Source organism: Pungitius pungitius, chromosome 2 (assembly GCF_949316345.1).
Source record: "Pungitius pungitius chromosome 2, fPunPun2.1, whole genome shotgun sequence".
NCBI classification, from domain to species: domain Eukaryota; kingdom Metazoa; phylum Chordata; class Actinopteri; order Perciformes; family Gasterosteidae; genus Pungitius; species Pungitius pungitius.
This window is the reverse complement of record NC_084901.1, coordinates 32,364,947-32,469,811: the sequence shown is the minus strand read 5'-3', so window position 1 is coordinate 32,469,811 and position 104,865 is coordinate 32,364,947. Positions and strand designations below refer to the sequence as shown.

The window sequence follows — 104,865 nt, the reverse complement described above, 5'->3', positions numbered from 1 at the left end:
TTGCTTAAGTACATACAGCATAGGGTAATGTTAATCATTTAAACCCTGCTTATTCCCACAGTGTAAATTCTCCCATACAGGCCTACTGTAAATGAGCACAATGCTCGATAGATTGCCCGGACGCTCCTGGGTCTTTTTACTGGTCTCTGGGTTTGCATTGTGCGGTAAAATGAGCTCCTCCTTCCACAGATCCAGCCTGCCACAGCTCAAATAACAAATCCCACAAACATGGCAAAAGACCAGTGGGTATTTTCTCTTTCATTTTTTTGGGATGCAGACACTATGATTTAGGATTTATTCACTGCAGCAGTCCTGTAGCGGGGACTCTACTGTACGGTCCAAACAACCTATTTCTGACAAAGCATGAAAGGATATTGCTTTTTTGTTCTTCCTTTGCCTCGCTGCCTCTCCTTTGGTGCCTTTTTTTTCTCTTTGTTATGCCTGTACTGCTTTCAAACAGGAACGAGAAAACACGGAAGAGTGGCGCATGTGGACGGCACTGATGCTCATGAGACTATTCCCCCGGAATTAGTTTGCTCACCTACAGTATGAGAGGATGACACGGTGACCGTGCTGGTCCCTGAAGAAAGGGATGAGGCCTTCCATTGTGAGAACGCACAAATGAAAGGATCTGTTAATCTGGTCACAGGACGGAGCCCACTCGCTTCCACCAGAAGACAACTCATCATCCAACACGCCAAACTGTGCCGCTGTGGACTGGCTGGTTGTGACGCTGCCTCCGCGGGCCTGTAGCTGTGAAAGCTCCTCTCCATCGCTAAGAGGAGGGTGGTTATATGTGTGTGTGTGTGTGTGTGTGTGTGTGTGTGTGAGGGTGATGGTGAGAGAAGTAGGGAACGAATGCATGCACGAGAGAGAAATAAAGGAAACTCAAAAGGCTGAAAGAAGACATGTCATGAGGAGGATACTTTGATTACCGCTACGAAAAAGAAGAAAAGAGACACTTTCTGGTTGACCAGCTCCCTCATTTCTCTGCTCTATGTCGGTCTCTGTCTCTCCAAGGACACAATGAATACATCCTTTTTTCTCCCTTTTAGCTCCAGCTATCGTCAAGAGCACCTGGAGAGACCTGCACTTGACATTCAAGGTCATTTGACATTGATCCGCCTCCAAAAACATGGACCCCATTGTGTGAAATTATAGTTATATTAAATCTAAAGCCAGGAATCTTTATCTATCTGTGTGTGTATAGGCCGTAAGCTTTAATAAGTCCAGTCATGACGAATCTACCCCATAGGCCTACGTCCATTTGCTTGTCGAAATGTGGAGGTTGGTGCAGTTCGGACCAGTGACACGTCCAATATTAATAAAAATCGTGAATAAACAAGCATCAAAGCCCATATCAGTGAACAGCAAAGAGATGTGGAGAGATGACACATGGAGTGTATATGTGGAGCCTTTAGGATATGTCCAAAACATAAATGTATATATGTGCACTGAAACATCAAGTGCATTCTAAATTGAATAAACAATAAAGATATATGCATGAACCAGGGCCCAAGATTTACTCTTTAACTGTTACATAAAGGATGTGCGTTTGCAGTGTTTTGTTGGTATGTCTCCTATTTATACAAAACCGCACTTCTTCACAATATGATTAACACAGGTGTGACTCAGAAAACCGTGCAGATCCCGTTACTGTTTGACTAAACCTGAACGGGCAAGACTCACGATTCCGCTGCGAGCGCGGCTTGATTGCCGGCGATGGATGTGCCGGATCCTGCATCTGCAGAGACAGCTGTCCTTGTGGGAGTTTGGTGTACCACAGATTCAGGGTCCACATTTAATCGCGGGGGACGGCTGCAATACACCAAACAGATTGTTCTGACACCAAAAAAAACAAACAAGTGAGGTCAGATCGGACTGGCAAGGTTCACTCAAGCTTAGGGGCGGACCACATTCATGTTAGCTCCGAATATGAATACATTTGTTCACATAGGAAAGGAAAAACTGCACCTGAATTTGACTTAAACTTAAACACTATTGTTTTGCATGCATTCCTTATGGAAGCCACTGAGTGAATGTCACACGGAACGGGCTGGTGCAGGCGGAAGCAGGCAGGACTCAGACGCAGGATCTTCAGAATGTGCTTTTTATTCTGCACAAAAACCAACAAAAGCCAACGGACATGCACCAACGAGGAGTAACATGGACAATGACGCGACAAAGGACAACTGGCACACAGGGCTTAAATACACAAGGGAGGTGCAGGTGATTGGACACAGGTGGAATCAATCACGCAATCACAAGACCACGCAGGAAGTGAAGTTAACCCAGGACCACAAGAGACATGAAACTTCAAACTAAAACAGGAAGCGAAGCCAAACCGTGACAGAACCCCCCCCTCAAGGACCGAATTCCAGACGGTCCTAAAGGGGAGCAGAACCGGAAAAAATCAGACAAGGGGAGGGAGGGTGGGGACCCGACGATCCTGGACCGCGCGGGGAACTCCGGGTGATGGCGGCCATGTGTCGGGTCCTTCGGGGGGCCGGCCGGGCCTCAGGGTCTCGGGGGGTCTGGCGGGGCGGCGGCCGGGCCTCAGGGTCTCGGGGGGTCTGCCGGGTCGGCGGCCGGGCCTCAGGGTCTCGGGGGGTCTGCCGGGTCGGCGGCCGTGCGTCGTGGCGGGGGGCGCCGAGCAGTGCGGCTCCGGCGTCGTCGTGGCGGGGGGCGCCGAGCAGTGCGGCTCCGGCGTCGTCGTGGCGGGGGGCGCCGAGCAGTGCGGCTGCGGCGTCGTCGTGGCGGGGGGCGCCGAGCAGTGCGGCTGCGGCGTCGTCGTGGCGGGGGGCGCCGAGCAGTGCGGCTGCGGCGTCGTCGTGGCGGGGGGCGCCGAGCTGTGCGGCTCCGGCGTCGTCGTGGCGGGGGGCGCCGAGCTGTGCGGCTCCGGCGTCGTCGTGGCGGGGGGCGCCGAGCTGTGCGGCTCCGGCGTCGTCGTGGCGGGGGGCGCCGAGCTGTGCGGCTCCGGCGTAGTCGTGGCGGGGGGCGCCGAGCTGTGCGGCTGCGGCGTCGTCGTGGCGGGGGGCGCCGAGCTGTGCGGCTGCGGCGTCGTCGTGGCGGGGGGCGCCGAGCTGTGCGGCTGCGGCGTCGTCGTGGCGGGGGGCGCCGAGCTGTGCGGCTGCGGCGTCGTCGAGGCGGGGGGCGCCGAGCTGTGCGGCTGCGGCGTCGTCGAGGCGGGGGGCGCCGAGCTGTGCGGCTGCGTCGTCGTCGAGGCGGGGGGCGCCGAGCTGTGCGGCTGCGGCGTCGTCGTGGCGGGGGGCTCCGGCCCAACCCCTGACCCCACCCTCCCTTCAAGGACCGACTTCCAGGCGGTCCCAAGAGGGTGGGAGGGAGGGGTCATGGTCAGGCGCCGCGGGGCCGGGACCGGGGGCGTGGTTCTCGGGGCAGGAACGGGCGCTGACCGGGTTCTCGGGGCAGGAACGGGCGCTGACCGGGTTCTCGGGGCAGGAACGGGCGCTGACCGGGTTCTCGGGGCAGGAACGGGCGCTGACCGGGTTCTCGGGGCAGGAACGGGCGCTGACCGGGTTCTCGGGGCAGGAACGGGCGCTGACGGGCGTCTCGGCGCCGGAACGGGCGCTGACGGGCGTCTCGGCGCCGGAACGGGCGCTGACGGGCGTCTCGGCGCCGGAACGGGCGCTGACGGGCGTCTCGGCGCAGGAGTGGGCGCTGACGGGCGTCGTGGACGGTGTTGCTGCCGCCGACCTCGGAGGTCCAGGACGTGGGGATCGTACCTGGCCTGGAGGAGGGCGGCCAGCTCCAGCACCTGCTTCCCGCGTTCGCTGAGGGCTGGAGGCTGAGCGCTGGCCTCCCACTGCGAGTCCCAAGCGGTGTCTGGACAGCGGCGAGGGCGTCGACCGGAACGCCGCCCGGAGCCTGCTGGCGAGCCGGGGTCGGCGTTACGCCTGGCAGCCTGCTGCACGCTGCGGGGACCGCCGAGGGCCAGACGGGTTCCCAAAACGGGTTCACAAAATTGAATCCCGCTGAGTCCTTCCATGGTCGCGTCATTCTGTCACAGGGTTCGGGCTGGAGCAGGCAGGACTCAGACGCAGGATCTTCAGAATGTGCTTTTTATTCTGCACAAAAACCAACAGAAGCCAACGGACATGCACCAACGAGGAGTAACATGGACAATGACGCGAAAAAGGACAACTGGCACACAGGGCTTAAATACACAAGGGAGGTGCAGGTGATTGGACACAGGTGGAATCAATCACGCAATCACAAGACCACGCAGGAAGTGAAGTTAACCCAGGACCACAAGAGACATGAAACTTCAAACTAAAACAGGAAGCGAAGCCAAACCGTGACAGTGAATAACTGAACCGAAAATGGTGTTGAAGTAAAAGTCTGTTTAGTTATTAAAAAGGATTCAAAGCAAAATGAATAGTAAAATATTATCAGAAATAGTGTTATATCATTAGATTATTATGACTGATGTATTCATGTAAAAACAGCATTTTTGGGTGCAGCTAATGATTGTTGTCACTATGGATTAATCAGCTGATTTTCACCCTTAGTTTTCTCTATCGATCAATTGACTGTAATAACAAACAACATGTCTAGAAAGTAATTAAAATTATTGAAATAATTGATTGATGATTATAGTTACTCATCACATCCCAGAAGCTGGTTACATGAAATATCTTTGCATGAAAAGTAACAATTCATAAAAAAACATAATTAATCTTAATTTGTAAAGTATGTCAGAACAACCTTTTTTTTTCAATTCTCAGTCTGTAAGATCTTGTAAGAGTTGAATTTCCCCCCCACGAGCCTCAGTGATGCACCCACGGTCTTACATTCTTACATTCCTCCTATATCCCTCAAAAAAGGATTTTTTTCTCAGGGAGCCTTTAAAGAACATGTTGAACCCATGGCCTAACACACAAAGCATTGTGTGGCTGGATTACATTATTGATTATTGTTGTTGAGTCCCTGTGGAGTAAATGCTGTGTCTTCCTCTGCAGCAGTGATTTCTCTAAAGTATTAGCGTAGGACGCTTTTGCTCTTTGATTCTAAGAGGGGGCTAACAGTAAATTCTGTCAGTTCAACATTGCTATCTGATGAAAGGCCAATGTTGCTTTGCTGTGGGGTCCTTATTACATTTTGCTTTAATCAATAACACCAACATAATGATGAAGAAAAACACCAGCATTAATAAGGTGCACAGTGAGCATACTATGTCCAGAGATTCTCTATGGCAATTTTAAGTAGAAAACGGGACATTCTACATCTTTTATGCATTAGTGTGCTTGAGTGAGACTGAACCCCAATGCGCTGCATGTGTGATGCACAGCAGCCTGCTGCTCATAAAGGGACGGTGCTACGGCAGAGGTCAAATGTCACGCTTGTGACCTTTCAAATAATGTTGAAGAAGCATCTTTAATGTTTTACACTATTAAAAATCGCTCAAAGGGTCCCCTTGGGTCTATGTTTTATTGGAGTTTTCAGCCAAATTTATATTTTCTACATGTCTAAATATTATTACTTCAGAGTTTCCAGTATTTGTATAACAGCTGAACAAAGTGTGTTAAAATAAAAATGAATACAGTGAAGTTCTGACTTAAGTTGTAGCTTTATACTTCTATGAGACACTAGACACGTGGACGCCGTTGCGTCCCACATTGGTTTGTGGACAGCCGCTTTGAAGCCTCACATTTTAACCGTCGCCATCTTTTTCCCCTTTTTGCTTTTTTTTCAAGTGAGAGTAAAGGGTGGAGCGAAGTAACACTGAACTGTGAATAAACAAAAGTTCATAATGTCTTCTACGGTAACAAATAGAAAGGTGAGTAAGGTGATTTTCTCATGGACCTCTACACAGCTAGACTCCTTTTTGCATCCCGAGGAGTCGCCCCCTGCTGGCCAAGAGAGAGAATGTCAGTTTAAGGTACCATGGCTTAATCTCAAAGTTACTGGTTGTTTCCACCAAGCTAAGATATCAAGATGCTGCCAGATTTCGCAAAACTGTTCCTTAAAATTACAACCGTTAAAACATGGAATCGCTTCCAACGGTTCCTAGATCTTAACTAAACACATCACCTTTGAAATGAGATTAAAAAAACTCTGTTGGCCACAAGAATCTGCAGATTCTGCATAACAGTTTCAGGTCAGCGTGGACCAACGTCCCTGTGGAGCTTGTTGCTGAATCTGTGCTTTCTGAAAGTAAAGTGAAAAATAAAGTACCAGAAAACTCTCAGTCATGGTTTACGGTTACTTTGTCTGTTCATGAATATAGTTATGTACTTTCCTTAAACATGTGTAGTGACTGAAATGGATCAAAAGAAATGAAGAAAAAGTAGCAGGGGTTGAAATCCTGCAGCGCTTCATTAGTACGCCCCATTAGAAGTGACAAGTAGCTCAGTGGGACTTCACATCTGGACATTGCACTTCCTCCTTGTAGCTCAGGGCAACAGGCTCTTATACAGAATATTTAATAGATTTTCCAAATAGCTGACTGCAGAAATGCCCCCTTTGAAACAGAATTCGACCCAAATATATTGCAATGTTTGGAATGAATTTAAAAAATGAGATGTGATTGTCAGTCATGACAGTCCATGTGCGTTTTGCTTTTCAGAAAAGGAAATTGCTTTTGGTAACTGTTTGTTTATTTGTGTTGTGCTGGTCACTGGTCTTCGGCTTTGGCTTTTACAGTCCAATGTGTAATTCAAACATTAGAACAGATTCCGTATGCTGTTGTAATTGCTTTCCACAATAACAAAAGGGAATATAAGTCGGCTGTGGTCCATCCCTAAAGAAACCACTGATTGTTTTTTGATGAGAGTTCAATTGTATTTTTGTTACCCGACTGCAGCCCTTCTAAATGGCGCTGTTTGGGGGCAAAGCTAAATGTTTTTCACTAAACTGTGGGGGAGGATGTGTTCTCACGTTCTTAATAAACAGATCAGCCCACAGAAAGGTCACTGCATTATGCGTTGACTCATCCGTGAGTCACATGAAATAATGTCGGAGAGTGATCAGGGCCATGTTTTTTACCAAAAGGTATCTCCCGGCTACGATTATTTCATCACATGACAAACAATCATAGATGCTCTAAGCCTTGAAGGAATAGTTTGACATTTTGAAAGATACCCTGATTCTCGTATTTGCCCTTCCACAATCATTCACACTATTTAAAAACAGATTCAGTCGCAAGATTGATGATTTGTTTCCTGTTTTTCTTTCATTCTATGAGGCAGCTTCGGACAATCCAGGGACGTCACACGTGTTAATGTAACAATATTATAACTTTTGACAGAGGCTTGCGCTCCCGAGTAAAATAATGAGATTAATAGAACATCTTTTTTTTTCTCGCCAAAATGAACGATAGGCGCAGGCACTGGTGCATGTGTAACATGTACTTATACCTAGTGAAGGGAAGTAACTTAACTATCTACATAATTCAAAACTACAGCGTGGGGGGGGGGGTTGAAGAGGATCGTCTTTGCTGAAAATTGAACTGTGCGAAGTGGTTTGCTTTTGATTTCGTATGCAGAAGAAAACTTTGAGAAGAAATGATTGAGAAGTTGCTGCTTTGAAGACTTTGAAGAACGTAGAGTTGTTCACTGGACTTCAGACACTTAAAGTTGGTTAATATACGCACCATTCCTCTCAGTGTGAGAGTAGGCTCAGTGTATCGGAAGCAGCACCTTTGACAGAACACGAAGTCCTGTCTTTGTTTTAAAATACCAGACTTCAACTCCAACTGCTGCAACAAAGTTGAACAAGGAGCAAGCCGAGACACTACTTGAACATCACGGTTAAGTGGAGCCAGAGACGCGATTTCTCTGACGTTGTGACAGTGAATGTGTTGCGTGTTTTGTGTTTAGAATCATTATCGACGGTATTTACAAGACAATTCCACCGCCTTTACATTTGACAAGGCCCGAGCGTCTGAACGTGAGGTAGTAGTGTCAAACAGCGCTTGGATCGAGCAGAACAGAGAGAAAGGGCTCCAAAAGTCTCGCGTGCTGTAGACGAGCGACATGGTCCGTGTCTTTGAACAGGAAGTGGTGTTCTGTCGCAGCAGCTCCTCTGGAACCTAATTAGAGCTCTAAAGGCAGAGCGACTCATTCCTGTCGGCCCGCTACGTGTCGATGTACCTCAACACACCTTTGAGCAATCGTCAGAACTTCATTCAAAGCTTGAATTTAAATTGCTTTTCTTCACTCTCTTTTAATGACACCCAGTAGGTTACAGTAGATTAGACGCTAAGTGCAAATGCCATCTGTGGTTTGTGTTTTGCATACAAAACAGTCGCTAATGAAAAATCATTGCAAGCACATGTGTGGAAAAAAGGGATCCATTTTAAAGAATGTCTACATATGTGTTTTCAAAGTCCACTTTACCACCATTGTACAAATACACTGGCTTTGCAAGAATGCCAGTAGCCTTTTAATGAGATATTTTCGCCTATGTAGGAATGTTGCTTATTGCCAAAAGGCCTCCGGTTTTGAATAGGAAATTAATGAGGTGCGGCTTTATTCTCGAAATGTGAAGGCTGCTAAGGGGCATTTAACAGTAGCTTTACAGCTCCGTCGCTGAAAAGCATCAGAGAGGTCAGGGTAAGGGTGTACACCAGGAAATGTGCATGAGTTTAAGGGGATGTGATGGAAACACTGTCCTCGCTAAATTCTGAGGAATTGCCCGCTTTCAAGTAGAGTCATCAGCATATTTTCCAATTCACTGTCATTTCCCTCAATGACCATTACGGCAAAAAACCCTTCATCTGCTCCTCCGCTGCTCGACGGGCGCTATTCAACAGGGACGGGATGAATAGGAGCGTTGAGCCTGAAAGAAGGGCCCGTCCAATCACGGTGCACGGACAGGCGCGCCAGCCCCAGAGAGACGGGAGCCGAGCGGCGGGAGAGATATTGTTGTTCAGAAATTGCATTACAGGAATACGTGACAGAACAATAGTAATAGGTCTGGCTCGTTTGTTCTCTCTAAATGTCAGAGAGGCATTCTTAGTTACCTCGAGCAAAAGTAAAAAGCGTAAAGAGTTTGGAAGAAATTTAGGATTTAGCTGCAAGCAGGTCTTTTTTTTTTTTTTACGCTAAACGTTTCCACGCTGATTGAGAGGTGAGAAAAATATCTTCAGTCCTTTAGGAAAAATGTTTAGGATTTTTCAATTGTCTACACGTAACACCCATGTCTTATACCAGAAGGCTATATTTGAGCCATCTCCCACAGCAATATCTCAATTTAATAGAACAGTAACGGGATACTAGCCTGGAACACTGTTCAATTTGATTACGCACTTCATGGGGACTGCAGACTTTGATGACGGATTTATTTATTTTGCAGAGAGCTTGAAATAATAATCCTCTGCTAAACCTTCATGGCCCGCAGGCTCAAACTTTTAATAACGTTATGAGAGAGAGCGATGAGAATACTGCATCACTCCGGGCCGGGTGCGGCTCCGTTCAACTGTTTTGTACAATAGACCCCCCCCTCGTAGCCGTTGGTGTCTCTGCGCGATGGGTTGTTTGTTTCCGTGTGTTTGCAAGCCATGGAATTGGCCCTTGGGTATATTTTTTTTAAAGTCTTACGTGCTCCTAAATTGCCTGTGCCGTAAATCACAGTGGTATCGAGTGTTCAAAAATGCAGTACTTCTTTGTAAAAGGCTACACCGTCCCTTTAACAGTTGTGGAGTTTATTAAAGACCAGCAGAGAATATGGGGGGTGGTTTCAGGCTTCACTGGCTGCAACCGAATGCAGAATTAAGAAAGGCCAGGATTAGGGCACACAGGGGAGAAAGCGCTATAAACAAGCTGAAACTGCCTTGAACTGCCACTGGGGGCTCATAAAAACTGAATGGAGACTGTGCTTTGTGTGAATTATTTAACTCAGTGGAGCAAAGACCGTACGGATGCTGCATTCTCAATGAGCACGTGTGGACAGGTACATAATTGCTGACATGACTGTCACCCCGCGAATATCAAAAAGGTCAGCAGAAACCCAGGGAAGATTTTGGGGATTTGAAAGGGAAAAGATATTACTGAGATGACTGACAATAACAAGATAATTGAGATAGTCAAACCTGCGGTTGGTGTATGCGTCAAAGACATGTTTCAACATTTGGACCAAGCGCTGAAGGACTTTCCTGCTGAAAGTTGAATGAGTAGATCCAACAGACATCCAGTGGGTGTGAAAAACATGAAGCTACAGGAAGAACTGCATTCATTATTAATGTAAATGTTGTTGCAACAACAATGTTATACAAAAATTAATGAGTTGAGCAGTGGTCACGTAAACAAGCAGAGTCTATCATTCTAATCCAAAATATTCTGCAGCACACACTGTATTGTATATTTACATACTGGTGTTTTTTTAATTGGTTAATATACATAATTATAAGCATGCTTAGAGAGTATGCCTATGTCAGGGCATAGTGGGGAAGAGACAAGGCACCAACTTTGTTTCTCCTGTCAACTATAAAATAAAGGTCCTGTAGCTTTGAACTGATTTTTTTTTTTAAAGCTGTTATATTTCTTTAGGCTGAACCTAAGCCAAAATGGAGTCTGGACTTAATACATTCTTTGAATGTACATTTTACAAATCCTTCAAGCACCTGCTACAGCAGGAGGAAATCCTCAATCAACCACTTCTTCTCTATCAGTGCAGTGGCTGCATTGGAAATGCTGTATGCAATGTGTACTATTGATACGCTCCGAGGCCTCTGATCCTTGAAAAGGACCCAAAGTCAGTCAGCGATGCTGATGCTAAATAGAGCTGAGACCAACAGCGGAGGGTAATATTTCTCTGTGGGATTGTCATTACGAGTGACCCCTTTCTCGTTACTAGAAGTTGTTTAATCCATAGCGCGTATGAATATATTGATTCTAACCACTCGAGGGGAAATTAACTCACATATGATATGAGAGTGTCAAACGAAATATCATGTATCTCAATTCAAAAGGCATCAGCGTGCTAATCGGACCAGTGCTACGCTATGAGATACTGTTTGGCCATGCAACCGCCCACCTATCATATCATTAGGTTTCGGGGGTTTTGAGAAAGGTGTCTGGCCTCAAACACGCCATCATCAGACCGAGATGTTATTATTTCACCAGCCGGCGCCCGTCTCCCACGACCACAAAAGCTCATTACGATTGATAAGTGATAGCATCGCTTAATCATGACTGGACAAAGGCCACGGCCATCCAAACAAGTCCCCCGATTGAATTAATGGTATTCATTAAGCCCCAATGAGAGCTTTTACAGATGCCGCGACCTTATCATGCCACTTCATCTTCTGGAAGATTGACTGAGGTGAAATGGAAGCACGGGGAGTGAAAGGCGTTGGGAGAAAGGAGGAAAGAGAGCGAGAGAGAGAGAGGGATTGAGATTAGAGGAAGATGAGAGAACGAGCCCCAGGGGAAGGGAGGAGAGTGAAGCACGAGAGGTGCGCACTTCACCCCGCAGGTGGATTAACACACTTCCACAGGGAGCACGACTCCAGTAAAGATGGCACCAGAGCAGATTACCATCAGCGATGCATTGGCTTGAGCATGCTCGGACTCTAATGCCCCATTTCATCAAATGTCTCTTGAAACCTACAGTTTGTGAACAACGTTAGATATTCCTCATTACTATGACTAACCCGAGGCGTAACGTCCACTCAGGGAACCCAGACCTTGAGTTAGAGGACATTTTTTTTTTTTTCCCAGCTGCTGCCTTAAAGTCGGCACTAACGTGAACGTGCCCGCCTGTAAAATATGAATCATTTACAGCCAAGCCACGACTGCTGGCTAATACGCCGCCGTGCTCCCGGACTCCCCGAAGCCCAGGAATACACAATGATTTTGACCCCTGTGGTCCATGCACAGAAGGGAGGTTGTGCAGTTAAGGCAGCAAAGTACCATTCACCTGATTGGTGGGCTGGCTGTTAGGTCCGGGGCTGACGGCATTCTCATTCATTCTGATGGCGCGTAGGACTTGGTTCTGGCTCAGCTGGCTGGGCCGGATACATGCACCAAGTTCTGTGGTGGTTTTGTCATAAATGATCCCAGGAATGATTCGAGGCCGAATCAAACATTTGTAACTGTTTGACAAATGACTTCTATGCTAAGTTCTTTCTTCTGTCGTAGATACAATCTAATTACTTTTACAAGAGGATACTTCGAATGGTAGCAAACCTTTTAAGAATTGACCAATTTCTCATATAACTAAAACAGCGTCACCGGGCTCTTCGGCTGGCTTTGTTTGAACAGTAATTCTCTGGAGTAAACAAATCCATTTTTTATAATGCTGTTGATGTACAGAATTTCACACTTGAGAACAGACGCCGAGCGTGTGTTTGACAAACAAGCCGACGCCTGTTGAGTTGCAAAGTGCACGTGCACGTGTGTGTGTATACATGCAATTTGGGCTGGCACTTACATTCTAGATACACGTTTAAGAGCAAACTGCTGGACCTCTGTGCACCTCGGTCATTCATCACTGTCAGCAGTCAAGTGCGGGGCCAAACGCACCCCCCCCCCCCCCCGCGTGAAGCATATTGTTGACTAATGCATGTGTGGTAAAAACACAATTTCTTTCATTTAGTCACAGCTCAGTTTGTAATTACACAGAGTGATGGCTATCAGAGCGGCATTCATTGCATAAAGGGTTAGTGCAGCGAGACAGCAAGGGACGGGGGGGGGTGGGGGGGGACACAAAGTCTTGTATAAACCTTTCAGGGAATCAGATTTGCAAGCAAATGAAAGTGTGAAAGCCTTGTGAGAGCTGCTGAATGTGTTTGTGATTATTGAGCGAGCGGTCAGAATCCTGTCATTAAACAAACATGCTCGGACAAAAATTCAGTCATCCGGGGGGGGGGGGGGGGGGTGCCATTTTTGTGGCATTTTGTAGTTGAATCCGGTTTTTTTCCCCTGCACACCATCAAAGTTAATGAGGGAACCTAGCATTTCTTAAGAGGATCTCAAGTTCACGGGTCAAGCTACTTTATTTTCACCCTCTCCCCCCTCTTTTTTTTTTTTTTTTCTTCTCGCCCTCTTCTACAGAGACTTGGTAAGACAGCCGCGAATCATCCGTGAGCCCATTAATTAGTCCCAATCACTGGCAAGCAGGCCGGCGTTATCACTGCAGCACGAGCTGAAATTAAACCGTGCACACCACTGTTCCGGTGCCAAGGGGAGTAGAGATTTAGCTCCAGTGGCGCGGCGCACGGATAAATCACCACCACTAAGCAGCCAGTAGCACTGTCGTGGCAAAAAAAGCAGGGGGTGGGGGGGCAAATAAAATGCGCTGGTGTTTATGACAAAAAAAAAAAGCCGTTGCGATTACGATGACAAACTAGTGATGAGCACTTTTGGTTCTAAAAGAAATCGCTCGGCAGCTTCAAAAAGGGGGGGGGAACGGCTGTCAGAGCAGAAAGCAGACAGATGAAAGAAAAAACAAGAGACGACTTAAGAACGCGTAACTGAGAAGGACGGAGATGCCAAAGAGATCTTCAGCAAACAAGGACTCCTTTTATTGAGAGAGACAGATGAAAGGCCAAACATGTCAGAATTAAGTGAGGGAGAGAAGGACAAGGAATGGGAAAATGCAGTGATTGAAAGCGCGTGCAGTGGTGTGTGTGTGTGTGTGTGTGTGTGTGTGTCTTTGTGCACACCGGTGTGTGCGCCCAAACATTTCCGGGCCAGACTTTTTTGGGTTGTGGGAGTCTCGCCGTGTATCCCCACCTTAGGCCCCTTGTTTACTCCGCCTAAAATTCAGATGTCTGTAATAAATCCCGTGTTTTCTCATTTATTTCGGGGGAGCCGCGCCTCGCTTATTAAACCCATCTATCACTCACAGCTCCTGAATCAATGGCATGCAGAGGAGAGCGGTGTCAGCTCACAGAGGCACGCGGGGAGAATACCATCAGCGCGCACCAGTCGGCGGGGCGAGGAGCACCGGAGCAGGAACGGATCCGAGCTGCTGTCACTCATCTGGGATCTGCACAGCGACGCGGGTCACTTTCTCGTGGGCATTAATGAAACAAAAAGGTGCCCACGCCGTCCACGGGGCTGATAGTTTAGACATTGGGTATTAGGTATGGAAATTTAAACCTTAATTAGCCCAGTGTAATTAATTTACCTCAATCCGCATTTAGTATTCAGATATGCACTGCTATCCCGTATGGGCCTCATTGAGAGAGGGGGGGGGTGGAACATAGGGGTGAGGTGCTTCAAACCCAGCCCATCTGGAAGGGGTCCCTCTGTGGGATTCACTCTCCCGTGGAAGAGCGGGGCCACATCAACCTCGTCTCCACAGCTGCCGCATTCTCCCCCGCCCAACCTGCCAGGCAGTCGTTTAATAAGTCTGTCTCAGCCTGCGGGACCTGAGCAAGAGGAATATGGAAAAGATCTGGTTCAGCAGAGGGAGATGAGAGAGAGAGTGGGGGGGGGGGGAGAAGAAAGTTGGAGAGTAAAGCGAGAGTGGAAAGGTGAGACGTGGAGAGGCGAGAGAAAGAGTCGCTATGAAGTGGGACATCAAAGGCTCGAGATTGTTTCGTGCTTTTCCAGCTCGGCTGAAGGAGAGGAGCACGCCACGCGAGGAAAGCCTCCCGCCGCCATCCATCCATCCATCCATCCATCCATCCATCCATCCATCCCATCCATCCATCCATCCATCCATCCATCCCGAGCCGGACTGAGCCGCCTTCTTGGTCAACGGTCAGCGTCTGTCCACGAGTCAAGAGTGCGTCTACCTGACTGCTTGTTTATTCATTCAGAGTATGGAGAGAAACACAGAGGCGCCCACCTTCACCTGACCCGGAAAGCCTGGGACCACACACTGGAGTCGGACCGAAATGTACATTAATCAAGACGGTGTGTTTGTTTTTTGCTCACCTGGGCGAAGCACAAACAGCTGTAAACACAAAATTGTTATATTTTAACCCTTGCCTGGGTTCACATGATGAACATGTTGGCCCACAGTTCCACATCTAACAGGCAGAGAAGTTTCAACATTGATTCGGAGTCGAGGCACTGGAAATTCAATGGAGCTTAAGCGGTAGTTCTAGAAGGAGGACTCCCTGATTTAGATATGCTTCAGCTGGTCTCCCAGAATTATCCAATCAGTGGAGATTGGCTGCACCCAGGTGTATAGAGCTGTGGCTCTAAACCAATCACATAGTTGCTGTCAAACCTTTCAAGGGGTTCTCTCCGGGGTTTTTCATGTTCAAAACAATAAACAAACTGTACGCTCAGCATTGTCTCCCAACAGTCAGGTTCCAGTACAGAGCTGCCTTGTCAATTACATTCAGACGGAAGCATATTTTGTCGATGATTACGTTTTCGTTCGCAAATAGGTTTTTAATAAGTTTGTGAAAATCTGTTTAAAGGAGAAGGTAAAAAAATACACAGGATGAACCACCTTCAACTGTGACTAATCTGGGAGTAAAGGTATTTTCTTGGTAACATGATTGAGAATGCAGTTTTGTTTGTATAGATATAATAAAAAAATAACAGTTCAGTTAAACAAAACATAAATCCAAATGCTTAAAGCTGCGTAGAGTTGAGGAGAACCTCCAAACTTGGGGTCGGCTGTGCAGGTTCAACACGTCAGTTGACCTGCATGAAAATGTTGACTTGTGCACCTTAATCTTGCAAACTGACTCCTTCACTGTTGCGAGGCATGCTGTCCGAGGACATGGACTTGGCCTGAGACAACTGAGACCTTCAGACCTGACCTTTGCTTTTGAGACGCTTGTACTTTACCGCTTTAGATTTATAGTTCAGCTATATGAATTATGTTCAATTAAAGAATAGATGTGGGCAGCGTTCAGTTAAAGACATGCTCCATTGATATTGATTAAATTATTACAGTAAGTACATACTTACTAAATAGCTCAGCCACTACGAGCCGGAATAATATTATTGTGAATCATTAAGACAACTCTGTGCTGCCTCATGAGTACTTTTACTTTGTACACCGTTCTCCAATATGAACTTCCGCAACTGCATGAAACCATTTGGTCGTTGTCAAGAGGAAAAAGCTCTAGGGCAAGTTGCAGAAGCAACACACACACACACACACACACACACACACACACACGCTGTCTGGGAGGCCTTTTCTGTGTTTATCGAAAGGGGTCAACACTCTCGTGAGATGACCTCACTGGCAGGTCGGCGCGCACATCCCTCCTGTTGCTCTCAAATAACCATCAATCACCGCCCTAATGCAAGACTAATGCTGGCAAGTCAGGCAATTACCAAGGGCCTAATTGCAGGTAATATCAGCGAAGGCCCGAAGTCAACCGGAGACACGCAACAAACTGAATACCGAACGCGGACTGGGAGCGAAACATGGTCTACAACGTGGTTCCTAATGGCTTCGTACAAGCGTTTGGTAAATATTCAAACAAACAAGCCCCTCTTATCTTTTACTTGCATGTTAAACACTTATTCAAGTTGAGTTCCGACACTTTTGAAGAACGGCCCAGTGAGGGAAGCAGCGGAGTGCCTACGACAAACATTTCTGAGAGCGGACACAAAAGCCCTAATTTCAGAATTTCGAGGACTTCTGTTGGGCGGGGTGGTCTTAAGGTGCCGTGACGCTCATGCATAAATCATGCAATCATCGTCAATGCATATTCAGCGAGGCCGTATCGCTCTGCGTCTCTATGGGAGATTAGAGGGAGCCCGGACTGTGACAAAACCCAGCTGATTGTAATGAGCTTTTTTGTGGCTTCCTGCGCTGACAAAACAAGCCTAAATTAATCATGACACTACCCTCCTACTGCGGCAAGGAAGACTTGCACTTCCATCGGTAGTCCCAGCTGTAAATTGGACCCTGAGACAAACATTTTCCTCTGATGCGGAGTGAATTAGGCTTCAAACGGCTTTGATTTAAGTCATTCACAGCAAATTGGTGAAAGAATGTTTTCAATAATTGGCTTGCCTTTATGTAACATGAGTGAAATGGTTGTGGTTTGTTTGTTGCAACATCTGCAGGCAAAGGCGTTGGATAAGTGAGAGGGATGGGGGACTAAACTGAAACCTACAGTTTGTTCACTTCAGGAAACAAAATACCAGTGTGTGTGTGTGTGTGTGTGTGTGTGTGTGTGTGTGTGTGTGTGTGTGTGTGTGTGTGTGTGCGCGTGCAGGCACAGATTTCTTTTGTTTTGTGTGTCTTTGCACAGCTTTATTAGCTTGCATTGGCTTTTTATCTCCTCCTGACAGTTTAAGCTCCATTCATTACTTCAGCATTAGAGTTGTTTTTGGGAGCCAAGTAAAGTGTTGAAAATCCAACTTTTCAGGTAGAACTCATCATCTCTTGGTCAATTTAAATACTTTTTCACTTTGCACAGTTAATGTCCGTCTCTCGGTTACTGTTGCTACACCTACACCGAGGTTTGCTTCCTCACGCGACACATGAGGCAGCGTACGCTGATTTAGTACTCAAAATTCTCAATTTTCCTGTCACGATAAATACTCGTTTTCAGAAAGAAATATACACAACAAAAAAAAGAGTCATTCATTTTTTTACCAGCTGATATGATGATGCCGTCATCAGATTTAATTGGCTGCTACCTAGATGATTGTTGTAAAGATGGCTCCACGAGTTTCCAACGTTTCTTGCAGGCGTCCCTTGAGTTCTGCGAGTACGAGGAATGCTCTTGCTACAAGCCCCATAACACGTCGAGTAATTCCAATACTAATTGACCCTCCCTGCCTAGAAAAGGTTGCTAAACTATGGCATGACAATCCCTGTTTGTGGGGGGGTTGCTGATTGGCCAATTCCCAAACATTCTAATTTGACGCCAGTGTTGCCCAGCTCCGCAACAGCGGAACCTCATCCAGAATAAGCACTCGCCGCCTAGGCTGCCAATAACCGCGTTCAGATAAATACAAACACAACTAAAAGCCCTTGACAGCGTTTTAATTGCGCTGCTAAATGACGTCCTGATGGTGCTGCAGGCGGTGAGAAAGTTCAAATGAGGGCAGCTGCTTTAAATTGGTCAAATGTATTTTTATTTTTTTTCGAGAACGTCATCAGACAGGTAATGATGTGAACTTCTCATCTCATTCAACTGCTGGCGGCGTTCTCCTGGTCAGGCATGATGGCACCGGGGGGTGCGTGGGCGGGGGGTTTGGGTTTCACAGGAAGCCAACGACATGTCTCATCAGACTCTTCAGTCACACTGAGAGAAGACGCTCACACCCTTTCTGCCCAGCTGATTCTTGCCTCATGATTCCATTACCTGCAACGCCAGAGGGCCGGCGGCGGCGGCACGGGGAGCCGTCCACACAGGAAGCCAAGGAAGTGAGTGATGGCAGGGATTGGACGAAGGAGGGTGCTCAGCGGACGGATGGAACATGAATATATTAAACATATTTGAATGCAGTATTCTCTGCAAGACAGATTGCCTGGGTTGGGTGGATTTCATTCCGGCCACATGCCTCCAGGATGTACTGGATGTTCTCTTTTTAACTCGCATCTTTCCATTTTTCTGCATGCTGAACATTTTGCGATAATAGAGGAACTGGGTCAAAACGGCCCTCTCAGATTCCAGTCACATCATTTCAACGGAGGGAGAACTTTTAAGCGTTTGCATTTGGGTGATGGAAAGACACAAGTTTTAATTGAGGGAGCGAACTTAGGTGACTACTGTTTTCCGGCAGGGTAGGGAAGGATTTAGTGTTTGACCGCTTAAAGCTAACAGCCGTGGGAATAGATGGAGGTGGAAATAGTTGTACAGATTACTTCTGCCCCGAAACCCATTGCCTTGAGGACAGGTTATCTAATCCAAAATCTCACGATTGCTGCAAAAGTCGGCTGTACTCGACACAGGACATAAATAAGAGAAATACACCCATCCTGCTGGTTCAATATGAGAACAGGGATGCCCCAAAGTAATTTTGTTAGAATGACCCACACTGTAGCACATGAATAATGTACAAAAGCTATAAAATGGCAAAAAAATAGAAGGACTTTAATGGTTTTACCTCTTCTCATACAAACTATCCCAAGAGAAGTCACATTACAAAAAAATCCTATGAAGACAGCCGCAACCCAAGCAATAAAAGCCATAATAAACCTGCTGACTGCAGAAGATATGACTCTCATCTCACCATACTGTTTAAGTGCTACTGAAAAGCACTGAACTGTGGACTGGCTGAAGTGTCAAGGAACTCGATATTCAATGCGGAATCGCTTTTTAAAGAAGGTTTCCCCCCCCCCCCCCAAAAAAAAGGGGGCGCAGGAGTGGAGGGTGAAAGGAGGAGTAGGATTGAGAATAAAATATTAAAAGAAGGGGGGGGGGGACAGCGAAACATCGGCAATGAGCATTTCTATCTGAGTGAAAACTATAGGCAGCTATTTGGACAGCATCCGGACAGCTGGAGTTATTATCAGGCTGCGGTGAGAGGGGCTTTCAGAGGGCTGTGAATGGGAAGCCGGAGCTCAGCACTAACAGGCGTTTTGAGGCTCTTTTCCACTGATGATGGCGCTTTAAAGCAGGTCAAGCTGACAGGGCACAGCCGCCCCGGACCCCTGTGATCGCCTCCTCCTCCAGGAAACCTGACAGAAGGAAGGGAGGACTTGTACCTTTTTTAACCCGCTAACGCAGCTCCTTCGAGCCGCGCCACACCCACCAGGGAAAGAGAACAGTTCGTCTATAGCGAGACATCTGCGAGCATGCGCATCAAGATTAAAATGTGCAAAGACGCCTACAGTAGAGTATGTAAAGTAAAGCTGAAGCTGTGCAAACAGCTTTCCAGTTACATCCACCACGGCCATGGAGCGCGGCTACAAAAGGTTACTCACCAAAAATACGCTATAGAAGTATACATTTTATCAGCTTTAGATTCAGGCTGTGCATCGCAGACTAAATAACGGTAAAAACGAAACACATTTGCAGCTTTTATTTGAATTCTATAAAAATAGCAAACTGTCGTTGCTGGCTCTCTACCAATATGGCGAGGGCTACTGAGGTGTGGGTTCACTAGACTAATCTAAGAATAACCAGAGACACAAAAAGCAAACTACAGAAAGACCTTCTGGCAAATAAAATATACGCGAGAATAGAATCAAGAAAAAATAAACCTTGTCTCATAATGTTCTGCATGGGGCTGCCAGTTTTCCTTCAGCCAACTATTCCCAACGCACAATGCGGAGAAATAGTTATGTGTCTGCTTTCTGATAATTGTGAAGTGTTACAGAGAACAACGGAGGTGTGAAGGTGAGTTCAATTGACTTTTCTGCATTATTTATTACAAAAACAGACTTTAGATGCTTTAAATGATGCTTCCTCTGATATGGCAATCATCAAAAACAGAACCTGTCCTGTTACAATGGAGTTGTAGAAACAGAAATAAGATATTTTATTTAACTGACTAGAATTTGAAAATACTTAACTAAAAGTACTCACTATGCAGAATGAGTCATTTTCGGTGTGATATTGTCATAAATAATATCACTGATAATTGATAACGATCACGAAGGACGCAAAAATTGAAAGAAAATAAAAGAAAAAAAACTGAGATTCACGGTAAAAAGCCTGCCAGTCGTTGATTCATCTTCAGCGGCTGCTTGGGCTGAGCGTCGCTGGAGGGGGAGACGCCAGCCGGAAGGGGAGAAGAAGGAAGATATTTTTCCTCTGAACATTTGTCCTTGGTTCTGTCAGTCAGTGCTGATCCAGCCCTTTTTTTTCTCCCGAGCTCATTCCTCTTCTATTCCCTCTGAAATGCTAATATGGCAACTTAGTGCGCCGGCGTCAGCCTTTCTCAGCCTTTGCCTGACGCCTCACATCATTACATCTTCTATGTGAGATCTCCCCCTCCCTCTCTCTCTCTCTCTCTCTCTCTCTCTCTCTCTCTCCCTCCCTCTCTCTCTCTCTCTCTCTCTCTCTCTCTCTCTCTCTTGTTCTCTCCAATGTCGTCTCTTCTGCACAAAAGCAGAGTTTGGTTCCAGCTTGTTTAAAATATCTACCAGCTTAGGGAGAAGGTCAGCAGGTCACACACATTTTACATCCTCCGAGACGAGAGAATAGAAACGGCAGCCACTGCTCGTCGTCACGTTTCGCCGACGCAGGGACATTTTTTTGTGTTTTTTTGTGCTGTTCTAAAAAAAAAACGAGCACCTTTCATTCGCCTTGCGTGCGGATGAAAGGTATGATTTAGGCTTCCTCAAGACACTCCGTTGACAGGTCATTGAGTGGCGTCCCCTGGGCCCCCCAGGAGTGCTCACTGGAATACAAGAGACACTTGAGCCTTGGTGAATTGAACGCGTGGCGCCGCATTAACGTCCTCTGGGCCGACAAATTAGAATTATGTTGGTCATTCAATAAAAATAAAATGTGATGTTAAACATGTTATAAAGACTCTGTTTATGAGTGAAAGACAATATGCAAAAGGCGGGGCCGATCCGCCATCTAAACCTTAGCTGTGACCCGGCCCGAAGAGCTCTGACAACGACACTCTGCGTGGTGATTACAGGGCGCCGTGACTGCACTCCATCAGGTCGGCTCTGTGGCTGGCTGAGTCCTTTCCCAGTATCTATTCTAATAAGCGGGAGAGTTAATCGAGAGCATAGACCAACACAGCTTTCCCCCCCCCCCCCCCCCCTGGGAGCAGCCAGGCAGTGCTGCTGACTGCGGCGCTGACAGCCAGAGAGCATTAAGCACAGCGTTACCGCCGCCCAGTGCAGGCGCCCAGTGAACCATGACGGTGTCATTTCTTTTAATAGGGCCTCTTTCTCTTTCTCTTTCCCTCTTATTTTCTCTTTAAGTCTGTTGCCTTCCCTCTCTTCCTCCTCCAGCTATAGTTCCTTTGTCCTCTGGTGCACTGGCAGCGTCGACCCCCTTCCCGGGCCTCCTGTACGCCTCCCGTTTGCTGGATCCCGCTCCCTTTCCGTCTCTGATCCCGGTCGTCCTCTTGCCTGCTTAGAATGCAAGTCGTGGAGATGCGGGTTGTTGCCGAGAACCCCGACGGCGTGTGGGGAACTCTAATTGGTTTGCTTAACCTTCAGAGCACAATGAGCAGGCTGTAATGAAGGCTCATGATTCATGGCCAGGTAATAAAGCTGAAGAGGGCCGTTTACCCAACACCAACACACACACACACACACATACCTCAAGACGCTCTGAGTAATACACAGCTGCATATGGGATTTAACACAACATCAGGAGTGGGTTGTCAGACAGGCGTATGGTTCCTAATAAAGCCCTGAGCTATTCTACTGAGAAACCAGTGAAAGGCATTCCTCCTCGGCAAGTCAGCTTCATCAAAAGCATGCAGCCAACATGGCGACCAGGTGTGGGCAATGCCATGGGAGCGATCACGCCACGTGACAGGTGATGACATAACATTTAACATAGAGCCGCACGCAGGTTGGCCGCAGGTGGCGGACGTCACACTCTCTTCCCCGTGGACAGCCAGTGTCTGGTTGAATGCGGTGTTTTCAGAGAAAAAAAGGCCCTTCAGGGGAGGCGGCACTTAGATCGTGCACCCCGATAAGACACAAAAGGCACGGACTAAAGGAAACTTGTTAGCACCGCAGAGGCCTAGCTTCCCAGAAAGCTGAATTAGGTTGTGCGTGTGTGTGTGTGTGTGTGTGTGTGTGTGTGTGTGTGTGTGTGTGTGTGTGTGTGTTGGTGTTGTGCATGTTTGATGAGGTTTTTTAATGAACTGGCGGACTCCTGATGGATATCGCTGTGTCAGGGTATAGTCTGCCTTTTAAGGGCCTCTGAATAAGTTATGATATTTGAAGAGATAATGAGATGGGGGAAGAAGCGATAGAGGGCGTGGAGGAGCTGTGATCATCAGCAGAAAAGTCTTAACGCAAACCGACAGCTGGAGGTTTGAGGCACTTTTCAAGGTCAAACGGAGATATCTTGAACAAGAAACTTGTTCACACAGAACAGAAGTTTTTACTGTTCTTGTTTCTTTATCCATCTAATGTTAATATATTTACATCTGACATAACCCCTAAATAATTTGAGAATATATCACATGAAAAAGACTGCTTTTCATCAAAGACTACTCCTAATTACGTTATAACACTCTGACTGCTTTGCTCCCACCTGAGCATCAAGGCAACATTTCAAATGTACTCTCCTTCCAGCATGTGTTTCCACAGACACACTACAAATCAGATGAGCCCTGATGCTCTGGTGCACAGATGTGCTGTGTCATATAGATGCAATGAATTATAGTCATTGTAGTGTAACAGGCTTTCGGGGCTTGGCAGCATTAAATCTTGCTGGTTTGAGAACAACATCATCGAGAACCTCAGGCTTCATGTATCACAGCACCTGCAATAAATCCAAAACAAAGGTTTACGTATTGGATTGTTAATTTAGCTGGTAATACATCCTGTGACACATGTGGTTGTCTATAAATAACCGTGCCTTTGCTCAGGGAGATTTAATAGACTACCTGTTTCCCCCAATCAATGCCTGTAAAGAAGAGTGTAGATGTAGCCTTACCTACACAGTGTGGGGTGACAGGAGGCACTCAAAAAACATCACTGGACCATCAACACAAAGGTGAGGTTCACGCTCTAATTTATTCTTGGGTTGTAAGCAGCTTTTATTTGATTTTACGAGAGACAAGAACTCAAGGGTGCAAATCGGCTGGTTTGTAAAGCAAACGTGTGGTTCCTGCACCAAAGAGACCCCCCCCCCCCCCCCCCAGAGCCACTTCCTAAGCTTTTCTATGGAAACCATCCATATGATATGATCTCCCAGGCAGTGTATCATTTACATGATACAGCCCCAAACCAGTGCTGGGGGTATCTGTGCTTGCTATTTTTTTTTTAACTACAGAAGTGATTATGTCACCAACATAATGAAAAGTATTTCATCACTCTCAAACAAAGAGCCAGAGATGACCTTAAAATAATGAAGTGATATGAATAAGTATTCTCCAGGACTTGAACTTGCCTCTTTGTTGCCGATGTTCCTGTCTAAGGAGTTATTTTATTTATTGCAGTCATGGAAATGTTTCACAGTGAGGAAAAACCTGTTAAAAAAAGGTTAATTACTCATGTGTGGCTCACCAACAGTTTTATTCCAAGGCCTTAAACCTCACGTGGGGCCACAAGGCCGTGTTGTCATACTGATAGCATGCACCTTAACAGAAATGATCACAGACTGTACATAATCAATCCAGCTTTTGGCTCCATTCTCGTCCGCCACATTTATTCCCAGATGCTGCAATTATGTTTCTTAGCCATCAATTTAAACAACGTGGGAAGAGACCAGTAGTTAGGCCCATCGATTTTAATCGTAACCTGGTGCTTCCTAAAAACGGGTGATTTTCCGCTTAAAGAATGTTTTATTTTTAGCCACGCTAGCTTTGCGGTGTGGTCAATCGACCACGTTGGTCCAGACAGAAACCTATCAACAACTATTCCATGGACAGCCATAAAAGTCTGTGCACGCGCTCATTGTTCCGCAGAGATCAATTCTACTGAAGTCTAATTTTCCTTCCTCGCACGTTGACGTTTGTGGGTTTGAGTCAAACGTCTGGCGTGATCGCGAGACCATTCGACACGCACTGAGACATCCATGTCCCCTTCAGGACTATCTCAGAACCCATCCGCTCTTTTAATAAGCCTTTGGGGGCAAAGCGCTGCGCTTCTGTGGTTGGGTTTCACCAGCAGGGGATCCACGCGCCGGGCTTCCTTTTGCCCCCGACGCCTCCTTGTTGTTTACAGTACCGCCTTGCGAGGCTGAAGTTGGAAATGAGAGACGACACGTGCAACCGGATTTGCTCGATGTTTCAGACCAATTCAAAGCTAAATCCTCATAAAATTGATTGCCGGCACGATAAGTAACAACTGCACCAAATGCAAACTCTCGAATGCGAATTCAGGGCACGTTCGATGCCAAAATGTTGCCCCCCCCCGACAGATTATATATGGATTTAGAATCAAATTCCATTAAATTGACCCTCAGCTGTACTTTGTGTTTGGTGCTGATTAGCAGATGTAAGCGTGCTAAACTAAGATGGTGAACATGTTTACACTGTCACATGATGCATGAGGCTTCGAACACGGCGGTGCATGAGGCTGTGGACTCTAACTAAAACGATGAGTGACAGCAATAACCGTGTACACCTAAATAATAGGAAGCAAAAAAAAATGTCCTTAATTTTGTTCATAGTATTGCCATATATAAACATAGTGTGGAAAACTTTTCAACATAGGCCAAAGACAGGGATTTATCTCTGTGAGGACTTGGTCATATATTTTTAGGTTTCTTTCCCACCCAAAGCAAGTAACAAAAACAACTTGGGGCTGAACAAGGGCCTCAACAAGATATTTGAACAGGAATAGCTGGATTTACCAGCGTCGTACCCATCCCATCCGACGTCCCTTTGATCACTGGTGAGCAAGGCTGGTAGAGCCCAGAGTGCCTTGTGTAGTTTACATTTTATAACATGGTGTCTGGGTATCAAAGTCTTTTTTTTTCCCAAATGTTTGTCTCCTGCTGCCTTATAAAGTGGGAAGGTGGCTGTTGCGGCAACTTTAATACCAGTGTTTGTGTTTGTCGGTGTGAGACTCACACTACCGTGTTTTAAATGAATTCATGAGTTCATTCGGGCTGATTGGAGCATCTGCCTCGGGCATTTTGACACGCTGCTACCGACATCCCTTTTTCCCCCTCTAAAAGTTGTTGTCATTCTCTCCAGTGAACACAACAGCAATTACTTTCAGCGGGTCGGCCTTCTCACTTCTTCCATTCACCATTCTTCAGCCGTTCCATTCGGCTGTTTGGAGGAAGGAGAGGATGGTTGTGTTTAACCAGAAGCCAGTCTCCACAGTGTGAGTGCTCCACTCGTTCATCGTGGAGAGCACAGGTGAGCTCACCCCTGTGAGGGGGGGAAAAAAAATATATAAACACTGACCCGTGCAAATGGATTTTTTTTTCTTCCCGGCCATGTCGGCACAGGGAGATGGAGAATAAAAGTGCAAATTGAGGGAGAGCGAGAAAAAAAAAAAAAAAAAAAGGTGTGTGTCACATAGTGCGCAGTTGGCAGTGTATGAAATGGACTGAGGTCACCGGGTCCAGGATAGGAAATGGAAAACCCAGGCATGTGAGAGTGTTAGATTGTCATGGCATGATATCGTTGAAGCAAATAAAGGAGGGGACGCTGCAAAGATATTCTTCCCGTTCCAAACCAAGGGAAAATATCAGCAAGTATAACACAAAAGGCAGCGATAAATAACAAACACAACAGCACAGGGAGAAAGGCTGATGGGTCGATTACCTCTGGGTTCAGCCCAGGAGTGCCTCTAGATCAAACTGTTGCTCCGACTTAGAGGTGTTGATGTGTGCGCTGACTGTTTATTGAAGCTGGCACAGGTTGTGCTCTCGGAGACGGCGGGCCTCACGTGAGAACAAGCGGCATAGAAAAACAATCCAGGGAACACAGAGGCCTCTAAACCAGCATCCTATAGCACACATGAAGAATGTCATGAACAAAGTAGCTATCTTCAGTGGAATTAGATTCATACAGTAGCACATGGAGGCGTTCAAGTGTCAATAGTTTAATTTATCACTGTGCCTGCTCTGGGTTACTGAGCAATTTGGTGAATACAAATCCAAAATTGAATTGTTCCTCAGATGATAGAACTGACTGCGAGAGCATGAGAAATGAGTTTGGCTCAAAGAATTTCCATTCATATCTTATGAATGCTCTCCATTGAACACACTTGTCCCTGTTTATATTCAAACACAATAGAACCAGGGAAATTCCACGAGTACAATGATTTATTAAATCTGCCTCTTTGAATGAGGCCGTGAGTGAGTTAGCCAGTCAGTGCTTTACTTTGCTAATATGATGGATCATATTTAATGTGGCTACAATCAGGGCTTTTACATAAGCAAAGGATGTAAAAGTTCTAAAAACATATTTAGTTATTTGAAAAATTTGAAGCAGCAGTAATTTCTGGTAACTTGGGGGCGGAACACCCCCCCCCCCCCAAAAAAAGCATATATTCACCCTTATGAGTGTAATGCGGTTTAAAACAATGTAATAGTATGAGTATTATTATTATTTATTATATTAGAAAAGCATAAATAAGACACTAAAATAATTCTCAATCGGTGGTGTGTTTCTTTTGACTCTTTCGTGATCCATTATGTATGATACGACATGATGTGAATTTGCGTCTCTGCATTCCTCCGGGGTTCCATCAGGTCCTCAGTCTGTTTTTAGTGAGTTTTCTTTATGTCTCTCAGGTCCCCAGATTTTCATTAATAAATACAATTACAGAGCCGTGTCTCTGCTGATGGGGCTGCAGCCAAAAAGCCATGGCTGCTCACAGAGGAGCTCTGCCGAGCTGCAGGCGAGGCAAGATTTTACAGCCTGAACAGCAAAACATCGCTCTTTAATAAAGTGCCTGAGACAGTGAAAACTTTAGGATTTAGGGACAGGAACTTTTCAAACTTCAAGCACTAAAAAAAAAAGTTCTGATGTTAACACAAATGACTGTGTGCCTAACCAGACACTGCTGTTCACCTCAATCCTACAGGGCACTTTAACAACGTTCAGCTTGATATTTGGGTTTTCGGGCCCGAGGCTGCACTGTTTTCAGTCCAACTCATCGATGTCATGTCCGCCAGCAGCTTTTCAGTAGGTCGATTCATCTGTTTTGACTGCACCTTTTTTTTTTTCTAACAACAGAGAGACAAATCGCCAATCCCCAAATATATTGCTAAAACAAAAATGGCCATTGAATAAGTTCAAACGGTTATTGTTTTCGAATGCTGCCGTGCACTGTTGCACAAAACAGCTCTTTGCGTGCCCTAGAGGGTCCCTAAACTGTTTCAATTCTGTGAAGAAAAAAGAAAAATGATTCCACACAGAGTTCCACAAAAACGGTCAGCGAACAGATGGAAGCGGAGAGAACGACGAGCGGCATCAACAAAACTCTGTGAGGGGAAAAGACTCTGTGATCCCGATAAGATAACACTTCTCAAGATAGACACCCAGAGCCCGAGTGAATTCATCACTGTCTGGGGAAATGGGAGATATTGTCCAATTCGCCGGAGATTTATAGGTGGGAAATCAAATGCCAAAGCACATCAATTAGCCAAGGTGAGCCCACTGCCGGGCCAGCGCGGTAATGGAACAATGTACTGTAATATGTGACGCTATTATTCCGATAATTGCAACCATCCTGGCTGAGATTTGACGTCTTATGATTACAATTGAACGTTTAATTGATTAATGGATATAGGTGGCTGGAGAAATTTACAGCCATCATCTTCCAACAGCTTGTGGGAGTCACGAGGCTCAGCCCACCACTCAGCTCCCCCGTGGTAAAATATGAAAGTGCCTTTTCCTCCTGCAAAACTCCATCATCTGGCAGGGAAAGCCTCTAAATCTCGTTATAAGCTCAGAGAGGATAGATAGGCACACCATTTATGAACGCTGCATTGAAGCCCGGGGGATGTTATAAGAATTATTCCTGCCTTTTTTTTTTTTTTTTTGGACTCCAGAAAAACCCAACAACAAAAGTGGTTTTAATTGTTCCGGGGTTGTGTTGTCGGAAACAAGGCGGCAGATACCGAGGGGAACGAGACTGCGGTTCGACCTTCGCTTCAAACGAGGCCAGTAACCTCCCCTTTCCACACGAAAAAAAAAAAAAAAAGACAAATCATTTCAAATTTGATGGGGTAAATAGCCGCAAGCTCATGTTCAAAAATGGCTTATAAATCATGGGAGATGCATGTGCCTAACTATTGCAGTCCTGAGTGATCTGCTTCTCAAAGTCATTGTGCCTGCTACTTGGAAGAAAAGCGTGGCAAACGTGCTTAGACTGAGCCCTCAAACACAGGCCCGATGAGGGTTACTTTGAACGTCTTTTCTCTCTCGACGATTTTACTATTTTATCGTCCAACAATTGAGAAGTGACTTCCCGGGAGAGAGAGAGAGACAAAGCATTTCTACTATATCGACAAACCATGGAGAAATGATATAAAGATATATGCAGAACATGAAATAAAGATGTTCTTTAAAGGGCATTTATCTACCCAGTATGATGCTGTTTTAGTTTGGGACCATCAGGATATAGGATGCAGTGTTATTGATTTATGGCTTGGCAATGCTGCCCTTCAGTGGCAGCTGACTAGAATCACTTTTTTTTTTTTCTTCCCGCAGATGAATTGCGGGAATGAAACATATTGCCCCTGAGTTGAAATAGGCTTTGATGCAGTGCTCCAGCAAATCCCAATAAATTCCGCAATACGTTCTCCCCTTCTCGCAGTAATCAACGTCATGCCGGCCACATTTCATGGTGATGTAATGCTTATATTCTCATCCCCAATTTTCTCCCTTTTTTTTTTCCTTCCGCAATGTCAGGTGAACACCAGCGATTAGTCAGTGGGACGGCGTGAGCTCACATCATGACAGAGTGTACCTCTCCGTAGGTCAAGTGCACTCAAATGTCAGGTTGTGTCCCAAAGAAATAAAGACAGATGTTCTGTGGCACTTGCCTGAAAACAATTCCAAGTTGGTGATCCATCAAGCCCCCAAGTTTCAGCGGCGCTCCGTGCACTGGTCTCATCAGCACAGGCTCAAGGACGGGCTGATCCGCAGGCTGCCTCTGGTTCCAGGCCTCGCAGAGATCAAAGTGTCTACGTCGGGGAAATGAACCAAACTCATTTTGACTTTGGATTCTGGAAATGCAAAAAAAAAAAAAAAAAAAAAACGGAATGCCACGTTCAATCTGCTAAAAGCAATGTCCTCAGCTGGCCTTTTGGTAGCGTTCATGTCAAACTGAGCGACCTGTGTTTGGAGAATCAGCCGCTCACACTGAGCTCATCGTGACATCGACTCTCCTCCCGGGTCGCTTAACATACTGTTCTGCAGGGTTCGAATCCAAAAGAAATGTAATAAACCACGTGAATTCTGTTCAAGATCATGGTTTGCAATATTTTTCCATCTCTTTGATGATGTGAAGATATCATCAAGGGCGTTTTGTTTTTCAATGACATTGCTTGGCAATATTTACCAGGGTTCTAAATGAATTCTTGACCACAACTCCGTGTGCCACCCACATTACAAAGCCAAGCACCAAACAAACAACCCGTGGTAAATAGCACGTCCGGAGCCTAACACACGAGTAAACAGTGGGGGGATTAGTGGCCACCCCTTCCCATTCAGACTCACATAACACAAAAAAAAATAAGTCACACGAGAGGATCACTCACGAAATTAGATGTGGTGAAGTAATAATCACACCACCCAAACAGATGGGGAGAGGGCAAGAGTCTCACACCGTCATCGCGTCTCGCGGGTGCTGCAGTTGCCCCCTTTTGTCCAGCAGGTGTCACTCAACCACTGCACCTGGCGTTTGGGGCAAAGCTTCCAACCACTGGCCCGGTTTCGTCTGGGTCCCTATTTGTCACTGACCAATCACACGCGAGCCGGTGGGCGGGTCTTTGCCGTTACTACACAAAGTCTCCCAAGAAGTTTTGCGCTCGACCTGCTCACAGCTGCACCCATGAGTCCTCCTCGCGTTGATGCATAGCCGCGGCCGACTATGCCGAGGTAGAGAGCACCCGACTCGCGCTCCGACTGACGATGGCATGCGACGGTTCATCCGCGGAGGACTTCCCGGACAAAGTGATGCCCGGGGCGGCTCCGTGCATGTGCAACAAGAAGTGCAGGAGCCGGAGCGGCAGTGTCGTCTTCCTGGGATTATTCCTGCTGTCGCTCTCTCTGCACGCTGTCACCCTCGTGTGCTATTTGGACCTGCGGTCCGAGGTCAAAAGGGAAATTATCCACCAGAAGCGGGATACAATATTGACACTTGCGGGGAGCGACCTGGCTGACCCGGCGGCGGTGCGACCGGACTCCGGCATCGGCCGCGGCGGAGAGGGTCAAGAGGTAAAAAATGATAATAATTAATAATAACTTGTGTAAAATATGTAATTAAATAAAACGCACATCAAGTCATTTAATGCGACGTTGTTTCCGTTCCTCGCACGGAGGAGGCTGCTCGTGTTCATTCGCCTCCGTTGCAGTCCTCCTGGTTCCCGGATCACGGTGTCGGGTTCTGCACCGGTGCTCTGTTATGGCACGTTTCTGGGCAACTCATTTTACAGTAGCCTGTCAAAAAGTTGAGCCAGCTCAGTTTCCAGACAAATATGTTTGCATCCAGCGCTCCCCGTTGCGTGATTCAGCCTCTTGGGCCAAGATGCAGGAAGGTGTGAGCCTTCAAAGTCTGTCACCTGGCCAAAGTGTCCTGTTTAGGTAAACGCATCCAGGCAGGAAGTTGAGGAGGTATATATGGGGCAAATTGTTCCCCCCCCCCCCCCCCCAAAAAAAAAAACCCCACACACACACACACACACACACTGTTGACTGATTCACTTCAGCAACGGCTTCATATTTCCTTAATCACCCCACATTTAACCCACTTGATCTTGTTTCCAGAGACCCCCGAGCAGGACAGTGGTTGATGCTCAAAGCTTAGGCGGCCCGCCCCCGGCTCTGGATGCGCACACACGCGGGTCAGTCGCTGTGCTGGAGCAGGTGGACAGAAAGTGAACTGGATCACCAGCAGGTGCAAAGCCCAAGGGGCTGATGTAAATTCATCAGGACTTAGATGGAGCCGGTTTGGTGGTTGGAGCCGAGCCAGCCCCGTCTCACATGTGTTTTTCCTTTCTGGCGGGGCTGATTGAATGTTCGTTGTGTTGTCTGTGGCTTTGGCAACAGAACACCGCCCCACCCCCCTCTCCCCCCCTCAACCCACCCCCGACCACCACACAGTACACAATTTCATCAGTACAAAGGGGGCCCGAGCGTGGGTCTCAACTTTGCGTTGCTCGCTTAATTAGCTGTTAGCTGGCGGTTGTGTAACCGTTTTTCTGTTTGTTTGTTTTTTTTGCAGAGAAAGTGATCCTCCGCGCGGGGGCATCGGCCCCCCCGGACGTTTAGTTGTGCACAAGCGTCGGCTCGGAGGGTCCGTTTCTCCGTGGGGAAGATTACAGAGATCCTCCTCCCCCCCCTCGGCGGGATGCGCAGCCCATTCATTGCTGTCGTCAATGTGTCCTTTTCGCCAGGCACATTGTAGTTTTTATTATTTATTTATTTTTTCCGCCGGTTGAGGCCGAGTGAAATGGGCCCGGTATTCAACCCAGATGGTGACGCTTCATGAGGTGAAAGACTGTGGCCCAGCTGTAAATATTTAACAGCGCTGTGATGCTGTCCTCGCCAGATGTCTGCATTAAACAACTCTGATTACACATCCCACAGTTTACATAGTTGGAGAAACAGGAGCATGTGGCATTTGGACGCAGCAGCCGCACTTGTTAGTTTTCCGGGCTTTTCCTTTGAAGAATGTCCTTCGGAGGGCTTGAAATTGTTTATTAGATTTTTCACACAAGTTTCCATCAAAGCGACTCCAGTGTGTCAGCGTGATTTGATGCGATGTGCAGGTATACAGACAAGTGTAAAAGACACGGAAAGTCTTCAGAAACCCCCCCCCCCCGCCCCGCCCCCACTTGGAACAAACCTACGCACACACACACATACACACGAATGTAATTAAGCAGACACAGAGAGCATTATGCGCTTAGTCATTGTAAACATTATATAGTTTCAATGGGTGACCTCGGATCGGATGGACCGACTCGCTTTGTAGCTCTTCAACCGGTCTGGTCGGTGTCAGACGTCAACCGTGTTTTTTTGGTTTTGTTGCTTCTCGAGTCAATCGGGATGTAAACAACTTTTGTATACCTTCCTTTGCGTGCCCATGGAAACGAGACCGTGTTTTAATGCTCACATTTGATTTAGGAAAAGAAAACACTCTCCTGGCTTTATTCAAGTTTGGTCATTTTATTTGTAATGTGTATCCTTTTTGTATTATATTGTGCTTATATTAAGCAATTTTGTATTGAAATGTTATCGATCCTCATCCATCAACTGATCATTGCAAAAACTCCCGGATGAGGATATAGGCTACATAAGTGTAACGCTACCATTGTCAATCGATGTTGTAGTTGCGGAGTAATCTGAGGCAAAGTTTGGTGAGTTCTTTGATGTGGGAATGTGAAGACGTGCACTTCAAAGTAACTTTCACACTTTTTTTTCCCCAATCAAACGGGTATAGCTCCTAAAATGAGGGCAGATCACCTGGCCGTGTGCGATCCGGGACAAGACAAACACAGTTCCAGTTGGTGTGCCCTTGAGCAAGGCAGTAAACCCCAGCTGTCCTGCAGACCTGCGAAGTTGGCAACAGTAAAAAAAAAAAAAGCCCCTCCCGGGAGGTGTGTGTGGCTCTGAGGTCTGACGCATGGGTGTAATGTGGGGCATTACTGAATAACAGCAAGTGTTGCTCGCTGCCGGCCTGACCCTCAGTCACCTGACGTAAGTGAGTGACACGTCATAAAAGTCAACCCGTGGAATCTTTAATTGCGTCAGCTCTGATAGCGTTTTACGTTTCAGGGCCGACGTTTTTCTTATAACCATTATATGAAATGATTTTCTCCTCTGATGTGTGCCTTCAAAGTCTCACAGAGAACAGATGCTAAAACATCTGGAGTCTAGTTAACGGCTATTAAAACCACAAAAAAAAAAAAAAAAAAAAAACTAAGAAGTCGGTTTGATGGGACGCAAAGTCCTCAGCAGCATACAAGCTCTGGGGCGCCGGGGTGGGCTGTCACCCACATCTACTACCAGACTGTGACCCGCGCAGGATTAGCTAAAACAGCAATGTCATGCGTACGGATGATCAGCGCGGACACACGTGTCATAAAATCACAAGGGGCACAGGAGGTTGGAACATCGGAGGTAGGAGGTCTCAAAAACCTTCTCCACTTGAGGCTGGAGGGTCTTTGACGGACTCGTGAGGTTCAAGCCCGGAGTCACAAACGTCCACCAGAATAATACATTATCCAAGCATTCAGCTGAGGAGTCGCGCTGCCAGCAGTGTTGCAACAATTTGATTGGCTGCTGACAGGCAACATTTCCCTTGGTTTTTTATTTGTTTTTTTTGTTTTTTAGATCACAATCTATGGACGCCGTTATTGAATCACCCAAAGTTATGCTTTGAAACACATGGCCTTCCAGAGAACCGTGTCTAGATATTGGCAGAGGAAGGAACGCACTCCCCCTTTTTTGATACATTTGAGTGGAAATCGGCACTCATCGGCGGTTCGCATGTGCTTTCGAAGGTTGGCGATGCTTGCGCGGGGGGGGGCACCGAGTCTGCGGCATCTGGCGCCCCGCGGGGCCACCAGCCCCGACTTTCACCTCCTCAACTCTGACTTCACGTTCTCGACCGCACTTTAGTCATTGAAGACACGTCTTCTCTTTTAAGAGGCCTTACTGCAACCAGAAGGTTCTGGAAACGGTTTTGGTTAAAGAAAAAAAAAAAACAACACTTTAGCTGTTGTTTGAAAATGTATCAATGTCTGTGGTGTGAGTGCGAAAATAGGGTTAAGATACAGGCTGTTGTAATAATAAGTGCTAATAGGGCATAAAGAAGTCTTGTGATCACTAAATTACACATCCCCGGGGTGACTGAATTTTAGTCATATCCTCACGGAGCAACGGGGAATCGCGTCGTCTGCGAGCAACAGCCCCCCCCCCCCCCCCCACCACCACGCTTTGAAGATTTGAAAGCCCTCTAATTAATAGCATTTTTCCCTTGTGCAGAACAAGAATGGTTTACTCAATAGTTGGCACTTGGCGTACATACCAACACGTTGTCATCCTGATTTACTGTAACCCTGCGTGCCTTTGAAGGCTATGGAGGCTGTGAACGTTGTAATGAAGTGAAATGAAGCAAGGACCACTTCTCATACTCGCATAATAAATTGAATTGAACTTTTATTTTTTATTTATTTTTTTATGTGTGTGACGGCGGACGCAGCCGTTGTGGCGGTAGCCTTGCAGATTGCTCGTTTTTTTTTTTTTTGTCATTCTGCTCGTGCTTAAATCCCGGGCCAGAAATCGGCTGTTGAATCATGTTTGGCCCTCAGAACAGACGAAAGAGCGCGGCCAATACGCCCGAACATGCACCCAGAGTCCTTTTTCTTTGAGAGGTAAAAGCCAACAGCTGGAGAGGAGATGTGGAGACACCTGTGCGCCAAATGAACGGCGCTGCTTCGCGGGAACATCTGGACGTGTGTGTGTGTGTGTGTGTGTGTGCGTGTGTGTGCGTGTGTGTGTGGATGATGGAATCCCCCTTTCTCGTGAGGTCAGACGCGGCCGGCAGCCGGTCAGCAGTGTAGACTTTTAACCACTTCTGAGATTGCCCAATACAGCCAGCTGGGGGGGTGTTGGACATGATGCAGCGCATCCCTCAACATGAGGGAGTCTGGGGGGGGGGGGGGGGGATCCCACATCTGAGACGAGGTACGGAAGAAACTCGAAACACAACTTTCCCCCGGTCTGTCTTCTTCTGGGTCTTCTGGGGGGGGGGGGGGGGGACTCTGCTTGAAAGCCACACGAAAGAGGCACTGGGAGTTCACGACCGCTCTGGCGGAGAAGGAGATTTCTTGCCATGGGGGGAGGAGTAAACATAACAAACTATGTTTATTTGAGCGTCACAGCTGGAAATGTGGAATATGTCATCTCGTGCCCAAATGGGATCGGAAGAAGAAAAAAAGAAAAAAACAGAAAGAAAGGTCAGAGTGTCTGTCAGTAGGCCCGTCTGATTCATTACCAGCCAGAATAAATGACACCAATAATGAGCATGGTTTGTTATCTTTTGACCCGCGCTGAGGGGCTGCACGTGGTCATCGTCACCATCGGTCATCGGAAACCCCACCGCCCTTCCTGCCATCATTCACAAGGCGTGAGCGAAGGTGGATCGCAGGGCGTCAGCGACGCAGAACAGAAGGTTCTGGGTGGTCTCGTCGTGGGTTTCCGCCGATCTTGGGACACCTCCAACGAGGTCGTCGCAAAACTGGCCTGTTTGTAACTTCTGTAGCAAATCTACAGCGTGCCACAGTCGGGTCAGCGCGTCCCGCCCGAGTTCACGTGAATGTAGGTCGACCAGAACCGGTCGCATAAAGAACAGAGGCGCGCGGTTTGTCCCGCCACTCACTCGCCCATGGGAACAACCCCCGCCACTTTTTGCTTTTCCTGTTTTTGGAGGATGAGCTCAGACCAGCCGCGTCAGATCCTTTTTTTTTCTTTTACTTTTTTTTTTTTTTTCCCACCTAATTCATCAGCCTCTGAATAGGGCCCGAGACCAGGTGCCACATGAATAGGTATTGCTCTCACGTTGACCGCGATTCATCCTCCTTTTGTATAAAAAGGTGAATTTTAGTGCAGTCGGGGTCGAGGTGGCCGTCTCGAGCGGCACAAACACAGACAGAAATGACTTGTGTTACAGGATGTGTTACGGCCCCGATGGGACACACAATGACTTGGTGGCCGTGATGGCTGACGGCGTCTCACATCTTTTCAAATGCCCCAAGTTGTTTTTTTGTGCAAACATTATAGCCCCAAGAATAGAAGAGGCCGCTTGTACCTTGGGTTTCGCTCTCAAATACGTGTATCACTCGTTCCTTTTGTTTGCCTCATCTGAACTATTACACGCTGGTGTTCATGTTCTGAGGAGTGTCTAGGTGCATAGAGCCAATGGCCCTCTTGAATTTCCTGCCACAAGACTTTTCCCTTGTTGAATTTTTTTTTCTTTTCACCAGGAGAAGTTACTACACAGAAATGGTGAATTGCATGCCACGCAGGATAACCGGGGCATAACTCAGCGGGCGAAAAGAAGTCCCGCCAAGCAGCCAGAAGCAGGTACGTCAGTTTGGATTCATCAGAATTGACCAACGCTGTCTTGTCCAGCAAATAGACTGATCCGGGTGCTTTCTGGTGCACCCGCATCAGTCTATTTGCTGGAAATGTTTTTCTGTTTGTGTTGTTTGTTTGGAGGAGAAGATAACTGTCGGTGGGGTCTACTTGGAGTTCAGGAGGGTCTCGCCAATTTTAAACAAAAGCGAAGCCCCGCGTTGATTTCCCCCCGTCTCGAAATAATATCAGCTCCCCCAAAATATCTTCCGATCCGAGTGGAACTTCAGAATCCAAACATGCTCTGAATCAAGAAAATAAGACCAAACAAAATCACTTTATAGTACGTCCACTTGTTTTAGGGAACCAGGTGGCCGTTTCTGATCATCTGATGGCTTCCAGTAACTCCAGCGAACGGATTTATCGTAATCAATGGCTACACAGAAAACCATATGGCCAATATGTCTGAATTAGCTTTTGTAGATTTTTGTTTAGAATGTGAGCTATGCAAATAAAAAAAAAAAAAGCAAAGCCTTTTGAAGTTTCATGTCTGAGTGGAACAAGTGCAGCACGATCACAAAGCATTCCAATGTCTGTGGCGTGACACCGAATACTTTGGCAGGGGGGGAGGGGGGGGGGGGGGGATTTTAGTGATTGTGTTTAAATTACAAGAAAAAACTCACCTTTGAGACTTTCTACATAAATCAGTAAAGTCCCGAGCCTCTAAACACTAATCATTCCCAGGTCTCTCCTCTGCTCTCAGCGCACAGACAAAAGCTTTTGTAATCTCAGCCTTAGATGTGTGTGTGTGTGTGTGTCCCGCATTTGCACATGTGTGCGTATGTGTGCATTCTGGGCACTCCTAACGGGCACCAGATCCCAGATAGGGCTGCTCGTTAAGAGAAATCTATGCGGATGCATCCAGTCATTTAGCCAGAGGAGAAACACTGGCCATATGTTTGAGGGGGACTCAAACTGTGAGGTTTTAAGGTTAAATGGCCTTTGTAGTTGTAATGACATGGTAAACACAAGAGCAGCGAGACGGCCTTTTTGAAAAGGAATCTCGAGCTGCGCACAGAGCATAAACACGGACACACACACACACACACACACACCAAGTGCATTTTGTCTTTCAAGCACTGACATAGATGCCCCATCAACATCCACTCATGCACACACGCAAACACGCATGGCTGTGAAGGCACGACGTGCGCGCACACACACACACACACACACACACACACACACACACACGCACATGTACACACACTTTCATCTGCATTCGCCATCTGGGCTTAATTCAAAGAAAAGGATTTTGGCAGGATAAAGTATCTCTCTAATGATCTTCTCCAGTTCCACTGCCTGTGAATGCTTAAGGCACTTGTTCATACAGAGGAGGTGAAACCACACTTACAAATTACTACACTAGAAGATACCGCAGACTGACATACCTCCAACTCCAGTGTTCAATGCCCGACATCTGAATCTGTTATTTCAGCCCGTTTAGGATACCTGAGATGTTACCTGAGATGAAAAGTGTTCAGGAGAACATTTCGAGCGTAATCACACAGTTTTTGTTTCTCACAGAATCGACTGGAAGGGAAAGAAGGAAAGAAAAGAAAAAAGGTAAGAAATATTTCTGGCTACCTGCTGCCTCCTTTCTGGAAGTACCACAACCACGTTGACTGAAAGCGTTTCCCCCATTTTATCCACATTGTTCCTGTCTGGATCGTTAAAAAAAAAAACGCTTCACAATCTGTACGGATGCTGCGCAGATTGTGAATCTGTGACGTCGATTGGTACCGATAAAAGGAAACCGTCAAAAGATGAATCTAATCAGTCCTTTGCACCATTTTGCTTTGGCTCTTTACAGGGAAAAAGCGTCCCGTGCCGGGGCCCCCTGGTCCCCCGGGTCCCCCCGGCCCGCAGGGGCCGCCGGGCATCCCTGGAATCCCGGGTATTCCGGGAAGCAACGCTGTGGGGCCTGCAGGACCCCCCGGGCCCCCCGGGCCACAGGGACCTCCGGGCACTCAAGGGCCAGCAGGTAATTAAAACCTAAAATAGAAAATGGCGTGATGTCATGGCGAGGTAGCCCGGAGGACACCCACGAGTTCCGAGATGTGTTCTTGGATTACAGTATTTTCCCAGATGTCCTAGAAGGAGGCTCATGTTGTCCAAATCGATGAACTCACTGCCTTCACTGGGAGAGGGTCTGAGGCAAGGTGTCAAACGCGCTGTGGGAGAGCAGTGATCCTTCTCCAAAACTATTTCACTGTTTGTTTTGTTTTAATCATCATCATCTCTTTTGTTTCGCAGCAGCGTTTAAGGCCATAAATTGATCATGTCTCTCTCTCTTATTGTTTCAGGGGTTCCCGATAAGACTAAAACAAAAGAATTCCAGGTAGAGTATGTCAGCTATTGAAGCAACATCTTCCCACACACACCACCCCTGATAAAACGGCTTTTTGTTTAAATGCGTATCATGTGGTAATCGTCAGAGATGTTCTTTTTTTTTTATATATATTTTCTTTCAGCCTGCAGTGGTTCATTTGCAAGGTCAGGAGACAACCATCCAAGTGAGAGAAGGTGGGACATCTGTCTACTCCGTCTCTTGTAGATGTCTTTTACACACGGACTTACACCACAATAAATATATAACCTGTTGTGTTTATGCATGTCGCTGACTATATTTACTCTACGGTTGTGTTTTGGTTAGCCTGAAGTAATCTTCTAGCTATTACACGATTAGTTCAGTAGGCTTGTATTTGAAATCCCACGTGTTGACTTGGCCACAGCTGAACCCTCGAATGTTAGCAGATTGAAGTCATCCTGCATCACTTTGTCAGTCCAAGAGCAGTGTGAGAATCATAAAAAGGTTTATATATTCGCTCCGGTGCTGAGCTCTGGTTGTAGTTAAACCCTGCTGAGAGCTGTTTATGTTGACTGCGTTGCCTCTTGTTTGTTTGTTGTTACATGCTTAGATCTTTCTGAAGGCATCCTCAGGAACTGGAAGATGGTGTCCATCCATCACCGCGTGTTTAAAATGCACTCCCGCTCTGGAGAGCTGGAGGTGCTGCTGGACGGTGTCTACTTCATCTATAGTCAGGTAGAAGTGAGTACGGTCCTTGACGTAACTCTTCTGATTTGCGGTTCGGGAGCCAAAAGAACTGGCAGTTTCTCTGTAGCTAAGCCTAAAAACCTGTTCCATTTACTTGCCCATCAATGTTTTATTATGAGAATATTTTCACTCTCCCTAGGTGGACGTCTATAACTTAAACCCTCGTTTGCTACCACCCGAAATTCCAGCTGTCGCAGCTTTAACTAATCTCTTGAATATCACGCGGATCTGTTTTGACTACCCCCCTCTCAGTCGGCTGTGAATTTTATGTCCTCGCCAGGTGTACTACCTCAACTTCACCGACATTGCCAGCTATGAGGTGATGGTGGATTCCAACCCGTTCCTCCGCTGCACGTGCAGCATCGAGACGGGCCAGCGCAAGTTCAACACGTGCTACACGGCCGGGGTCAGCCTGCTGCGCGCCGGCCAGAGGATCTCCATACGCATCGTGTACGAGGACACGCTCATCAGCATGACCAACCACACCACCTTCCTGGGAAGTGTCCGACTCGGAGAGGCTCCATCTGCTGGACAAAACTGATAACTACACCACCACCTGGCCTTCTACATGAAACCGCCCCCACCAGGAAACTTAAATCCGCCCAGTAATTGACATTGAGGATGCCCCCCCCCCCGTGGGGAGTTTTGTCACCTTCACAGTTCTGTATTAAAAAGGAGCACATAGACTGTGCCGCTCCGCCCCTCATGTTGACTCTGTGCAAAGAGATCAGCCACGATAAGGCTAAAAAAAGAAAAAAAAAGGTTCTATTTCTACTCACCATTTGGTGTCAACACGGACAGCATCTCTCTTTATAACCAGGAAGGACACTGCGCTGACATATACTTAATATTTACATAGTGTCAAGTGCTGCTGAATGATAATCTTGTATCTCCAAAAAACACCAGCTATTCCAAATGCTCTATTTGCAGTTTGTATAGTTGGCCATTTTAATTCATGGAATTATATTAACAGGTATAAGTGAGTGGTTTAACATGCGCTTATTAGCACCATATGCCACTAGGTTATTCAAAAAACGTTCAAAGCAAGTATAAAGGTATCTACGTTATAACTGGAGTTATAAGGTATTCACAGACCAACAGCACTATATATTTTGCACACATTTGCACTACAGCATCCCTGCAGAATATCAGAGATTTGTTTTGTTACAGTGCTATTGTTTGGTCACCGTCTGAATGAATCCATGTGGAAAAATGATAGTTGTTTATACGTCTCTGTACATATTGTATATAAAAAGGGATATACTTTTGTAAATGGAGTTGATTGATGGATTAAAATGTTTAATTTTCTGTCTAAATGCATTTGTCTGCCTTGTGTTTGTGTAGCTATGGTATTGATTTAAAAGGCTAAACTTCTCCCCTTGGAAACCGCTGGCACGCGTTTTGACAAGTGATGCTCTTTGAGGCCTTTGGCTTCATTAAAATGTTGCTTTTACTTTGCAAGTTTTACAACACACTTCAGATTTGGCTGTAATCTCGGTAGTATCTAAATCAGTTCCATCTTGAGAGGCCGAGAGAAGATGGTTCCTCATTCTGAAACTCTACATTTAGGTTTCCGGGGGTTTACTGATGTGTGACCTCACCCGTTTGAGTAACTTCAGGACATCCAGTCGGCGTCTTCCTTCTCACGATGCTCTACGGTGCCTTCGTGTCACTAGCAGCATTTATGTTGTGTCTCAGTGTTTTCCTGGTGCACAGAGCCAGCGTTCTAGAAAATGATTTGCGCAAACTCCAAGGGGACATAATTCTACAATTAAATCAGCCACGTTCTGAGGGAGTCAATGGGAAAATGGCCAGGATGTCTGAAAGAAGGGAGGTATGTCACTGATTATGGAGGATGTAGTCATCTTGGACATTGTACTACTGAGATTTATGCCATTAGTGAATGTTCAGATAGCGCTGCAACAACACATTTTGTCCTAACGCTTTGTTTTCTCTAAGGACATAAAGCCAAGTACTTTGCAAAAAAGTCAGAGTTCTCTGAAGATTTCTTCCAGGAGAGCGAAACGGCAACAGGGCAGCTGCAGAGGTGGGCTGGAGCAGAGGACTGAAAATGTGTCCATTAGTTACGGTCTAATCTTGTAGTGAGACCATAAACACTATATTCTAAGTTAATTGAATTAAAGTATTATGTTTATTTCCTCCTCCTGCCAGCTCCAACATCATTTCTGCAGTTAACAGCTAACACTAACAAACAGCCAGACATAAAAGGTAAAACTAAATGCAAGTCCTTGGCTGTGGTAATGCACTGTAAGCCATTATTTTGAATAAGTATGTCATGCTTTCTCCCGTAGGAAATATAACAGTAATCCCTTGGACTGTTTCTGCGCAGCGAGGAAATGCAATTTCACAAAGGGAAAACAGAATTGTTGTCCAAGAAGATGGATATTACTTTGTGTTTGCACAAGTATGGGGTCACTGTAACTGAAGCATGACTAAATTGATTTGGTTCCAACTGGTCAACTAATGTTCTGCTTAATTCACAGGTTTTGTTCAAAAGCCCGAGTACAGTCATGGGTCATACCATTCAAAGTTTGAGCTCCACTAGAACAGAGGGGACACCAACAGAACTCTTGCGCTGCCTGCAGGAGATGCCCGATAAAACTCCAGCCAATACTTGTTACACCGCAGGTCAGTGAGCCGGTACTGCCGCCACAAAAGCCGTAAAAGAGTACATGCCTATTTGCTTTCTTGCCAAGAGTTCGATGAGATCATTGCTAGCCCTCTCATGTCTAAATGCTGAATGTGAAGCTACAGCCAGCAGGTGGTGAGCTTAGTTTGGCACAAAGAACAGCAATCCTGGCTCGGTCCAGTGCGTAAACTAAATTCCCCAAAAGCACACCTACATACGTGTTTGCTTACATAGACACCTGAATGTAAAAGTGAGCCATTGTTGGACGGTTGGTGATGCGTTGTGGCGGACTGGTTTTCATCTGTGATTATCTGGAGCGTTAACGTCACCCTGGGTTCTCCAGGCTGCTTTTTCACACTCAGACCTTTCTGTACATATTAAATACACGTGATGTTATGTGCTAACTTTGTAAGAGGTGCGCTAGTTAGCTGCTGGCTGTAGCTCCATGTTTGCTATTGGGGCCCAAGTGGGCTATATATATCTTCTCATTGAGCGCTGGGCAAGAGCTTGTATTTGTTCACATTTCCCAAAATGTTTCACGATTCCTTTGACTTAAGCAACCTCTACCACTAAATTTCAAAACACCATGAGGGCATACCATGTGTACATATGGTGTCAATCCCTCTAAACAGAGACTGTGCCCAGGAGCTTGAAAGCTGGCCTGACTGAGAGACTTTAGTTTTGTTTTTCTTTTTACGTCTGGTGTCTACTTTATAAAGCCTGGGTCCGTCTATCCTCTGCTGCAGGCATTGTGCGGCTGCTTCAGGATGATGAGCTTGAATTGGTGATCCCCCACAGGCCAAACTCCCTCATCTCGATGGACGCAGAGTCTACATTTTTTGGTGTCATACAGCTGAACTGAAACAAGTCAGTGTGAAGATGATAATCATGCAGCTTGTCGCTGCCGGATGGGAGAAGCTGTCACTGAGCCGTGTGAGGGGATACTGATACAGGCCAAAACTCCAGGGACCTTTTTTTAAAAATAAACTGCCTAACTCTACTACTTTTAAAATCCTTTAGCTTTAAAACATGATGTTGTATATTGCAGGTAGTCTACCTGAACTGTCCCCTCGCATTATATTTATGTGTGCTTCCACCTCCTTTCATCAGTCTATTTTGACATGTCTCTTTATACCTCGCTCCGCCTCCACTTCGTCTGTTTATTTGTTCCTCTCGTCTATTTTAGAAAGGTTTCCGTTTACCGAAGACTATGTCAGGAACAAACAAAGGTATAAATTTATATCCTTCTGCTCAGGAGGGGGTTCCTGGTGGACACCAAATGCACCGTGGATACTAAAAGGTATCATGAAGAAATGTAACTTGTTATAAATAGAATAATGAGTCTGAATACAAATAAATTGTCATATAGATTAATAAATCGTTTTGAAAGTATCAATCCGTATAAATGGCTTCATTAAACACCAAAATATGTTAATCTTTGTCTGAATACAGTTTTTATTTTGAAAGTCAAGTATTTAGATGCTTTTCTGTGTAGAAAGTGATATATATATATATATATATATATCAAGCCTTTGTTGCCTTTACTGTCTAAATATAGAATACGCTGTGCCTATCTGGTGTCCACAGCTGTATTCCCTCTCCCTTTTTTTATGAAGCATGACTATAAGAGGGTGTATGTGTGTTCATGAGGTCAGACAACAGTAGTTGTACATTTGAGCAGCAGCAGCAGCAGCAGCAGCAGCAGCGAGAGGATGGTCAGACACTTGTTCCCTAATCTCCTGCTGCTCTGGTCAATCAGCAATGACCTTTGTATATTTGGACTGACATATGACCTGCCAAAGGTATGCTCACGATTTATAATTAACATTTTTTTGTACAGTAGTATTGTAAGTGTTTGGTTGCCACAGTTCCCTCTCTGATTGTGATTATTGTTCATTTCATTTCAAGGAGCACTCCTGGAGCAACCAGAACCTCTATTCTGTCCCTCTGGATTTGGACGTAAGGCTTAGGAGACTAGACCTGTCCAATAACTTCATCAGACAGCTGCCCCCACTTGCTTTGCCCAACCTGCAGCAGCTGGACCTGAGCTCCAACCAGCTCCATCTCATCTCTGAGGGCGCTTTTGAAGACCTGGCTCAACTTGAGGAGCTGAATTTGGCCAGAAATTTGCTGAGCAACGACGTCGGCAATAACGGCAAAGCCCTCCAATCCATCACCGGATTGAAGAGTTTGGACATGTCCATGAACGACTTGAGTGACGATGCAGTGGAACTGTATCTTCGAAACAAACCTTCTCTTGATCAACTTAAGATGACTGGTAATGCTTTAACAACACTTTCACACAACTTGTTCAAAGAGAGTAAAGGTTTGAGGGCCATTACTATTGATGACAATCAGATATCGGTGATAGAACAGGGGACATTTGAACCTTTGAGACAATTAGAGATGTTAAATTTGGCCAGAAATAACCTCGCACATATCTGTGATTTTAAATTACATCAAGTTAAATATCTGAACCTCAGTCGAAATTCAGTCGAGTTCTTTGTTACACGTGAGGATGACCAGTTGTACAGGCTTGAAATACTTGATCTGAGTCACAACAAACTCCTTTATTTCCCAATTGTTCCAAAAATGAACCGATTGAAGTATTTGCATTTGCACAATAATATGGTTGGTGCTTTAAATTCAGAGGCTACAATGGTATCAGAGGCCAATGCTCTTTATAGTGAAATAATGAGTGAGAGAATAGTTAGAAAAAACAACTTGCACTCAAACTGGAGGCTAATGCCACTGATTTATATTGATCTGAGCTACAACCACTTCAGATCTTTCCCACTTGAGACTTTGAGCCTTCTTTCATCATTGGAAACTCTGAATTTTAGTTTCAACTGTTTGCAAAACATTTCCTGGAATATAAGAAATTATGATGAATCAGGAATCATTAGGCAACTTTTCTTCCCATCCTTAAAGCACCTTAACCTTCAGAGTAACGGACTTGCATACATTTCGCCACTTTTTCTCAATGCGCTCACACGAATCGAAACATTAAATCTACAAGACAATTCTGTGCAACCTTGCGCCTCTGTTGACCAATCAACAGAGCACGTAAATCTGAACACCTCCTGCGTTGTCATTGGCCAGCTAAGGACTCTTAAACACCTCAATCTTAAAGAAAACAACATCAAAATGCTTCAACCGAACACATTTCTGAAAACCTCTTTGGTTTCTTTGAACCTTGCAGCAAATCCGCATATAGTAGTTGGAAGGGATGCATTAGAGGGTGTGCAAAACACTCTTCAGTCCTTGATCATCAGTGAAATGAACATGACCAGCTCTGATCTGTCTTTACCCTGCATGCCAGCGTTAACTCAGCTGAACATATCTAACAACCACCTCGATCTGCTACCGAGCAGTTTGAGCTGCTCCCCTCTGACACAAATAGACATAAGAAATAATCATTTTGAGTCTCTAAACAATTCTTTGATCCTTGATCTGTCGGTGCATCTCAATCTTATGTACATAAGTGGAAATCATTTTAACTGTTGTGACAGTAGTTGGCTTAAAATCCTAGATGAGCTGAAGATGAAACTGCCTGATGTCAACGACGCCGTGTGTTTTACCGTCGATAGAAGCATTGCAATGACAGAGTATCTGAAAAACCCCTCAGGTTATTGTTTGATTCATACAAAAGCACAGGAAATGAACTTTGGAACCACGATCATCATTGTTTTATTTGTAACTGTAATATTGACAGTGCTCATCATGTTCACCAAGAGGGTGTGTTGCACACAAATATCCTTTATAGTTTGATATGTTAAATCTGTTATCTGTTTATTTTGGAGAATATTCCATCAATGCACATGGGTTACATTCAGTAGGCAACTGGAATACATTAGCGAGAAATTGAATAGAAAACTAAAATTCCTTTGAGATGAATGTTAAGTTAAGAAATTTATTAAAATCTTCATCACCTAACACAATTCTATTCTCATCGCCATTCAAGGCGTTCATTGTTATTCTTGTAGAACATGCATCGCTGTATAACTCGTGCAGCCAAATTGTTGAGATCAAAATTGACTCCCAAGGTGTTCGGTCAAGATATGTGTGCCGAATCGCTAATCAAGTGGAGCATTTTGCCCATCCTCCATTGTGAAATGTCTGCAACCAACTAAATGTTTTGCCTTGGCTCCATTTTTTGTGACGTCTGTGAGGCCTTGCACAACATTCCCAGAATCCAAACTTCTGAACAATTAAATAAAACACCAATGAAAGACAACACGTTTCTCCCCCCTTTTTTTCGGCTCTGGCCTTGTTAATAACATACAACTGTAAATATGTCATCAATGACACTGTACATGTTAATAAAAATGCTGTGCCTCATAACCAGAATTGTGTTCTGCCTTTTCTATTCCTTCAAAACGAATCCGTGTGGTTTTGATGCGGATCATTTGGGACTTTCAGTTTTTAGTTGAGCAATTTTAATTCCACAAAGGCTGAAGGTATTCCCTTGACTATCATTCAGTGTCAGGAGCATTGTCACTGAGAATAAGACCCCTCTATGGGGTTTTGTGCATTTGAATACAATCTGTTTAAGAAAAATAGGTGGGATGATGTCTGGGGAGAAATGTGCAAAAACCTTATGACATGTTGCAGTGTAAAACGAATCAGAAATTCTAAGGATTTAATTACATTCTGTATTAGCTCTGGGTTCACTGGGGAGAAACTGCTGTTGCAGGAGGATATCCTGTTAAGCAATCGTCTCATTGTTTGTTATTGACAGATAAAAGTGGTGCAAAGCACCCTTTTGCAACTCTCATTTCAACTTTGTCCCCCCAGCACAGCTACGGCTGCGATGACAGCCCGAGTGCCAAAACCACCGGGATGCTCATCAATCGGGCTTGAGCAAAACAACTGAAGGAAATATCTTTGTTGCCACACCCACGAGATTTGGGTACTAGATCAAGTAGCAGCTTGACAAGTTCATGCAAAGAGCACTGGGAGAAAAGAACACTGTGTGGATAGTATTAGGTGTAAAGCCAAAAGGAATGCAAGTGGCAAATTACATTCATTCCTCTACTTGGTAGTTAATGGCTGGCATGTTGACATCAGCAGCAGCTCGTTTGTAAGCATATTGAGAAAGTATTGAGAACCATCAGTCAGTTGCTCACTCCAGCTGTGATCCCAGTAAACCACATCCCTGCAAGTGAAGGATTGTCACTTAATAGGGATAATTTACGTACATCAAATCTACAGAAAGTCACTGGAATGCCATTAATGTTGAACCTATGTTGTTGGAATCAGAGTTGCTTGATCAGTTCTTCTGTTAATTTTTTTCTCATTCTACAACAACAACTGGCGCAGTTGAAAAGTCAAAAGAAGCTGAACTATTTTTTTTGGTGCTGTGAAGTGGATGCGTTGATGAATCTCACGGCCTAAGGAAGGAAGTCACTGGTGGTTCAGCAGTTGATACTTCTGTTTTTCTTGTTCTTTTGTCATTTCATAATTCTTACATCATACCATTGACTTTTGAATCATGCAGCTGTATTTTAATTGTACTAAATGTTTGAATTCAACCACCAAACACAATTTCATTAAAAAGAATTGAATCAACTAAATTGCGTAGCTCATTCATATTTTATCATTTTGATAAATATGTAACATTATTTTTTCTCAGAGGATTGGTTTGAAAGCCAGATGCTACATATCTTTCACAAAAATATTTTCATAACTCTTTAGATATCAATTAAAAAAATAATAATAATTAAAACCGTTTTATATGTAATGGAGAGCTTTACGGTTATTGGTAAATAGGTTACCTTTACAAACAACAACAAAAAAGCTTTTAGAAATGAGCTAATTCTGCTAAATATGCGGAGGAGTCAGGCAGCCGTTTTGGAGGTGAAGTCATTAAGTTAACTCACTGTCACATGACCCCACCAGGCTGTTCAGTATCTGTCATAAAGGAAATTCTGCAGTTAAAATCAAGGATGAAGCTATTTTAAGGTCTGTGAGAACGGTGACCCCCAGTAGGTCGACTCTGTAATACAATCGTATGGTCTTTTTTTCAATCAGGATGGAGAACCGTCATGTCCATGCCAGGTTGACTGGGATGCTGATTCCCAGCAATTTAAAACTCTGCTTGTAATCCCTTGTTTCCATTGGCCTCTGTGCTGGTTCCCAGTAGGCCTGTAATTCAGACATTACCGCAGAGGTCCTTGAAAACGTTGCTCAGGGCTCACAAGAATCCATCACGTGTCCCCGGCTGAGCATTTTAGTTCATCTAGTTCACGCTTTCCTCCTAAATGGTTGGCTGCAACTTAGAAAGGCAAGGATCATGCAATGTAAGGTTTTGATGCATAAACTTAATTATGCTGAACTAATGTTGGTTTATTTGGTCATATCATATATTATATTGGCCTAACTTTTGAATGTTTTTGAATGAATTCAATGTAAAAGTTTGAGAACATGTTGAGATTATTTTGGCCCCAAAGCCTCTAAAGTTAATAATTTCGCTTTACCAGATTAAACTGCATGGTTATGGGCGCCAACTATCTTCAAGTGGTAACGTTACATTTAACATTTGAATTACCAAACCAGATTAAATAACTTGGTTTTGTAATCAAGCTAAAGGATTTGCTTAGTGAATTAACACATGACGCTAAACTATTGGTGATGAACGTTAGCTAGTTGGCGTTAAAGTTATATCACACTTCAACAGGAGGAGCGAGGCACCCTCTTGTTCACAATGAAACAATGGCGACAGAGTAGTTCAGGAGGACCCCCTTCATTCAAATCGGAAAAACAACTTGAGCAACTTAATAACGTTTTCAACATGGCTCGTTAATGTCTTTCGCAGGCTAAAGGAGGCGCAGAACAGGTTTTACCGACAATTTCAATGGCATTTTGAATTTTAACTAGTATTAGTGACACCTTAACGTTAGCTAAGCTAAGTAGCTAGCTAACAGCTAACGGACGATGGCGCCCCAGCGTGCAGTCGCTCCGGCGTCTGTCGGAGGCTCCGCTCCGTCCCGGACGACCATGACTCCTCAGCACCCTCCCGCACTCTCACAGAAAGTGCAGTTGACTTTCAAACTCTTTATGCTGGAGATTGCCCGGAATACTCTTGAACAAGAACTTCTCAAGCTCACCGATAAGGTAAGTTAATGTTAGCAACGGTTTACATTACCTGTAGTCAACGTTAGCTAAGGTAAGTTAGCTGTTAAGTAGTTAACGTCGCGGAAGCCACATGGTCAAACGTTACTTTTAACTTAAAGTTAGTTGACTGAGATTGCAACATTACGATGCAGCAAAGCACTGATGAAAATTGCATGCAAATGTTACCAGAACTACAATCAAAGCGTGTTTCCACTATTGTTGACTACTTTTCCAACTAACGTTAACTAATTGACGTTGTTTTAATGTTAGCTTCAACATGTTAACTTGAAATCATTTTGCCAATTGGTTGCTTGAAAAGTGTTAACTAATTAAAAAGGTCAACACATTTTTTAAATGTAATTTATATGACGTTATATAAAGAGTTAATTTTTTATCTCTTACAAAATCACTTCAGCTTTTTCCACTTTTCACTCAGGCCTATGAAGACGTTCAAGGTTTCTTGAATTCAACTATTCCCCCTGTTGGTGTATTGGGTGATTTGGTGAAGGCTCTGGATACAAAATATCAGAACATTGTCAAGCTCTCCGGGTTATTAAAAGACCTCACAGTTGGTAAGTGGGGCCTTAAGTTTGAGATGATACACGAAAATATTCTCTGGTCTGTGTAAATGTAGTCTTTATTAAATAATTGAATAAGTAATTACACAATTGAAATAACATGTTTCCTCCAGTAGTTTGCTTGCAATATGTATAATTGTGTGGTTAATGTTTAGGGCTGCAACAACAAATCGATGAAAATCGATTATTAAAAGTGTTGGCAACAAACGTCATTATCGATTCGTTGTGTCGCGCGATTATTACGTCACTCAATGGGTTGCGGAGATGCGCGCGGAAGTAAAATAAGAGCCGACGTAGAGGAAAGCACAGCCAGCAGCGCCGGCAGCTGTTGTGAGTCACATGACGCAGACAAAGACTCCTATTCGAGTTAAGTCGTCCAAGGTGTCGAAACATTTCACATTGAATAAACTTAATGGGTGTCATGGCATATCGGGCATATTGTATATATTTCGTCCTTTACCCAATTTCGGTTATTGTTGACAAACATATTTGTATGTGTTTTTAATGCTGTCATATACGGGAGTCATTCCTTTAAACGGTGATCCATTAAACTAGCACGGCTAACTAAGAAGCCTCTAATTCATTTATTTATAAATTACGTTTTAAATTCATCTCATAGCATTTGGTTATTTTTTTGCTGCATTACGATGTGCTGTATACGTTTACTTAACTTGCACTACAATGGTAATCATTTAATTAATAAGCTTCAAGTGAACATGAGGTTGTGTTTCAGACTGTGTCTGAGTGTAGAATAGCTGTTAAAACAAATCCTGTTAAAATTTCTGATTTGTATTTTATTTGTATAAATATATATGGTATATATAATATATATAATATGGTCTTGGTTCTTAATTTTTATTATTTTTTCGTCAACAGGTAAGTATTTATAGGATTTAACATCTATCAAGATGATCTACACAAGTAAAACAAATGGATAATTCTCTTGTTTTATATCATACAAATTACCTCGTTGCTATCAGCATATCATTTAGGAAAATATTGTATTTTTAGCTTTTATTTAACCCTCCCAATCCCTGCTTCTTCTCTGCTTTTATCACCTTTACAGAGACACCAGACTATGGCCAGTCTGCTGTAAAAGAAAAAGTGCAAGCACATTTGCTTCAACCACTCGGAGACAAAAAAATCCAAATGAAGGAGGCTCTAAAGTTTGGGTCTATGTTGCAGAACTCGCTCATGGCTACCTCAATAACCAAAGCTGTCCAGCGGCTAGGAGCCACGCTTACCCACCAGCATTACAACATGCAATGCCACATCTCGTCCGGCTACAGCAGTGCTGATGCAACTTTGAGCTCGGCCCCTCGCATACAGGCCGAAGGAAAAGAACATTTTGTTATTTTTGAGGAGAAACTCCCTTCAGATGCTGCAATTATTGAGAGACTCGATGATAACCCAGAGAGACCAGCACTACCACTGCCTTCCATACAAGCAATACTCCCAGAGATCAGTAACCTTAGACCAACGAAAATAAAACCACTAATGAGCTGGGGATGTGAGGAAGATGTCCAGGTGCAACACCAAAAACAAACATCCCCTCAGCTGCTTCACTTCCTCAGAGCAAAAGCTAAAAACATGGGTGCACTAGAGGTCACTGTCATGGAGTGGCGTAAGAGCATGTGCGCTTCAAGTTTGCCACAGGGGCTCACTATCCAAAGACAAAACTACCAAGTCAGACATGCTGTGACTAATGATCTGATAAATGCACTAGCTCCAAAAACAACATGTGCAGACATTGAGAACCAAGCCCCAGTTTTCAGAGTAAAAAGAGTGCAATCGAGGGGCTCTCTGACCTACACTTTTGTAATTGCAACAAAGACTGAATTATGGGATATTGGAGACATATTCACAGAAGTGGGAGATGGGGAGTCTGAAGCTCATCCCCCGGACAACAAAGATCGCCCAAATAAACCCGCTCAAGGGGACTCTAGTCCAAACATACACTTGAAGACCCAAACTCTGCAATGCACAGAACCTGAACATGTGAGCCATGTGGCCGACGCAAAAAGACCAGCGGTTCACTGCATTTCCATTCCGGACTTCCAAACACGGAAGTTTGAAGAGACTGAAGTTGTGGTGTCTTGTGTTGTGAGCCCGGGCCACTTCTACATACAGCACGCAGACGCCGTCGTGACGCTGCAGGCCCTTTTCGCCCAGTAAGTCGTTCAGCAAGGGCTTTAATCTCTCAGCGGCTTCTCTTAATGCTCACTGACTCCCTGATCACATTAACAGAACGTATAGAGCCACTTCTCCCTTTTTGTTCATTACTGGTTTCTTTGTAGATTTTTCTTTTTTAATAATCCACATGTTCTTGGTTATCATTACTTTTTCTTCTCATTTGGCAGCAGCTGGAAAGCCAGTAGTTCATACGCCGAGCCGAGCTGCATTCCAGACATTGGGGCGAAAGTAATGGGTTGGTTCCCAAAGCAAGAACAATGGTGCAGGGTTCAGGTGACGAAGATATGTGGAGTAAGTGGAGGTGCGTCCAGTTTTGTTTATTGGAATGGTTTTGCTAATGCATACCTCTAGATGGTAGCAGTGTCACTTTGCTTGCCTGCAGACATGTGAGAATTCCTTTTTTTTGGTTTGGCTTGACGTTACTGTGCTCTGTGTCATGGTGTCAGACAATAATACCACTGATGGTCCAACATCCATCAAGTTGGAGGTGAAGAAGCTGGACTACGGGGACACAGCCTGCCTCTCCCTGTTGGACATCAAAGAACTGACCCCAGAAATGGGCGTCCTGCCACTGCAGGCTGTCAAGGTCTCGTTGGAAAACGTGAGTTTATCTCTACCCATGTTTGCATTTGAAAGTAAATGCACAAGTCTGGTTCACTTGGAGGGAAAATGAATAGCTTCTGTCTAAAAGAAAACCTTTTTGCTTTTTTAATCAATTGTTAACCTGCACGCAAATGTCCCATTTGGTCCTGTATGACATTTGCTAGACATCGCTAGAAATCTGAAGTGATTGTCATTCCTCTACGGAAGTTCTTGTTTGCCTACGGTACGTTTATTAGACAATATTAAGAATATTTCCCAATCATATTTTTCAGGTCATTGTTTGAGACACATCTTATAATGTGTGCAATGAGAGCATATCATTCTTTATTAATTATCCCCATTTTTACTAAATGCATCTAGTCTTTAGTGTAAGTCTAATGGAACACTATTTGCCTTTTTCAGACTCCCTATTTACTTAATGTAGTTCTATGTTTTTATCTCACACATTATCAATTCAGTTCAATATTCAATAATATTAATAATATTACCTCAAGGTTTCAGAAAAGATAATGTTGCCAAAGCATCTAAATAATGTGAATATTAACACATTACAATATTGCAGATTACCCCTCTCAGATTTGCATGCGTGAATCTAGTTAAAACAATGTGCTCTGTGGTGAGTGTGTAGGCCCTGTTAGATCATTGCCATTTGTCCACCTGATAAGAATTGTCTCAGTTCACGGTACGTAATATTTTTTTCTTCCCCCAGGTGACGCCTGTGAATGGGAGTGATTGGTCTGAGGAGGCAGTGGGCTGGTTCAAAGCAATGGTGCACAACAGAACGCTCTATGCCAGACTTTACCCACAGGGGCCCAAGGTTACAGTCGAGCTGTTCCTGGAAAAGGGAAAGCTGGGAGCTATGAGGTACTTAATTAGGAAGCAATCAGTCAATTGTGAATAATACAATTGAGAATACCCAGCATGTATGTCCTTTTGTATTATTTTTTTACATGCCAACATTGTACAAAATATTTAGTTTTATTAAGGGGTAGATGTACAGGAACTGAATAAATATGCTCATGTTGGCTTTATAATGGGCATGTACTTAACAGCACAACGCAATCTCTTAACGTTTCAATAATTTCATCATAATTTCAGGAGGGGTGCATCACTGTCTTTGAGACTGGCCCAGAACGGACACGCCAAACACAACAAACTGAGGGACCTGGGTCTCATGAAAAGGAGTAAGTCTGAAGATTGTGCATCTATAGTAGGTGACGGTGTAAACTGTCTATGACCAGAACCAAAATCATTTTCTATCCAAATCTTGTGTTTTGCTTTTTCAGGCATGTCTCGACTTAATAGGAGGAAACAGGAGTCGGAGTGGGAGAAGTACCTCGTCTCGTGCTATACTCAAAGTAAGAAGTAATTTAGAGTAGGGAAGGTTTCCGGTTCTGCTTTGGCGATGTCATGACAGACAACAAACCATGTCAAATCTGAATAGTAATGGCGGACCTGCCATGGAACACACAAACCCAGACACTCAATGATTCTTAGACTATGGGAAAATCCTCCTAGTTGATCAACTGAGTGCAAATGAACAGACAGATTTCAAATTACACAATGATGAATGACTGTGATGTGCACTTTGCAGTACAAGGATATAAATATAGTGTGTAATGTAAATGGACATGTGAGTAAGGCATTGTTTGGACTATTACACAGTAAGTGACTTGTATCATCTTTCTTGTGTATGGTTACGTTGTAACTCATTAAGTAGAATGTATGTCTAGTGATTGAGTGTAAAGCTAATGTTCTCTATAACATCATTGCAACTAAATAATATTTGTCCTGTATTTATTGAACGTACATTCATGTTGATTCTTTTCTTTGAGGCATCAATAAATATTTGTTTCATTAATAACTTTTTTTTAAATGCATGTAGGATACCACAATAGTATTATATAATTGTTTTATTTAGAACATTTTCCCTTTGTACTTAATACTTGACCCCTAGCATTTGTTAAAAATCAGGAAGTGATCTGCATACAGTAGGTCAGTTATTTCCTTCTCTTTTCACAATAATCATCTTTTGAGCTGCGTTGCCTTATTTGATATTTCTGTGTTGTACAATGTAGCTCCGCTTTCATAATAAAACTGTTCTCTACAAGTGCATGCTCTGTCTCTGTATTGTAGACAACCGTGTCTTCCATAGAGGGAATAGAAATGAGGTTTAGTTCATGCATAGAACGACCAGGGCACTCGAATCCTCCCACTGCGTTTGTCATAAGCGATGCAGAGAAGCTCATTGCATAGTGAGCTGCTGAAGATCATCTGGTACATGAGCACATTGTCTTTCCACTTGCACTCAAGTTTGTTGCTACTGTTACTGATTGTTTCTACTGTTATAAGGAGAAGTTTGAACACATACGAAATGTGCAATCTCAGTTGATACTGTGGATTCTTCATAGCAGAGGGACATTTCTAACTACGGTCATGAGTAATCAATAAAATTTGGAGCAGCACACAGTATTTAAAGTTTATTTAGTTCCAGTTTTATAATTGTCAAACATTTGCATATTTTACAGCAGTGATTCTCAACTGGTGGGTCCCGTTTTTAATGGGTCGCGGGCCTTTGCATGGGAAAATAAAAATTTGAATTAAATAAAACAAATCACAAAAAAATTCATCTTGTGAATTTATTTTGAAGGGACTCTAATGCAGCGGAGTGTCGTTTTTTTTTTTTTGCCGGCTCGTCTGTCCATGTTTTCAGCAGCGTGTGCCAGGTTGGGTCAAACCATTCTGATATGGGGGAGACATTGGGTTTTTAGGATAATTAAACATCCTGAATATAAAATATAAATTTTTGATTTTGAATAAATTTGAGAAGTTGAGAATGTTCCTCGATTTGGGTCGCGGCTCGTCATTAAGGGGTGATGGTCCTGGAGCCAGAACCAGTTGAGAACCACTGTTTTACAGCATAGCAATATTTATATTTGTCACAATGTTTTAAAAAAATATTGGTGAAACTAAATGACTTGAATAAAAGACTAATTTATACTTCATTGTAACTTTTGCATTTTCCGTAGGCCTCAGCCAACCTGCTGGTGACTCTGTGCTCTGAATGTCAGTGACTCAGGTCAAAAGCTTCCTTCACTTCTCTGCCCCGTCAAGCACGATAAATAGTGTGGCAGGCCGAGGCCTTTTGTGTCCACACAGATTCCTCCTTTGGCCCGGGGTAGGCGGAAATCGAGGCGTTTGATCTGAATTCTAAAGAGTCTTGTTGCAGCCCAATAAAGGCCGCCATTGTATGTAAATGGTTTATATAAGCGCATATGACTGCTACGGTGCAGGGCACTGGCTAGTGGCGGAGGAATGATTAGCATTTTCCAAAGGCATGCTTCTCAATCCAGCCCTCTGGCTCGCTAAAAAAAACCCAGTACTTTAATTCATATCTTTGTACACATTTTTGTGTACCACCACAGCTGAAGGTAAATGTCCTCTCGTTCCACTCTGTTTTATACTAACTCTCAGTGTGCGATGGGTTTTTGTGTGTGTGTGTGTGTGTGTGTGCGATGCTTGTCACGCCCCATTGCCTCAACTATTGTCATTTATAATCAATATGAATGATTCATCTTTTTAACTTGACAGGTTTTTATTCTGCAGGATTCTTTTGTGTGTCAGAAAGGCTACAGAATCAAACAATAGAGGTCTCACACTTGTCTTAAAGGCAGAAAAAAAACAAAAAACCAAGATGCATGTCTTGCTTGTTCCTTGGAGATATTTGCTGGCAGTCTGTCAGTCTGTCTGTAACTGGGCTGTAGGTCAGTTTGGGAGTACGGTATTAAAACAGGGTGAGCCAATCACGTGGCGCGGCCACTCTTTGGCAATTGGCTTTGTCCCGTTGCGTCTTGTGACGGCGCCACGCCATCACCCCTGCTCTTATACGGCCAACTTGCTACTGGGAAACTCCTTTTTCTGTTGCTCCTCACTCACTGCCAGCTTGATGCTCGGTCCACACCTCAAGATGGTCAGCTTTGGACCCGGCGCCGCGTACGCCGCTTGCACCGCCGGCTGAGCCTGGTAAACCTCTGTCAGCACAGTTAGACTTTTTAACAAAACGACTGAATTGTCGTATTTTAAAAAAAAAATGTAAGGAAGTTATTTACGCTGATTATCCGTTGCTACAATTAATACCTAAATTGTTTTTTAAGAATAAAGGTTATAGATCTTTTTCTTGAGATACATTTTAAAGAATTTAGTTTTACGGGTCGGCTTTAAGCAAGAGATGTCGCTGAGCCCTTCGCCCGTGTGACCTTTACTGAAATGTGACCTTTATTCTTTGCAGAACTGGAGTCGAAAATGAACTGGGGGAGCTTTTACGCCGTGATCAGCGGCGTAAACAGGCACTCCACCGGCATCGGACGCGTCTGGCTCTCCGTCATCTTCATCTTCCGCATCCTGGTCCTGGTGGTCGCCGCCGAGAGCGTGTGGGGAGATGAGAAGTCGGGCTTCGTCTGCAACACCCAGCAGCCCGGCTGCAACAGCGTGTGCTACGACCAGTTCTTCCCCATCTCGCACATCCGCCTGTGGGCGCTGCAGCTCATCCTGGTCTCCACCCCCGCCCTGCTGGTGGCCATGCACGTGGCCCACCGGCGCCACATCGACAAGAAGATCCTGAAGAAGACGGGCCGCGGCAGCCCCAAGGAGCTGGAGCTCCTCAAGAGCCAGAAGTTCCAGATCACCGGAGCCCTGTGGTGGACGTACATGATCAGCATCGTCTTCAGGATCGCCTTGGAGGTGGCTTTTCTGTACGTGTTCTACCTGATCTATCCCGGCTTCAAGATGGTGCGTTTGGTGAAGTGTGCCTCGTACCCGTGCCCCAACACGGTGGACTGCTTCGTCTCCAGGCCGACCGAAAAGACCATCTTCACCGTGTTCATGCTGGCGGTGTCCGGCCTGTGCGTGCTGCTCAACCTGGCCGAGGTGGGGTACCTCATAGGCAGGGCCTGCAGGCGGGGCCTTCGAGGCTCCGAGGAGGAGTCCAAGGTAGCTTGGATAAGTGGAAGACTCTCCACTTACAGGCAAAACGAAATCAATCAGCTGATAGCGGAGCAGTCTCTCAAGTCCAAGTTCGCTGTGAGCAAAAAGAGCCCGACCGAGAGGGGGGAAAGGTGTTCAGCGTTCTGAAGCCCCGCCTCTTCGGTTGGACCGATCACATGACCATGGATCGTGTGGCTCTGCATTAATGTCCCGTATTCTGTACATGCACATTTAAACCATCTATTTATGTATCAGTCAGTCAGTCGCTTATTGACTCTTGGTGTTTAGTGATACAAGTGCTAGTTGCTGTTGGAGCTCGTCTTAACTGTTTTGAGGCAGTAGTGAAGGTAAAGCCCCCCCCCTCCCCCCCAGGGTCGCGCTTTAGACCCACTCCACTTTGGCGTGTCTGGCCTGAGCTCATTTTGGTGGTTTACATTTGATCACAGCATGAGAAGCAACTTGCCGAGGTGCAAAGTATCTTTATTGCTTGATAATACGGTTCAAACTATTGATTTGTTCTAATCCTACAGAGTCAAACAGTTTTATTTAAAAGCTGTGTTGTTTGGAATTCCTGTCCGTCAAGCAAATATTGATTTGAAAAATATTTGAATTTAGACCTCAGTAATGTATGGAGGAGTCTGTTTGGTCTGGTCAGAAAAATATTCAGTCTGATAACCAATGTAGTGAAGTTGATAAAGTCAGTCACAGGAGAAACATCCTTAAAATCCACGACAATATTCTGAGACAATTACATCTGAAGCACTGATTAAAATGTATGCAAATTATGTTTTAATGACTAAAAAAAAGCCCCAAAATAATCAAATATGACCTAATCCAACTACAAGCTTTAGTTATCATCCAACTTATCATAGGGCTGTGGAATGATTATAACACCAGATAAGGACAGCGTCATTGGATATTATCATTCCACAAAGAATGAAAAACAAAATCAATTGGAAAGAAACAATTCGACACATGTGTTTGCTACTGACCTAAGAATTGTGTTATCTTAACTGACTCAGAAAGGTTGTCAGAGAATAATATTTCATTAAACTACGCATCATTTCAGTACTGTACAATTGTCTCTGTGGATTGTTGTATTTAGTTGTAAGTACTGCCTACTTACTTCATCGCAGCTTGGGTTTAAGGCGATTTCTGTTTCGGAAAAATGTTTCATGTTTCCTGCCTTTTAACAGTTATATTATTTCTTTGTAAGGATATTATTCAGTTTCTCTCTGGTGCTGAGAATGGCATGTCCCATACGCTGGTATCTGTTTATACAACTATTTTATACAGACTATACATAGTAGTGCATACAAAAACAAAAAAGGTACATGTGTGATTCCACACCTAAACATCCCGATCATGTATAATTATCGTTAAAACTATGTGTATATTATGTAATATACAGAAATAAAGTGCCTGATAATTTGACAGTTTTGACCATTTTAAGTTATTTAGGAAATAAAATAGTGACATCTGTCAAGGTCCGTCCTACTTTTAATCCTCGGTCTGGTATATGTGTGAATGAGAACTTTTTCCCCCTCCTGTGGCTTCCTTGTAACTTGAGGATGTGCAAATGTCTACTCATCCCCCCCCCCCCCTCTCATGATAGGAGAGACCCTGGTGCTAAATTTAGACCACTTGTGGCCAGACGGACTCAGAGGACACCATCATTGGCCAGCTGCCCTGTCAATCAGTGTCACAAGCGAGTAGAGGGGCTTTAAGCGTTTACATTAAAGAGTGTGCCCTGTGCCAAATTTAACCCGGTGGGGGGGGGGGTTCTGAAGGAGGGCGGGCTGGACACGGTTTCAGCTGAGAGGGCGGGTTACGTGTGTTGTGCTCAGTGGGAGACCCCGAGGCCCTGGACCCTGACTCGAGGACCGGATCAGGGGACGTTTGTCGGTGTGGAACCGAGGCTGTGGGCAGAAGAAGTCAGCTTTTCCTCTCCGTTTAAGGGCGTTGCGGGGGGGTGCGGGCGGGGGGGGGGAGGGTGGAGGCAGGGGCAGAGATCACCTCCGCACTGAGGATTGTCGTCGGGGCAGGCGGCCTCATGGAGCCCAGGAGACGAGGCGGGCTTCCCTGCAGGGGATGCATGAGCTGACAAGGTGGGTCCATCCGGAATGTTTGAGTCTATGAGCTAAAGCCTCAAAGAGTACGACGGCATTTAGAGTTCGCTTTACTCAAGTTGGATGTTGTGACCAAAGGCGTCGTAAGAAAACCGTTTCACGAGTTCAACGTACTGTTATCCTTTTATTCATCATTATCCTTTAGCATCAGGGATTACAGTCTAAGCGCTTTGATATTAAAAGCACATATTTGTTTCAATTTGAAACCCTGTCTACAGCAAATATGTTACAATAGAAATACACAAGCTGGATTTCTTAAACATCATTTCAGCAGAATCAACTATCCCTCGCTTTAGCATTCTGTGCTATATATATATATATATATATATATTAAACAAATGATATGAGCTGATTGTACAGATATGAATTAAACCATCTCTGATCCACACTTCCTCCAGCCCTGCCTACTACTTGGGTTTTTGATTTCACCTTGTGTGTGGATCACGTTGCTGTTTCCTGAGCCGTGCAGCCCAGGAGCCACAGAACCATGACCGGGGCCTCCCCCCCCCCCCCCCCCCTGTCTGCACATGCCAAATTTATACCCTCTTACAGTAACTATAATCCTGTCTGTGTCCACGTGGGAAAAAAGACATCTCTAGCTGTCTCTAGCCCCCTCCCCCCCAGTCCACCACTCGTTTAGCGACGAGGCTCCTCGGGGGGAGAGTTTAGCCCGAGCGCTGCTGACGCTTTCGAACACTTGTGGGCATCACACCCAACAAGTATTTTTACAAACCATTTCTGTCCTCCCTATGCTCCTCCAGTCCCAGATCTGAGCTCACACAGCCATGGGGGACTGGAACCTGCTGGGAAAGCTTCTGGAAAAAGCCCAGGAGCACTCCACCGTGGTGGGGAAGGTGTGGCTCACCGTCCTGTTCATCTTCCGCATCCTGATCCTGAGCGCCGCCACGGAGAAGGTGTGGGGCGACGAGCTGTCGGGCTTCACCTGCGACACCAAGCAGCCGGGCTGCGAGAACGTGTGCTACGACGTCACTTTCCCCATCTCCCACGTCCGCTTTTGGGTGCTGCAGATCATCTTCGTGTCCACGCCGACGTTGATCTACCTGGGCCACATCCTCCACCTGGTGCGGATGGAGGAGAAGCACGCGGAAAAGGAGCAGCAGAAGGAGCTCGCTCACCATTCGGACACGCACGCCCCCGTTGTGGATGGTAAGCAAAAGAAGGCTCTGGTGAGGGACAACAAGGGTCGAGTGCGCCTGCACGGGGAGCTCCTGCGTACGTATGTGTTTAACGTGGTCTTCAAAACCCTGTTTGAGGTGGGTTTCATCGTGGCCCAGTACCTCCTGTACGGCTTCGAGCTGAAGCCCATGTACACGTGCGACAGACCGCCGTGCCCCAATGTGGTGAACTGCTACATTTCCCGTCCCACGGAGAAAACCATCTTCATCGTCTTCATGCTGGGAGTGGCCAGCGTGTCTCTGCTCCTCAACCTCGTAGAGATCTACCACCTGGGCTTCACCAAGTGCCGCCAGGGCATCACCTTCAGGCGACGCCACCAATTCTCCCGGCGTCTCCCCAAGGAGCGCGGCGAGGCCGCGGCGCCGTACGCGCCCAGCTACGACGACTACTTCCACCAGGTCCAGCCGGCCTACCCGCCCGTACCGGGCTACGACCTCGAGGGCGCCGACTCGTCCTTCCAGCCCTACCACAGCAAGGCGGCCTACAAACAGAACTCGGACAACTTGGCGGTGGAACGGAGCGGTGGCAAACCGGAGGAAGGTGACCCGAAGGGTAAGAAGGGAGCCGGGTCGCCCCCCGGATCGGCCCCCGGGTCACCTACGCAGGCCAGGCCAGGCCGCAACGGCAAACCCGGCAACAACAAGACCAGAATAGACGATCTGCAGATATGAGAGGGGGGGGGGGGGTTATGTTTCTTAAACCGCTGCGAGGGGATCATGTGATCACACGTTTGACTCAGTTACACCCAGAGGAGAGTGACGCTGGGCAGGAAGCCCGCGGGCCAGTAGTCGCATGTCTCCCGAGCTCGGGCTCCTTCAATCAGGGAAGTTCTGATCCGCCGAGAGGTGTCCCCCCCCCCCACCGGCTGCCTTTTGTTTTTGAGGGACTGGATTGGATTTCACAAGTTAGACAGGAGCATTAATGGTACACATTTTGTGACAGCACCACATTTTCAGTCAACGTCTCCACTATTGTTACCCTGGAAATAGAAATAAAATCAACAGTGTGCTCAGGTTTTATATGAATGTGAATGAAGCTTCACTTGTGCGCACATAGCTTTGGGAAGTGGAGACCAGGACTGAAACTTCAGCTCTGGCTTGACAGGAAATCAGATAGCTGGGCAAATAGCTAAATTTAACCTCCCTTTAACGGTTTTCGAGGTCACCATTTAACATAGTTCACTTGCTCGGGACTTGAAGAGAAAAGCTGTGCAATACCTGACACCATATTGGACTCTGGGTGTACTGTGCCTGATTCCAGGAGGTGCCTCAAAATAAATCGCACTGGTCTCAGGAGTTCTTTAGTGCCTCTTTTTTATTGTGGCAGCCACAATTAAGTACACAATTGTAAGCACACGTTGTGCAGATCCTTGTTTGTATCTGCGTCCGTGACAGCCCTGTTTGTAAGCTGATTGAAATAAATGTCTGTCTTAAATTAAAAGTAAGTAACGTGTTTATAATCCTAACTCCACATCAGGAAAATGCCACTGTTGTTTCATTTGTGTGCATAACGAGACCACCTCAGGAGGAGAAACAAAGCCAGCATAAATATTGCAGCTCTGCCTATAAATCTTCGTTCATTTTTGAAACACTGAATGTCTGAAATTAGAAAGGACCAGATGTACTTTGAGTCATCGCCGTCCGCCCACAAACATTTCACTCGGGTTCAGAACCGACGAGCTTAGGGCCGGAACAAACACGTCGGGTTAAGACCTCGCTATCTGCATACCCACACACACACACACACACGTGTGTGTGCCAGGGGGGGGGAAACACAGGGAACCCTGGTACGGAGACCTTGACTTTAACGAGGTAGCGTGTTCATGGCGATGGAGCAGAAGTACGTTCATCATTCTCGTTCACTGCCTAAAGCGTCATGGGAAGAGCAAATATGCATTCGACTTCATTTAGTATCGAAACTATCGAGTACAATTTCTGGAGTAATAGATTACTGTTTGGGCTGAAGTTGTGTTAAGATTTAGTTCGGACGTATAATTCCAAATTTGAGTGTGTTGGGGTGCCAGAAAAAACAGCTGTATTGTATAAAAATAGCTGGTGTTGTTTGTAATGTAAGTCTTCATGACTAAAGTAAATAAACCACAATAGTCTCTAATTCCCAAAAGTTATCTGAGGAAGTGATCGTAGTTGAGAAAGGGGATTATGACATGGTGACAGATGAATGGATGTGTTGAGTATTTGAAACAATATCCTTTTAGTTGAAGCTATAGTTGCATAAGAACATGGTGATATAAAGGTTTCCATATTGACTGAATCACGTGATGAAAGTATGTGGTATATTAGTATTAGATGACATGAGGTCGTTTTTGTATAAAACGACCATGATTTTGATCAATGGTGTTTTTGTTTTTTTTTATCACATAGCTCTGCAAGTGAATAACAGCATCCTTACCTCTGGCCCTCGACTATACGAGAATAGAGAGCTCAATGCACTTTGGTGGTGGAGGAGTCTGTGCATTGTGTTTTCAATAAATGTCACCAGTTTGTATCAGCACCGTGACTTTGGGAAACATTAAAAACGAAATCCTCTGCTGTAATTGATGAAATCATTTAAGATGCGGCCCCGAGTTTGAACTGTGATATGTTAATGAATACATCATTTTCACAAAGCTACCAAATCACATTATAGAATTAGAAATATAGAGTATTGGGAGTGTGGAAACGCAAGAAAAATAAATACGTATAGACGTGAAAGGGGAAACCTATTTATCTTACCATAGTTAATTACATAGCCCTGAAATGACCTTTCATTTTAATCAAAAACTCTGAAGCTCAAAATAGATTACGTCAGGAAACATATGCAAGCTAGTTAATTGTAGCACAATCAAGAGATAGAAGACCAAGACATTTTAAAACTGCTGATTTTAATAGAAACCTGGACCATAATTATATTCTGAATGTCGAACAAGCGATAACGTTGCAATCATCGTCTCGTGGGAAACAACGACACCGACTATCACAATGAAGCCCCCTTTGTACAAGTGTCTTGTGTTAAGCTCAGTTGGAGCACAGGACTCTGCCGCCCTCTCGCTCTGCTTCAGCCTCAACGCCCGACACGTCGCGCCTGCTGTGCACGCCATCTGCTGGCCAAAGGCCACCCACACCCTGCTAGACACGTGAGTAGGTACAAGTAAACGGAATTAGGAAATTAGCAATTAGGAAATATTCATTCACAGAGACTGTCCTGAAGGTTGGAATGCATGTTAGGATTACCAAGGCCCACAGAATGAAATCATCCGAATGTTTATTCAGGGACTTACATTTGTGCGTGTAATAATGCTCCTGTTGCCACTCTTTGGCAAGTTTTTTTTGTTTGTTTGTTATTTCATTAACCGTGTGATGGATGACAAAGAGCCAGAAGCAAAGCCTGCCCTTGTGCTGCTGCAAGGGCAGACTTTAGAGAAATCAGCCACAAGGCAACACCGGGGCTCTGATGTTTGCTGACTGAATCAGTCTGAACGCTCGCAGGCCTGTCACCTCGTCACCAACACCAGCCGAGTCAAACTCCCCAGCCCAGTGCCCCGCCCCCAACAGCAAACTGTCAAATACCGGGTGGGAGCTCGATCAAAAGACGCCCAAAGGAATAGAAATCAGACGCCAAAATGGCTCCTGAAGCCGTCACTTAGTCTGGCCGGTTCTTTATATTCATATTGGGTCGTGCAACCGTGTGACGGCAGAAACTCTCCCCAGAAGTCAATAAGGTTTCTTATTCTCCTCAGCAGACTTTATTCTCAATAAAGGATATTGGGCTTGTCAAAAATGTAGATAACAAGGAAATATTCAGATGTGAATTCCGCTTTAAAGAGGATGAATCGGGTATTAATTCCAATAAATTTGAATTTGTATAGGAGCATTTTGTCATTGCGTGTCCAGATATCCTGCAGGGACGGATGAATTTGCTTCTGGTATAAACACCATAAAGAATGTATAGTTAATAATAATACAAACCGCAGCCTACAAACACTTTGTTCTCAATGGAAGCTTTGATTTAGACAGATTGTCATGAAGCTTACGGCATACAGACGAAAAGTCCAAGTCATTTGTTGTTGGATTTTCTTCAAAAGGGCCCCAAATTATCAGTTCTTTTGAAGTTGATGGAAATAATCTGAGTGCTCAATTTAGTGGATTTTATAGAGATGATACACTTGGTTTCAAACATTTTCTTCAGACAGCATTTGGACGTGTGATTGGCATGTTCTATTCTTTTATTTATTTGCTAAATTTACTAATTAACAAAAGTAGCAAAGATAAAATAAATTGACAGTATTTACATGTTCTACCAGGCCACCATGGCTCTATCATATGATTGCATTTTCCTGGATTGCCATCACTTTCATAAATTGATCAAATAAAACACAATCTATGACTTAACGTAACGTGTTTCAAATTATTATACAAGGACTTTTTAAAATAGCATGTCATGTTTTTTCTATTATACTGACTCACAAATCTGACTGACAGCCTGTCGCAAGGGATCCAGCAGCAATGCATCATGGGGCAGTTGTAGCGAGGCAACGTCTCACACTGAGAAATGACCGCTAATCCACATGCCGTGCAGCGTGAACCCAATCCATCCTCAATTTATACGCCAGACCCTGTATAAACAGTACGTCAGTAGGCCATTAATAACAAAGCTTGTACACTTAGTGTGGCCCCCGCAAACTGGAAGACTTTTACGTCTCTGATATCACAACACAAGTTCACTAGGAATTTTCATTACATCACATAAAGCGTCTGAAGACCTCATCATTTTCTTCTCTGCTGAGCCGCTGCCTGGCCGGCTGTTTCTACGGGTTTGAACAAAGACATGACATGCTGCTTTGGGAAAAAGTGTAGGGTTTGCGTCCCCCCCCCCCCCCATCCACTACAGACCGGAGACTGGTGGCATGACAAACTTAAACAAAAGAAATCTGAATAGCACAAAGTCCTGACATGCTTGCGTCATTAGTGTAACGCATTACTAAAGAGGAATAATAATAAAAACAAACCTTTCCACGCTAAATTTGACACAAAAAAAAATAGATATGAATCTGGATTGTGGTTTTGTGAATTAACAAAAGTAAAAACATCTTTTTGGGCTCAATTGGGTATTGAGTATGTAAAGGCGGGTAACTGAAAGTACAATTTGAGTTTATTTAAGCAAATGAACCTTTTAATCCGAACCACACAACTAAACCGAGAACAGCCTGAAATGAACAAACATCATAGAGTACAAAGCATTCCTTTGAATACAAATAGACATCGCAATCATATTCCAATTCAAAGTTACAAAATGTCACCATATGCTACATTAAACACATTGAATATTAAGAACAGAACATGAATTCATATGCTCCAAAATAGTATGAAAGTTAAGCCAGTTTTGGGTTTATATTAAAGTCAAAAAGGTACGTGGATCATAATTGAAATTTGAGGACAAAATGATCAATTCAGCACTGCAAATTCTCACAGAATGGACGTGGAGCATTTTGGAATCAGATTCTTTGTATATAAATATTTCAAGGACATTCACTTTGTGTGTGTGTGTGTGTGTGGACTCTTCATCCAAAACCCAAAAGATGTTTTCCTACCTACGCGAGACATATCTTACCCGCGAAGGGACTCGCAGCACTCGGCCAAACGGCAGCTTATAACGAAGCCTCTTAAAAATAGTGGCCGTCCACTCCACCAAATAATACAGTAGTTTCATGCTTTAACCTTGCGTTAAAGCCTAAGCGCAACCAGATCCCCTAACTGCCTGGTTGGTAGAGATGGTACTTTGTGCTGGAGCCCATGGTGGTTGGGGGGGGGGGGGGGGGGGGGAACACGCCGGTGTCTCCTCCAGGCTTACGGGCTGCCGGGGACATGCCTTAATCGTGTTTGCCCTTCCCTTTAGGCGCGCCTTCGTTCCACGCCACGTAAACAAACAGGGCCAACACCACATGCACGGCGAGCACGGCAACGATGGCGGCGTAGAAGTAGCTGTCGGAGCTGGACAGCTTCATCGAACCTGAGAAAACAGGGACGGAAAAGCGGCTTCAATAAAAAGGGCCAAAGGTGTCTTTTTTTGTTTGTTTTAGAAACAGAATGCAGATTAATTATTTATTTTTTAGGTGTAGCACTACTTGCAACTAAGTGGATGGATGTCAGTTGCTTTGTTGGAAGTTCTGTGCCTTTTCTAAAACCTTTTTAGCACAATTAGCATATGTAGCTAGTCGTTCCAATTACATTTTGTGTTAATGAAAAGTGTGACACAAACAAAGTCGATTCAACCTCACCCGGTGAAATAAAGCTGCAAACTGACGGCGTGTTACTGTGCGACAGCAGTAACGCACTACAGGTCAAAGTTGGGCTGCGCGTTCGAGTGTTCGACTTTGCATAAAAAAATGCTGTTAGTTCCCAAAACCATGTCAACGACGGCTTGAGAAACACTGGATGCGAGGAGCCGACGTTGGTGGGACATTTTGTGGCTTTTGTCAGTCGCAGCGTGAACGTTAGAACGTATGCAAGACGTGGTAAACAATTGACAATCTTCTAAGCCGTCCTTGGCTTTCAATGTCATTTCAAACACTATATACAATAAAATATTGGAATAACACAACTTCATCATTTTAAATGGAGATATTAGTGACAAAGATGCTCTGGTGACAGTTTGATTTATTATTGGCCAATAGTATAGGGGATTTTACTACAGTAAAGTAAAAGAGATATTAACGTACATGAAACGAAGAAAGACAAATTGTTTGTGCAGAAGGTAAAGTCATTATAGTCTATGCCCTACTAGGCTTTTTATACATGAAAATATTTGATTTCAGTTGGCCACAAAGTGAAGAGGCTCGTCGGTGGTTTCCTGTCATCTACGCCACAGGAACAAAACAAGGTGAAGCTTACCCTCAAAGAGGTACGCCTTGGTAGCAAAGTAGAGTCCAATGGGCAGCGTCACCATCAGGATGGTGAAGAACAACAGCGTCTTGAGGGCTGACACCAGGGAGCTTTCATTTCTGCAGGAGTACAAGTTGTGTCAATCGGCCCGGATGGATAACAGAGAGTCACGTGAGAGCTGTGTAGGAGCGACGGGTTGCATGCTGGATTAATTAATGATGCGTTCAAGGATTACACCACACGGAATACAAGTATCGTGTAGACTTTGGGACTTGCTGAACATCGCGCAGCACGGGGAGGGGGGAGGGGGGGGGGGGGGTTTAAAACAGACGTCAGCCCGGAGAGGCTAAGCTAACTAGCCTGGTTAGCTAGCTGGGTTAGCTAGTTGCGGGTATAAAGTACGTTATTAGTGTTCGCTCACCCCCTGTAATACGCCGGGGGCCCGGCGTCAGAAGCTGCTCCGACAGATCCGTCCATTGCTGGGCCGATCGGAGAAGAGGTTAAGATGGAAAACGTGAAATATACGCAGTGAATGTTAGCGATTCCCCCGTTTGTGATGTGGTGTCTCCGTAGCTCAAGCGTCTCCTTCCGCATAGGGTCATGGGATCGTCACGTGACCAGTTTGACGTCATGTTTGTCTCGCTTGGACTTGGTATATTTTTTAGATGAAGTGTACTTCTATACATTTCTTATTTAAATATAGAGGTAATCAACTCTTAAGCAAATATATAATAAAGCTGTATTGAAATTGTCAATAATCTTGCATACATTTCTAAAAATGATTTATCAGATGTTTAATATTTTGTATGGTGTTTTGTTTGCAAAGTAACTTGGTTTACAACGTTTAATACAATAATAAATGCTTACGTGCAGTAGGCCAACAAAGGTAAATATACAAAATATTTACGCAAGGAACTTTAAATAGATTCGACTGATCATATTCTTATAGCCTACACTCTTGGGAACTACATTTAGAAGAACAAACATTCAGGTTTAATGTATATCCCTAAGGCCCCAATAATGTTTATGGCTCTTATTCATTTGTTTTGCCATTCTCTTTCTCAGAATCTTTTTTTCTCCACTTCATACGTTGATGTAAAAGACACCTGTCTGGGTTTATGTAGGGCATCTGTTTCACGGGACATTGTATATAGTTTGAGGTTCATTGTAAAAAAAAAACAAGCTCTGTTTGGGTTGATCAGAGGTGGTTTACTTTTCAATGTACCAGGAAATGGTCAAATCAGCATCACGTCCCCTGTCAGACAAACTTTGACATCTTCCTTTTTCACAGATTTGTGAGGGAAAATGAAAACATGATATTTCACTTTTCTTCCCATTCCCATATCCACACTCCAAAAATATGGACGTAAGCTTGCTAGTCAAGTGTTTTTTGAGACATTTTTGTGTCTTGTCTGCTTGTGTACACTACATTCCTGAATAACTAAACGCTGGATTTCCTGATTTGATTGTAGGTGTAAGACAGAGACATTTAGTCCATTTTGTGCGGCCTGTATACATATTGTTGTGGGCTGCGTGTGGGTTTGGGTGAAGTCTCGCTGTCGTGTTGTCAAGGAGTGGCACTTTCTGCTCCAGTTGGCTTTGTTCTCATCTGTATCGCGCTCAGCAGGTTCCCCAAAACACATTTCATTTGAAAAAAGACTGACAAAAGTGAACCAGACAGAGCCATTAAGAAAAATCCAATGATGTGTTTAAAAAAATTATTATTTCACTCTTCATCCCAGTTTCACTCTTAATTGATTTTCCAAATGAGACCACGTGTTGACATGAAATGCCTTATTCAATAGGTTTCTTTCATTGGTCGCTGGATGAACAACTGACTGATATTTAATAACAATAAATATCAGCTGTTTTGTTTCATGATCCATATCGGAGACAAACAGATATTTTTGTACTCAGTACTGTATGCAGACGTCTGGAGTTCAGATGTTAATATCTCTGTCCATATCAATATCATATAGGACCTCTCATTCATGAACAGGTCATGTTTAATCATTCAAAAATTCTAAATTCCATCTTTCGATCACTCTTAACTTTTATTTTCTCTGGAAACAAAAGCAAAACAAAAAAATAATTCCAAATAAACATCTTCACCCCGTTATGGTGGGAATATCACATTTAATTAAACCATCCAAAATTGAAGTTTTAAAAAAGTCATCTGGCTAAGGGTTCGTTGTTGCAAGTTAATTTTAGTACTAAATGGTCCTTGCACAAGTGCATTGACCTTTGACCGTTCCCATGGCTCTCTCCGTCCCGACTCCCCGAGCAGTGCCTTTTCCATTCCATGTGTCACTAGTGCTCCACGTCAAACATGAGGCACCACACTCGACACCACACCTGTTGTTTTGACCGAGTGACGGTGCCAAAATGTTGTGACTAAATGGAAATGAAGTTTCCATTCCAAATGAGAGTACAAATAGCTCAAAACACTAAAAATAGTTCAATGCTATTCTCTTCTTTGTCATTCGCTGCTTTTACAACTTCAGCTAAAAGTGAGAGGATTGTTTTTGGCATTTTCTTGCATGTGAAAGTACAGTATAAAGGTAATGAAGTATGTATTCAAGCACTGTGTTTGAAGTGCATTGTCAACAGAAATGTCTAAATCCTAGATTGTTAGCACTCACATGTAGGTATACTCTTGCTAACTTGGGTTAGCAAAAACCCAGGGGTTGAACAGCAAGCCTGTGAAAAATAGACATGTAAATACGCTCAAAGTTAATGCGTTGATCTATGCGATTGTCGTGGGAATTCTGAATTCTGCCTCTATGATGTTCAAATGTGTCTAGTTTTGTGTTTAAAATACAGTTAAACAGCTGTGTCTAAAATGCACACCTTTTGAAGTTATTACTTGTCCATATTTATTATTTAGTCTTTAGAAGAAAAAACAACTTTTAATTGTGGGATGAATTTATTCATTTTTCTTTCTCTTGGCAGTCCTGCTGATACTGTGGATCAGTGTACTTCTTCGTACACAATATTTAGTGTTTGGCAAATTATATAGCAGATAATATTGCCTTTTTTAAAGGCAACTATCTCACTGGTAATTAAGTATATTTACATAGTTGTGTTTGTACCTTTACTTTGAGTAATTTTTTCCCCACTGGCATCACCGCAAATCCCTGTTAACAAACAAGGGGCGTGGGGACATTTTGTCAAGTAGAAAAACCTAAACATTTACATTTTATCTATAATATACACTGCTGTACACTCCTCGGTGTAGTAATAAAATGAAGGCATTTATTATGACCATCATCCACATTTCCTGCTCTCATTGGCTTCCTTGGACCCCCCCCGCCCCCCCGCCACCAAACACCTCCTGGTAGTATTGTGACCCACAGCCCATTGAGAAATGTAGGAACGCGTCACATGCATGAGAACACAGGCAGCGCTAAACCCGACGAACACATCCATTTGGAAACTTGCTATCGGGGCAGCAGGCTCACCGTGAGACCCCACTGCTGTAAAATGCACTGATGTGCAAGAGCTGTAGACATTCCTCTGTGCATAGAAGTGCTGCATTCGTGTTCCTCTGGTGAGGCAGTAAACCGCCGCGGCATGCTACCGTTGCACCGCGTGGCGCTTCGCTCTTCGTGCATTGTGTGTGGTGGAAATTATCTTCATCTCAGCAACCACGAGAAGGACGATATGTTCTCACTGGCCTCGACGACCGCAAATGCACTGCACGGTGGGGAAAAAAAATATTAGTCAAGCCTTGTATCTGACAACTTGATGTAATTCATAATATGTAATTCCGACAAATAATTGATATTAAGGATCGATGGTGTGCCTGGAGCTCACCCTACAGAGAAACCAGGGAGACAGTGTCACATGCACAGTGTGTGTGAATGCAGCAGACTAGAGTCAAAGCAGATAGCTCTGTCCTTGAACATTCAAAAATAAATGTTCTATTCATTTGAAATAACAGGCTTAACTGCCAACTATTTATTCACAAAGTCACTGTATATCATAATCAAAAGCTATCCACCATTGGTGGACCCTTTGTAAACCTTTGGGCTATCTGTGTCCCTCAACTTTCATTCTTTACGCCAAGCTCAGCTGGCTGTGTCCTGACTGTAGATCCATACTCAGCGGACAAATACAGTTTATTATCCTCTTGTGTTAGAAAACAAAAGAGCACATTTACCAGAATGTCAAACAATTCCTTGGCAGATAAATACATGTGGGCGGAATCATCATTAAGAGGAGAGAACGAAGATAGGTGGGCGAGGAGAAGAGAAGAGAAGAGTCGCCCGCCATTAGTCTGTGACTCGTCAACGCGTCATGTTCCCTCAAGGCCCTTTAGCCACTCATCTGGAGCTGACCCGCCACTGGCATGTGGGCTGCTTCTTTCTTCCACATCAGAGCACTGTCTTGCAAAGATCGCAAGATGGATTTGGGCCGTTTTGCGTTACATTGCCGCTCTGCAGCTTGACAGCCCCCCGTGATTCATCGAAGATCAACATTCCGTAACCGTCGCATACAGAGTTTCATTCAGTCAGGAATCAGGCGGCCCGACCGGGGTTAGTTGCAGCGTAGCACAGCGGAGCAGCAAAAACAGAACACTGACATGACAGTAAATGTTGTGCAGAACATATTTATAAGAATCCGTTGAATTAGACATGGTGCATGTGTAGCCTCTTTAATATTCCAGTGACAGAGCATCATATCAAGAACGCGTCACATTGACATCTCGGAGCCTCCGTGTGAGGTGAACTGCTCGCGGTTTGCTGGGAGGCTGTCAGAGCTCATCTCAGCGAAGGTGACGTGCGCTCAGGCGCACTTGCACAAACACGTAATTACATCTCTGGCTCCTGATGCGTATCACGCCCCCCCCAGCAATTTAATAAACAAGGAGGATAGCTGTACTCATCTGTTCATTTTCAAAATGTCTAAATCATCCAGGGTCCAAAGGGGGATGTCTGAGGCCTTCATCATTTTGTCTTATGAAATTGATCCAGCAGTCAAGGCAGTTTAAAGTTTGGTTTTACTGAAAAATTGACACTGTGAGAGAATACAATTTTACTATCTGAAGGCACATATTCTTCTATTCACACAAAAGTCTGTTTCAGACATTTCTTCTTGTTTTTATGAGGGCATCGCGGCTCAGAAGACAAGCCTGAGGGTGAACCAGCATCATGATGAATAAACACAGGCTACATTCCCAGCGAGAAGGAGCTTGAGATATTCATACGAACCAAGGGTGAAAAATAATAAATGCAAACGTCCTTCATTTTCATTAAAGCTGCAATATGTCAGATACAGAGGTACTTTGAACTAAAACAAGCAACCTTTAGAATCTTCCATTGTTAATGCTGTATTTACGAGCAAAGAGATAAATACGTTTATTCTATTAACCTTCCACCATCAATCGGTGCAAATATGCAGTGCGTTATTCTGGTGCACAAGGTACCCAGTTTAAAGTGAAGTGACTGAATCTCTGAATGTTTTTGGACAAATACTGTTACCTGAATATGTTTTTTTTTTTTTAAACAGAGTGCAGAATTACAAAGACGGCACAACACACCAGTGATCAAACTGTGATGTTTTTCATCTCAACACGAGGCAATGGTGTGTCTGACACGGTCCGAAAGGGAAACTATGTTTGCATCTTTGCCACAAATCGCATGGAAGGCACTGGACGAAATATGGCACAGACCCGCTAAAACAGATTACACATTTATCTCTGCTACATTATTGTTCGTAAAAGCCGGTATAGGCTTGCTCTTCAGTCCCTCTGTGCCACACTTGGAGGTCTCCGTGAGGAGCAAACGTGGGACACAAAGACCGAGAACGATGGTCTTGTATTCTTTGCGGAAGTTTTGGTTGAGCAGCCCATAAATGACGGCGTTGAGGCAACTGTTGAAGTACGCCATGAAGTAGCTTGTGACAAAGAGCCACTCGGGTATGTTGGGCGCAACTCTTTCTGGGTTTATAGCGACCGCCAGTCCAATGAGGTTAAGCGGAGCCCAGCACACCGCGAACAAGACAAACACCACAAACATCGTCAGGAAGTTCCTCATGTCGCTGGGTTTCAGTTTGGTCCTCAGCTCCGGTTTCACGCGACGTTTCACTCGAATCACCAGCACCCATATCCTCATGTAGCAGTAGGACACCACCGACAGTGGGATCAGAAAGTGAATGACCACCACCGAGATGGTGTAGTACGAGCTGACCGTCTGGGCGAAGGTGCAGGAGTAGACGCGCGGGTCGTACTGCAGCGAGCCGACAAAGAAGTTTGGCACCGTGGCGAGCGCCGTCAGGAGCCAGGTGAGGCCCAGGTAGCAGCAGGTGTTCCTCAGACTGTACAGCCGGTCGTAGTGGAGGCTGTGGCAGATGTAGCAGTAGCGGTTGATGGCGATGGCCGTGATGTTGAAGATGGAGCCGATGACGCTCAGGCCCATGACGAAGCCGCACGCCTGGCAGTGCAGGTCGCCCATGGTCCAGTCATCGTGGAAGATGGCTGTCAGGACCAGAGGGTACGGGTACAGGGCCACCACCAGGTCCGCCACGGACAAACTCACCACGAAGATGTTGCCTTGAGAAACAGGAGAGGTTTGGGGTGACAGAACAAAACATGACCCAAACTGGTGAGTGACGGAACCACGCGGCACGTCAATGGAGCGTCACGGAGGTCCAGCTGTGTTTTCCATTGTGCCCTCTGTGGTTCATTTTGATGAGGCATTTGACACTTACTCCCCACTACAGTAAACAACATTTTCATTTATTTTTTATCTCTGTGGATGCTAGTGGTGCTCAATTTACCACTTAAATATAACTACTGACAGGATTGACAGGGGTTTGGTGCCAAGGGGATGAATCCCACTCAATTCGTCCTTCAGCAGACTTTCTCTCTCTGTGAGATTCACATTTGAGGTTTTTGGTGAACGACATTTTTTGGATTACGATGACTAATACCACTGACATTCATGTCCCACTGCTTATGGTCATTCTGGGGATTGAGTTATCATTTTTAAAATCTACAGTACTTTGGCTGTGGACCAAATACCTGCAAAATTAACAACATTCCCATCAGCACCCGCTGTAGTTTGTGTTTGGTGCTAATTAGCAAACAATAGCAGCCTAATACGCTAAACTCCCATCTCAGTTTAACAAGTTACAGCCGCTGGCATGGCTGTAGATTCCTAGTCTGGTTGTTAAACAATGACATTATTTCGCAACTCACACAATACATTTGTTGCAGTGACATAATTCTAATTGGCAGGTCGATAACAATAAAATTCCTCAATCAAGTTGATGTTCAATTGAGCTCATAAAAAGCAGGATATATCTTTGGAAGAGGTGAATCTTGGCGTCCGATATTGTTAGCCAGCTGTTGTGGGTGGGCGGATAAAACAATAGATCAAACTTGAATGTGTAGGATTAAGACGATAGATAACTAGCGCAGCGGAGACTCCATGCAGTTTAAGTGGTGTTTTGCTTTATTGTGCAATAAAGGGTGTATATGTGTGTGTGTGTGTGGGTGTGTGTCTGTATGTGAGCTTCACCTCAGAGTCAAGATTAGTGGAGATTTTACAGAAATAACTCATTTCCGTCCGCAATTAAATCCAGTTAAACCATGTTTTTCCTTTTACTTACTGGCACACGTCTTTTGATGATCTTATGATGTTGTTTCGAGCAAATCAAAATAAACCTGTTACTAAAGGTTAATAAATATTATTATGTCTGCATGTCATTAATAACTCCTTTCCCGTTTCTGGCGCATCATTACATCACTGCTAAGAGTATAAATATTTATGCTTTCTGTAAATAATCTGAAAAGCTCATTTTACAAACTTTGTTTGTCAGACATTGGGGTTATTCAAGGGGTGATATAACATAAACCACCAGCTGAAGTCTGTGAATGTGCAGGGCGAAAGACTCTTGCTCAACAGCTGAAACAACAGCTTTGATTGGCAGATATGATGGAATTTAAAACACATGTTGGCCATCAATCCTCTGCATTCAAAGCTGGTTACAATCCCCCTCAGGGACAGCGCCTCTGCAGTGTGTCTAATTTCAACTGACTTTTACTGAACTCGATTGAATGAATGTGGTAACGAGAAACAACAAGGAACATGCGACATCATAATCATGTCATTATATTCCCACTGGGAGTCTTTTTTTGTTTTATTTTTACAAGAAAAGTCAGATGTCGGTGGAGTGTTTCCCCCTCATGCCTGACGCAGGTATTCAGCGGCATTCGATTTCTAAGCTTCCAAAGCAGCCCGAGCCGTCTCTCGGGCCCACTGAGATAAAAAAAATAAAAGCGTTTGCTCTTTATCCTCCAGTCAGCTCAGTGGGCAAATCTGTCAGATTGTATTTGTGACGCTCGCAGTGCTCACTGTGTGCATTTGTCATCGTGCAGGGTTCTGAATCCCGGCTGACATCACGCGGCTCGGTGCTATCAAGTGAGCTAGTGGGACAGGGCCTGGTGCAACCCTCATAGCTCTCTCTGGCTGAACCCTCTCACCGCTTTGTCATCAAGAGGATGAGGTAGGTGCTAAAGCACCGCTGAGGGGGCTCGCTGTGAAGCGGCCAGATGACTCTTTGTTTTGTTGGCATCTATTATTAAAACATTGGCCGATAACCGCCGCCTCCCGCTGTTTGATTAAACAACTTGGCCCGCTCGATGCTTATCACACCCCGAACTCACGGCACTGTAGACCATGATTGTTTTAGTGTAAAACAGCTGAACAATAACGGTCTTGCCGGCTGAAGTCCATGGGAGCTATTATTATAACGGAGTGCGGGTTTAATAGAACTCCAACAGCTGATTGGTTGCAGCCCACAACATCTCTGACAGCATTGGCCATGTGATCTGATTTCACGGTACACTCTTCGCATCGTGTCAACCGAGTCTTGCTGTAAGTGTCTCCCTCCTGAGACTCCTGAGCAACCAGGGAGTGTCTGTCTGTCACATATCTGTCACATTTTGTGGCGAATGAAATATAAATTGAAACAATACACCAGGCAACTTTTCAGCTCTGCCTGAATAGAACCACCAGAGTCATCCAGCCCACACAAGGCTGCAGCATTATTTCAAGGAAACAACCTCCCAAACGGAATAAGGACCAGCATATGTTTCATTCTTGGCTCGGTAAACAACATATTCATGGCATATTTCTTAATTTTTTACTGAATTGTTCTGTATATTGATAATAAAAGTAATAGGAATAATGGTAGAAAATAAAAAAGAATGCAAAGTGGGAGCACAATTGGGTAATGAAGCCGAGTGAAGTTTTAGTTTGACAAGTTGCATGGCACCGTGATAAAACTGTATCACAAAGACTTATGTTCCATTCCAATGTCAAACCCACCTTCTGAATCCCATTACCTTCACTGCTCACACAGGAACCGGGATATACTGCACTTTGACTCACTCGGCCATATTGAAAGACGTTGGCTATGTGTAGGACGGAAAGTATCACTTGGATTTGGCTGGACATCAACAATGTGAGGATTATTACGGCCTACAATAAGTGCAAATGCAAATTTGATTTTATTAGACCCCGTCAGTCTCATCATAAATAAGCATCAATAACCTCTCGGCAAGGGCTTTTGCATTCAGGACTGTCAGGACTACTCCAGAAACTCCTCCTCAACCAGCCAGAGAATTTAATTGGAAGAAGTTTAAAATTAAAATGACAAAAGCTGCCTTTTGGTGATGCAGCCCACCGTGAGACCGGCCAAAAAAACATCATGGTCTTCATCAAAGGCCATCCACCAATCAGATCTGCCGTGTCTGAGAAAATAAGACCCCTGGTGGGCGCCATTCCAGCCACCCAAGGACTTTAGTAAATTGTGAAAATTTGAATAAGAACAGACCACTATTCAAAGAAGAATTGTTACATAACCCTGTATTTACCTTATTTAGATGTGCTTTGTTCAAATAATCCCAATCGGATGGATATTCCGCCTCTATGATGACCACGATAGAAAACTGAAGGCCATGTACTATTTTTTGTTGGGGAAGGAAGACATGTTTAATGTAGAGTGCTACAGTGATAATCCCCCTGGATCTGAGCTTTTAATTTAAACTGGCTTCTGGTTTGACTCACTAACCGCTGACTGAATTAACCCCCCCCCCCCCCCCCGCCCCCCCTCTGGACACTCCGGTTTTTAGGTGGATGTGGAAGGGGCACATGATTTAACTAAATTCAATCTCCAAACCTCATAAAACAGCACAGCTCCTGACTTGGAAGTGCGTGTGTTCCCGTGCATGCATGCATGCAGGCATGCATGCGCAAGCATGCACATGCACACTCGCACACAGACAAGTTCATTCTTTCGTTATTACCTCCATCTGCTCCCTATCGTCGTTTTCTTTTGCTCTCCCTTCTCCCTCTCTCTCTCTCTCATGAGTGCATTTTCAGAATGTATTTTTAGTATGGTTAAACCCAGTGGGGAAACTCTAACGTCGACCCCCATTGGCAGCCCTATGCCACGCTCTTCCCTTTGATCCAGATTCACTGGATTGATCATTTTACATTTGCACACTTGAAAGAACCTGCAAACCTTTTCAATACAGAACATGTGGTACCAGCTCTGGAAACGCATGAAGATAATGGGGACAAATTCATTCTCTTAGATGATATAGCATAATTGTTACAAAATGTGCACACATGCAGATGCATTTTTTTGGGAGTGGTGGGATATAAGGTGGCAAGGCTTGTGTGTTGAAGGGAAGCCGAGATGAAAGGTCCTGCTGCAGTGTGTGTGTGTGTGTGTGTAGAAGCCAACCTGCAGTCTGACTGGTGTGTGATGGAGAGAGGGATGTATTCAGAGCCAACCTGACACATTACAATATATGACTTCACTGTAAACCATGCATTATATCTCACTATATCACGCATTAGTCCCAGATATGCTCCATGTCTCGGTGCAATTAACCGTGACTTGACGGGACCAATGAAGTAGCAGAAGGGTGACATGAGTTCACTAATCACTGCAGTGGCTGTAGTCCAGTGACATAAAGAGGACTTTTGAACGGGGCCGTTTCGCCCTCTTGTTTGAGACCAGTCTACTGTGGAGATGTTGCAAACCAGATAATCAAATCATTCTTCGTGCTCCTATACTCCGCGGCAAACAACGCTTGGCTACTGTGTGCATGGACCTCATTGAGTGTGTTATGCAATGTATTTCAAATTATAATTAAAAGCTAATTATTACAAACACGTAATGATGTAATCCATTTGCCTGGTTTGCATGTGCTCATTGGCAATATGTTGTGATCCTTGAGTTTTATCTTTTTACTAAGAGCAGGCGTTCTTGACTTTTACCTGCAGAGCTCATGGTACATTGTCATTTATCTCCAGTATATATATATATATATATATATATATATATATATATATGTTCAAAGCAGCAAAACGCCACACAGTTTTGCTTTTATAGATTTTGTTCTTGACGAAACATCTCAGTATTCCATTTAGTTATTTTTGGAAAACAAAAACATGAGGTCATATCATTGAAATTAATTGTATTACAAAATAAGTATTATGTGTCAGAAACACACAATTTTTGAAACCTTGTACATTGCATTTATTTAGGAATGATAAAAAAATCCATAAAACGTTGCATAGCTTATTTGCTATATTAATAGACTCCTTTTTATAGTATAATTTAAGTCAAGATGTAATTTTTATTCACCGATGGCAAAAAAGATCAAAGTTTATTCTGTGTTTTTTTTTAAACTGGCATATTTGGTCAGGGGAATACTTAGCACATATTGATGGGGAGAATGAAACACTGGAAATGATTGAATGATGAAAACCAAATGACCAATACAACAGCATTCCTCACCGTTGTTGCTTATGCAACACGACGGGACCTCATTTAAGTAGGAGCGGAATCATCTGGGAAGGAGAAGCATGGAAAACGCTCCAGATGCAGGAGAGAAGGTTTTATCATTTATGGAGAGATATGAAGACAGACAGGCAAAGCTGTGGACGACCCCCCCCCCCCCCCTCCCCACCCACTCAGACTGGAGGCTCACTTCAGATAGCAGCCTGATTGTCGAGCCCAGAGCAGAGGTCACACGCTACAAGTTGGATTACATAATAATAGTTGTGAATGAAGAGAGGGAAGCAAGGCATCGCACTAGAGGTCATTCAGATGGAGAATTCTCGTTTTTGTTTTGAGCCAATTAAAAAGTCTGCTTTTAAAACACATTTTTCTATCTGAAATAACACAAACACATGTTAAATGTAGAGTGTGTGTGTGTGTGTGTTTGGCCTAATTTAAACACCTTTCCAGAATAAAGCCGCCGTCGGCATGTACATCTTGGGCTGTGTTCGGTTGTGTCTCTCACCTGCATTCCTCAGCTTTTTGTTCCTGTACACCGACAGGATGACCAGCACATTGCCCAGGATGTCCACTACGATGGTGAAGATCAGCACGCTGGCCAGCGTGGTGGACAGCCCGGTGGAGGAGGCGCTCGCCCCGCGGTCGCTCTCGTTCCGGGACGAACAGTCCGACCCGTTTAGCCCCACCGCCTCCCCAACATCCAAATCCAACTCCATCTTTCCTCAGGGCGCAGCGGCCATAGTGGGAATCGTCCGTTGTAGTGTCACACAGCTGGATACAAAAAGATCTACATCCCCAAAAATCCAAAATGCTTTCACTGGAGGGAGTCGTGAACTTTGAGACAACCCCGCTCTGCCTTTGGAGTGGTGCGAGGAAGACGCCAACTCTGACAACATGGTAACCTGAATGTTAACAGACTGCACGCAGGGAAACACAAGAAGTTCATTTCAAATGTGCTAAAGATGCCAGGAGCTCCAGTGTCTGTCCTCGGTGAAGATCCTCTCCAGTCACCAAGGCTCTTCTTTGGCGCACTACGACCGTTTTCTGTCGAGGAGCCATGTGAGCGCTCACTTGCGCGTAAAGGCAAAGCTCCAAGTGCGAAGCTCATATACAGAGCAACACAGAGTCCAGTGTGGGGTTTTTTTGTTTTGTCGATGAGGGCAATTTAACGACAATATCTGTGTTTTTTTGGTCTGTATAATAATCATTTGGTCTGTAGCGAGACTCCAGCCAGTAATATAGTGTCGCCAATCTTGGCGTCCTGAGTCTTCTGTGTGACCGGCTCGTCCAATAACAACACGTCAACAACACGCCAGGTGGAAGAGGTTGAGATCCGACTAAACGTGGGGGAGTGGAAAGTCGCACCAAGGACACTGTAGCTTAACAACATGTCACGTTTTTTTTTTTTTTTAAGGTTTTATTAATACACACACACTCCTTCCATGTGCATGGTAATGGCGCCTTCAAGTGTCCAATAGAGACGACTGCAGACAGAAAGATGTGCTTACTATGGAATCTAGAATTTCACTAATTCCACCTCACGGGTGTCGTGTAAAGCGGGTCTCTGCCCCCGGTGACCCATGAGGCGCAGGTTGCCTCATCGTTGACTTGGCTGTGCACGTGGCCCACTGGAATGACAATCGGATTCCATCAATTTTATTATTATTATTTGTGCTCACAGTGTATATAGAAATATTTTCTCATCAACCCCTTAAACCATTTATGCCCATATACCAAAATGTAGAGACCTGAGAAGCGGCTGTTTGCTCATTGTGACAGTTTATTACTTACACAGTAAAAACCTGTTAAAAGAGCAAAAACCACATAAAGCCACCGTGTAAAAGCCATATGCAAAAAAACTGGCTGCTGAACCAAAATCCCAGATTTTCGAATTCTATTCAAGGTGGCTTCAACATTAAGCTGCAGGGATACATCCAGAAAAAGGTATGGATTGCACAGCGACATGTATTATTCCAACTGAGTTAATTCTAAAAGAAATCGTGCATAAGTTATAATGGTTGCTGGTTGCATGCACATTTTCTGTGAGGGAATAACACTATAGTTTCGGCCTGAAATTCAGTGTCAAATGCATCTATTGTTCATTACACTAAAAAAAAACACGTCTGATATAAGAAGAAATTCAATTTTATTACATATTACATTTTGTCAAATTACTTTTTTTTGTAAGATATAGAGGATTTTTCAATTAAAAAAAACGGTTTTAAGGATACAAAAAAGATGTGACACCTTGTATTCGGATTCATTTGTTGTTGTTAACGGTTCAGCAGACAGCACACAAGTGAGGTTTAAAAAAGGCATTGCTTTTGCTGAAAGGCTGTCATACAAAGGGTCAGTGCAAACTTAATATACAACCGCCCCCCCCAAAGGGCCCAATCCAAATGTCCTCCCTACGGCCTTCAATCCTAAATCCTCAGGGACTTACAGACGTCCCGTGGTAAATGGGTGCGAGAGTCTGTGATGGCTGCAAACGTTGTAAATAGGAATGCGACAGCCCTTTGCTCTAAGACATCACCATAACAGTGTCAGGTACAATTTATTTATTTATTTTTTGATCTGAACGTCTTCCAGACTCTTTCCTTATAAGATGAGACTCCTCGTTTGTTCTTCATCAACAGAATGACATGTTTCATCAATACATCTCTGTTATATAAAATCCACACCGTCTTCAGATTTCATTAGTTGTTATGTTCCATCTGAAATGGCCCAGGCTGAACCCCCACGTGCCTTTTTCAAGGTCAATTTTATTTTTTTAACTTAATTTTGGACAATTTTGCTTCAGTAAAATGTGATCTTTCAGCCTCGGGGGTAAATGCCTGAGGTAAAGTCTGCAGAAAGGCTGACTTACGGAGCCACAATGTACACAAAACCCCAAATCATGTAACAAGGAGAATACCAGGGCAGACTCATGGCAAAATCAGGGGGAGGGGAGTAACTAAAGGCAGGTGTTGATAATCAATGCAGCAGGACAGGAAGTGACAAGACGGGATATCTTAATATTATACCAGAGTAACGATGAACGAATGATGCAAAAGGAAAAACAACTTTACTCTAAGCCTAAGGGACGGGTTTTGCGTCTCAGTAGGAAGTGACAGGTCTTAAGGAAGTGCAGACATAAACACACTAGCTATGAAAACACTGGGGGCCTGTTGGTCGTTCAATCTCTGAAAAGCTGGGCCCACTTTGTGGATTTAAACGTTTCCCCGCAGGCAAAGATGTCCTCCTCCCGGGATGTCAGCAAACACCATGTACGATCCGGAAAATACCTAAGCAGACACAAAAGGCTGCTGGAAAAATATAAATGTTTGTACTTTCGAAGAAAGCATCTTGATTTCATTATGCTTTATGTTGCCAACTGCTTGATAGTGAAGGAAATTACTTTAACTACACATGCTCTCCATGACTCTTTTCATATTGTGCCACTAAAAGTAATCGAGGAGGTACTAATTATATTACTTATAATGTATTAGCTTAGTTAGCATCACAACCGGCACAATAGTGTGACTGCTACTTATGGTCCACATCAGTTATTTCGATTTATAACAAAACCTTCCAGAGGTTTGACAAAACTGACTGAGTGTGTATTTATTGACAAAAGATTTAAACTTCTCAGCAGCTCATCGTGCTGAAGCGGCATTGGAAAGACATTCGGTGTCAGAGACACAGCTTTTTAACTTTAATTTAGTACCTAATGAAGTACAGCTAACAAGTGCCATATACGTCATGTTGCATCGTGTTGCACTGTGTCTCCGTAGTTGCAGAGCGACAAACCAAACACAGCTGTTACGTCAGCTGAAGGATCACTTTTGGGAAAGAAGCGGTAAACGCAGGTGTATTCAGTCATTTGCAACCGGCGACCTGACCCCTACGTGCCTCTAACTTCCATCGTATATTAGAATATTAGAAAATGAAGTGTTATTACCGCAACTACACCCATTTGAATCATATTTACTCATTAATCTCTCAAAGTGGAAATCTAGATACTTTATTTAGGTGTTTTCCAAACATACTTTTCTTAAAGCAAGCCACACAATACACTTAGCATACACTTACATCTTTCCACTTATCAGCACACCTTTTATTGCATAAACTCTCTATCCATGTGTCTTTTTAACCACAAGCGTTCATTACTGTACATTGAAATTATGGCTAGGATTGTTAGCATAAGTACATGTCACCATGTGACACAAATCTAAGGCACTAGAAGTCATAGACTACGGTCCACATATCCTGCTGAAGCACACATACTTATACATCTAGGATAATAGCGCAAAATATTGACAGCAGGATTTTAGCAAATACATGTGGCGCTATATCACATTGAAAATACAAAACAGGAACACATGAGACGTGTCTTCTTCTCCAGACCCACCAAAGGAGCTCCTGCAGCAGTCCACGTAGTAAGATGAGCCCCATCTTAATCTGTGTGTGAAACGATCCAGCCTTAAAATGGAAATATAGGCACAATGATGTCCTTGTGTGGCTAATCTCTGATTGCGACCGAGGCCCGTGTCCAACCCGAGCCTGACGAGGGGACACAGGTGGCATCCGGCAGGGAAAGTCACCTCAACCGTTGGTGCTAAACATCGGCACCATCAGGGCCGATACGTTTTGATGACATCTTTGATTGGCCTCCTGCATATTGGACAGCACGCGTGGATCTGTCTCTTCAGCTTAAGCCCACAGTCATTGCACAGGCACATGTGTCCACAGGTGTAGATGACCGTGTCCACGTCCTGGTCGAAGCAAATGGTGCATTCTCCGTTTTTTCCAGCAGAGGGCAGTTCTGAGGCGGTGAGAGTGGGAGAGACTGGGAGGCTGAGGGGGGAGCTGGGAGCCGTCACTGGATGAGAAGAGAGAAAACGTGAGAGTTGGAAATGTAACAGACACGGATGCATCTACAGAGGTAACTATGCTTTTATTTACGTGTTGGTGGGGAAATCATTTCAAGTTCATTTTGTCAATCGTCAGCTTGCAATGTTGCTTTTATATATTCTATAATGTATTCTTTGTCCAGTGTGTTTTTTTATTCATTATCCACATCGAATACATAAAAATAAAAAAATCTATATTGAGCTATTGAAACGTTTAAAAAGCAGAATGTGTTCAGGCTGCAACCGACAGATATTTCCATAATCAATTATTCTGCAGATTATGTTCCCGATTAATATATATATATAGATATATATATATATATATCTATATATATACTGTATATATAAGAAATGCACATCGTAAGTTGGAGTCATCTACGTGCAAGTCATGCCCATAAAAGTCCAATTACTATAATGCTACGACAAGGAAAGGCACCAAATGTTCCCATTTTAGAGACTTAAAATAATGATTGGGTGTTTTACCTTAAAATGACTTGATTTATGAAGAAGACTGCTGCCAATAATGTTTTTGGCAGTTGACCAATTGATTACTCAACCAAACCGGGGAACGAGCATGTACCCAATCATCAACGTCTATCTCCAACAAAGTGTCAAAATGTCATACAAAGAACGGAGATGCGCCGTTGCCACTGAAACCCCTTCCCTCCCAAAACCACGAGGGGACCTACCCAGAGAGGACTCGGAGGCGGAGGAGGACCGGTTGACGCTGAACGCCAGGTCTGAGTCGCTGTCGTCCGGGCTGCTGCTCTGAGAAGTGCTGGGAGATGAGGAGGGAGGACCGGACTGCACGGTCCCTGTGTGGCAAACATAAACACACGTGAACAAAGCCGCAGATAGTCACGTTCGTGTTAACGCCTTTCAGACAATGTGTGTATTCATCTGTGATATGGTTCCAATAAAGAGTCCTTGAACTGTTTGAGTGGAACACTGAACTGTGAAGCTTCACACAGATCGGATGTGCGACAGCGTTTGGTTGCAGCAATTTTCTTCTGGTTTCCGCTTGACTATTATATTGAGCTGATGCGAGTTGATGTGGGAGTTGCGGGACTTTGAGGTCGATAGGTCACAGCTCTGAAGTGAACAGGCACATGCTACTCAAAATGCATTCCTTAGTCTGTGAGAAAATAACTGTAGAGACTCCTACACTCAATAATAGACTGATGATAATGAACCTCCTTTTGGGGCTATTATCATTTCAGTTTCACCAAGATATTTTGGGAAATATGCTTTAGAGTTGTCTTGCCAGAGTTGATTCCAAACTTTTTTGCCACTCTCATTTTTTTAATTTAAGGCGAGACATTATAGGCAACAATGACCTTTTTCAAGGTCAATTTTATAATTCAAACTATTTTGCTTCAATAAAATGTAATCTTTCAGACTGGTGAAAAAAAACCCATCTAAAATCCACATTTAGCTGTTTATTTTACTACTTTGTCTTTGTGAATGCAGATTTTCTCCCAAAATCAACAAATGTTAGCGTAAGCTCAAAGGCTTTAGGTTTAAGAGCCTGAAAATCTCCACTTCAGTCGATGTTTGTTTATTGTTCGTAGCTTGATTTGCCGAATACTTTGTGATGGCAACATTTGTTGTGTTTTTTTGTCATTAAAATCATTTGAATTTCTAACCCGGCTTCAGGTTTATGTTTTAAAATGTACGCCAGTTTGCGCGTATTCAATTCGATTTGGCCTCATTTATAGAAAACAAAATACAAATACAAAATTCAGCCAAGTATTTCTATTTCATAACTACAATAATGGACTAAATTGGAGTATTGGGGTCATGAATGCTGACCTCATCCCTCCTCCGTGTCGCTGTCACAGCACTTACCAAGTATCCTGAGTCTGTTGACAGCCCCGTGCAGGGTGAAAAAGGTCCACAGGACCTGAGAGGAGTCCACGCAGAGCAGCCTGCCGCGCCCCGCTCCGTTCACCCCGTGGTGCACCTCTCCGCTGGGCAGCAGGCTGAAGCTCAGCACGTCCCCGGAGCAAGGCACGGGGAAGCCGCGGTGCACCACCCAATACTCCTTGCGGTCCAGGAGCACCTCGGGGTCCGCCGGCAAGTCCCCGGCGTGTAGACCAGCCGGGTCGCAGGAGGTCAAACCGAACGACAGCGCCCCGAAGTAGGGCAGCCCCAGGTGGCCGACTTCCACGTACAGAGTCTCCCCTACGTGCAGCGGCCGGTCGCTGAACACCAGAGTCCGGCTGCTGTCCAGGAAGTGGATGCAGGCGGCCGAGCGGTCCGCGGAGAGTATCACGTCGGATCCACGGACGGGGTGGAAGTGCAAGTCGTTGTCTAGCGGGCAAGGAAGGCCCCGGGCCGCCCTCGGGGTGCCGAATTCGGTGGAGGCGGACGAGGAGAGCGCGGAGGAGGAGGAGGAGGACGAGGTGGACGAGCAGCAGGGGATGAGCTGCGTGCAGTTATTGATCTGGAGGTTGGCCATCTTGGCGGCAGCGGCCTGGTTGTTCTCCAGCTGATTGTTGCTGTAATTGGCCGAGTCGTGGCTGCTCTGGGGCAGATAGGCGCTCAGGCGGGCCGCACTCAGGCAGCTGGATCCCACACTCTCAGCAAACGTGCTTTCTGTGGTGGAAAAATATGGAGAAAAAAAAACAAGTTTGAGACAAATTACGATATGTTAGCTCAGGACAGTTCTTTCCGTACATTTTCCCTTTTTTTCTGTGACTCCTGGGGAAATGCTGGATGCTGAGAGCCTCTTTGATGTCTGCTTCTGCTCTTAGAGCACTCCTGTTTTTACAGGCATATCAGAGGACTGCAACTAATGAATAATTTGCTGATTATTTATCTATAAAACATTAAAGAAATGTGACGTTTGTTAGTCAGAAGCTTTTAATGATCTGTATCGGCTTGTAGTTTATAACCGACTGTAACCAACGACTACTTCCCTTCCTTCCTTCCTGCATAAGTTCTCTTCAAGTTTTATGCACAGAGTTCACAGTAAAGCTGCAGGGCTGATTAAAAGAAGTCTGGCGCGAGTTGTCCCAGTGTGACTTATGATGCATTCCTTTATTACTATTTCTAGTGATGCCGGAGAAGTTGAGTGCACTGACCCCTTTAAAGCTCCTGGGATCTGCTGCTTTGACCAAACATGGCCATAGCTCTTGTCAGACCCAAGATAAACACGCTCCGTGAGTCCGAGAGGGAACCACGGGGGAGAGGGTGATGAAAATGAAGGATCAGGAAGAGAGTGACAAAGCGAAGGGAACGTGATAGTAAGAGAGTGGTGAGTGGTTAAGAGTGAGGCGTTCGAGGCGGCTTGATATCCGTGGACCGCGTCCTGTTTATCGACAATGTGGTTCTGGTTTTCCAGAGAAACAAGTTTTTTAGCACCGATAGCACGTTAGTGAGTCCCCCTCCCCAGGCCCTACAACCTACTCTGACTATACCATTGGCCTCCACTGCTGCAGAGCTTCATGTCAAAGCCGTTTTCTGAACTCTCGGGAAGCTGTGAATGTGTCGACGCTATAAAAATAAGTTTCAGAGGTCTCGAAGGTTGTCAAAGCCGTGCTCAAAATACATTGCTTTTTAGCCGACCCTGTTTTAAGTCCAATAAAAAAATGAGACGCATATGAAGCGCGGTGATGGATTGGGTGCAAAATCGTGACGGGCCAGTTGTGAAATGCGCTCCTCTCGCTTCCCCTTTTTGAAAATGCGTCAGCATCTGCTCGCTTCGCTCGACCCGCAGTCCTTCACTAAAAACCATCACTGTATTGTAGGAGTCGTTCGCCGGGGCAAATAAACAACATCACGAAGTGCCTACCAAGCAGCGTGACCTCCTGAGTGATGCCGTAGATGTCTATGATGGCCCAGAGGTGGCAGCCGATGCTGAGCCCACAGTGGAAGAGGATGGGCTCTCCTTCGTTGATGCTGTAGAAAACTCTTCCATGGCGATCGGCCCAGAAGGACAACACGTTGTCCCTCAAGGCCAGTCTCTCGGGCAGAGCCTTGGCCCAGTAGCCGGGCCGCGTCACCAGGTCCGGGCAGGCGTACTTGGGGATGTCTGTGGGCGCCAATTTGCCCGGGTCCAAACTGGTGAAGCCAAAGCGCAGGGCTCCGCTCCAGCCTGTGTGCACACCGCTCAGGCGAAGACGCACCTGATGGAACGTAGGGAATGCACATTTTAACGTTTTTTCATCCGTAGTGAGCAACGCGGAATTGAAAACAAACCTTCTCGTAGAGGTGGACGGGCCTGTGGCTGAAAGTGATGCCGTTGCAGAAGCTGTTCTTGCGCGTGGCGCGGCGAAGCTGCCCGTCCAGCCTGATGTTCTTGCCCTTGGCGTGGGGGTGAAATCGAGGCGACTCCACGTTGACGCTGACCGGAGAAGCGGACGTCCTTCTCTCCACGCCGGCCCCATTGTTGGGAGGATTGTAGTACTGCCTGCTGGCCACCGGACGGGGTTGCTGAGTGGCGTCTGCGGGAAGCGTGGGGGGGGGTACGGTGAGAGAAAAAGAAAAGCCGTCAGTGATTCGACCACTAAATTAGACGGCAGCGTGGTAATGTGAACAGCAGGTTCGGGCTTTTGTGCGACTCGGACGAGGTCAAAACAGGAATGTTAGTGACAACAGCTGGTGGAAAAAAGAGATGAACACATCAGCGCAAAACAACTCGTTTGCAAGTGGTCCGTGGCGGTTTGGGTCAGAGGGCAAAGAAACCCACAGTCTCACGCTCCCCTTTTCCAGCGTCTCTGCTTCTCTCAACGAGTCCATTAAATAGTCTCTTTTTGCATGCGACCCACATTTACTACTGTCCCAAATCAGTCTTCTTACCACATACATATGGGAAATATAGTTCATAGAAATAACACCAGATACATTTAGACAAAAACCCATGATCACTGGGCTACATAAAAGAGTAATTTGGCTTTTGTAAAGTCTTACATTTGAGCAGTGCTGATATTGACGGCATCACTGCAGAGAGAAAACATTGCAACAACAAAAATCAGAAGAAAGTCAGCAGCAGATGTGATAAGCCTTGGTCTTATTTATGGGCTACACACACCCTTAGCCTTCAGCATAAACAAACCCTGAATAGCCTCTTTCATTCCTCCACAGTTATCTTCAGAAGTAGAGTGAATCACACTGGACCCAGTCAGTGAAGACACACCCCGAATGAAAGGCTTAATCTTCGATCCCATCTTCACGGGAGTCAATGTCCTACTTGGGAAAAAGAATTTCTTCCCGAAGCATCACGAAACAAATGAACACGGATCAGAAATCAAACGGGACAGAGTAGACATTTGCTTAAAAGAGATTTGTTTGGGCTTAAGATTAAATCAAATGAAAGTTGTAGATGGGTGTTTATGGCAAAGAGACATATTCAAAGGGAGGCATTGTTTCAGCTCGCCTCCAGGGCCCCAGAGTAATTACATTTCTCTTTAAAATTCACTGTGATCTGGTGTAAAGACAATAACTCAGTGAAATGTTCCACAGTTCATTTCCTAAATTAGACATTATCGCTGATTATATTCTAAACTATGAAGCAGCAGGAAGAACATCTGTAAGATCTCAAAGGATGTTCGGGTGCCCTTCTTTTGCCTTTTGGGGGTAGTGAAATACACTTTAGCTAAAGATGATGGAGAAAAACCAGTTGAGGATCATCCAACAGGCCTTAGGCTCAACCGCCTCAGTGAAAGAGAGGCACTAGTAAGACTCCTGTAGACCCTGGTTTTCCATCATTACACACAGGAATATCCCAACTGTGTGCATATCATATATTACCTTTTCATTCATCAACTACTTCTGCACCCCTTCAACTTTTTGTTTTACAAAAAATAGGCACAACATAAAACGATGCCAGCCTTCATTCAATTCCTTCTCGACTCTGCGGTTACACACAGCTCCACCGAATGTAAACATTTAACTTGAACTCTAAGGGTCATTTAATCCATTTGACTTTCTATTTGAAAATCTCGTGTGGCACACAAAGAGCAAGAATACAGGTTACTTCTGGAGAGGAAATATAGTTCACTTTTTCCCAACCGTGCGAGGCAGACCCCGGAGGTTGGAAGAGTCTTTGATGATCGTGGAGGTACCGTCATAAAAGCTGTGAGTGTCAACAAAAGGATGATTCTTTTTTTATGAACACCGGTCGCTTCACTCTGGGACTTGAAGGCAGAGGCAACGTGTGAACTGGGCCCGAAGAGCTAGTTCGATTCCAGAGACAGATGCTCGGACCTCCTGCCAGCACCCTTGTAGATTGTGCTTGTATGAAGGACCCGCGGCCCACGACGGGAGACACGCCAGAAACGCACCGTAGAAGCCACGAGTGGAAAGCCACGAAAAATACTGAAATCACAGCCGAACCGCAAAGCGACTTGTTCGGCGATGAGGAACGTGGCGATCGTGCAAAAGCTCGGTCTCAAGTCTCACCGCCATCGCACCTCTGCTATTTGAGGGTCGATCGTGCATTATGGGAGCAGTCGCTCCAGATGAGAGAAGAGTTGCATCATGCGACGGCACAAGGCACACTGCCGTGCCAAGCAAAGCTTTTAGAAATGAAAACCTGATTATGTGCATCCGTCAGACTCATCTTTGATCGGGAGTCTATTTATTATCTCTCTAGGCTCTAACGTCATTAAGTGAGCAAAACCTGAGGCCTTGGACGAAGTTTAGGGAGTGTTTGGCTTCTGGAAAATGCGGAGAAGAAACCCCTTGTGACGTCGCCTGATACTCTTTTCACATCTGATGACTTCTTCATCACACATAATCCTGCACAATGACTATAAACTGTTTGACATTAACCTGAGAATACATACTGATTGACACACAGTGCACACGTTTAACACAAGCCCAGTAAATGCAGATATTTTATTAATTCCATGTTAAGAGCAAGCAAGGACCCGCGCTTCGCCCGCTCCTCTGTGACTAACGGTTCTCGGTCCAAACCCTACGTCAGCTGGCTCCGGTGGCAGCAGCCACATCACCTCTAGGCACTGAGTGGGTCTGTTGGGGCGCGTGGGAGGTGACAGACGTTAAAGCAAAGTGATATGTGGAACTGATTGTCAGGTATTGTCAGGTGTTACGACTATGGGAGATTCTGAGGGTCCATTATCACAGCTTTATGCAAAAACTTTTTTCTGATGATCAATTCAGGTGCAGGAATAATTGCTTGTATATGCATAATAGATGATGCCGTAGTTATTGATCCGTTTCCAGTTAAGGTTTGGCTTATTTGAATTCTTCTTTGTCCTCATATTTCTGATGGGATTCATGCATGACTTGGCTGCTGCACATGGTGCAATTTCCCATTGGGATTAATTAAGTAGCCTGCTTTATCCATGTATGAAGCAATTTTGTATTTAAAAAAAAAAAACAGCAACACAATAATAAACAATGTTTGGAATATTTGTAAACGAATGTAAATGCAGAGGCTGCAGGTCAATTCAAAATTGGACCATCAAGGATGCCTTTGTGAATAGCATTTTACAAGTTAAACAACACCCATTATCAATTCTCAAAAACCACTGATGACTTTGAGATGATGGATCTTTCACTCTACTGGGAAGGTGATGGTGGTCATAATTTCCGCCCAACGTTTGCATGCACTGTTTTTTTTTTTTAATCCATCATACAGACATTATCGTGAAGACCTACATAGAGCTCTCATATAGCTCATGAGTAAAAAAAAAAAAAAAAGTGCATTCAGAGAGAGCGCTGGTCGGGGTCTCGTTCCCGGGGAATCACGCTCCACTCCCCGCGATGGGAATTGCGCGTCCCGAGCAGCCACGCGCGTGTCTCTGGCCGTCGAGCGGTTCTCGATAATAACATAGTCTTACCTGTCAAAGGTTTGGGTGTCGTGTTCCCCATTACACCCAGAGATCCCTCGCACCGGGTGACAAGTTTAATTCCGACGGCACAGTGTCTCCATGTATCCTCGGTCCGATGAGTGTCTGCCTGGAGCCGCTTCAATCCGAGGATCGGTGCCTTCCAAACGCGACGGATCTCCCCGCTGCAGCGTGGACGCGCTCTTCTTAATGTCAAACCCCAACCGCTGCGACAGGCTGACACCTCCGCCGGGTGCACGGCAGCCCCCCCCCCCCCCCTCCTTTCTTTGGTGGAGCTCCCCTCTGCACGACTTTAAAGACACAGTGAGCAGAGACGCCTCTCGAGAGCGATGCCTCTGAATAATTCATTTGAGTTGTCCACTCAAAGTCGGTGATGAGGCCTAATGAGTGTGTGTGGCCTACGGGGGACAAACATTGTGCTTGAGGATGTGTCATTAAAGGAAGGGGGCTTGTCAGCGTGTTTGCATTGAGAGGGTATGACAGCATGATGCAAACTTTGATAAGATTAGAACTGATTACAAGCTCACTGATCATGTTGTCCCATGGACCATCATGGCGGGTTATCACAAACGAATGAGCCGCCGATCCACACGTGGGACACGCGGACACGGATTGCACAGTTTTAATTAAAGCATCCAAGCACCATATGAGGAAACCCCCTCATTTCCCACCCCATCCTCTGTCCTCCCACAGCCTTGACTGCGCTGGGCTCCTCTCAAGCTGTTTCCTGTCTTCTTGACTACACCACTCTCTGAGGAGCCATGGCCAGCAGGGTTCATGTGATGGGACAGCACATAACTGTTTTGCAGTGTTATCGGCGAGGCACGGGGTGCCACACCAGCCATTTTTTTTTGCAAATGTCCTGATCTAAGAAATGAGAATGAATGCAAATGCAGATGCAAAATGAATTTTCCCTTGACGTCAATGTAATGTTTGTGACCAATTGAGACGAGTGAGTGAGGCAGAGCAGGAATTTACTCTCTGCTTCGTGTATCCAGGCCGACCAGCCAGACATGATCCGTTTGACGCGCAGAGGAAAAGGTGCCTCTGCAGTGGCCAACATGGTCGCACACAATGAGACTCTGTGGCCCAACGCGTCCCGTGAGAGACGGGGGTTTGGGTGAAGGCGGGCAGGAACTAAATATAACTCCAAAACAAAAGCATTTGTTTCAACGTCCCCAATGCTGTTTGTTTAAGCAGGATATGGTGGCTCTTTATACAAGGCCCCCCGGGTGAATGGTGTTTAGGGTGAAGCAAAGCAGAAGTGAAATTCCCCCCCCCCCCCCCCACCCCCCCCCACGCCCTCGCCATCGCCTAAAAAGAAGGATCTGCGACAGAAAAGGGGATTAACACCGGAAGCCAATATGACGCTGCGAGGGAGTCTGCAATCAAGCTTCCCCTGTGAACACAGCAGAGCCACAGGAACAAGTGCTACTCTGCCTAATGCTTACTTTACCGTCTGACCGCACAGCGTGGGCGTTAATGAAGGCATAATGATGGCTGGGCTGAATGCATTTCAAAGGGAAGGAACTGAACGTTCAAGATATTCGGCAGAAATGGCCCAATAAAAGTCCTGAATTGAACCAGAAGGGTTATTGTTTCTTTTGCACCAGAACCTCACCTACAACCTTCATTGAGTTGTCGCATCACAAACATGGCAGGCGTAAAGGTTTTGGAGGGCACGGACAACCCGGCAACCCCATCGTATAACAACACAAAATATAACATGTTACTGGTGATCTTTAGAGGAGGCTACAGCGTGCGCATTTGTTATCTCTGGACACGGCCAGCGGTTTCCTCTGTTTTGAGTTTAGTTTCATTGTAGCTTTACAATGCAGAAACGAGAATGGTATGATGAAATTGCACTTTATTGTTTCTTGTTCTCATTTCTCCCAGAATGTTAAATGATCTGTTTAAGGTCACAGGCTTTTCCGTTTTTCTGTTTTTCGGCAGTGATGACGCCGATTGAAACAAAAATTGCATAGATAATCTGAAATTAAATTGCAAAATCACACCTCAGCACCCCCATCGGCCTTGACCGCTGGACACGGATGTGTCAGTCTGACCGCATGAGACAGCAACAAAGGCAGATGTGGACGGGGAACCACAGAGAACGAGCCGCTGCTGCTTGTTTGCCCTCCCATGTGACATAAGTCATGACAAACCCTAACCCACTGCAGGAATTAAAGACACATATTCTCACACCCTGTGTGTGATTGGTTCAAAAGGTGTGATTTACACTAAAAAAAACTAGGTGAAAGAGGCATCTATGTTTGTTTTTAACTGGATGCAAAGCAGCAATCGCTCCAAAATGAAACCATAATGCACACTGTCCCCATTTGGCGTTTGGAGCATCTGCGGAGCGCCGATCTCATGAGGGCCCCTACAGCGGATAAAGTTATTTCCAGAGAAGGAGGGCAGGCATGCCTCGTTTGCTCGAGGAAAGTTGGCCCGCAGCGGTGTGGCTGCTGCCATGCGGAGCGGCGCGGTGACTGGGTCTTGGACTCGCTTCGCCTCTCTTCTCTCTCGAAAAGCGGTGCGGCAATGCTGAGCAGATGGCTGTTTGGGAGAGTTTGTCCGCGGTGGTCTCAATATCAGAGGAGGGCTGCGCTCCAAACCCCAGTCACTGATCTAATGGTTGAAGTGAGTCATACCCACCTTCAATGTGAACATAACCATCTCCATCGAGCGCACATGGGCCCCGCACAATGAACCACATTCATACAACAGTGTTTTTACCGGTCACGGCTTTTAGTTGCGAGCGTTCACATTTGTTTTCAATGAATGCTCCTGTCTTCTCACTAGGTTGACTCTTAAAGGAGCAGCGAAGTTGCAGATCACTTCCAACTGAACGGTCCTGAGCCCACAACCAACCGCGTCGGAGAATCGGTGTGGTCTTCAGGCAGCGTAAGAACACGAAGCCCCCGCCTCCTAGTTTGGTCCTTGGCTTCTGTAGACACATGACAGGACTGAGTGAGGAGGACCTAGCTTAATAGATCCTTGCATCAGGTGATTTTACACCACTGAAAACACAGCCATGAATATCATATTCCAACGACGTCCCGTCAACATGCCGTTTGACTCCAGCACCTGTTTTTCAAAAGCACAGAAAGAGTTCAAATGTTGCCAGAGGAACATTTGAGTCCGTATCAGAGCATCAGTGCAGCATTTGTATTTAATTGGGGAGCCATTTTAGGGGGAGTTATGGCCCAGCACTGGGTGCCCTCACAGATTTTCCTCATTTCTTAAATCCTCGGGCTCATGGGACTGAGTGCTGTGGCCTGCTTGCACGCTCGGTTTCCAATTTTGGTTTGTAATTTCTAGATTTCACCACCATGTGAATCGTTGGCAAGTGAGAAAAGAAAGCACAGCCAGTGCTTATGGAGTACATCGACAAATTGTTTGGAACATTTTACTCATTTTCTTTTAATAATTCCTGTGTGTAAACACTTAAAAATATTTGTGATCACAAACAGCAAGCAGTCAGCGCCTAAAACCAGATGATTTACGTGCAACTATGACATTTGTCTAAATGAACATATGTCAATAATTCTTTTATATCTTTGTCACATGTCACGAATAAAAAAAAATATTCTGACAAAAAGAAGAACTTAACTCGAAGCTCACTTACCAGCTTAAGCTTTCAAACGCATCTCATATTCTTCCCCAGGCCATGGAGTTTGTATTGTTGTCATGGAGAAATTGTAGATCACCAAACTTCATGTTGTTTTAACAGTCCGGATAAATCCAATCAATGGAAGACTTGTTTCGGAAGAATATTGTTTCCAATCCAATGTCAATAAGTAAGATGATTCAACTTTTTACTTCAATTGTTACTTCAAACGCCCAAAAAGCACGACTAGAAAGTGGTGGACGTCGTCACATTCTATTCATAAAAGAACTAGGTAGTTCTTAATTATTGTTTTATTTTCACTAGTTCTTCTCCAGGACGTTTTCATCTCTTCCTGTTGGTAGGCGGCTTGTTGATGATGGTTGTCGTACCAGACACGGATATTGACTGTTATATGAGGAATTTCCTGATTCCTTTTCCATTGAAGGAGTCTAAATCCTGACGTTACGTAACGTGTCAGTCCCTCACATTAAATGACCCCTGCAATGCTGACACAATGGGAACTGTCGCGGGCTGGATTGAATCTTTTTTAGTCTTTTCAGCTATAATTGAGCATTACACTCAAACGTCTGTAAATCAACGTTTTCCCATTCCCATGAAGAAAAGGAATTCCAGTTTGTAGGGGCACAGCCCAACTAAAATGTTGTTTTAGGCCTCTCGGTCGGTGGGAGACATGCTAAAAATGGCCTTTCAATCCCTTTTACCAGATGCATGGACAGTGTTCTTCCTCCATCTGTTCTATTGTCTGGGTTTTCTCTGGGATGAAGGGCGGATGCACCACCGAAGGAGATGCAGGAAATGCTTTTGGCCCAGAACAACATGGCCAACTTCTTCTAATCTTTTGCACAGTGGCTTTAGAGACGAGCGTGGCCTAAGACACTGGCAAAATGAAGGTATTCCCTGGTAAATGATCAATAAAATCGTGATAAAAAAAATTCCACCATCCATTTAGTCCACCCAAGAGTTTAAAAAGATTTCATTTGGACCCTGGTTCACGGAGTAGAGAGGATGCTCCCACTGTGTGGGGTGGGTTAAATGCACATAGTTATTTCCCCAGGGGGATTAATAAAGGATACTTGCTTCTTCTTCTTCTTCTTACTCATTTGTTTGCTTTCATCTTTTCAGTAGTGACTCAACAGTAACACGCTTAATGCAGTGGAAAATGCACAGAACGATGCAGTTGAGGGAGGGTCGATCGCAGCTCCGAGTGGTTCCCAGTCTGTGGCCAAAGAGGAACAGGAAGGACTTACTGGTGTCCATGTCAAAGTCTTTGTCCTCTCCAACATGACTCCACACAAACAGGGGCAGGCCCGCTCAGGGCGGCCTGTCAGGCACGCGCCACAAATAGACGTTCTGGTTGAGCATTACAGTTTACAAGTTAAAGCCGTATGTTTTTATTTGCTTTTCAAAAAAAAATAAAAAATTAAAGGCCGTCTTGTATACACAGAGGTGTGTGTAAATATGGAAGCAGTTTCATGCGGGTGCCTGTATAAATGTGTGTTTTGCGGGATAATATTTTTGAAAGAGGCATGTTGACCCGCAGCATTTCACTGCCGCGCCGCAGTGGTAAAAAACAGGCTCTTGCCATATTCACATTAATCCTGTCAGGCTTGCGGGAGGAAGCGGGGGATTCTTGTGGTCTTTATTAAACAACAAACCTATAGTTAAAGGCATCCAAATGAAACGTCATTAGAATTTATGACACAGTTCAAAAGGAAGTCGCTCCTCGTGCATTTTGGAGGTAGTCACCATTAGCCTTCAGGGTCCCACATTCTAACCCTCTAAATAGTTTTACTTTAAAATCTTCCAAAGAAAAGAATCCCAAATCTCATTAGCGAAATGGGAGTGGGTTTCGGGAACTTCTGAGCAGCTCTGTTTGGGGGGGTTTTCAGCTAAAACCATTTTAACTATTTAATGAGTCTCTTTTCATGTGTGGGTAATCACTCATCACTCGAGCCAAAGGCAGCAGCCTAACTGAAGATAATGTTCCTGAAAAGTGTAAGCAGGTTTTGGGGGGTTTAACTGTACTGTATGATAGTGTGATGGTGAAACAAGTTTTTTTTTTTTTTTACCAAGACCGCTAGACACACAGAAGCTATTAAGAAACACTCCGCTGACATGCGAAATCAAGTCTTTCCCCTTTGTAAATGTCAAATTTCAAAATTCATAATAATTATGACAACAAAACAAAAAATATCAAAAAAGATGTAATGCCCAATTTGCGCTTTTCCAAAAATAAGATCAGATCTGAGTATTTACAAATGGTTGCTAGTGGTAACCAAATGTTTACACCAAGGGAATGCAGACCTTGACCATGAAGCACTCAGCGACCCATTGAGGGGCCTGAGGTTATGACACTAAATACTTCTGCTATTATTACCCTGTGCAGTCACTCTGCACGCTAAAAAATACATCCAGGCCCATCTTAAACAACATGCTTTCCAAGCCTCACTCGGCCCGAGAAAAGATTCCAACCAAGGGAAAGCGGGTCGAGAACAACAGTCAGCAGCTGTCGTATCACATACGGACCATACGTGTGTGCCCGTTTTCTCTCCCCAGGCCCGAAGGAAAGGCCATGCAGGGATAGCCATGAGCTCCAGGTACTACATTACGTAATAGCATGTTTCTGCCCAACCTCCTCCGCAGTTGGTATCCAGAGACTGTGAGACAGACCTCCGCAGTATGTGTGGAAACCTTCTGCTCTGCAAGCTTTCCTTTTGAATATCATCATACCAGTTGCCCCTTCTCTGCCCCTTATAGAGATTGTGAGGCTGTCGATCTCCACATTCCCCACAGGGGGCAGAAACATTCAACCGTAGAGGTTTGCACAGGTCAAAGTTTCGTCGATGCAGAATTGATTGGCGCTTTAGCGTTTGGTGTTAACAAAATGACTCCCTATGGTTTCCCCTTGCTGTGGATGTTAGTTGCTTATTGTGTAAGCTTGCGGGCCTTCCATTAACAAATCTCCAGACCAGATTGTGAGCAAACTGAAAGCCGTTTGTTCCCCACTGGACGTTGTGACGTTATGAAGGACACATAATCCAGCCTCTCTCTCTCTCCAGAGCTCTGGGTGCACGACTCAACTGTCAACTGTCATAAAAGACATTCAATCCTCCAGCAGCAGCACTCCAGCAGGCTCGGCAGTAACGAGAGAGCTGCTCTTTTGGTGTCGAGGGCGATTTCACGGCCTTCAACTCTCCGTGCCTGGGGGGGCTTTAATGGAAGCGGACAGTGCGGCCCGGCTTCGTGTAGCCTGCCAACGGGCATGTTCTTTGACTTCAGGTCGATCGGTGAAGGTGACACAGCCCTTCCGCCACCTGCCCGTAGCTCATCAGCACTTTTTCCAAACTTTTCTTCCACAACTATACCTAAGCTTAGCTCTTCAGGGATGCCAGCATTCCCTCCCACATCTCCCACAAAGTACCAAGAGGTCAAAGAGATATTAGTTGTTTCTGTGCTAGTGAAACCTGAGCTGAGGCATGCTCCCCATCCTCGCTGCTGGCTCCGGTGGGCGTGGCTTATTAAAGAGCGGGTCATGTGAGTCCCAGGTCTCCAGGGAAACTGCTGCCACACATCCCTGGTTCCCATGGAGCAGCTTGAAGCCGAGGTGTGTACGCACTCCTCTGCTAGCTGGCACTCTGCTCTGGAAGGATGACCTTCACTGCGTGAAGGCTTCCTTCCTTCCAGCTCCCGGAGGTACCACTTCAGGATCACTGATCACCGTCACAAGCTCTACGAGAGGGACAGTGGTGTGTGTGAGTCTGTCATATTCCAGTCAGTTGTAAAGGAAACATCTTGAGTATTTCTGACTCTATTTCTCATCAAGTACAAATACAAAATGTCCCTAAAAACATTTCCCTTCATCTTTTAATTATTTCTGCCATATTGTGTGGAGGGCAAATAGAGGACATTTACAAAAAAAGAGGAGATAGGGAGGAAATCAGCAGTGTCCCTTTGTCGTCGTTAGATTTCTAGACTGCGAATAGGAAAAACCAATGGAGTACACTGTATTCTTGATGAGGTAGCAGGAACCAGGAAGCAGAGACAGATTAGCAGCAAATGACCAGCGAGACATTGATGAGGTCGATGAACAGAGTGCTGGTCTGATTCATTCTAAAGTGTTTTCATAGAAACTTATGAAATCTTAAAGCGAGAGAACACACAATTCTGTTGGTTAAGAAAACGATGCCTTGGATAATTATTATGTGTCCGATATACAGTAGTTCCTCCGCAAAAAAAATAATGTTATATTTTCTTGTTAAAACTTGAAATTACAAATGACAAATTTTCGCCCCGCACCTCAACTGCCGCCATCTTGCTGCGCTGTCACAAGTCATGCTTGTGTGCGTGCTAAAGTTATAGACCACAGCCGTCTAGCGTCCAACCCCGCACACACGTCGCTCTTCACTTTGAAAGCCGGACACATGTGAGGCAACAATAATCACTGACATTTTAAACTTTGATCTCGGGCCTTAGACGAGGGGTTTGCCAGTAAGTGACATCAGCTCTGACTGATAGCTCCTGTGCTGTCGGAATCCGACAAGGTGTCGGATTGGAAGCTGTCTGCTATCGGCAGGCTGCCTCCTCAGACGGACAGCATACCAGACATCAAAGAAAGCCTTGATGGGGAGGACGTGGGCCAGTGGGGGGGCTCGGTAGGTTGATCTTACGAGGCACTGTGCGATGTCACAATGTACAGTATGCAGCTGGTACGTTCGAACAGGTAAACAGCTGGGAAAGCATCAGGCCAGGATCACGTCTCTGGAATCCCTCATCAAAGGGACGAAAGACCAAGCACCCCGTCACATGACCCTCACATTTCATTTGAGCCGGGTAGGTGGGGGGGTCAATTTCACAGACACTCGGTTCACCTTTGGCACTTACGCGCTGCAGAGTGTTTCCGCCCATCTGTGGCCCTTTTCCGGCTCTGCGGCGAAGTCGAGGGCGGCCCACGTGACCCGCCGACCCCCTTCTACCGCGAGGCCCGTATTCATCTCACGCGTTATTTTCTTTGCCGCTCCTCGAAGCTAATCTTGCCTGCTTCCCGTTCCCCCGGCCCCTCTTCCTCTCTCCCTCGCCCCCTCTCGTTGTGACACGGGTGGGAAACTTCTTCTTGCCGGGAGGGGGGCCCCCCCCAGCTTCGGGTAGGACACTGATACAGTGAGAGTGCTGGGTGACGTGGCTATTTCGGGAACTTGTAAATATGAGAACTTCCTTTCCTGAAGTGTATCTACAAGAAGCAATAATGAGGGCAAATTGCGGCGTGTCCATCATGGCTTCTTGTGCTGGCGCAACGAACGCAGGGTTGAGCTCCAGGGGGGGGGGGGACCACCGCCGCTGTTTATAACAACTCTGTGGGACTTTTCGGGAACACACATCCACGAGTTAAAGGCGACACGGCTCTCGTTGGCACGCTGCCTTTTCCAGTGATTGTTCTTCTGTCTTCTATGATAGGATTTTCATGTGCTTCCACACATAAGGCCAAATGTTATTTATTTATTTAGGGAGCATCCTGCTCACCGTTCTATGAACTTCAAAACCCTCTCGCCTGCTTGGAAGTCAGGAGACAAGACGAGGAACAGAACAGGGAGGCAGCGTTATTGAACTGGAATTTCAGAGAGGAGGAAGCTAAGATCGCGATAAGCGAGGCGTGGGTCCGCTGTGCGACGTTTAGCGGCGATGTCGCTCAGGTTGGATGCGGACTGCTGAGTGCTTTGCTTACACTACGTTGTAAACTATGCTGAATATAGGTTTAGGTTTAGGTAAACCGTACAAAGAGCAATAATAATAAGACGTAGTTGCCCATGTCAATGTTTCACAATCATTTTTTTTCAAAATGACAAACTGACCAATTCAAAATTGGCAAAATAACTTTCTGAACTTTGAACAATGCATGTAATTGTATTAAATGAGTCCACAAAAATGTATTTAGGCTGTGGTAATAGAATCTTGTTTTTTACTCTCATCGGGAATGGAAAAAACAAATATAGGCTACAGTAGGCTACAATTTACAAAAGACGTCTTAACCTCAGATGTATTGCATATCCAAATGTCAGATTGAAGACAAGAGGAAATTCTGCTCATTTATTTGGCGCTGCCTACTCAGTGTGATATGGACTTAGTTAAGTCATTAATCAAGTAAAAATTGATGATTTAAAACTATGGATATTTAAAGGTTTCATCACAATGATAATGATAATAATGATAATTATGCTAATGCAGGTCACAGACTATAAAATGACCCAATATTCAAATCGAAGGACTCCAATGCCCCGTTTATTCAATTTAAATCCCCATTAAAAATGTATGACGCTTGCAGGCTCAGTCATCAATAAAGATTATTAGCAAGTGTTACATATGACGAGACCTACTGATAATTAAATGTCTCATTCTCTCTTGTCTCTCTTTACCACGCGCGCACACACACACACACACACACACACACACACACAGGGGCAAAGGCATGCAGCCTTGAATAATTAAGATGGTGCTGAATGTTTAACTGCTTCTCCGTATGCCACCCAAGAGCTTCATCACACGTGAGAGCGACGCCCGAGGCTGTACACTCACGCTTTTACAACAGGGGCATCCTTAATCTACTTTTACCCGACACACAGATGTGCAACACAGATACTGTGACTCCAGATCAACTCAGGAGACAAAGCCCCCGTGATGATGGATCCCTGTGCAACAGATAAATTGTGACCTGGAGGTCTACACTCTGCTTTCTCAACCACTAAACTCTGCTCGGCACTCTCATCCTCTTTCAAAGCTGATGGTATCAGGTCTCATGGTGGATTTGGGAGCGCTTTAGCATATACAAAAAGCACCATCGCTCTTCACAAAGACAGGCCCTGCTTTAGAAGTTCAGATGGAGGAAGAGATGGAAGACATTACACAACCACACCTGCTGCTGGGACATGGAGAGCAAAGCCTTCCACTGGACCACAGAGGAGACTGTCCTATAGCGCTGTTGACTCACAGAAAGCTAAGTTAACATTCGGACAGTGGATGTTTAAATAGAAACAAAACAATGTATAACGTGTGATGTAATGGCCGTCTAAAACCCAAAGACAAAATGATTTGAGGACAACGAACCAGTGAACTCATCCAAAGTCAGGCTCTCTAACGAGTTCACCCAGACATCATCGGTGCGATGTAGTGGCGCCACCTAGTGATGCACATTGGCAGGTATCAGGAGCAGGACTTCAGGTAAGTGCAAGAACATTTAAAACATTTAGCCAGACGGATCCGTGTCAGACGTTCCCTGGAGGAACTGAACTGTCTTAAATGTGGAGTTTCACACCACAAGAAGGTGACAGCGTTCAAACATCAATGCTGCTCCTACTCACTACAAAACCACTATTTCTAAAAGCAGTTCATTACGTTAGAAAAACACCCATTTTTGAACACTGATGACAATGATGTTGAAAAGGGGAGGAAACGAATAAGGACCGTCTGAAAACAAACTGGGATTGTTTGTTTTCATTTCTTCTGGATAACGTCGGCTCCTGTCCGGTGACTCCCCTTTTCTATTCTCACAACCATCTTGTCTTTTTCCCACCACCCGACAGGGGTCTGGGAAAGCTATGACATCACTACAGGCCTCTGTAAACCTCCCTCGGCCAACCAGGGCTCGTCGCAGCAACAACAAGTGACAGGTATTTCCTGTCCGTCTTAGACAACAAGTAGTCGAGTTTCATTAATATCAGATGTGGTATGCTGAGATTCATGTGCAGGGTCAGATATATGAGCAGAATTTGTGTTGCATAGTGGTATGATATTTCCAGTGGTAACATGTAAAAAAACAAGGACTGTCCTGCATTTTTTAAATTTAAGGAGATGGAGGTATCGATACCCTGGGTGCAAATAGTCTGAAAAAGATCATGCATTCTATTTAACTGAGGAGTATGAATAACAGGTAAATGTTATTCATACAAATTGCAGAAATGAAGTGATTTTTCAGGTGTTGCTCTGACAGAAAGCCACCGAACAACCACAAAGTGCACCCTTTGACTTCAACGTAAAATAGTGTTTGACAGCCTTAAGTAAAATAGTATTTGAGTCAAAGAGGTGAGAAATAAGTAACGAGTCTCACTTACCCTCTGTGGCGCAGTCTGCTTTTTTTTCTTTGCTGGAATCTGGCAAATGGCACAAACCAAAGGGAATGAACCGGTTTGAGGACTGGTTGTGTCCCATGTTGTTCCCGAACAAAACAATGTTATTGAAACAATAAATTCACGGAACTACGTTTGAGCCCGGGTGCCTTCTAGCTGGACGTTCTCGTTGTTGTGAGTAAGGAAGCGGTTTCATTTTACCATCAAGACCAAATCCCGCCTGAAATTTGAGGAAGTTTGAAACACGAGCACGTTGTTATCTCTTTGTGCTGTCCAATAAAATCAAACCCAAGGGGAAGGACATTGGAAATGGTACGCACGTTGGTGACCGTTACATATGCCCATGCTGCGACGCAGTTTCTAAAAAATGAGCGTGCAGGGTAAAACTCCTCGAATGTTGACATCAGGCCACCGATGTTCACTG

The 104,865-nt window shown here is 44.9% G+C and overlaps 7 protein-coding genes and 1 pseudogene across 9 annotated transcripts; 5 read left to right on the top strand and 3 right to left on the bottom strand.

The window, feature by feature from the left end:
• Window positions 1-30,442: 30,442 nt before the first annotated feature.
• eda (ectodysplasin A) lies at window positions 30,443-40,635 on the top strand. Of its 2 annotated transcripts, none has more exons than XM_037462546.2 (8): window positions 30,443-30,848; window positions 36,623-36,722; window positions 38,301-38,339; window positions 38,587-38,757; window positions 39,080-39,114; window positions 39,248-39,299; window positions 39,695-39,819; window positions 40,112-40,635. In XM_037462546.2, exons 1-8 carry the CDS (start codon window positions 30,543-30,545, stop codon window positions 40,370-40,372), a joined length of 1,089 nt encoding a protein of 362 aa, XP_037318443.1. In that variant the 5' UTR covers window positions 30,443-30,542; the 3' UTR covers window positions 40,373-40,635. The 2 variants fall into 2 exon arrangements, with proteins under 2 accessions (XP_037318443.1, XP_037318442.1); XM_037462545.2 differs by having other exon boundaries at window positions 39,695-39,825.
• Window positions 40,636-41,455: 820 nt separating this feature from the next.
• On the top strand, window positions 41,456-43,897 carry LOC119211555 (tumor necrosis factor ligand superfamily member 13B-like). Its single transcript, XM_037462547.2, has 6 exons — window positions 41,456-41,665; window positions 41,791-41,878; window positions 42,004-42,060; window positions 42,144-42,256; window positions 42,336-42,480; window positions 43,228-43,897. Exons 1-6 carry the CDS (start codon window positions 41,480-41,482, stop codon window positions 43,341-43,343), a joined length of 705 nt encoding a protein of 234 aa, XP_037318444.2. The 5' UTR covers window positions 41,456-41,479; the 3' UTR covers window positions 43,344-43,897.
• Window positions 43,898-44,022: 125 nt separating this feature from the next.
• On the top strand, window positions 44,023-46,999 carry LOC119210059 (transforming growth factor beta activator LRRC32-like). The gene is made up of 2 exons (XM_037459669.2): window positions 44,023-44,283; window positions 44,390-46,999. The coding sequence occupies exons 1-2, from the start codon at window positions 44,194-44,196 to the stop codon at window positions 46,250-46,252; spliced, it is 1,953 nt and encodes a 650-aa protein (XP_037315566.2). The 5' UTR covers window positions 44,023-44,193; the 3' UTR covers window positions 46,253-46,999.
• Window positions 47,000-49,248: 2,249 nt separating this feature from the next.
• On the top strand, window positions 49,249-59,388 carry LOC119210031 (uncharacterized; annotated as a pseudogene).
• A 561-nt stretch (window positions 59,389-59,949) lies between these two features.
• On the top strand, window positions 59,950-62,752 carry LOC119210778 (gap junction alpha-3 protein-like). Its single transcript, XM_037461128.2, has 2 exons — window positions 59,950-60,062; window positions 60,845-62,752. The coding sequence occupies exon 2, from the start codon at window positions 60,869-60,871 to the stop codon at window positions 61,949-61,951; it is 1,083 nt and encodes a 360-aa protein (XP_037317025.2). The 5' UTR covers window positions 59,950-60,062; window positions 60,845-60,868; the 3' UTR covers window positions 61,952-62,752.
• A 2,732-nt stretch (window positions 62,753-65,484) lies between these two features.
• vma21 (vacuolar ATPase assembly factor VMA21) lies at window positions 65,485-68,772 on the bottom strand. The gene is made up of 3 exons (XM_037461131.2): window positions 68,580-68,772; window positions 68,168-68,277; window positions 65,485-67,286 (listed from the first exon to the last, which is right to left on the bottom strand). The coding sequence occupies exons 1-3, from the start codon at window positions 68,750-68,752 to the stop codon at window positions 67,147-67,149; spliced, it is 423 nt and encodes a 140-aa protein (XP_037317028.2). The 5' UTR covers window positions 68,753-68,772; the 3' UTR covers window positions 65,485-67,146.
• Window positions 68,773-71,545: 2,773 nt separating this feature from the next.
• mtnr1c (melatonin receptor 1C) lies at window positions 71,546-81,318 on the bottom strand. The gene is made up of 2 exons (XM_037462560.2): window positions 80,487-81,318; window positions 71,546-74,711 (listed from the first exon to the last, which is right to left on the bottom strand). The coding sequence occupies exons 1-2, from the start codon at window positions 80,695-80,697 to the stop codon at window positions 73,846-73,848; spliced, it is 1,077 nt and encodes a 358-aa protein (XP_037318457.2). The 5' UTR covers window positions 80,698-81,318; the 3' UTR covers window positions 71,546-73,845.
• Window positions 81,319-82,105: 787 nt separating this feature from the next.
• neurl1b (neuralized E3 ubiquitin protein ligase 1B) lies at window positions 82,106-104,616 on the bottom strand. 2 transcript variants are annotated; one of them, XM_037462463.2, is made up of 6 exons: window positions 104,427-104,616; window positions 89,077-89,321; window positions 88,670-89,003; window positions 86,722-87,471; window positions 85,563-85,688; window positions 82,106-84,842 (listed from the first exon to the last, which is right to left on the bottom strand). In XM_037462463.2, the coding sequence occupies exons 1-6, from the start codon at window positions 104,521-104,523 to the stop codon at window positions 84,595-84,597; spliced, it is 1,800 nt and encodes a 599-aa protein (XP_037318360.2). In that variant the 5' UTR covers window positions 104,524-104,616; the 3' UTR covers window positions 82,106-84,594. The 2 variants fall into 2 exon arrangements, with proteins under 2 accessions (XP_037318360.2, XP_037318361.2); XM_037462464.2 differs by lacking the exon at window positions 104,427-104,616 and adding an exon at window positions 92,685-92,940.
• Window positions 104,617-104,865: the final 249 nt, after the last annotated feature.

What these genes read in the sequence shown, in the direction of transcription:
- LOC119210059 (XM_037459669.2), top strand. Translation starts at nt 44,194, where the DNA reads ATGGTCAGACACTTGTTCCCTAATCTCCTGCTGCTCTGGTCAATCAGC. An exon ending in TGACATATGACCTGCCAAAG is followed by an intron (nt 44,284 to 44,389) that starts GTATGCTCACGA and finishes TTTCATTTCAAG; the next exon opens with GAGCACTCCTGGAGCAACCA.
- vma21 (XM_037461131.2), bottom strand. Translation starts at nt 68,752, where the DNA reads ATGCGGAAGGAGACGCTTGAGCTACGGAGACACCACATCACAAACGGG. An exon ending in CCCCCGGCGTATTACAGGGG is followed by an intron (nt 68,278 to 68,579) that starts GTGAGCGAACAC and finishes GTACTCCTGCAG; the next exon opens with AAATGAAAGCTCCCTGGTGT. An exon ending in CAAGGCGTACCTCTTTGAGG is followed by an intron (nt 67,287 to 68,167) that starts GTAAGCTTCACC and finishes CTGTTTTCTCAG; the next exon opens with GTTCGATGAAGCTGTCCAGC.
- neurl1b (XM_037462463.2), bottom strand. Translation starts at nt 104,523, where the DNA reads ATGGGACACAACCAGTCCTCAAACCGGTTCATTCCCTTTGGTTTGTGC. An exon ending in AGCAGACTGCGCCACAGAGG is followed by an intron (nt 89,322 to 104,426) that starts GTAAGTGAGACT and finishes CGCTTCCCGCAG; the next exon opens with ACGCCACTCAGCAACCCCGT. An exon ending in CGCCTCCGAGTCCTCTCTGG is followed by an intron (nt 84,843 to 85,562) that starts GTAGGTCCCCTC and finishes CTTCTCATCCAG; the next exon opens with TGACGGCTCCCAGCTCCCCC.
- mtnr1c (XM_037462560.2), bottom strand. Translation starts at nt 80,697, where the DNA reads ATGGAGTTGGATTTGGATGTTGGGGAGGCGGTGGGGCTAAACGGGTCG. An exon ending in CAAAAAGCTGAGGAATGCAG is followed by an intron (nt 74,712 to 80,486) that starts GTGAGAGACACA and finishes CTGTTTCTCAAG; the next exon opens with GCAACATCTTCGTGGTGAGT.
- eda (XM_037462545.2), top strand. Translation starts at nt 30,543, where the DNA reads ATGGCATGCGACGGTTCATCCGCGGAGGACTTCCCGGACAAAGTGATG. An exon ending in GCGGCGGAGAGGGTCAAGAG is followed by an intron (nt 30,849 to 36,622) that starts GTAAAAAATGAT and finishes TCTTTTCACCAG; the next exon opens with GAGAAGTTACTACACAGAAA. An exon ending in AAGGAAAGAAAAGAAAAAAG is followed by an intron (nt 38,340 to 38,586) that starts GTAAGAAATATT and finishes GGCTCTTTACAG; the next exon opens with GGAAAAAGCGTCCCGTGCCG.
- LOC119210778 (XM_037461128.2), top strand. Translation starts at nt 60,869, where the DNA reads ATGGGGGACTGGAACCTGCTGGGAAAGCTTCTGGAAAAAGCCCAGGAG.
- LOC119211555 (XM_037462547.2), top strand. Translation starts at nt 41,480, where the DNA reads ATGCTCTACGGTGCCTTCGTGTCACTAGCAGCATTTATGTTGTGTCTC. An exon ending in CAAACAGCCAGACATAAAAG is followed by an intron (nt 42,061 to 42,143) that starts GTAAAACTAAAT and finishes TTTCTCCCGTAG; the next exon opens with GAAATATAACAGTAATCCCT. An exon ending in ATTACTTTGTGTTTGCACAA is followed by an intron (nt 42,257 to 42,335) that starts GTATGGGGTCAC and finishes CTTAATTCACAG; the next exon opens with GTTTTGTTCAAAAGCCCGAG.